At 41.3% G+C, this 122,454-nt stretch overlaps 3 long non-coding RNA genes across 7 annotated transcripts; all 3 read right to left on the bottom strand.

The window, feature by feature from the left end:
• Positions 1-9,558: 9,558 nt before the first annotated feature.
• On the bottom strand, positions 9,559-22,697 carry LOC139828693 (uncharacterized). Of its 3 annotated transcripts, XR_011740606.1 has the most exons (5): positions 22,587-22,697; positions 18,818-18,896; positions 16,354-16,444; positions 13,000-13,218; positions 9,559-9,688 (listed from the first exon to the last, which is right to left on the bottom strand). It is a non-coding gene; the product is annotated as an uncharacterized lncRNA (long non-coding RNA). The 3 variants fall into 3 exon arrangements; XR_011740605.1 differs by lacking the exon at positions 9,559-9,688 and having other exon boundaries at positions 12,964-13,218; XR_011740607.1 differs by lacking the exon at positions 9,559-9,688 and having other exon boundaries at positions 12,964-13,218; positions 18,818-18,893.
• Positions 22,698-26,541: 3,844 nt separating this feature from the next.
• LOC139828692 (uncharacterized) lies at positions 26,542-60,320 on the bottom strand. Of its 3 annotated transcripts, none has more exons than XR_011740603.1 (7): positions 60,164-60,320; positions 46,237-46,312; positions 40,632-40,682; positions 40,309-40,490; positions 39,676-39,799; positions 27,741-27,840; positions 26,542-27,641 (listed from the first exon to the last, which is right to left on the bottom strand). It is a non-coding gene; the product is annotated as an uncharacterized lncRNA (long non-coding RNA). The 3 variants fall into 3 exon arrangements; XR_011740602.1 differs by having other exon boundaries at positions 26,542-27,610; XR_011740604.1 differs by lacking the exon at positions 40,632-40,682 and having other exon boundaries at positions 26,542-27,610.
• Positions 60,321-64,856: 4,536 nt separating this feature from the next.
• Positions 64,857-81,261, bottom strand: LOC139828691 (uncharacterized). Its single transcript, XR_011740601.1, has 4 exons — positions 81,138-81,261; positions 71,533-71,645; positions 68,333-68,442; positions 64,857-65,691 (listed from the first exon to the last, which is right to left on the bottom strand). It is a non-coding gene; the product is annotated as an uncharacterized lncRNA (long non-coding RNA).
• Positions 81,262-122,454: the final 41,193 nt, after the last annotated feature.

Raw genomic sequence — 122,454 nt, 5'->3', positions numbered from 1 at the left:
TTTGCCTCTGAAATACCTACACTGTGTGTCTGTCCTGGGTCTCTGATGCACATCAGGCAAATGCAAAGGCCGTGTCTACTCAGGAGAGGTGGATGCCAGGTATTATGTGCAGTACAAGGCATTGCAAAACTCATCTCAGTTGAATGTTGTCACCTTCCAAAGCGGTCAACCAGTGGTGACACGTGGTCAGTGGATGAAGACAGCGTTTCACAGGGGAAGGCTCTGAGAACCCATTTGGATTGAGGGATCTGAAGGAAAGCTGAGAAGTTTCTTTCAGCCAAGGGTAAGCTTTTGGCCGAGGACAGCATGACAAGAATCTACAGGGGCCCAGGGAATGTTCCTGTGGGGAACCTCCACCTGTGGGGCACCAGGTGGAGGTGCCAGAAGGGGCAATGGTTTGATCCTCTCTACCTTCCAGCAGAGAACTTACTCAAATGGTGGCCGTTAGCTCCTTCAAATGTCACAGGCCAAAGGGTTGTGCTTGGGTAGACAGAGCTTCCCACGAAGCAAGCTCCCAGTCCTGTCTAGTTCCCACCTTTACTCAGGAATTCCCTACAAGAGTGGGGAAACGACTGCCAGGAGGAATGTGTCCTGTCCACATTCCCCCTTTCCACTCCTGCCTGTGTTTTCCCACCAAACATCTTGCATTGACTCACTTACCTTGCCCATCCGATCCAAAAAAAGATGTTTCATTGCCCTGTTGGAAAGGTGTTTTGGCTCCTGGCAACCTCCACCAAGTGCTGGAGCAGGCGGGTGCCCACATGAACACGGTGTGGAGCAGGAGTACCATGTTTGCTGGCTGCAGACCTCACCTGGGCTTGGACACTGGCAGAACCACAGCAGCATGACCAGCGTCTCAGACCGTGTGGGGTGTGCACTGCTGAGCAGGTGAGCAGTTTCTTTGGTAGACACCACTTTCCCATTGTTGCTGTGCAGCCATGTTCCAGACACTTTTGTGTGTTCAGAAGAAGGCTTGAAGCTCCATCAGGGATGGTAAGTGATGTGTTATGTATAGAGACTTTTATGTACAAAGCCCAAAAGAATATGCAAGTGACCTGAAACGTCTGGCACGGGCCAGGTTATGTGGCTGTGTTCTCTTGAAGTCACACTTCGAAGCAGCCTGGGTGTGATGTTCCCTCAGGGCTATGGTAGAGCATTGATAGATAAGCTACTGTGCCCGCAGCTGCTGGGGGTTTGGCTCCTCTCACATTCCCGTCCAGCATCCCACAGTGCTGAGACCGTGAGACAGACAAACCCCACCAACCATGTGACATCTGCAAACACACGCTGACCTTGTTGCTCTGCCCCAATGACAGACAGGACAGCTGTGCTAACACATTGCTCGCTCTGGTGGGCCTTGTCAGTGCATCGTCCTGCAGACACGCATCGCTCAGATGTCCCCTCTGGCTTCCGACTGATCGGAGATCCCGGGATGTAGGTGAGATTTTGGGCTTGGTTTTGCAATACGTCCTCACAGCCTTTCTGGCCTGGAGGTGGGGTGGCTGGTGGTCATAGCAGGCGTTCGCCAGCTGGGGGAGTTCACAGTTCAGAAACCATCACAGCTTAGAAAATAGGAGCTGTTGTAGTTAAATGCCCAGCACCTCCTAAGGCTGGGTGAGATGTATGGCCTCTGTTCCCAGGCTTATTACAGTGCAGCTGAGGATGCCCTGGGACTTATCCCAGTGCACGGCTGCCAGCAGCCTGAGGAGGCCACTGCAAGTCCCCCGGTCCGTGCAGAAAACATGGCAGTGTGTAGCTGCTGCAGTGTAAAGGGGCCAGAGCACTGGCAAAAGGGTACAGAGCTGCAGCTCTCATCCAGCGACAAGAGGTGACAGTCGCTGCTGCAGCTCCCCTTCATGGTAACCCAGCACTGGCATGGGACGATACAGCATGGAACTCGACTGTCCCCATCCCCAGGCTCAGCCAGGAGGATCCAGGCTTTCACAAGTCCCATTTGGACACCTATAGAAAGCCTTCCAAAGCATTTCTTACCCTTCCTTACCCATAGCCAGTAGTGAGGTTTGAGGCCAGTGCTACAAACATCCTTTGGATGCTGCTTCTTGAGTATTTCCATGACGACATTTCAGGAAGAACTGCCGTGTTGGCCTCTCGGGTTGCTAGGGGCTTCTTGCCATTCTCCTCATGGTTTGTCTTGGCTTTGTCAGTCATCTCCCCAGGATGAGCATTTAAAGGCTTGTTGCAAATCATTCATCAGCCTGTGATTCTGTCCAGTCATTTCAAATCTCTTGCCTGTTTCCTGAATTGTTATTGCTTCCTTTGCTTGCACTGATTTTGCCCTTCCTCAGGCCCCCAAAACAGCCCGTGTCTTTCAGCCATAAGCTTGTGCACCAATTGACGAGGTGTGTAGCTCAATCCTGGTACTCACTACGCATGCCTGGTAGAAGTGTGATAGTGTCTTTGTCACTGCAGATGGGCTGCTACCCTGTGCGGTTGACTCCATTTCCAGGCAACTCCTCCAGCCCTTCTTAGACAAGCTCCAGAGGGCTCTGCATTTGACAAGTTCTTATCCTACACAAATGTAATGTGAAAACTAGAGCACAGACAGGAAAACAGAGGGGCCAGCCCAGGTGACCTCCTGGCTGGCTCGGTGCTTCCCATCAGCACAAACACCTCGTGCTGACAGCAGAGACCAAGGGCGCCTGGCACTGCTCTGGTCTCGCTCCAGCTCCTTGGCAGGGCTCTCCACCAATCATGAGTGAAAGCTGTTTGGGTGCCAACAAGATAGAAAAGCCACTTTTCTGTTTTTTTTCTTTACAATATCTCACATTGAAAATACAGCCTGTACAACTGCAGTTGGAGTATGATACCTCTGGCAGCCCCTGGACTGTCCCAGCTCCTCTGCCTTCCTGCTGCGCTTGGCAGATGCTGCCCCAAACCTCTGCTCCAAGGTCAGCTGTGCAGAGATCCTGCTGCCTTAGCATAGAACTACAGAATGGTTTGCATTTTGAACCTTCCCAGCTCCCCAGTGCCACCCCTGCCATGAGCAGGGACATCTTCACCAGCTCAGGTTGCTCAGAGCCCCGTCCAGCCTGGCCTGGGATGTCTCCAGGGATGGTTCATCCACCACCTCTCCGGCCAACCTGGGCCAGGCTCTCACCACCCTCATGGGCAACAATTCCTTCCTCATTCCCAGCCTGAATCTCCCCTTTTTTTAGTTTAAAACAATCACCCCTTGTCCTATCACAACAGGCCCTGGTAAAAAGTCTGTCCCCATCTTTCTTGTCGGCTTCTTTTAATTCCGGAAGGGCCACACTAAGGTCTCCGCGGAGCTTCTCTTCTCCAGCTGAACACCCCAACTCTGTCATCCTGTCCTCCCAGCAGAGCTGTTCCAGCCTCGGATCATTCCTGTGGCTCCTCTGGCCCCTCTCCAGCAGGTCCATGTCTTGCCTCCCGCCTGCCCGGGTCCACGTGCATCAGGGGAAAGCCTGATGTGCCCCATGGGCATATGAAGAGGCCACAGAATGTTCCACATTTACTGCTGTCAAGTTGACTGCGGACATCAAACACCCTAAGGTCTCGCTAGGCTTAATGGGTGCTGTGTTGGGCACTTTTGCAGACATAGGTGAAATAATACTTCTTAATTCATTTTTTTACCAATGTGGTGCTACCTGCAGGAGGGACAATAACTGCACCTTACATTTTACTTTCACAGTGACTGGCAACTGGAGATTCATGAATCTACTGCTCAACATGCAAAGGATGCTGTTGCCAGAGAGGTATTTTCTGTCCATGTGTGCAGAAAGGCTGTTGGCTGCTCCTGGTAAATGATTGCTAACATTTGGGTTTCTACTGTTTCTGTCTTTAAACTGACAAGAATCACTCAAAAACGGACATTTGGCACAGCTTCACGTTTGTCTTGCAGACCCACCGTTCATCTTTCATCTCCGCTCAGGGCAGACTGCACTGCAGAGAGTGTGTTTGTTACTCAAAACAGTGGCACGGTGCCATCCTGCACCGCCGCTCTTTCCATTAACATCTGACATGGATTTGGAGCACCCAACCCGCAGAATTCACAGCATTTGTGTAAACAGTTTTGAAGTTGTTCTCTGTATACGAGAGAAAGCCTGCTTCTCTTCTTCTCTTAAAAGTGTAATAATTATAATTAATTAGATTTCCTTCTGTTTCCAGTCTGCTGGGAAGATGCACTTTGAGGCCCGCTTTTAGGGCACTCTGCTGTCAAACTGTCATACTTCTTTCTCCCAGCTAACTGTATTTACTAAACATTCAGCTCCATGGGGCACTTCTCGGAGAAGACACAAGGAGCCCGAGCTGCCAGCCAGGGCTGGGCTCACTCCTGGCTCCCCCTTCGCACGCTGCAGGTATTCGCAGACTACGAGTCTTCCTCTCACCTTCAACTCCAGCAAATTAATAATTAGCAGTCATCTAAGTGACAAGGAGATGCATCTTGAAAGGCTTCGTGTTTATACTACTCTGTCATTTACTGCTTAAAAAGCTTTTTTCGGCAGCCCAAGGAGAACACGATGCACCCTTTCTTCCGGAGGTCACCAGGGCATCTTTGGCTCAGCTCCTCACCCTGGTCCTGTGCTCGTCACTCGTTTTTCACCATTCCCTGGGACAGACCAGTAGTCACCATGAGCCAGACCCCTACTGTGACCACAGCTCTTCTGCAGACATTGCTTCGAGATCACACAAAACCTGCCGTCACTTCACCAAGACTCTGCACTCGGGCTGCACAGCTCTGCGAGGACCATGCGAGCGTGCAGGGCCCCTTCATGGTGATGGTTCGGTCAGGGAGTTGGAACAAAGTCTGAGTGTTGGCTTCTTTGACATAACAGGAAGACTTATAGCACAAGGCCATTGTGTAGTCCCTCCCACACATCTTCATTCTCGTCCGTTTTGCACTATGGGGAACATCTCCTCACGTTTGTGGTGTGGAACAATTGGCCTTTTCTCAGGAACCTCTTCTTCCAAACAGAACGTGCAGTGCTATGCAGCACGTGAAGGTGGGACACTCCATGCAGGTGAGGTGCACCAGAGCAGGAAACTGTGCAAATAATGCGAGCACGGCTCCTCGCATAGGGTCCAGACTTTGGTGAATGGACAGTAATAATTTAACTGTTTTCCCCTGGAATACCACAGCATTTTTTTAACTAGGTGTGTCAGTGGCCATAATACGCAGGGTAATGTCATCCAGTGACGCATGAGCAGAATGCTGTAGTGGTCCTTAACACAACAGTGAACGAGATGGTATAGGAATGTCCTGGGAGCTATTAGATGTATTAAGTGCCTCTCTCTGTGCACAACCAGGGAGGACTTTCTTCAAGTTGATAAACTCACAGGTATACCATTCAACACATAGTGGCATCACTTTTCTTACTGCACCTCCAGTTTACCAGCCTGAGATCAGTAATGACTTCTCTCTCTCAAGCAAGCTCTATCCTGAGGAATTACAGCTGGATTAAGAGACTGCTGCCTGACAACAACCCGGGGCTAAGAGAATGAGAAAACGCTGGATAGAGCAGCTCTGCTTTGAGACAGTGCCGTAGCCATCAGACGGCTCCAACCAACCTCAGCTTGCAGGGACACCGTCTCTCACCCATCTCCCGGGAGTAACCTTCCTCCATGGTGAGTGCGGGTCCATCCCCTTGGCCAGGATCAGGCTCTGGTGCCCAACTTGGGGCAAGGGGTGGGAGGGTGCTGCTGCCCTGCCTGGCTACCACACCATTCCCAGGCTGGCCAGTGTCTTGCTTGTGGTAGTTCAGAGGAATCACTTCTGCCTGTTTTGCCAGTATTGGCCTTTCTGTCTCCCACTGTCCTGCACAGAGAACCCTAAAGCTGAGGCCTGTGATGAGTGACACAGCTTCATCCTTTAGCTACTTAGGTGGTTAAGATCGTGCTGGTAATGACTGGTCTGATTCTGTTACTGCAGTGCCCGATGTACCAGATCTGTACAGTCCTACACCACTGTCTCATGCAGGTCTTGGCCATGAAGGCTGGATGGCCACCAGCCTGCTTTATCTATCTCCTTGCGCTTGCTGGCAGCAGAAACTCTCCTGCACTGGCCGTTTTTTTCACTTTCTGAGCTGAACTCAGCAGTTCCAGCTGCATAGCCACTTTGTTTTATTGCTGTCATAAAATACATTTGGTGGGTTGGTTTGGAAAACAAACACCTCTGCAAAATATGGAATATCAGATGCACCAGTTCAGAGGAGGTAGAAAGGGAAGAAGGGGTGAATGTTTCCTAGCAGCTTTTATGTATAAATTTATTGGAATAGACCATAAAATAGGACAAAGAACAAGTTATACAATGAAAACGTCCACTCATGCCCTATGGTCTGCATGTCTCTTGCCCAAGGTTAGAGATGGTAACAGCTCCTTTCAACATATTTTCTTAATTCAAGCTCACCAGCCTTGTTACTTTACCTCAAAATGTACAAACCTTTAACTTGTCTCAAGGGATAACTTGAAACTCACTCTGAGAATGAAATATTAATTAGAGTAAGGAATCTGACCCTACGCCAGTCACTGTGTGGCCTGGAGGAAGCCAGAGGAAGCCAGACACGCTCCAGACCCAAAGTGCTCCCTTTGTCTGGGCCTTTTGTTCCCCGCATTCCACCGGTTCTGCCCTGTCACAGCTGATAACAGCTCCCCAGCCCACTGAAAGAAAACTGTCACAGCTAAGTGTACCTTGCCCGCTTACAGAGAATATAAGCTATTAACGAGCTTGTTATCTTGAGCAGGTTTTACACAAATTGTTCCCTGTCCGCCATTTGGCATAAGCAGCGATGACAACCTTTTGACAGATGCTAGTGAGAAGAGAATAAAGATGCTGTGGCCTCAGACCATCTGCAGGGATTAAACCTTCATCACATTCGGTGAGTTTTCTGCTCTTGAGACAAAGGAAACTTTTCTTTTTCTCTAGATACACGCCTCAGTTTCTCCAAGACACTGTTCCATTGCCAGACACTTTCATTGTAGCTTGTCTATCACAGAGCCCTTTGAAAACCACTGTAAATTGACTTTTTGCCCCCTTAACATCCAGACAAATTTAATCCACATTGCTCATTAATGCTTTTCTTAATCTCCTGCTTGATCCAGGGCTGTTTCAGGAAGGTTCTAGTTGCTGCTTAGGCCGCCAGCATCCAGCATTGGCCAAAGCCATCACTAGCCACAAATGTCCAAAGAGAAAGCAACTCTCCTTTGTATGTGTGACCTTCAGAATCACAGCTTTTCACATGCTTCTGACCTATGTGCAATGGGGCAAAAACCCTGTAAATCTCCAAGAATATTCTGGTTACTTTTTTCTGCACAATGTCACAAGTAGGATTTGAAAAACAGAAAGGAACATTGGCTATTAAAAAAACAAAACAAAACAAGACAAAACAAAACTAGAGTTTGTTTGTCCAATGCTTAAAATTGAACAGGAAATTAAATACATCCAGGCAAAGTAATTAATTATGAAATTATTTTCAGTATGTTTTCAGGGTACAGTAGTATATGGAGTCTGTTTATATGATGGTTTATCTTGTGAAAATGACTCAGTCCTCACGTCAGCTCCTTCTCAAAACACGGTGGCTCACTCCCCCCATTGCAGTTGTGTTTCCATTGAGGTCCCAAATAGCCCTGCGTACTTTTGTTCCTTCCAGAGCCCTGCTGAGTATTTTTCAGGTAGGACAACCCATGTGGTTGGCTGGATCCCTACAGATCTCAACTGTTTAGATAGCAAAGCCCCACAGGATCCCATGGGATCCCATGGGACCCCATGTTGCGTGTGCTGTTACCAACCCAGTTTCTGTGCACTTTCCAAGTATACTCCAGTGAGAAAAAGCCATGAAAGTCTTCTCTTGGTGTCACCCAAGCACCCTTCACGTTCTAGAGCTGTCATGTTACAGTGCCCTCCTCTTGATAAAAAATGACCGTTCTCATAGCTCTTTAGATGAAAAGGAAGTTCAATTACTATACCTGTAGACTGTCAGAGCCCCAAACTGACTTTTCATAAGACTTGATATGAACACAAGTGATACAATATGTCTCCTGGAGATGCTGTTGTGGCAAACATGTCTGAGGATTGCTCGTGTGCCCATGGTGATCTGGGCTGCCTGCTCACCAGCTGTCTAAACCATTGAAATGACAGGAGAAGCTCTACTGTCCAAGTCACCCTTCACATTCACTCCCCAATGTACTCTAAAATCTCAGCGTTGTGAACTATTGACACAACATTGCTGAAGATTTCCACCAACCTCTGTGGGTTTTGGGTCAGAGTCATACTTCTGTGTACCTGAAAATACAGCTTGTTCCTCTGAGCATGTTCCTTGCTATGCAGAATATCACGTCACCTATAACAAAAGCAAATGAGCAAGTAAATCAGAAGTCCTCATTATTTTGATGCTCAGAGTTAAAAAGAGCAGATTCTTTAGTTTCTACAGATTTTGCTTTTACCATTAAAAGAAACTCCCTGTTTGTGTAGTGGTGTTGATGCTGTGGTTCTGTACAGCACTCACTGCAAAACCTTCCACTGGTCTCTCAGCAATACATTAAGGAACACCAATAACCAGATGACTGTTGATGAACACCACGGTTACTCTCCTCCATCCCCTCTGCTTTGGCAAGGCTGGATAACCTGTAACTCAAACTAGACAGCAGTACCCTTCCTAGACCATTTCTGACCTCCCTCATCTGTCATTTTTATTCAAAAGCAACACCAATTCAATCATTACCCAACAGGAACCTCATGAAATACTTCCCTGAGTTTTAACAATCTTGGTTTGCTAAATGTGGAGCGGGGGGAGAAATAGATCTGTAGAACTTGGGCAGGAAGTGGTTTTTTAATTCATGCTTACCTTGCACTAGACAAAAAGGCTGGATAACAGCGTGCCTCTTTGTGTGTCTGCACAGGGATATCCTTGGGTTCTGGAAGACTGACTGTGGGTTTCCAGTTGTTTTTGGCAGGGATTTTTGTCCTGGTACGGGCAGAGTGTGACACTGCAACTGCTGCCATCAGGGCCGCTGCTGGAGGTGAACTGCCACCGACATCACAGCTGCCACCAACATCACAGCCACCACCACCATCCCTTTCCTGCAGCTGTACCTCCCCAAAAAGGTACGTACATTGGTTGTACATCTATAGCTTGTGCTCTTTGCAGCAGCATTTTCTGGCAATAGAGGGAAGAAGGAGCAGGGAGGATCATAGAATAGTTTTGGCTGGAAGGGACGTTCAGTGATCATCTAGTCCAACCACCTCTACAATGAGCAGGGACATCTTCCGTGTTCAGTATAACTGCACACCAAGGAGGAAGAAACCCACAGAAGCCATTTCATTGAAGTAATGAGATGGTGGTGGCCTCCACTCTGTTAAGTTGAGGCCGTACTCCTACATCGCCACAAACATCGTGCACCCACGGGCACACAAATGGCCTGGAAACCTCAGGCAATAGAGCCCTTTCGGATAGGTGAGCTGCTCCATGCATACAAGAAGGAGCATGATAAATATTAATACAAGACTAAATGTGCAGGTAAGGACTGAGTAAGGAGCAGAGCTTCAGCCTCAGCCCCAGCACCTCACCCTGTATGATCAGCACGATGCTTCCCAGGAAATTCCCACCCAACCGCCACCTCCATCCACTAGCGTGCTGCAGCCCGGCCCATGCTGTCACCTTCGCTGATGTCCCTGATGTTCCTGCAGTGTGCGATGTCACTGGGAACACCCCTGCAGAGAAAGAGGAGCAAGGTATGTTTGGGATGTTACCAACAGAACCTCTGGTAGCTCATTACTTGTGCACAATTCCATCTGTGTTAAATACTGCCAATACATAAGAACTGTCCCACCACAACCTCACAAACCTCTGAAATGGATATGTCTCGTGGTGTCACCAGGTCACCAAACTGATCCTGAATTTCTTTTCAAAAAAAAATGCTTTATTTGCCGGCAGTGCACTCTATGCTTCATAATACATTGTCCTACATAACCCAATTGCCTCTTAAAACAGAATAACTGAGTTTGAAAGAAAACATGACTTTGAAGATTAAGAGGTGGGATCAGAAGTAAGCCACCTGTCAGACAGGGTAAGAACCCAGTATTTTTTCCTTTGGATTTAAGCAGTCATTTAAAATGTAATAGTTATATGCTTTAGTGTTCTGTATATGGTCTAATTTCAGAGTATTTATACAAAATAAATGAGTGGCTCACATTTAAAGCAGTATTTTCAACTATTATCTTCTTCATTGCGCTAGCCAGTTGTGACAAGGAACCACCAGACTTCATTATAGTTATTTCTGGCCAGCAGCAATTTATTTCTACACAGAAGTCAAGGCAGATTTCTTTCTGAAAACTGTCTCCACCCTGTCCCTAAACGGTCAGCCACTGCCTGGCCAGGCGAGGCACTTCATCTGCACGCGACTGTCCCGGGAAGGCGCATTAATCCTGCTACGTGTGCACAGGATAGATTTGCACAGGCATAAATAAACAGAGCATTCTGTGCCTGCGGTCCTCTAATCTTTCCCTGTTTACACATTGTGCCGGGTGAGATAAGCCTTGGCCCAGATCCCTTTCCCAAGGCAGAGCTTGGCTTAAGCTCCAGATCTGAGCAAGGGGTGCAATAGGAAGCAATGGAGAGAAGTGCCATTGCTGCTGCTGGTTAAAGGTTTGCTATTTCTTAGAGCATTGTTACTGCCAGCATCCCATGAACAAGCAGCTAATTCTGTGTACTGAAGGCAGACTGGCAGGATGCAGTATTTAAGAGGCATTTCTCTTGGAAAAAATGTGCTTAGTTTTCCGATGAGACAAAGAGCTTGTGGCTGATGGACCCGTGTGTGATTTGGCTGCAGTTTTTCTGCACAGCTCCACGGTGGGAGTCCTGAGCTCAGATCTACCTGCAGGTTCACAAGACACATCACACTGATCCTAAATGTTATTTTCCATAATGAGTTGCTAGAATGAGAAATCTAGAATAGTTGAGGAGCTTTTTCCAGAAAGACCTCACTTTGCCTTATAGTCCTTTCCTTCATACATATGAAATATATGTGTGTATTTGTTTATAGGAAAAACAAACTGACCTTGAACATAACAATAGCTAAAAGCTGTACTTTAAATTCTTATTCATTGTTATTGCTATTAAATGGCTGTTATTCATAACACAACCCTACAGTACTTTGGATCTTAATCTCCTTTTGTGGTATAAAATGGTCTAAACAGCTGTTAAATGGAACAAAAGTGCAATCCATCAGTATCAATTTGAATAAACACAAACATCCCATTTCCTTGCAGACAAACATGGCATGGGCTAAGCAGCTTGCTTTGACCATCAGAATTGTAGAATCACAGATGGTCTGGGTTGAAGGGACCTTCCCAGCTCCCCCAGTGCCACCCCTGCCATGAGCAGGGACACCTTCACCAGCTCAGGTTGCTCAGAGCCCCGTCCAGCCTGGCCTGGGATGTCTCCAGGGATGCTTCTGGAGCTCTAACAGCCTGGAAAACTAGGGTATAAACCTGAGCTTGGCATGTGGTGTCCCTGTTTTGGCGAGCTGGGGGGATGTGGAGGGTTAGAGGTTGGGACAGGTGGCTCTGTGATGCTGGGTGCTGCTGGCTGGGCTGTGGGTGCTCCATGGGCTGGGTGATTTCACACACTTCAGTCAGTCCCTTTCCACTCTGCAGCACTGGGTAGTATCTGTCCAGAGGCAAAGGGACATTTCTGAGGACTGCCAGGGAAAGGACCCTTCGAAGTAACAAAAATTAAAAGTGGAAGCTATTGACATGAGATTCCTCTTGAGACCATGCTATCAAATAATTTTTAAGCCACTTTTTCCACCACAGCAGCACTTACCAGCCTGGTCCTGGCAGCTTGGAAATAATGGTGGCTGGAGGAAGATGATGATCAGAAAAGTCTGGTTTTAAAGGAGCAAAAATGCTTTCTCTGATTGAATTTGAAAGTTATAAACTTGAAACTAATCAGAAAAACATTTCTGCCTTTGAGATGCCCAGCTATTTTGAAGACATTCTGTTCATCTCAGGTTCAAAGGAAAGCAAGCGCTCAGCACTCAAATGACCGGTCAGCCTCATCCCAGCATGTCTCCTATATGCTGTACTTCCACACTGAGTGAATGAGAGAGGGTGTAGAGACAGCAAAAAAAAGGAGAATCAAATACACATTTGGTAGCTTATACTGAGCTGGAGACCAAGTCTGCTAACTGAGATCTGCTGTGGAAAAAGGAAAGAGGGAAGGAAAGAAAGGAAAAATAATGGATCTGGAAAAGGAAGTGTCTTCACTCACAGACAACAGCTTCTTCCACCAGCCACCCCGAGCTGCTGCTTTGCCGTCTTCTGCAGATGCTTAGATATGTGTAGATATCACCATCAGGTGCTTCCTCTGGAGCTTGGGGTTGCTAAAGTGGTTCCAGAAACAAGAGCAATCCCTCAATCCCACTCCAAAACTATCCAAGTGACTTGCACTTTGCCACGAGTTTCACATGAGGTAGTAGATGGAATTGTGTCTACTCTTTCTCCTCTGGAAAGTGCACTCCAGGTCTTGTCTTGCTCTGTCAGCTGTGCCTCAGTCAAGTAGGGGTAGAGGTATTAGCATACATTACTTTTGAGGCAGATCACTGTGCCATCCAGGAGAAATCACTTGATACACAGCAAAAGAAATATTATGGTTTTGAGTCTGGGACTACATGGGAGTTCCTCTTTATCTAAACAGCCAGGCCTCTAAATCTTCCCTTGCAAAAGAAAATTATCAACAATGTGACTTTGTTATTAACGAAAAGATTTTAGCATATCGCAAGTGCATGCAGAATGTCTGTGTGCTCTTAGCTGCCGTCAGTCCAGACTCAGACTCATTTGAATGTGATCTGCCATACAAAAGTAATTGGAAAAATATGGCTAAAAATGTGTGTGTACACAGGCACATGAGAAAAGCAGTTTTCATTAAACAGTATTAAACATAGAAACACATGCCAGAAGATTTAAATCACAAAGGTTTCCTCTGATTTATTACAGCCATCACTAGGTATATGGAATGGTACCTTGCTTGGTTTACATGCAGTGCTGATACCTCTAAGCACAGAGGTGGAGTCAGAGAGGTGGGCTGGAAATTTGGAGTCTGACAATTAAGTACTGTGGATCTTCACTGTTCAAGTAGAAGTCAGCGTCAAGTCACTATGAGACACCATCACAAGGGAAAACCATGAGACTTGTAAGAGTGAGACCTCCTCATTTGCTTGAAGCAGCTGTCAGTGCAAGATCTGGTGAAGATATAAACTGATTTGTATCTTCATGGTGAAGACAAAAACTGATTTTGTTTGTAATAAATGTGGACCTACATAGGCAGCTGTTCCCAAACCCAGCTCAGGCATGCACAGCTACAAACCTGGCAATTGACTTAACCCCATGCAAATGATTAAACTGCATCTAATCCTGCCTGTTTGCCCTCAGGGACCCCGTGCTGCCACCGCCAGCCCACGTCCTGGGCTGCTGCAGGGGATGGATACGACAGCAGAGGTGCCACACGCTCCACAGTGCTGCGGATCCTGTTTACAGAATGGGAGAATCAGCCAATCTGCCTGTTTACACACAATGTTCGTTGGCGGGCTGCTGTAATGGAAGTACGAAGATAATGGGTTTAGTTTGTAATGTGTTTAACTTGTTTGTTTTGAGGCTGAATTACCAGACCTTTCTGTCAGGGAAAAAGAGAATTGTTTCTAAGGGGCCTCTGTAACACGAACCCAGAGGCTGGATGTGGCCTTTGGAGATAGCCCGTGAGTAGTCAAGGTTCAAGTGTGATGGAAGAGAATTTGTACTGGCCACCAGAAGAGTGGTTACTATAACAGAGGAAATCTTAATGAAAAGGTATGAATTCCTTACATCACTCATAGACAGCCACATGCTCCCTGTGCTTGGAGTTCCTGGCTGGGGCTGTGCAGAGCAGCTTGAGCTCCAGGGGACAGGGACACAGCCTGGGACAGGGTCAGGGGAAGATGCAGCAGCGCTGTGGAACCCTGTGGCCACAGGAGCTTGTATTTCCCCATGGAAGAAACAGAAAGCCAAGAAACGTGAAAAATTCCTCTGTTTTCCAGCTACCCCTTCCAAAAGGAAACCTTTCATTCTTAGCTGAAAGTTTACAACCTCCTCCTCCTCTCCTCCTCTCCTCTCCTCTCCTCTCCTCTCCTCTCCTCTCCTCTCCTCTCCTCTCCTCTCCTCTCCTCTCCTCTCCTCTCCTCTCCTCTCCTCTCCTCTCCTCTCCTCTCCTCTCCTCTCCTCTCCTCTCCTCTCCTCTCCTCTCCTCTCCTCTCCTCTCCTCTCCTCTCCTCCTCTCCCCTCCCCTCTCCCCTCCCCTCCCCTCCCCTCCCCTCCCCTCCCCTCCCCTCTCCCCTCCCCTCCCCTCCCCTCTCCCCTCCTCTTTCCAGCTCAGGTGAGGGCTGGAGACTCATCTGGTGACAGTCAGCCTGCCCCAGCACTGCACAACACAAGTGCGATGAAATAAAATTGCTTCAAAGCCCCTCAGCCACTTCCGAAGAGGTGTCAAGGATGTGGGATGCAGGGTGTCCCGTGGGACTGTCCCCACATCAGGGAGATGGGCAGGCCAGAGGAACAACTGCAGAAGAGAAGCAGTGGAACATGCAATCTTTGGAGAGGGAACAAGATGCAGTTCATATAGTGGCCCTACAACCGACTATGTTTAGAAACATGAAACCAGCAGACCCAGTAGGTTTTTTTTTTAATTGGGAGTGTAGAGTTTTATTATTTAAAAGGTTTTATAAAGGAGTTTTAAATAGACCATGGAATTGCTATAGCAGGATTTTTTTTTTTCTGTTGGAAAATTACTCAGCCATTTGGTTTCTATTTTTGCAAAAAGCACAAGCTTTTTGAACAATCATTTGATATGCTTGTTGATGCATCACAAAAAGGAGATATGCTTTGAATTCTCCTTAAAAACCCCATGTAAACACAAGGCTTATGTATAATTGCAACAAAATACCATCTCCTTATTGAGTGCTTTCACATGTAATTTCCTCTCCGACTACTGCATGTAAACACACTTATTGTGTTTGGGAAACTCCCAAATCTCAGACATAATCAGGATCAATAGCTCAGCAGATGCAAATTATAGTTTAAAATGTCCATGTTTTGCAATAAGATGCCTAGATGGTAACAGAGGAAGAAATGAAGGGACTTTTTAACACAGAAAGGTGGCTGGGTGGCCCCATTTTCAGCCCCTTGTGTCACAGGTTCAGGCCTCGCACATCAGCAGCATCCTCCATCCCCAGAGAGCGCTGGGGCTGTGGGACAGACAGGGGAGTGTCATCCAGACAGACAAGGGCATTTACCTCTCCATCCCCTAAATTTCTCTTTCTTTCTGTAAATATCTTACACCCACTGGGGTTCTGTTCATTATCCTTACATTTTCAGTGGGCAGCCATAAGGGCTTGGACCTTGGTGGCTGCTGCCACTCCAGGTCTGTGCCGTGCCACATCCTGACCCACTCCCAGCTGCACCAGCATCACCCAGAACCAGCTGGAGGATGGCGCTTTATGTCAGGAATGCCATAAAGAAATAAACAACAGCACCAAGATGTTACACAGGTGAGAAGAAACAGCTGCTACTCTAAATTCAATGTGACAAACAATTGCAAGAAAATTCTTGATTACCACAGAAATAAATGGTTTTCCATCGTGCACTTGGCACGTTTCTGTGCACGTGTTGGATCACTGTGTGCTTCTCCATTGCTTCCCCCCAGAAGGCAGCCAAAATGCTGTATGCATTTTCCTTTCCTTGATCTTCAGTTCTCACAAGGTCTTTTTAGTTTAGCACATAAACCATTAGAACCTTCTTCCCCACAGCTAGAACTTCTGAACAAAGTGTATAAAACATAAATAAAATTAATTTGTAGATAAATAGCCATGAAATTATCTTCAAAAAATCCTGAAGTACTATTTGTACTCCTCAAGCCATTATTGTTACGATTATATGGTTATAACCATCTTTATGCTTACAACCACATTCATGGTTAAAATAGTGAAGATGTCCCTGCTCATGGCAGGGGTGGGCCTGGATGAGATTTCAAGGTCCCTTTCAACCCAAACAAACCATTCTATGATTCTATGATTTCCCAGCACAAATTACCCAGAGCACAGAAAGTCCAACAATATCAGACAACATGGCTTGGTTGAACATCGGTGCATCACAGGTTTACCTGGAAATATCTGACCAAATGCAGAGAGCAGGACAACTGCACACAGCACACACAACAAAACCTCTGCTTTCCCCTGGTTTGCATCTGACATGCAACAAAACACTGGGCAAAAACTGCAGTTGTCCTGACCCTGCTGGTACATGGCTGGGTCAGAGATGCCCAACCTGACAGCGTCACCTGAACTCACCTGTGAAACCTTCAGCAGCTCTTCAGCAAACATCTGGCTGTGGACATCCCATAATCTTCTGACTGCACAGCTCATGCAATCCATGTTGTGCCTAAGGACACAAGGGTGCAGAGGCTGGGGAGGGAGCATAACGCACAAGCATGGGACAGGACATGTATGATGAGATGGTGGTGGCGGCTCAGGTGGACATAAGCACATCGCTCCTGACAGGGACATTCGTGGAATCATAGAATCATTTGGGTTGGAAGAGACCCTCAGGATCATCAAGTCCAATCATAACCTTTCTCTGGCACTAACCCACATCCCTGAGAACCTCATCTCTGTCCAACCCTCCAGGGATGGTGACTCCACCACTGCCCTGGGCAGCCTGTTCCAATGCACCACAGCCCTTTGGGGAAGAAATTGTTCCCCAGATCCAACCTTAACCTCCCTTGGCACAACTTGAGGTCTTTTTCTCTTGTCAGCCCAGCACTCCGCATCACCTTGGCTTCTCCTTTGCTTTTTCACTCTTCCTGCTAAAGCAAGGTTGAGGAAGAATCACGCTTTTCTTTGAGAAGATAAATCACTATTTAGTGGTGAAAGCAGGAGGTGAAACCAAGGATAGTGAACATCTCATACCTGAACATATGTATACACGCACACACACTCTGCATAAACATACACACGCTTTGTGTGTATATATGTACTCATATACATATATAAAAATGTATACATTAGTATATAAATACGTAAATAATATAAAATATATAAACATATACACACATAAAAATGTGAAAGCAGTATTGCGTAAGTAGAGTTCCCATGGACATTCGCTCTGACAGCCTGGGGATATTCATTCCCCCCCCACAATCCTGTTTTCTTTTTCCCCCAAATTTTATTAGAACAATAATATTTTAACAGTTGCAGCTTTAAAAAGCTTGATTATGACCATTCATTTCTCCCAGGCAATTGTATATTTAGCAGAAGGGAAAAATTAAACTTCCCAGGAATAAGGTTATTTAGGGCATAAAATTCAAGGAAATAGGTATTTAGGTCATTGTGGGCATGGTTTTTATTTTCCCTAATTTTCAGATTACTTTCGATTAGGTCTGTTCAGAGTGGAAACTTCTTGATGTGAAATAGATACTATCTAAATCATTAGAGCTCATTCATTGCCATGTGCCACCTTTTAGAGCAATTAAAGCTGACCCTGGGGTTACCTCGCTGAACACACGGCGACCCAGGGCACTTCCTCCCAGCTCCGAACGGGAATGAGCCGCAGCACAAATACAGTCAGGAGGCAGCAGCGCTCCTGGCACAGATAATGCCTTTGTGCAACGGAGCTCAGACTGTGGAGCCCATTGATTCAGAACATTCTCTGTCGGGATCAGTTCTGGTCTGTATTTTTTTGCCCCTGACATCTGGAGTCTGTCCCTTCACCAGCCTCTCAACCCCCTGCTCAAAAAGCAAAAGCGAGGGAGACAGACAGACTCACAGAACAAGCCCCAAAACAACTTTGATAGATTTTTCTTTAAATAACAAAAATGTCTAAATTTTTATGCTTTTTGGACGCTAACATTTTTGTCAATGATTTGCCAGTTGAACTCGAGGCAGTCTCAAAAATACACCCATATCGGGTTCCGCTTTCAAACTTTGGGTAGTTCTTCCCGCAATGTGCAGCACCTGTGTGCCAGATCTGTAGCTCTTTGATCACAATGTATTTACAGGGCAATGAATGCCCCGTGTGCGAGGGACTGATTTCCCTGGAAGTATCAGAGAGGCCAACCTACCCATCGGACTTATTCCGATTTTCAATGCCTTCTTCGTTTGGCAGAACAAGTGTGGAAGCTGCCTCTACTTATATCAAACAGAAAAGGAGATGCTAGTAAACAATTAAGTGGGGTCTTGTTTAGAGAACGAAACTTTTTATATGTTGCCAAGCTATGCTAAACAATAACTGTCAGAATCTGTTAAAAGAGCAGAAAAACAGTATTGCTTGGTACAAAACTAATTTTCTTAACGTTTGTTCACAAACTGCATCACACGTTTGGTCCCGTTTACCTCAGGAACTCTTGACAGCCCCAGCACTGTTCCTTTTAGCTTTCATAATGTGTTAAGTAGGGAAAAAAAGCCATATGGCATTCCTTCAGTTGGCAGGGCAACTCCTCATTAGGCTGCTGACCTGAAATGTAATCTCTACCGTGACCTGTGGAGAAATGCATGGGACCCACCTGCAAAGTAAAAGCCCTTTTTGAGACGTAATTCCAGATTCTTGATCACTGATGTTTAGTATTCACCTTTAGAAGACTTTGTCAACCTACATTTCATTGCTGTGTTGTGCAAAAGTGGGTTGTGATGACTTTACAGATGATCCTTTATTTTTCTTTCTAATTTTTCTATGTGTACGCTATCTGCAAGATGGTGATCTATATAGGATTGGGAAGATTTCTCTTTTCCCCTTAGCCAAGCTTGTGGCCTGACCTACCTGCAATTCGTGTGTTCGTGCCGACTGCCGGTGGCATTTCAGTGTCGCTGGGATGAATCCATGCAGAGCAGAGGAACTGCTGGCAAGAGAAAGATATTTTTCTGTGAAAATAAAGGAATTAGCTTTTTCTTATTAATACTTGACAGTGCGCAAATCATCGCTGTTTTTATCATTCCCTCCCATGCAGAAGCAGAAGTTAAACGTCCTGACGGAACTAAATCCAACCTCATCCTGTTATATGGACATAGTTCAAGGAGACAAGATATGGAAATACTCCCTATTGTACCACTTCTGAATACCTTTACGCCATCGTGTATGTGGGATGTGCAAAGCCACAGCACAGCGTGCAGAAACAAAGTCAGGATTTAATGTTGGGGGCAACAATTTTCCACCCTAGTCTACAACAGTCTAAAACTTAGCGAACAGCCACAGCCATGGCAGATTTCGGGATTCAAACAGAATTTTTCTGTAGGTGTAATTATCAAAAAAGATGGTGATGGAGACTATTTTAAATCCAGCTTTATCTAAAAATTCTATCCAAAGTAACAATCAGCCGAATTAAATTGTTACAAGAAAGGTTGTTCATGCTGATTGTTATCTTCATAATTGCTGATACGTTATAAAAATACTTGTTCAAGAAAATCTTTCAGCTTTAAAAAGCTTGAAGATGGTGTAGAAAAGTCCTCAAACTTCTGAATGCTTACTCACACCTTACTCAAAACTTGGCAATTATACTTCCGTGATAGTTTGATCTGGCTACAATACTTTTCAGCAAAGAGAAGTCAAAATTTGAGAGTTCATGTAGATAGATGAAGTGATAGTTCACTGAAATGCACTCCTAAAAGATGTTTTTCCGTGTATCTTTGACCACTGGTCTTACGGTATCCACAAGGGAAATAACGGTGGTCGTTACAGTATTGTGCCCCAAACAGTCCCTGACCTGTCTGATTAGAGACATTTTGTTTTCTAAACTGAAAAATTAAACATGTTAATGAGCTGTTGAACGCTTTATCACAAATTAGACATGGCGGTAGGTTTTCTTTCCCTGGAATAGGGCATCCATGTGTTCGCCATATATACCCATATAAATAAAGCATGTATTTTTGTAGAGCTGAAGTAGCAGATTTTGCATTAAACATGACTTCATGAACTTCAATTTCTTACAAATAAATATGCATTATGTAATATGATATAAAAATAATCATGCTATTAAGCCTCCTAAATTGCTCTGGCTCCTACCCAGATGCTGTGTGGATCCAGCGACTGGACTGTTGCCTTTTCAAAATCCAGCTCACAATAAAATCATCTGCTTGATCATTTCTCCTGCAGCTTTGATACCCCAACCATTTGGGCTGCTTTGGACAGCAATGTACTTGGTGACAGAGGTCCTGCCACCACATTTATATGATTTTAGAAGTAACTGCCATGGTCTTTGGTCCGCAGGCTTGATGTCTCGCTGAGTTTGTCATGTTTATTTGTGGAATGGGATCAAAGTTACTGACTTGAAGGCTGAATCCACCGCTCAGCCTCCCCAGAAGATGTGTGCACGAGTTGTTTTCCTCCCAGGTTCTGTTCAGGCACGTTCCCTCCATGCTACATCCGTGATGTCTATTTTAAACAAAACTCCCCATTTTTACCTCCCTCCAGCTGGAATGCAGCTCAGCCAGATACCCAGGACTTTGATGATAATTATGCCAGCTGAGATTTTCCGTGCTTGTTTTTCAGCATTACAGGAGCAGACTGTTGCTCCCCAGCACCTAACAAAGCACAACCTGGGGGAAACCAAGTTCCTGTGGTGGCTGAACAGTTTCAGGGTGAAAACTCAGTTCTTTTCAACTTCATGTACAAATACAGAATCAAACCAGCTTCCATTACGTGCCCACAAGTGCAACAACTGAGTTCATGAAAACAGCACTCTGCTCCTCCTCTTGAGAGTTTCTCCATAACTCACCTCACCTATGGAGCAACTCGTTTTCTTTGAAAACCATAATATTACTGTGAAATGAGAATAATGAAACATCACCTGTGCTAGGATATCAGGCTGGGAAAAAGAGACCAGAGATTCACACCACTGTCGTCCTTCACAGACAGCCAGCGTGGCCAGCTCTGCGTGCCAGGCAGTAGAACTGTACAATACATATGAACATGTATTTGCTCAGCTAAAATACTGCAGTTTTACTTGATTAGCTGTTTCTATGTACACAAAACCAAACCAAACCCCATGATGGTCACTTGGTTGAGAAATTGTACTTTCCTTATCAACACAAAATTAATAATTAAAGAAGAAAATATTTAGGAAGCGATAGGCAAGTCTCACCTTCTCGGACCACGAGGCACAGACTAAGCCACAATCAGCAAAGAGCAGCAGAAGGAGCAGATCAGCCGATGCTGCTCCTCCACTTGTGCCCCAGCAGCACCCAGTGCGTTGCTGGGGATGCAGCGCAGTGCATCCTGTGTTCTTGCACAGAGGAGAGCAGAGGGGTTGTTGTTTCTGCTTGATGTCTATTTGCTAGTGAAGGCAGGATAAATGTACTCATAACCTAGTTCCCATTAACTAGATACTTCATCACTAAAATCATCGTCACAATTTTGTAGTGCTGGAAAAACAGCCGAGAGAACAGTTCATTGGTATTTCAGCGGCACTGCTGGGATGACAGCACCTGTGTGTTTGCAGAGGTTTGGAATTATTTTTTTAAGTAAACTACGTTTTATCAGACTACAACTATCCAATCAGTAAGTAGCTCTTCACCATCCAGGAAACAGGAACACTGCATTCATAGGAGAAAACACCCATTAAAGCCAAGCCATTTCTTGCAGAAGTTTAAATATCTCACAAGCAACGCTACCCTGGCTTCTTTTGATCATGTAATTAGGAAAAATAAGGGCTGCAAAGCAAGGGCTGCTTGTGAATGAGTGGGCAGTTGGTGTCAGTAGGAAAGGCAGCATTGTCAGCTCCACTCCAGCCAGCAGCGAGAGCAATTTGCCTGCAAATAATCTGAAAAGAGTTTTCTCAGGTTACAGTAAAGTTAATGGAGCTGGAAATTCCTCCTTTTTTGGATTAGCTCAGCCTTCTTTGTGCAGCATTGGAGGTTGTGGACAAGTGTGAGGAAGGCTTGGATGGTAGCTGGGTGGCGTATGGGGGTCACCAGCAGCTGCAGTGATCCCAGAGCTCCCAGTTACTGTGGGTGCAGAAGCACCAGGCTGCCCTGTACAGTTGCCTTTGTAAACTGAGAGGAAAATTAAAACACTTGTAGGCTGATTCTGACCTAACTGGTTATTTAAGGGTGTGAGGAGCATTGATATAAACAGTAGAATTTCAACAAGATAAGGCAGTACCACTTTGACATCCTTTTGCTGTCAGCTAGAATGTTTCAGAACCTCACAAACACAAAGGAAGCTGTTGAGAGGAGAGATAAATCACATAGAAATGCCAGTAGAAAACATACATTCTAGATTAATTAAAACTATCTGTCGGTCTGAGACAAAGTCCATTGTATGACACAGATCGATCAAAACATCAGAAACTAGCTCAGTTATTCTGCACATCAAGAATCTCTTCCGTAGGTCTCTGATCACAACAGTATGGATTCTACACACAGTTCTTTCAGAAGAGCCTTTCTGCCTCCTCAGATTCAAGAGCTGTTCTTACAGTGTCAAAGTAACTGATTATAAAAAAATATAACGTCATCCATTTAGATGAGAAAGGAATCAAGTAAAAGCTGTGTTTATTGTATCTAAGATTTTATAAGAGAAATTAAACTGGGAGAACCTTGTGTGATGAACAAAGAGTCTTTCCACTTAAAGGCCAGCAGGATTTATTTCCATATGGCCTTTACCACCAGAGGAGGTCTAGCAGGAAAGCCATGAACACCTGCTGGAATCACCTCTACCTGCAGAAGAAACAAACAAAAAAAACAAACATGCACTTTAGTTAAAAAAAATTGAGAAGCTCTTGCACTGCATAGACTTGATCCAAAACCTATTGGAGGCATTGCTACTAGCTCAAGTGGATTTGCGGTCTATCTATACAAAGGACCATGTCTTTTTCTGTTAACCATTAAAGTAGCAGCAGCAGGGTACAGGGGTTTGCTTCAAGACTAATTTTCTTCGAAGCCAAGTGACAATTTGGTGGGAATGAGCCCACAGAGATGGGTGACCCATCTCAGCCTTGATCATCCTCAGACGATGGATGGAAGAAGTTAGCAAGGCCATATCCTCCTTCTCTTATCCATGCCTCCCCCTCTGCCTATTTTTCTTTAAGTGCCATTACCTTACTGAAAAAATACTTACGGTTAATCAGCACTGCTTAATCCTATTCACTTCCATCTGTGCCTCTTTGTAGCCTGACACCTCTCCTGTCCCAAGGCCATGGAAAGCAGAGGGTATTTAGTACTCAGGTTCTGCTGTTGGAAGCCTCTGGGGAACAGCTGTCCCCAGTCATCCTGTCCAAGGCCCTTTCATTCCCAGATTACATCTTGTACCAACAGTTTGTGTGTGGGAAAAATCAAAGATGTCAGGGGCTCCTCCCAGGACGTGCACTTTGCGTAAGGTGCCCAATCACCGGGGCGCGGGTGCTTGACCTTTGCGCTTGCTGAGAATAATGAATTGGGGGCCAGTTTTCAGGGACTCACCATCATCATCCAGTCCCCACGAGAGCTCAGCATTAGGGTAATCACTGACATGCTGAAGCAATGAAAGCAATCTGTTGTTAACTGACTCAACCGGCTTGGCCTGAGCCCCCAGACTTCCTCGTTTGGGCATATTACACAATGGTAATTCTCTCCTTCTTTAAAGGAGAATAAAAAAATCAATAGGGTAAAAAATGCCTCCTCATTGCCTTCCCTCCCTGTCCAGGGGTTCAAGAACGGTTGACAGAAAATCCAAGAATGAAATTTCAGAAACCATAGAGAGTAATGAGAGTTGAACGTCTGAATAAATCCTGATGGACTAGAAAGACTTGATAACAAAATATTTTCTTTAATATTAGTTCTTTGCCCAAGCTCAATGTGATGAATCAATTGAATTACCTGCATTCACTACCCTGGGAAGGGACCTCAGGCTTTAGCTACAGCTTATCAGGGTATATCCACTGTTTTGAAATGGAAAAACACAATTTCTTTGTGGGTGCAACTTTGAACTGTAATTATAGGAGACAATATTCTGTGTTTTGTGTGTCAACCCAGCTATAAAGCAGGCAGGAGAGCCAAAGCCTGCTGCTCTGTTTCAGCCTGTCAGCAGCAGAGTCATCATCCATCTGTCCTGGGCTTGCACCCCAAATTCTGCTCTCTGGTACCCACTTTGTTACCAGTAGCTGCGTATCTGCCAACAATATTATTTTAATTGTCTGTTTAGCATTTAAATTAAGCATTCAGTTGGGCAAGGACCAAACACTGTGGGTTCCTGCACACGGATGTGCTGAGCCTGCTCCAGGCTAATGGCTTCTGGTTATTTTTAGCTTTAAGCATGATCCTTTACACCACAATATTCCCATAAAACCATTACAAAAAAGTGCAGTTTTATGGACATACCAGTAAAGGACAGGACAGCTAAATGCCCAGGTAAGCTCATTGCAGGAGTCCGTGACTAAGGTGGGAGGTCAATCACAGGATCCCAGCCTGGTTGGGTTGCAGGGACCTCTGTAGATCCCCAGTCCAACCCCTGCTCACACAGGGTCACAGAGCAGATCACACAGGTGGGTTCAGGTCGGTCTGAATGTCTCAGAGAAGGAGACTCCACAACCTCCCTGGGCAGCCTGGGCCAGGCTCTGGCAGCTCCCAGGAAAGAAGTTTCTCCTCATGTTCAGATGGAGCCTCCTGTGTTTCAGTCTGTGCCCGTTGCCTCTCGCCCTGGCATTGGGCACCACTGAAAACAGTCTGGTCCACCCTCTTGACACCCATCCTTGAATTATTTATAAGCATTGAGAAGATCCCTCTCAGCTTCTCTCTTCCAGGCTGAACAGCCCCAGTCCTCTCAGTCTTTCCTCGTAAGAAAGATGCTCCAGACCCCTTAGCGTCTTTGTAGTCCTCACTGCTCAGCACCTACGTGGTGCTCATTAGATGCTGCCAGCTTCCCTGGATCACAACAAGTAACAGACACTTAGCTTGAAGGAGGACATGGACAGGCCAAAGACAGGCTGGTTGAGTACCCTGCAGGGAAGCTGGTTGTACCCAAAAGCTGTGACCCCTGTGCCTCGCAGGTCCCTGCTCCCACCACATTGTCTGCGTGGCCCCAGCCCTGCTCTGTGTGTGGATGCAGGCACAGCCTGTCCCTCTGCTCTGGGGTTCATCCCAGCCAAGCTACAACCTCGTCAACACGTGTCTGGCTCACGCAGCACAACCTGCACCCCCGAGCAGGACAGAGGCTTCGGTAACGCAGCAAATCCACAGATGTGGTGAAGAGTTCAGTGCTGACAGCAGGGGAGTATCACATCGAGCTGCTGTTAATGCTTTCCAACACTGTACATCCACCCGCATATCAAATGCTCTCTCTTCACTGCAGAAACACCTTTGCGGAGGTTATCAACGGTATGACTAGATAAGCTTGTCAAACCTGGGTGATATTTTATGAGTAATTTAAGCACTTTCTCAGTTGTTAAACAAAGGTTTCTCTTCCAGCTTGGCCAGGGAAATGCTACCTGGTGCCGATTTTATGAACAGTGTGAGATGACGTTTTGGCTCTTTCTTCTACACTTCAACAGCTTCCTGTTGCTGACTTGTTAGCAGGTATTTTGCAGGATTACATGACCTGATGTTATCGAGCTGTGAGGCAGAGTTGAGTGTGTCTGGACAGATCTGATCGACTGACCCACTGTCGCCTCTTCAGCGCCCAGAGAAATAATCTCCATTTTTCATGCCACATGCCAGGAGATGTTGTAAGGCTTGGATAAATAGATATTTTGACAAGGAAATTTAAGTTTCCCCCCTGTTATTTTGACTAATACTTCTGATGTTTTGTCTATTGTATTGCAGATTGGTTAAAACAGGAGTACAGCTGATACGGCAGTGTGCAAAATGCATAGGCAAAAACATACTGTCCACTTCATTTTTCTATTAGACAACACTCGTGCGTTGAAGCAATCTACTCCAACTTAGTAGAATATTCTCACATTTCAGTGAAAACCCTTAAAAAGTGAAGTTTTAACACCAAATGTGCAAATTCAATCCGCAGCCTTGATGCCGACCCTGCAGTTGTGCCTACTGATCCTCAGCTGGGAGAACCAGCTCAGCCTGGCTGTGTCGTAAACATTTCAGTTAAAGACTATAAAGGTTATTAAAGGGCTGAAGGGCCAGGCCGTATGTATCCCCTTGTTACCAAGGAGAAACATGTTCATGTACTGGGGTGGTCACCCTTCCTGGGGAAGTATTGATCCTGCTTACAGAATCACAGGATGAGGTTGCAGGGCCCTCTGTAGATCCCCAGTGCAACCCCTGCTCACGCAGGGTCACAGAGCAGATCACACAGGTGGGTCCAGGCGGGTTTGAATGTCTCAGAGCAGGAGACTCCACACCTGCTCTGGGCAGCCTGGGCCAGGCTCTGGCACCTCCCAGCAAAGAAGTTTCTCCTCATGTTCAGATGGAGCCTCCTGTGTTTCAGTCTGTGCCTATTGGGCACCACTGAACAGAGTTTGGTCCATCCTCTTGACACCCAGGGACACAAGACCCTGTCTCTATGCCTGACATGGCAGATCCATGTAATATACCTGTAATAATTTTACTTGTCTTAAAGTACCGAGGGCCATTCCAGACCCTTGAGCACCCTCTGACAGAAGCAAATCAAATCCAAGAGTTGCTCACCAAGCATGAGGAGAAACAAAGAACAGAATGGGTTATTGATTTGGAACGGTTACAGGTGTATCCTACATAATTTAACAGATTTCCAGTATTATCTTATCTATGTAATGGCATACGTAACCCCTGGAGAGGTGGCTGAAGCTTCCCAGTAAGCTCTCACCACAGAGACCACGCTGCAGGCCAGAGGTCCACATGATCCCTGATATTTCTGTCCCATTCTGCCCATCCTCCAGACCTTACGGGGTACAAAACACAGAACGTGTTTCTTAAACGACTATCAATCACAATCACAATCATTTCAGTGTTATAGCACCAGTCGGGGCTTTAAAACTAAAACAATCTTGTAATGTGCCTTGAAAAATGAAGACATTCAGGGGACAAAATCTGGGCGCTCTGCAGCTGAGTGGTAAAACCCGCATTGCTGCAGCGGAGGTCGGTTGTCACATCGACTCTTCTGGTCTGGGGCAGAAAGGGACATTATGTGCATGGTACAGGGACCCCCTTTTGGGAGGGAAAGTGCTGGTTTGGAGTCTCAGCCCAGCTCAGCAGCAGTAGTGTAGCTGATATCTCCAGGTATCTCCAGCACAAGTTATGAAGGTTTCAATAATCACTTAGTATTTAGTTATAGTATAATGTCTTATTAAACCTAAATTAAATGCAGATATGAAACATAAATGTGCTACAGCAATTTATGAGGGATCTCAGCAGAGAATAATTTTTTTCAGACACTGCTGTGAAAGTTACAGAATATCAGTTTCCGAAAGAGGATAAAATACTGTGTGTTAGTTGCCAGTTATTAGAGAATGCGTCTCTGGGATTTCCAGGTCTGTAACAAGCAAATGAACAATTTCCATGCCAGTACAGTACCGTGCCACCTGGAATCACCGGGCGCAGATCCCACTTTCTCCATGGGAACCAAGCTCTGGGTGTGCAGAAGTGCTTCACGCATCCCGACGGCCGCAAACGTTAGGGCTGACGATGCTTGTTTGGTCCAATGATGGTGCTGTATTTTAGAGTCAAATTTATTCTGTGGTCTGCACCAAAAATTAACACACAGCTGTTGGGTCCACGTGTGTATTTGCTAAAGGACCATCTCTGCTTCTAGTAATTCTTAAAGTAAATGTAAAGCTTACCTTAATCAGGCACTATGGAAATCTGCTCCTGTGCAGCCAGGGAAAGGAAGGGAGTAAGAAGCAGAGCAAGGAGAGCTGGTGTGGGCACTCTGGGTAGTTTCTAGAGGGAAAAAAAGAGACACTTTACATTGACGACATGCTTTCTGCAGAGCAAATCAGTGCTAGTGACTTCCTATCACTTACAAGACTGACACATCTACGATTTGTTTCCAGTCCTGCACTTGATTAAAGGACACTCCACATCCAGAGCAATGTTGTTAGACAAAATGCCTGTGTTATCAAATAATAAACTGTCACAATATTGGCTCAAGGTTTAGGAATTTTCTAGCATAGGAAGATTAAGACGATTACAGTTCAAATAAGTACCATTTTCAACTAATTGTTTGCAGATATGGTATAGAAGCACTATGGCTTTCTTTGGAAAAGTAGTATGATTTTACTTCACGTATTTCTAGCTGAAATGTAGCTAAAAAATAAATGCTCAGAGCCCAAACTTGCTTGAATCTGTATATTTGCATTCATGTGAAGGGAAGTTGCACAGACAGAGCTGGAGCTGTCCCCGTGTGCTGGTCTCCCCTTTAAAACTGAAATAAAACAGCAGTTACCATATTTGACTCAATCACTTGGACTTAGATTCTATCATGACCACATGGGCAGCCCTTCAGATCCAGTTACAGACAACAGACGAGACATGTGAACAAGTCTTCCCTCTCCCTGCACCATACTCATAAGGATACACTCAATTCACTCTAAAAAACTCCTAGAAGCTCCCAATGCTTTTTCGAACTATCAATATGTGGCCTTTTCTGTAGAGAAATGTCACAAAGACCAACACGTCTCCATCACGTGCTTCCTATTGTTTGTCCACCAGGAGCCACCAGAACCTTTGCACTTCTTATAATACAAAGGAAAATGAATGTCGTGCCTACATCCCACCCGACACTGGCGAGGATTTGGGTTATAAACAGAGTTATTGCTCCTTTCTACCCCAAAAGACACCTGGAGTGCTATTCTCCGATTTGGGCTTGTGGTTGCTGGTGACTTATTCCCACCAGAAGTTGTCCTGCTGATCTCCATGCACAAGCACCATCTCCTCCATGGGCACTCGAGCTGCTCTGCAGCACGACCAACAAAAGGCAGGGACGCAGAAAACTCTTGGTTCTCCATTCCAGCTGAGTCAGAGGCTCAATATGTGACCTTCTGTCACTTGGTCTTCTTACGTCAAAACCAAAACTGAGTTTAAAACTAGAAACACGCTGACAACCAGATGCTCAATCTGAGCCAAACCTTTCTGGGTAAATATATTGCGAAGAGCACAAATCATATCATTTCAAACTTCGGGAAGCTGTATATATTTAAATGTACACAAAATTCTGCTGTTTCTCGACAATAGGTTCATACCCTAGAAGAACAGAAATCCAGCAGACTGAAATTAATAATGCATTAGAACAAACACCAGTGCATTGTTTCCCATTTAAGGAACTGCCTGGATATAAATAAACCCTTACTCATATTCTGTGATTTAAATAACAGAATCCTTCTTACCCAGAGTTAAAATTGCACCTTTTCAGATATATAAGAAATAAAAATTATTTTCAAGAAGAAATCTGGGGAATTAGTCTTAAACTAATTAGTCTTAAACTTAGATGCACCAATGCTTTTGCTGTCAGTGTGCTGAAAGCACCTAAGTGGAATACAACTCAGTTCAAAACTCCTCTGGACATCCCCAAAATTTTAAGAAAAGGTGGAATATGATGGGTGAAATGCAAGCTCAGGTCATTTCTGCTTTTGATGCTCTACATAAAGGTACTTTTTCGTCAAAGTGGCCAAATCACGTATTGCCTAAATGTGCACTAGCATTGCCGCTCACTAAGATTGGTTTTCCTCTTGCAGAATGCAAGAAGCACACGGTGCATGGAAACACTGACACACATTTGCCCAAAACAACAACTTTTAGCTAAAAATCAAACAAGCAGAACAAGGACTGGGGATCATGGACACTCCCTGAAATAATTTCCTTACAGACCCTGTCCGCTGGCACTGCAGCACGGCGCTACGGCAATAGCAAAGACGTTTTCTACTTCACCTCTTGGGCTACTGCGTGTAATGGGAGTAGCTCATGACTATTCCACTTCACCAGACAACAAGCAGCTGAATTATTGCACATTTACCCTTCTCCAACAATAGCTCCAAATAACACCAGAAAGAACCCTGGCAAATGTTTAAAAAATGTCATTTAAAAACTCTGAAATACAAAGGAAGAGTTCAATTTGATAACCAGTCGCACAGCTCCAAAAAAAGAACGTACGGTGCTGTACATTCAAATACAGCAATAAGATCATTTTCTCTATAATTTCACAGTGAAGGAAACTGATTGCAAGGTAGATTACTAGCCACTTTGTTTTTATTTTATTTATTAAATGTATAAGCCCAGATTATTTCACTATAAAATTCACTGCAGCCTACACAGAATTCGGAGTGAAGAAGAAAAAAAACAGATCATGAAGTATTTTCCTTTGCTTATATTATCAGTTTGTGAAAACAACCAACTCACGAGCAGACCATTTTAAACAAACAGAATTTTATTAGTGTGCAGTACAGCAAATTGTGGTTCTTTCTGACATAAATTTGTTACATGTCAAGCACTGATTTCCTTTTTATGTAAATGAAAGCCTATAAACTGATGCAATTACCCTCCACACATACATTAGTTTAAATGCTGGGGTGCTACGAAACTCATTCATCTTTCATACTTTCTGTTAGGCTGCAAGTCAGTTCTGAGGTTTAAATTTTGTTTAAAAGTTCTTGGCTAATTGATCACTTTAGAGATGCTTTAAACACAGGTAAAACACCGACAAAGACTTTCAAAGTAAGCTTTCTTAATGGATGAATTGCAACTATCCATCATTCTGCTCGCTACTTCCCTACCGCCATCCCATTAAACCTAATAAGTTCTATTAAAGCTGTTAACATGTGGCATCTGTTAATGGAAAGTGTAAAATGCACAAGGCATGAGGGGGACCTGAGGGCTCATAGAAGTAAAGTTTGGAACAGAAAGACAAATTCTGCCTGTTGGTGAGGTTAATGTAACACCAGGTCGATGCTTTGGGCCTTTCTTGGAGATGATTCCAATTTAAAGCCTCGCCTGAGTGAAGGTAGCAAGCTGGGTTCACCGCCGCTGTGTTTGGTGTGCATGTTCTATTTCAAATGCTTCAATAGACAAAACATAGAAAAAAATATACACATATATTTGGTTTTGGCTTGAGAAAACAGTGTGACATATGACAAGCCTGGATCTTTGGGAGAGGCTGTGCTCTGCATTACTGAGATTAAGTTTGATCATTGCTGAAGGAACACAGAAATCTCCAAAACCTGGATGGCAAGGGCTGTAATCGTTGCTCTTAATATCTGCTCTTAGCTGATTGCTGACATCTTGAACGCATTGCTCTTTCTCTGAGCTCCTGTCATGTGGGTGCTAGGGCAGATGGAGAGCACGCAGCGGCCGAGCAGGGGACTGGCGGCTTCAAGGACTGGCGCAAAATCAAAAGCTTTGAACCGTTCCTGGTTTGTGAGAGTGCTTTGCTTGTTACTAGGGGGACTATCAGAACGTATTACAATGACCGAAGCCAGCCCATGTAGTAACAGCTGTGAGTGTAATCCAAAAATTAGCTCATTAATTCACAGGAAAGTATTTTCTACTCGTCTTTCGTTACAAAAAATGTGCCTGCTTGTTAGTGAAATCTAGAGCTTTAACTGGAACCTTTAAAACATTAGCAATGCACATGTGCTTTGCTATGCCTTAGTGGGAGATTTATTAAGTTTATTCTCTAATCTCTGTTTACAAGCAGAAATATGACGAACATAAATCATTTGAAATAAGGTTTCAAGCTACAAATCCAGTTTGCTGTTTTCCAACGTCATCATGTTATTTCAAACCTGTAATTAATTCTTTTCTTTGCTGGCCTCTTTGTTTTCAAAAACAATTTCATTCCACTTGAACTTTGTATTTCTGGGAAAAACGTTCAAAGTTGGAAATAACTCGAGATGTTATCTGTTAGTGCTTATTTACCATACACAGCACACTAAACTTGAGCTGAAGCTTAGTAGCCCCAAAGAGATATAAGATGTGAGGGGGCAAAGCCACAAGCTACCAGTAGAAAACTATCACAGTGATCATTAGCGATCATTATTAAGGACAGTCAGGCTACTCTTTGAGTGGTGGCTCTTGTAAAATTCTCATGTATTAAGAAAAGGAAAACAATAATGACACTTCACCAACTCTTGCAGAAAACCTACTCTATTGTTGCTAAAACATATTGTTTCCTATCACAGGACCAAACAGTGCAAGTGAGCAATGACACTGCAAATTAAATGCTTATACAGCAGATGCAGAAGCCCCAATCCAGTGCATAGCAATTACCTTGCAAAACATTAACTAGCGTTTGTGCTATACAATGAATACCTTTCCATAACATGCTAAGTTATATTTTCTTCTTTATAATGAGGAAATTCACAAATAAAATATTAGAGATCCAAACAATAAAGTGGTTTTGCACTTCAAACAGGAAAAAACCAGTCCTGCCTGCCTGGTCTGGCACTGTTCACAATATAATGAAAAAATCATCTTGGCATATCCTTTGTTTTACGGTCCCTTTCTCTTAGGTCTTCTCATCACCATCTTGCACAGTGCAGGAGCCATAATCCCATGTATTAATATTTAAGAATTCTATAAAGTTTGTTCTTTCTTGCCAATTTGCTGCAAAGCTTAAAATACAGCGAGCAAAATTTTACCATCCACTGCTGTTCAACCTCAGATTGTGACCTGTGGTACATCCAGTTTGGTCTCAAGGGCCACCCACGTTAATGTACAGCAAATATCTGTTAGCCACTGGACATGCGGCTGGGAGATACAGCTGCTGCTGCACCCACACATAACCTGGCTCTGGTTCTTCATAGGATCATTTCAGTTGGAAGAGACCCTCAGGATCATCGAGTCCAACCATAACCTAACTCTGGCACAAACCCATGTCCCTAACAACCTCATCTAAACACCTTTTGTACCTCTCCAGCTATGGTGACTCCATCACCGCCCTGATACTTGGATTCCCAGCTGAATCCAGCGGGAAATGTGCTGCTTTGGCAGTACTTGGCCAGTCCTTCCTTGAAGCCAACTTGAAGGAGCTCATTTTGGTCCGCAACTCTAAAATGCCAGTCCTTAAGCCAGCCTCAGCGATCTTTCAGAATGAAAAACCCTTGCTTGTATAATCAGCTTTTAATCGATCAATAAACTGAGGCGCACCAGCCCTCTAGCACAGCTCACTCAGGACCACACACACATTAGGGAGGAGAAAATTTTAATTAACGCTATAGCTCGATGAAAACCCAGATGCCCACGTGCACAGGGCAAAGATGCTGTACACTGTTTCGATGCGTTACAGAAGGGGAACCAGAGTCTGAAAAAAAACTCCAACAAACTGCAAATAACCATCAACTATAAGCTAGGCAATTTTAAAAAATATGTCTTTCTGATCCTATAAGCACAGTATCAGGCTAGAAAACAGGACATGAATCCTCTCCCAGGGTGTGTGCATTTCTTCAGCTCCACATATTCAACTTAATTGGGCCACAACAACACCTCAACAAAATGCACATCTGTGACCCAGCACCCCAGACCAGAGGCCAAAGGTATTTTCTTTGGTTTACATTTTCTTGAGGAACAGCTGGTTGTCTGCCTTGAAGTGGGAAGAGAGAAGCTGGCGCAAAGCACAGGGGCCAGCAGCAGGATCACAGATCCCAGAGCGAGGGCTCCGTATCCCATGGGACAGACGGGTGTGATGGAGAGAAAACTGGAGCACGCGAGACACAACGACACGAACAAATTGCAAAAGAGAAAAGAGATTCATCCAAGAAAGGCCAAGACAGAGAAGTATAGAAATGAGGAAACCTCATTTTCTCCACCAGACCAAGCTGTTACAGATGTTAAACAGAACTGAGGAAAAAAAACAGCTGCCAGGGCATTTCAGTGAGATTTCAGTTCTCATTTCTAACAGGTATTATAAGCTGATGAACAATGAGTTCCCATGAGGGGATAACTGTGACAATTCTCTCACTCCTCTTTTTCTCTACACACGTCATGAGAAGTGCAGGAGAGGTGCAGAAGTGACCGGTCTAACGGGGTTTGGTGCTGCGGTAAAACGTCACCACGCTGCACGGCGGTGCCACCGCCAGCCTGTAATGTCACACACAGGACCAATGGGTATTTTTTACAGCAACCTGCGGAAAAACAACTATTGCAAAGTGCTAAAGCCCAATGGGAACCTGCTCCCACAACAGACCCATGCTAGTGAAACGTGTGCAGCAGCTTGGAAAGGCTTACAAACATTTTGCTCTTCTTGGATGCTCTTAACCCACCTGCCCACCCTCCCTCCTTCTCCCCTCCAAAACAAGCACTTTTCAAAGTACTGCCTTTTGACTTTATTTATACAGAACTCTCACCTTTTACCGCAGTTTGGTGATGAACATGACAGCAGAAGCTCAGTGTGGTTATGCTGGTGGGTCTGCATCAGTGCTGTGTTGAAAAACTGTTAGCAAAAATACTTCGGTTTTGACATTCAAGTGCTTAGGGGAAGAATAAGCACTTTAACACCTCTTCAGAGCTCAGTCCTTTGAGGTGCTGGGCACATTGGCTATGACCCAGGCAAGCACTTTGACACATGCCTACTCAGAGAGTAACCCCGTGCCTACTCAGAGAGTAACCCTGTGCCTTCAAGCCCACGAACACTTACTGCTGGAGCAAGCACTGTTTGGGCACAGGTATGAAATTGGGCCCTGAAACAGAAGCTATTGTCATTAGTGTTAATTAATTACAATTATTGTCATGACGTTATTTTCTTGAACAGCAAAAAAGAAAAAAAGTGCTCTTCACTAAGCGCATTACAGCAGCTCGATCCCTGTCTTTGGAAGAACAGGACTCTACAGAGCTGGTAATCATGATATTAGAGCAATATTAGTTCATTCTGCAGGATGCAGTTTTATCGTTTTAGGATGTTTTGACAGTTTTTAGCTGGAAATATATGTCTTTAAATGTCTGTGTGGGTTTTGAGACCTCTGTTGCCAGCTAAGGATCTGCTGAAACTTGTGCTTTCAGAGGTACCAGCCATCTAAATCGAATCAGGAACAGGACAACAGCAGTTCTTTAGACTATTAACTAAACCGTTATACCTCCAGCCTATGTTGCCCAGATACTAAATCTCTGCTTTGTGCTACAGGGGGGAAAAAAGTTCAACTCTGGCAACGAAAATATAATTCAAAGAATAAATGTAATACAGAAAGCCGACAATATTTACATTTAACAGATTGCACCATTTTGCTTTTCAAAAGCCCGAGTCCAAGGTAATTAAAACTTTGGTGGCCTTTCAGTTTTTAAATTGCAAATAAAGGATAACAAAACCGAGAGAGTGAGGTCTTTCTCCAGCACATGTGGCGTGCGAGGTCCGTGCTGTCAGAGTTTGACAGGTGTGTGCTTGTGCGCGGCTCGGGCTGCCCTCGCGCCGCGGTTCCCGTGAAACCCGAGAGTGTTTGTAAACAGTCTGTACTTTCTCAAAAGTGCCCTAGAGATTTGTTACAGGAAGTCAAATTGCTCAAATCTACCTAATTTGGCACGATACGTTGAAAGCATGCTTGAGTGATCATAATTGCACTGGGACTGACTTCATTTAGCAATCTCGAGGCATACCTTTCCAATAACAACTGCAGGCGATATAAATTCAATCTCTTGTTTGTTTCTGAAAGTGATTAGCCTAAAAAATTTGGAATTTAAACACTCGTAATTGCAAAGTGTTATTTATATTCTATTTTGATTTATTAAATAAAAAAGTCCCTTTTTTTCCCCAGGAATGATTTAAGTAGCTTTGGAAAGCAAAAGGGATAGCAAACAGAACTGAAAGGATAAAGATAATTCTCATTGCTGCTCTGACAAGGGCACTTTTTCCCCTCTGCAAGCTATACTATTTCAATGAGGCCATAAAAGATTCTGATGCTCATTTCAAGTGTGGAGTTTTTGCTGTGGGATACCTGTGGTTCACTAGGATGAAAACAATTTTTCTTCACATCTATGCAGAAATATGTGCAAAGATAAACCAAATGTACTGTGCTGTACAATTAGAAGGATGGAAACGACAGCTAAAGGAGTCCCATCAACATTCTGAGTGTGAGAATCAGTATTATTCAATATGATGAACAAGACTGAAATAAAGATACTTATTTAGTGCATCTATTCATTGTTTTTAAACCTATTCATCTAATATATATTTGCATCCCTTTTAGATTGGCATTCTCAAAAATCTGTTGGGACAAACTCCATGATGGGCAAGAATTCTCCTGAAAGTGAATTCTGGGAAAATATTTGCAGAAAGAAAATACTGAGTTCATAAATATAGGCAAATACTCATGAAGACTTTTCAACAGGATGCTGTCTCAAACAAGAGAAAAAGAAAAGAAAAAAGACGTAACTTGTGTAAAACCCCGAATATCTGATTTCCAATTAACCAAAATACAGTGAACTCTTTATAAAACATGCTCACAAATTAGCAGTGGAAAGAATTTAAGTGGAGATATCAATGTTGTTGAAAAGAGCAATTTCAAAAATTCAGAGAAAAACAGAAAAATCATTAGGAAAAACTGTTTACCGAGAACATCTTGCTTAGTCCTAATCATGAACGGATCCATGTGTAGCTCTTGCTCTAATTAAAAAGAAAAAATGAGAAATGAAGCAAAAAAAGTAAAAATCTCCATAAGGGTTAACACTGTTAAGCTTACACCGTCAGGAAGGACTTCGTTCTTCTCGCAATAAAACCAAAAGCTGAACATGACTCTATTCCACACCAATTATCTTCATATCACAGAATCACACAGAATCCCAGAATGTCAGGGGTTGGAAGGGACCTGGAAAGCTCATCCAGTGCAATCCCCCCGCCGGAGCAGGAACACCCAGATGAGGTTCCACAGGAAGGTGTCCAGGCGGGTTTGAATGTCTGCAGAGAAGGAGACTCCACAACCTCCCTGGGCAGCCTGGGCCAGGCTCTGCCACCCTCACCAGGAACAAGTTTCTTCTCATATTCAAGTGGAACCTCCTGTGTTCCAGTTTGCACCCATTGCCCCTTGTCCTATCACTGGTTATCACTGAGAAGAGCCTGGCTCCATCCTCCTGACACTCACCCTTTCCATACTGATCCCCATGAATGAGGTCACCCCTCAGCCTCCTCTTCTCCAGCTTCAGAGCCCCAGCTCCCTCAGCCTTTCCTTCTTCTTTATATGCATCTTCCTCCCCTGCTCCTAGCCTGAATTGTCATTGAACCTGGCAAATTCTGTGCCTGCAGATGCACTGTGCTCAATGTCAGGAATGTTACATCTTGATCGACAGCACCAATACACTCTTGAAAGCGTGTTCATCCCTCGGATAAGCCAGGACACCAGCAACATCCACCAGCAGAGCCGAGCTTTGTCACCGTTCAGTGACCACTTCCCTGCACCATCGCACCCGCCCGGACCCTTCACGGGATGTCCCCAACATGTGGTTCAGACCTTGCTAGGGCTGAGGATATGGACAGAGAGGCCGTTGTGCACACTGAAACTCAAGCTAAATCTGCCAGGTATTTCCGAATCCCTCCAGGGCCCTGTGTCAGTGCAAGAGGCCTGGGTGGGAAACCCATGTGAAGCACCCGGTGCCAGCAGGTGCATCCAGTGGGGAACAGGTCGCTTCAGGGGTGCTGGAACAGAAAAGGGATTTATCAGACCCATCCAGCTTTACCTAAAGTTTACTTTGTTCTTGAAGTAACAAATTAACCAAATTGTCCCTAAAATTAAGCCAGACCCCAGGGTGAGTCTGGTTTATAAAGGGTCTGTGCACAGTCCGTGTCTAAGTAGGTGGGACCTTCACCAACCTGAGCAAATAATTTAGTGCTATAATTTAACCCATTTCCCCTTCAGCAATACTACTGCTTACCCCAAACATCTCAATTTATTTTTAAACCAAACACATTATTTATTTGATGGGAGGGAAGAGAACAGAAAGAGCGGCACAACCTGAACATTCATCATTGTTGTTTGTGCTCCTTGAAGGACATTGTTGAATTATTGCTATAAACATTCCACATTTGGCTAAATGTTGTTGATATAAACAAGGATTTTTCCTCATTAAGGTAATTTGGTGCAGTCCAAGAAACTGATTTATCAAGAGAATTAATTAAAGGCAGATATGATTTGTGGCTCTTTGTACTTGTAGATGTTTCAGCATAAACATCCCCATTAAAATTAAATTACTGCCAATCTGCTCCTACTAACAACAGTTTTTAAATACACTTCACATATGCAGACACGATGCCCTTATTCAAACTGAGCTGTGCAGCAGAGCGTCCCGGGTTCACATGTCATGGTATGGAGATGGAAGAAGAGTTTTTCAGATGTGTTGTGTGGTATGCGGTATCTTCACACCAAAGGTTTGCTGGTTTGGGACGAGGGCAGGTGAAAATTCCGTTTTGTCCTCCAGTTTTCCCGTGAGATATAGATTTAAGAGGACTGTCTTGGGTTTGGGGAGGATGTGGCTAAGAAATTAAAATCAAAATCTCTCCTTCTCTCGGGTCTGGACTTTATGGACTGTCACAGAAAGAAGACACAGATTAGATGTCAGTCAAACCAACATCCCCTGAGTCAGGCAAGATATGTCTGTAGTACCTTGTTTCTAGGTTCAGTCCTTTTATATATAATATTTCCTAGCCTTTCTCCTCTCAAAAGCCTACAGAAGCAAGAGAAAACAAAAAGACACAGTAGTGGATTATGTCCTGCTAATTCAACTTGGACATTTGCAGCTGAAGTTCCTTCAGGACACACAGGGGTCACCCATGGGTGCAGTTCTTCATTTCCTCTAAGTCAGAGGAACCCTGATACAGCAACACAGACCTGGAGCTGTGGGCCCCTCTGAGGCACCATCAGGACACCTGACAAGAATGGTTCTAGAAACTTATGCTTATGGATCCCATGTTACCCTTCTACAGGTTCCTCAATCTTTCTTTCATATAAACCCCATCAGGTTGCTTCTCCTCCCCCTACCAGTGGCCCTCAGAGCACATCTGCAAAGCAAAACCAAAGCACAGATTTGGCCCAGGATTCCCAGGTCAACTTTATGCCAGTAGCTTTGAATGGTACATGAAACAGGCAGCGGCATCAGTTGTCCCAGTCTACCTGAACACCAGGTCTGTGCCCAGATTAAGACCCTGTTACCATTTATTTTGTTTCCCATGCTTGCTAATGAAAACTAGCAAATAAAAGTGGTGTCCACCCCTGCTATGAATGTAGTGGTATTTGCTCCTTAGTTCTTGAAAGTCAAGGGGTCCTGGACCTTGCTTGGATTTAGGACACGCTGATTTGCACACACTCACATATTGGTTTAAATTCCAGAGTAAAATGATCACGTCATACCAATTTTCTTACCTGCCAGCACTACAGAATATAGTTTGATAAAGAAAGCAAAGACTTCTAACCTTGACAGAGAAAAAAAAGTCAGGCATGAAAAGGAACAGGGTAGAAGAGCAATTGATTCTAGGTCATGGAACTACACCTCGTGTCATAACTAACAGCCTGTCAATGATTACTGTTCAAAACACAGATTAAAATGCTTGAATTTATCTCCAGTCAAAGCAAACAGGCATTTTGTCACTCAGGAGAAGCCACCTTTTTGTTGCCAGTCTTAGTGATCAATCCTGTAAAGATTCTGAACATCTTCAAACCACTGCTGAGTCTGCTAATTACAGTGTTCAGCAACTCACAACCCATGCCCATCACAGAGCAGAGTGCATATTTACAAAGCAGGCCTTTGGGAAGCCTAGATTAGGCTCAGGACAACTTGAAAGGAAAGATAAGAAAGCTTAAGGGACTCTACCTCTCTTGCAGCAGACAATGAATTGGCAGTGGAGGCTCCAGCGCTGGTCAAAGGGAAGGGATAATGTGATGATGAAGTAGGTCTTAAATCATTGTGATGTATTTAATGTCACTCTAAAGAAGATCTAGAGATGTAGAGAGAAAACAAAGTACCAGTCAAAATAATCAGGCGAATTTGGGAATGCAGTTGGTTGGTTGGATACATAGTTTTTTCAGCACGAAACTTTCATAGCTTTTAAAGGGTCTTCTTATGTTGTTCATTTAAGTGACAGAGCTGTTGTTCAGCCAAGTTATTTATCCGATTTCGTGATTTCATCTCTCTCACAGAGGAGTCTCATCAAAAGCATTTTATTTTCCAAAGGCAGAACAGGGTTACACGTTGCTAAACCAGGAAACTACAAACAGCTGTGGGGACTTTGGTGGCCCTGCCAAGGGAAGCAAAGTCCTTCCCTGGTCTCTGTCACAGAACAGAGCTTGACACATGTAGTCCAGCACCAGAATATGATCCACTTACAACAATGACACTGAAGTCAGTATTGTGGTGACACCCAAAGTCCCCAGCTGAGGTATGGTGGGCGTTAAACACAGGAATACTCCATGTGAGTGCTCTGTGGTGTGTGTCTGGGACACTTACGGGATTGAAAGGCAGAAGCTGGATCTCTGAGAGGCAGGAGGAGAGCAGAGATGCTCTTTTAGAATCACCACCGTGGAGTGCAGGACCAAGAGGATCATCTGGGATGCTGCAGGGAAGCAAACCAGTCCCACGCCAGAGCTGAATGCAGTCTCCAGAGCCCCTTTTTTCGCCAGTCTCCATCTCTAATCATTGAAGTAAAGGCAATGAAGAGAATACATAGCGCTCTTCTATTTGAGGTTTCAATTTCACATCTTCTGACATAAATCAGAGAGATACAAGACTCAGGGGAGCACAGGGGAAGAAAAACTCCTTTTAGCATATACCTTTTCAGGAGTGAGTACTCTGCAGGATATACACACACAGCTGAGGTATCACTGTGTAGAAAAAAAAAATATAACATTTCACTTGGAACTCATTAAGTAGGAATTCATTATTTTTTTTGCCTTCGTGCAAATATTTATTTCAGGGAAGGATGCCTGAGTATACACAATTTGGGAGGGGAGAGGAAGAATGAAGGGTTTATCTCCTAGAACTTGAGAAGATACAGAAGTCATGTTGTTCCTATACTTCTCATAATGGTTGGCCGTCAACAGCTGCATTAAGTGGGCTGCACCCATTTCGAGGATGGAAGCTGTCATCAAAATGAATTAGAGGCATATTTGGCCATAGCTGGATTTTATATTCTGCTGGCAATTCACTGTCTGTCTGGCACGCTAATGAAAAGTAGGCTGGGAGAAGAGGGCACTAGTGCGTAACAACACAAAGTATGTAGATTGTTTTTCCTCTTCATAAGGGAATACTGAGAGTTTTTACAGTCATTTATGAGACTTTTTTTTTTTTGGTATATAACCCACTACTGGAGACCAGTTGTCATCCTAATTCTTAACCAAAGATTATTTGGAAAGCACAATTAATACTTATGAGATAACACCACATCTGCAAAGCTAGATAATTAACAAGCAATAAACAATGTACTTGTGACTGCAAACACACGTGTCTCCACTTTAAACTTCACTTAAAAACAGTCACAGATCCTAATTTGCCTAAACACCAATACATGGCCATAATAAAGTACAAATATGAACAGACATGATTCTTCTCACAACACTTCTGGAGAAAGGAAAAAAATGAATCAGATGTCGGTCTACACCACACCTCTCCAATACCAAAGCTGTCTTTGCTGTGAATGGTCTACAGGACAGCCTGAAGAAATACGCAAATCCCACAGTTTATTGGTGAAACACTGTCAAGGGACCTTCTCCAGCACTCACAAGCACAAGAAATCCTTGCTGCTCTTCCCAAGGCCACCAGAAGGGAGATGTGTAACACTGACCGCACACAGGGAACAGCAAAGAAGGGGATGGGTTATCTGGGTCCAGGTGTCCTTCCCTTCTCCCTCCACTATTACACCTTATATTGCCATCTGCTACCTGTCTCCTATGATGGACTGAATCCAAGGAAACTGTACAAAAAATCTGCTTATTTACTAGGAAATTCTCTGTTGTCATGTGCTGGCTTGAGTCTGGCTTCTAGATGCCCAAGTACACAGAAAGATCACATGAAAAGTGCCTACTTACAAGAAATAAGTGTATATTTTAAAGTTATTTTTAAAGCTTAAAAAATGACTGTTTTAAAATGCAGAAGAGAAAAAGGTGGTTTATACACGAGGGTATTTATTTTCTGCAGGTATAGCCAGTTTTCTGGGGTAAAGAAACAGTAGCGCATAGATACCTCACCAGCAAGAAACAGGGATGGAGGGTAGGAGGGGGAAGTGCCTATTAGATTAGTATGTATCTTTGTTCATTTTGACCCCGAAATGCTGAGCCTCACTGACTATATCAGTGTAAAACGTCACAGCACCCAGAACTGGCAAAGGGCTGCTTGTGTGCTGTCTGCAGGCTCAGGGGACGAGTATTCACCTTCACAGCTCAGTGACAATTTGGTGTAGCACTATGATCCCACAAGGGCAGTACATTTCCTTCCTCCAAAGGTGCAAAGCCGTTCATCGTTTTCATAAGAGTACAAAACACCCATGTATTTTCTTAATCCAACAAGCTGTCTGTTGAAAATGCAAATTCCCTGTATAGAAAGCTGGACAGCTCAATCATTCTGATTTCCTCTTCAGAGTTTGAAGACAAAGCTGTAACAAGGCTTGAGTAGATGAATCTCATATGCTGTCACAAAAATAAGCGAACACTGCCCTTCTAATTTTTCTTACTAAATTGGTCCATCTCTTAACGCAGTTCAGTTGTTCAGTAAATCATGGCTGAGCTCACCGACACCACTGCATGGAAACGATACCCAAGAGGACAGGATTTTTCTCTCTTAGTCTCAGTCCTACAGCCCTTGGCCATCTGTTACCCCTAAGTCTGTGTGCATGACACAGTGACCAGAGCTCAGTGCTCTACCAGTGCCACCTCATCCTTCACAGCGCCCAGGACAGTTCTGCAGTACAATGTGGGTGCTGTGGAGTGGTGCAGTAAAAATGCTGAAGCACTGCACCAGTGTTTTGCAGCCTTCAGACCTGTCCGCAGCTCCTGAACGTGGCTGCATCAATGAAATTCATTTCACACTCTGGCTTGCAAAGTGAATCACAGAATGCAACCTATTAGACTTTACAAGTTGCCCTGATCTAGAAAAACAACATGATGTGCAAAAACAATAATTCAACAGAAGTCTAAGGAAATCGATAAATGTAACTATTATGTTAATCAGTCCAGCATACAATCAATAACTGGCTACACACACAAGGCTGTAAAACTTCCGCACCTCTGGGCTCCTTCCATGCAATTCATCCATACTTCAGAAACAAGAACTCTTAAGAGATGAGGTGGATAATTCAAAGCAATTCAGTAAATCACAAAATCATCCTAAATTTGTCTGCTTGCATTTGTGAATCACCACCCCTCACTCCCCTTCCTTCTAAATTAGCCCCATCAATTAACCCTACATGAAACAAGTCATTTCACCTTTGAGTCTCTTGATCCAGCAGTAAAAACCTTTTTCATCATTTGTATTTGATCTCAATCAGCCCAACTGCAAATTTGAGCATAAGCTACACTACTTAGACTTGGAGCAATTTTTCCCAAATCCAAGAGTCAGCAGAGAGCAAAGGGAGGTGTTGGGTTTGCAGGTCACCTCTCAATGCAGATGAGTTTATTGAAATCCCAATGAAAAGCTACTGTTGTGCAGCAGGCGATTTTCAAGTGTTAATAAAGCAGCTGGTTTTGCCAAGCAACACCCCAGCTCCCAAGATCATAATAAATACTTGAGCATCCTGCCAAATTTCAGCGTAAACAATAAAGCGTTTTCTGTTATCAGAGCATGAAAAACACCCTTGACTAGTATAACTCACCCCCTAACTTTAACTCAAGGCACCCCCCAAAATCATTATCCCCTGGAAGCCCGGGCTCATTTAAGCAGGCAGCAGCCCAGCCTGGCTGGGGGAAGCCTGAGGCCTGACATTAATAAGGTGCTCTATGCCTGAAAGACCATAAAGGGAAAAACTTAACTAGGTGTTATAACAAGGGGATATGAAGTGGCACAAAGTGTGTAAATGTCACGAGCTCGCTGCGAAACCTCTGTGTTAAAAGTCTTCCTCATCTTAGCTCCTCTGGGTAAAATAGTTTCCTTCTGCTGCTGCTCCTTTTAAATATTTTGATAATGAGAGTGAAAATGATATTTTCAGTGGCGGGTATGCTGGTAGGTTTGTAGGAATGGCAGCACAGATTGCAGCACTGAGGAGGAAAACTGAGTACATCGCATGATAACCAAAAGCAAACATGTATTGCTATTAAAAGCTGTTTACAGAGTGCCACAAGTGTTTCAGATACAACATAAACCCTGTTTCCTACCAGCAGCATTTACAGCCTCATGTTTAGGCTTGTTCTTAACTTTATGCACTTGGTAAACCCGTGGGACTATTCCCACAGATTAATGCCTGTAGAGCTGGGGGGCTGTGAGCCCAATCCAGCGAGCCTTGGACCCATCGCCTAAATGGAGCTAATTGCTGTACTAAACACTGCGTTAGGCAGGTACCAACGGAGAAAGCTCTGCAATGGAGATGTATGAGATTATATTAGATCACATTTCTGGAAAGAAAAGGTGAAAAGTAAAGGGAAGTTGTGGGTTTTGGTTTGTTTTTTGTTGTTGTTGTTTCGTTGGTGGTGATTGGTTGTTTACTTGAGGTAACATGTTGGAAAGAGAATTTTGTTGCAGAGATAATGTGTTGAAGATTGAAGATGATGTGATAAGATTGTAGGCATGTCCCTATGATGTTTTATAGCAATTCTTAGGATCTGCTTCAGTTCCTAATGCCTGGTACAACCAGAAATGGCACTTTAAAATTACCAGGAGACCTCCCAGCCTGTTCCTCCTCATCCTGCACTGCTGCAAGGACAAGTCCCACAGAGCAGAGGCCCCTGCCCGGGTGCAGCCATCTCACCTGCGCCTCAGTCCTGTGCCAGCTGCCTCCGAATAGCTCTGTATTTTGCGCCCAGCCTTATCTCCGCTGCAGACAGCAGTATGAATGGCTTCACGTCATGTTTTCTTGTTAATGAGAAGAGCGCTGAAGTGCTGTGCCGAGCACCTTCCCCCAGCCCTGACACTGTCATTGCTGCCTGTGATGAATTAGGGCAGTGCTTGAACCTAAAGACCAGCAAATTAACAGTTAATTAGGAGTTGATAAATAGCAGAGTCACACAGACCCTCTGATTTAGCTTGTTTTCAGCTGCTGCCCTTCTCCCATATCTTGAAACAGCAAGTGTTTATGTGCTTGTAACAAGTGCCTGAGTGGGCCGCCATGTCTGGGCTTTGTCAGGGGCCTGGATGGCTGTCCCGCTACCCCCTCCTGCTCCCGCTCACTTACACGGCTCTACTTGACACAGCAACTTTATCAGTATTTATCCTTGTGATAAAGAGATGTGACAGTGCTTTCAGGGAGAAATTAAACTCTGTGGTGGTGGGGAGGGAGGGGAACATGTAGCATGAGCTCAGTTCTGGTCTTGGAGTTTCCTCTCACTGGGACTGATATCTCATCTGACCACATCAGACAAACTCATGGCTCTGAAGAAGGGTATTTTACAAAGTTAAGGGGACTGCAATTTATACCTCCCCTACCCAAGGACAGTTATCCCAAACTCACTGCAAGAACAACTCCATTTTGGTGGGAGCAGCTTTACTCCATCTACCTTTAATGACATCCCTGTACACTTCACCTGGAGCCCGACAGCCACTTTTATGTCTTGACAGTGCTGATGGATGCAAGGAACCAGAGAAGGTTAACAGTAAAATAAAATTAAAGGATAAAATAGTTATATTCGGTTAAACCTGCACAGGACTGGAGATGTTGGACATTCGCAGGACCACCTTAGGCCCATTAAATCCATTAACAGTGGCTATGTGAATGGTTTAGGTGTATCATAGAATCATAAAATAATTTTGGTTGGAAAAGACCTTTAAGATCATCAAGTCCAGCTCTTAACTCAGCACTGTCAAGTCCACTTCTAAACCATGTCTCTAAGAGCTTCATCTATATGTCTTTTAAACCCCTCCAGGCTGGTGATTCCACCACTGCCCTGGGCAGCCTGTTTAGTTTTTTTTTTCCTTATGAACAGGAAGCTGAAATGTATATATCCATATCTGAGAGAAATAAACAACATTGCCTAGATTCAGCTGAAAACATTATGTATGTCCTTCAAAAAACGTCCACCCTGTTGAAGGCAGCGCTGCTTACATTTCTAACTCCATAACATCACAAGGAAGGAGCAATGACAAGTACGCCTGGGGGAAAGAGGTGCCTCAAGATGGAACGAAAGTGGAGTCTAAATTGGCAGGGGCTAATGAGAATAAGCCACTCATCCTTAAAAGGCTCTGCTCCAGCCAAGTGAATACACTTCACCTCCCATTTTTTGATCCATTTTTACTTACCTGGTGGTTTTCTGTCTCTGCAGGGTATGGGGCCTTCAGCAATTTACGTAGGCTGCATGGCGTGTTCCAGGAATTACTGGATGTGACAAAAACAGAGAAGAATAGACCCAACACATTGCTTTTAATTTGAAGGGGCTGTATATTCATGAAGCAGGATCTAAAAGAACCCCCGTTAATAAATACATGAATCAACAAAATCCCTTAAGTGCCTTAAAGGTGATTAAACATCCACTCAGATTAAATTAAGTTCACTGTAGCTTTTACACATTTATTTAAGTGACTTGACTAGGTTTGTTTTCCCTTGGAAAAAAGAAACTGTGTCACATTCCTATAAGAACATTGCTTCTCTCAATAAAGGCACATTCAATCAAATCCAGAAACCAACATTTAAATAACATTATAGCTGGGCTTATACCAACAAGCAGAAAAGGCTGCAGTGAGGGACCGATACCACCTTCCTCCCTGGTCCTATTTCATAAAAAGAAGGGCACTACTGTTAAACAGAAACACTTCACCAGTTTTACTTTGGAGTTTCTGTGGCTTTGCATTGCTAACACTTGGCTCTGAGCACCACGTAATTGTTTATTGTATTAGACTTCCATGTTTGGAGATGTTAAACAAGATGGAAGCTGATTTTATAAGTTATTAAACAGTTATCAGTCTCTGAGGTAAACGATCATGTGCAAATATCAATATTCATCCTAATTAATGGGCCAGTGGTAAATGGAGTATTTGTTATTCCATTAACGTCCATCCTCACTCACTGGCAATGTGACAGAGGAACTGGGTCACTTCAAATTAAAACCTTTCTAGTGATAGGTTTCATTTACCATCAGTGCTCAGAAATGTAACAATTAAGGACCTGAAATAAAATCCAGGCTACTGAAGGAGTCAGTAGGAAATCCTTCTGTAGATGGCAAATGGACTTTGAACCAGGCCGTTTAAGAACTTTTCAAGGAATTCTCAGGGTTTTGTCTTGTTCCCGTTCAGTAGTATCCTGTAATGCCTTTCCCCAGCTTTTCTTGTTCTCCATAGAACATATTAGTAAATCGTTCTTCATTTTTCCAAATAAGAAATTGAGTTCCTAGTATCAACCACTAGAAAAAAAAAGAGTTCAATCTGTCTGTATGTAACTATTTTGTCCTATTTCTGTACCCTTGAGTGCACACATAGCTTTAAGCAACAGTTTTAAACACGTATTTATGTGTCCTCAAGATTCCATGCCACTTCTTTTGACTTCTCTCTGGGATTTTGCTCAAATTAGATGCCTTCAAGAGGATGCCATCGTTCAAGTTTTGAGCTGACAGTAGTAAACTTAATCTACAGTTATCTTATTAATTGTGTATTCTCAGAGGATTAACATCATTCTGCAGCACAGACCCTAAGTGTGTGGGGGAACAAATGGTGGTTATATTTAACCATGTAATTTGGACTCCCTGTTTAAGTAAAGGAAACAATAATGGTGGCCTTAATTGCAGAAATTACCAGTTACTTTGTGTTTGACATGTGCTTAATGACTGGGCGGATGGAAACACTAAACCTAATGCCACTTGGCAGACAATTGGAATTGATAATGACCTCTATAAAAGCCATTGATGGTAATCTGTTATGAACAGATTTGGCTAATTCCAAGCAGAAGTGGTGTATTACTTAGCTTTAGGACACAGCCTCCATCAGATAGACAGTAATGGGGAGTACTCACATATCATTTGAAACAGAAACACAGATCCTGAAAGGAAAACCATGAAGTATTAAGAGCCAATGTTGTTTCCATCAGCCTTTTTTTTTTTTTTTTTTTTAATAGAGGGTGCTTCCTTTTAAGTAATAACCCACTGAATATTATTATCTGCTTTATATTGTTGCCTTATATTATCATATATTACGTATTCATGTAGTACTTGTGCTACCTACTCCCCAGTAACACTCTTCCCAAAGTTGTGAGAAAGTATGCTGATGTGCTGCTTTATATAAAAACTGGATCTCTCCCCTCCAGCAGGAAAGAACTCACAATAAAGCCAAGTTCTTATGTTTGGTGAAGCTGCCTTTAGTGCAAGAAATGCCTTAGAAGGGATTATTGTAAGACTGATACCAAACAGATTAGTGTCAGTGGAGGTACCGGGTGAATTCTCTTATGCGAAGGCATGCAATAGAGCTTGCCCAAGACTATCTTGTTTCTTTGATTTCTGTCTCCCCAACGGCTTGGCCAGTATTTTTCTCTTTTACGCTTAAAAATTATCACAGCAGATACTTTGTTGTAACCTAAACAAAACCATAGCAGAATGTGATGTTTTTTGAGGAAATACGTAATCACTGGTATCACCTTTCCTCATCTGTTCTGTAAAAGAGCTTCTATTTTCCTGGGCAAAGCAGCCTACTCAGTACTTCAACAGGTTCCAGCTTTACCTTGGGATTAGTTAAATTCTCCTCCTATGTGAAATAAGGAAACCAGAGGTGGAAAGCCATTCTAATGCTTATGCATGGGTGTCTACCCAGATTAACCAGGTCAGGACCAACAAACTCACTGAATGGCATTGCTGTCCTTACACAAAGAGTATGTAAGAAATGTCTTGGAAGTTTGTGGTTGGTATAGAAAATAAAACACTTGTCTTTGAAGGGCGACAGGATCATTAATGTGAAAAAACAATTTCCAACCGTTCTGCTAAATACTAACTACTGACAAATATCATACTGTTTTGTGCTGAAATTCTGAGCACCTCTATAAACTCAGACATGTATTTAGATACACAGGTGATGTACCAAACCTAAAATGCAAAAAAATCCTTCACATTTCTTACACCTTCATCCTCCACCTGAAGAAATATTTTGATAGACAGCTCTGGGGTTTGTTCCAGCTTTGCTTCTTTGTAATTTTGTCACTGGAGGCAAAAAAAGATTTTGAGATTTCATGCAAAAGACTGGTCTTGACCCTAGGCCTTTGCAACACAACAATACCCAGAACTTGCGCTCATTCATTGGCAATTTCAGCTATTTCAGAAAGCACAGAAACCACCTGTTGGCGAGGCAGCTAAGCTGATACTGCTGTAAAATTTCCATGAACAGCTAAATGACTTAGGCGATTTTGGAGTCTAGTCCAGGAAACGTAGGTAGACAAGTCACAGGACCAACTTCTCATGCTCTATTTGCAGTATCTACAAGACATTAACCTGGTAAGTGAAGAAAACCATATGATAAACCCAAAATAGTTTTTATGTCACATTAGAAAGTTGAGGTAGCGCTTTGATGTAAAGTGAAGTGGATTCAGACATCCACCGGGATCTAACTACCTTACGTAAAAGCCACTTAAAGCTTGCATAAGCCTTTAACAGCTTCTGTGCAGCCAACGGGATTCAAACAGCACACAGCAACAGATGATGTACTGTAAATGTGTAGAGGGGGCTTTCATGAAATAAATGTTAGCCAAACGCTCATGTTACTGCAGAGAACCATATCCTGCCTTACATCTTATTTCAGTGTTCTCCTTTCTGTAGAACAGTCATATTCGGGTGTTACTCATTGGTTTGAATAAGCACAGATCAGGATTAGCGGATCCAGACCAAGCAACAAAGAGTGTCATAGGAGAAAAAAAAAAAAAAAAACCACATTTGGTGATAAAGCAAAACTATGAGCAGCCACATATATACATAACTAATTATCTCTCAGGACTTTGCCCTGATGTGCAAGTGCGACGTACTGAAATCCTGCTCTTGTGTCCCAGCTGCGTGCTGGAAAGAGCACGGCACAAGGTTCTCCTGGAGTCACTTTCTAAAAGTTGGACCTTTATCTCAACAGGTAAGACAGTGCAAGGCTGATCTCAAGAGCTATTGAAGTCAATGAGACAACGAAAAGCACACCTGGAGGCACACACACACAGGCAGCTGTGACTAACTCGAGGTACTGAGGTGGAAAAATGTTTCACTGGATATTTTCTTCCAGGCCAGAGATGGGAGGACTGTGAGCTTCAACATGCTGAACAACAAGGGCCAGAACAAAAGTGAGATTATACTACAAAGCAGGACTCCAGATAGGAGCCTTGCTTGTGACACCCACGTGGGGATACGTAAGGGATGAAAGAACAAATCACTTTTTTAAGTAATACCAGATTTCATTCAGGAAGACCACATCACCAAAATGCTTTCTATTAAATACACTGCTGGAGCCAAGGCTGGAAAGGACAAGCAGAAAATGCACTGAGCAGAAGAAAATTAATATATACTTGCTTGATTTTCTTTATTGTTCTTGTGACTTGCTACAAATCTTTTGGCCAATTTTTCTGCATTGCTGTAGCTTTAGAAATAAAAAGGTTGATTAATAAGAAAGATTCAGAGTCATATTTCTGTCTAGTCCAATATATGTCACCAGATACAACTATCTTTCCCTAACACACAGGGAAAAATGTAAGTTAAAAGAGTGACCAGAAGGGGGCCAAAGGAAAATACAAGTTTTCAGTGACAAACTTAGCATGGAGATGAATTGTGGAATATAATTATAAATATGAAATAAATAAAAATATAGATGGTCTAATACAATTAAATAAAACCAAATTTCTTCTGTCTCAGATGGTATTTTTTTCTTGTGTAACAGATGCAAACCAACATCTCTTCTGGATAAGCAATGATGTTTTTGTGACCAACCCAAGAGCATGTCTCACTCGTTGGAAATGCACTAAACTACAATCAAAGATGTTGCTGGCAAGACCTGTAACTAAATATTTAACATATATTTTAAAATATTATTTTAGGTTTTGGTGATTTGCTGTGTTCTATATTGACAGGCTGTAATCAAACTCGGTTGTATCCCCCCCCTTATCTTTTTTTCTTGCAAACTGCTTGAAAGCTTTACTTTTCTCATTTGAGAACCAAGGTTTGCCAAGCATAGTCCTACATATGTTCCAAAGCAGTAAGTCCCCTCTGCACAGAAGCCCACCTGCTTGTCCTCAGAAGAAGTGATGCTCAGAGCCCTTTCGAGGCACTCCTGGACCACCAATAAGACTGGGAAGATCCACCAGTTTCCTCGCAGCCTCTGGCCAGCTCGAGGCAGCTCTGCCATCCCCTGGCGCGGCAGCTGGTCCCGCCTGGCAGCACAATGGTCCATGAGGTTGGAGCTCAACAGGGACTTACCTGCCATCACCAGCTACATCCTGCAGCAGCAATTCTACAGCAAAGAATTTCTTAGGGTTATACCTCAGCAAGATCAGCTCTGTAAAAGAGCTCAACCTTAGGATGGTTTTGGCTTTCAGACACTACTCTGTTTCCCTGAAAATAAGACAGGGTCTTATACTAATTTTTGATCCAAAACTTACTACTTTTTCACAGTTATAGTTGCCTGGACACTATTTAAATTGACTTTATGAACGGTAACTAGGGCTTGTTTTTTGGACTAGGGCTTATATTTTGAGCATCCTCAAAAATCCTGAAAAATCACGCTACGGCGTATTTTTGGGGTAGGTCTTATTTTCAGGGAAGCAGGGTAGCTAATCCCTCTTTGCGGATGCACAGTCATGTTAAGATGAGCAACCCTCCTCTGTTCCAACGCCCACTAAAACATATTAGGTTAAACCAGCTTCATTCTGCTTTAGAGTGAAAGGTCATTTATCGTGTGGCCACAGCAGAAAGGAAATAGCTACAGAGAGTGGGTTCTTCAGCTGCCTCTCAACTCTACACTTGTGTTTGTGAGATAAAGAACATCACCAGAAAGTCAGCACTTAACACAAGCTTATTTACTTCACACCAGAATGGCTTAAGCCTAAATGAAGTGTCACTGCCCATAGCAGGAGGTTGGACTAGATGATCTCTAACATCCCATCCAACCCAAACTGTTGTGTGATTCTGTGTGGAGAAGCAGCCAAAGACATGTGGCAACTGCTGCATGGAGAGTCCCATGCCCTGAAAGCCCGCATGTCACAGTCTGGACACCTTCCCAGTGACATACTGTGTCCACGGGTGATGCTCCCTGACCTCCTGGTCCAACCAGTAAGATGTGATGTGCAGATAAATAACAAGATGGACTAGTAGGCCTGACAGTAAACTTCAGGCTGGGGCCTAAATAGAGATGCAAATTCATCTAGGAAGAATTTCACTAACAAATATGCTTCAAGTGTAACTACATACGAGGTTTTTATTGATGCTTTTAAGAACGAGCACTGCTTTATAAACACATTTCTGACTGTGCTGTAAGTGAGATGTGCTGAGTGGAAGTTTGCTGTAAAGTAAAAGGAGTTGAGAATTCGTTGTGAAACGCAGCAGAGATTCCCCCGCCTTATTCCAGGCAGGAGCCAAAGTCGAGTCTTTGCCTAAGCCACAGGCAGTGAGATCCATTGGCAGGAGCAGCCAGCAAGTGTGCTGGAACCCGGCCGGTGACACTGCAGCCTCATTGAGCGGGGCACTGGATAAATACACAAGCAAATTCCTTGTTTCCCTTCAAAGCACCCAATTCTAAATAATCTACCAAGAAAAAAAAGTCTAAAAAGTAAGCCAGCAGCGATAGATATTATCTGCAGATACCATCAGGAAATTCAATGCAGCCCAGCTCTAGCTTTGATCTTACCAACTTTGAGGAACTTCAATATTTTTCCACATACACTACTTCATTAAAAAAAAAAAAAAACCAAACCCTAAAAGACTGAAAAAAAAAATCCAAACCTAAAAACCCCCAAAGCCTCTAGCTTTTATAATATGTGGATTTGTCACCAAATTGGTGCCCTAAACTGGAGCTAACATTTCATCAAACTTCAGGATAAAATACTTCACTGTATAATGCTGAGGTTATGTATGAAGCAATATCCTACGTCATGGGTATTGTTGTTTAGACAACACACTAAATGTAATCAAATAACTAAACCCTTCAAAGAAGAGTTGTCAGAAAGATATCTGGACCTTCTCAATACACTCAATTTTCTCTCATTAGAAGACAAATTACAGAATAGCATTGGCCAACAGTATAAAAGCCACACACTCCCAATTGACTCTGAAGATTTACAATGTCACCAGTTACTTAATCTCAACACCAGTGCTTCAAATGCATGAGTAAAATCCTAAAATAAGGAAATAAAACATTTTTGATGGGATTATTTTCCTTGCTTTCTGATTTATGATCCATAGGACTTAGGATATTTAGGCAAACTTGCATGCGTTGGGCCTAGAGATTGTTTTGAAGTAAGAGATGATTCACAGGATTGTTTGCCTGCGGAGCCTGGGTCATTGGGCAAAAGTGAAATATTAGGAGAACCATCATAAATTAAAAGCATTAAGCATGCTGTCACTCTAGATATCAGGGCAAGAGTTTGTTTTATTCCTCCACACGAGATTCAAGGCTAAACATTATTATATGTCAGAGATTCTCTGGCCAGAACTACAGGACCATGAACGGAACCACGAACCTGATACTGAAAAATGCACCAGGTTTGGATGGTAACTGCCCATTTCGCAGCTGCAAGCTGATTGCAAGGCTGAGATAAAATTAAAATGGCCAGCATCAGTATCAAAGGCTCAGAGACATCCTGCACTGTGATAACTTTAAAATACCTCCCTTTGACCAAACATCCAGAACTGTGCAACTTTAACGTATATATATACAATAAATTAAAACAAAACCAAACATGCATATCCTCAAGAACATTATCCTTGAAAACAGCCCAGGAAAATGCTGGTGTGAGATGAGAGCATTAAAAAACCCACATGGATTACATTCTTCACCTTTTTATTATACACAAAATTCTAGTATCTATAATGTTTTAAAGTACTTATATACACTATGGTCTAATATGATTTATTTGGTTATTGCAATAACATTTTAGTGCCATTTTATCTGAGAGTTCATGGAATGTTTTAAAATCCAAGCCTAATGGAAGCCAATCAATCACCACATTTTCAAAGAACAAATTATTTAAGTTTTTGTACTACGCGGAGCTAATCACTGCACAGAGTTATCCTATTGTTTTGACTGATGTCATTCATTTTTCTTTAGGCTGACCTGATTGATAGTCTAAGTGCTGAAGTTAACCAGACAAATGGATCTCTACTTCTGGGGTATTTCCAGTCCAGCTGCCTTTTTAGCACTAAAGACTTCATACGCCTGATAGCAACATGCAGCTGCTCCTGCTCATACAATTGAAATTAAAGTCTGGAACTCAAAGTGACAGCCTACACTTTTTCCTCTTACATTAAGGATTTTGTCTATGATGCCTCCAAGCAATCACCAGTTACAAATGAGTGGTATTAAATCCACGTCTATATTTGAGTATGTGGTGGCCTGGTTTCCAAGTTCCCACTTTCACATCTTCAAACACTTATTAATAGCATTGCTGAGACACCCAAGTATTATTGCGCCCATTTCTTCCCCTCCTCTGTGAACTGGAGCCCAATGCTGTGTCATATTAAGGCTGTTGCTTTTGATAAGCAGCGAAGTCTTCTATGTGCCAAAAACTAGCCAGGCTTCATCAGGGGAGCTGACTAACTGAAATCTGTGGGATGATGACTTGATTAAGACAAGCAAAATTTGGCTTATCGCATGCAAAACCTTCGGTAATAAGAATGCAACCTTCCCCTCAGTCTGGGAAATCTAACACAAGCCAGTTCCAGCCCAAAGTACTGACCAGATTCTTTTGCTTTAATGTATTACATTACTGCTTTACTGGCTGACATGTACTATAAAAAGTTTTAGGACAAGTTTGCATGAGGAATTAAAGGAAAAGCTTGCATATCCATGATTTTTCATTTATGCAGTCACTGGACCAAATATATCCCTGGTTCCACATTCAAAGCCGCGAAAGCACAGATATTTCTGGCCTTCATGCTATGACAGAAAACATAAGTAAGTTATACAAGTTTTGATTGTTTAATTTAAATTCACGTTTTGAAGTTTCTCCCAGCATTTACTGCAAAGAGAATATCAGCATTGTTCTTTTTTCTTGTTGCTCATGGGAGCAGTTTTCAGACTCTGGAAAGACACAAGACAATTTGCCTTTTTTTTTACATGCACTTTCACACTGCAAGCATGGGCTGCACAGAACTGCACTGTGGATGAAACAACTGGGATGGAAATAGGAGAGCAGTTTAGTACCTAACAAAATGCCAAGATCTCTTTATGAGGCTGCATTTTTACATGAACATGTGAACCTCCAGAAATATTACTGTTGGATGCAGCCTGATTCTTTGAGCAAGTATGCAAGAACATATATACATGTGTATGTACATATAGGATAATAAATAAAACAATAAATAGCATTTTTCATATCTCATGGAATCATTTCCACCCACTCCTCAGCAGCAGGGAAGGAACAGACTTCGGCAGAGCATTTTTTAAATAAAAAAAGCATATTCTACGGTTTACACGTAATGAAATAGCCAAACTGTGTTTAGCAGGACTCTGCCTCACGCCTGTGGAGCTCTTCTCATGCTGTGCTTCTAAAGGCTGGATTTTACTTCCACAGAATCCCAGAATGTCAGGGACTGGAAGGGACCTGGAAAGCTCATCCAGTGCAATCCCCCCGCCGGAGCAGGAACACCCAGATGAGGTTCCACAGGAAGGTGTCCAGGCGGGTTTGAATGTCTGCAGAGAAGGAGACTCCACAACCTCCCTGGGCAGCCTGGGCCAGGCTCTGCCACTCTCACCATGAAGAAGTTTCTTCTCAAATTTAAGTGGAACCTCCTGTGTTCCAATTTGAACCCATTGCCCCTTGTCCTATCATTGGTTGTCACTGAGAAGAGCCTGGCTCCATCCTCCTGACACTCCCCCTTTCCATATTGATCCCCATGAATGAGTCACCCCTCAGTTTCCTCTTCTCCAAGCTCCAGAGCCCCAGCTCCCTCAGCCTTTCCTCACACGGGAGATGCTCCACTCCCTTCAGCATCTTTGTTGCCCTGTTCAGAGTGCACTTCTTTGCCATACAACCGGGAAGCTGGAAACTCAAATGTCCTCTTTATATTTTCTTTGCCAACATCTCTTTCTAAGCATTGCTGGCAAAGCTACTGCTCCGAGATCTGAAGCTCACGATTACTTCGAGCAGGCAACACATTCAATCTACTGTTGCCTGAACGTGTTTACAGTATAGGAATGACCAATACTACATAATACGGCTTTTGTAAATGGAATTCTAACTGTGTGCCACCTGACAGAAGTACTTATATATGGTTGGAACACAGATTATGTTATTCTTGTTTTCAAGACTTGGAAACAGCTCTGAGGGTGGGGAAAAAAGACAACCTCTCAATAAATGAATTACTGTAAACCTTTAACCCTCTAATTCTTAAATTCAGACATACACTTTGTCTCCTTCAGTTCCTCTCAGAGAGGTTCACATGACCTGCTTGCTTAGTTTGGTTTGTTCCTCAGTTTTCAACTCTGTAAAACATACAACAATCGGCAATTTACACTGGGACTTCTGTAGACATATATTACTATATAACTAAGTCTCACTTTTTGGAATCTATATAGTAATAAAAAATGCTTATTTTAGTACCCCTGAAGCAAATTACAAGAAGAAAATTAAGCTTTAACAGAGCCACAGACACTGGAACAAGAAAGGATCATTACAATGACCTATTTTGATTTCCTTCTTTATCCTTATATAGAACTTCAACTAACACTTTCATAGCCTGAACACCATTTTTATTCATCTATAACAAATCTTTCAGAAAAACACGCAGTCTTCACACAGTGATTTCAAATGAAGAGTTCTCTCTATATATATCTATCCAGGCAATGGTTATTTCCGGTAGTCACTTTGGAGAATATCCCATCTTTGACAAAGGAAAAAAATCGAACTCCTTACTAAACAAGATCCGCAATTCTCCGTTCCTTAGGACAACTCCCTGAGCAGCTTTTTCTCAGCCTGCTCTGTTTTCTCCTTCCTAATTCTCTCTTATTTTTCATAATGTCTAGGTTAATCTGGTTCCTGTTACAACTTCTCTGAATAAAAATACATTATGTCATGGTTTATAAATAGTTGTGGCAAAAGGGAAAGCTTTCCTGGGGAGTATGGAATACACAATGATGGTAACTTTATGTTAACAGTAACTTTTTTTGTCTTTTAGTTGCTGTATTTTTCTTTTAGTTCCTTTATTTTTTTCTTAACCTACAAAACTAACAAAAAAATGTCTCACGCACTAAAAATTGTGATCTTATCTAACATCACTAGAAATCCCCAACAATATGCGTTCAGCTAGGCAATGTGGATTTATTTTATTGGAAAAAGAGGTGTTAAGTTTAATGTCACATGGATCTAAAGCTGTGTCACGTGTAAAGCAGAGCATTCCTGCAAAGATCATCCCTGTTCCCATGCGGATGAAGTCGCGGTTGCTCATGCCAGGGTCACCGTTACATCCCGGAGCTGCGACACGATTCTCACCAACACACGCAGCAGGGGAATCGCTGCTGAATTCCGCCCTTCGAAGAATCAATTATCCAAAATGTCGCTTATCAGTAAACCTATCAGCTGAATTATTGCTCAGATTAGCTCAGGATCACGTATCTCAGGGACAGACGAAGCAGGTCGATGTTATCGGCCGTGCTAAGTGCTGTTTACACCATAGCGCTGACGGAAAAGCTCGTGGTGTTTGGTGCCGTTTCGCACAACCAAGGGCATCAACGCCCGGATCTCAGCACGTCAAGGTTTCCCCTGCATCGTTCAGAAGATATTTATTAAATATATGCACCCAGATCCTCCTTTTATAGAATCTGTACTTTAAACTTGGGTCAGGGCAACAGAAAACGGGGAGCTCGTCCCCGTGATGCGTCAGAAAGGCAGCGCTGTAATTGATACGCTGTCTAGTAGAGAACTAATGTAAATCTTTCAGCAAAGGGGAAATATGCTTTGAATGTCTACTGTGAGTGATAAGGCATCCTGATACATTTTGAACCTGCTCGGCTGTGTGACGAGCTCTGCCAGGAAAGCCTGCGAGCATTAGCGTCATGAGTGGTCAGAAAAATCTGGGCTGCCATTCCTACTTGCAAATATAAAAAGCACAGTCGAGCAATGTGCTAAATGGAGACTTTAACTTTGAGACTAATAGTTCCTAATGTTTATTTTAGAGCCCACAGTGATGGGAATTGCTGAGTATAGGTATCGTGTCATTCCTATTGATGGGAATGAAGAATAACACAAAAGAAGTTAAGCAATTGTTGAGTTTACTCCAACAGAATCTAATCCAATTTCCATTTTAGCAAGAAGAAATTGAGTTTTGGAATACTCAAGCAGATATATTGCTTTTTTAAGTAGTAAACGCAGGTTTCTTTATATTTTGAATTGCATCAAAAATATAAAATGGAAAGATTCAATTTTCAGTATTTTTCCTTAAAACAGCATATCAAGTATTACTGTTTGAAATACATAAATATATATATATTTTTTTTTTTTTTAATGAAAAGTACATAACTTTACACAGTTATGGTTGAGAGGAGTATTGTTTAAGTAAAATTCCTGAAACAAAATCTCTTGAGTCAATGGAAAGACTCGCACTGGCTCCCTGGGCATTTGATCAAACTTTCATTCAGAAAACATCCTTATGCTGTTAAAATTAAAATGCAATTTAAGCAATTACATAAATAAGAGTGACAAATGTTTCTTTTCCTAAGTGCAAGCAGGTGTAGAGAACAATCAAATTTATTCTCCAAGAGCCGCGATCTTTACATACGTGAGCAGTGCTGAACAAGTCCAGGACAAAAGCAACAAAACATTATGAACCTTAAACAAGATTAGCCCAGTTTACGTCCTGCTGTGCAAACAGATCTACAACATCGTCTATTTGAACTACACCAACTGTTACCACAAGCCACTGTTAACACAAATAGGCACGTTACTTCATGAGTACAACACCCAGAAATATGTAACATATATACATTGAAATGATAAAGTTGTGGTGGTTTAGTTTGCCTGACTGATCAGTTAAGCAAGTAATTATATTTCAAAGAAATCAGAGCTCATCTACCAACTGGTTTACCTTAAAGTAGGAAGTTTACTACATACTACTGTTATAAAGTAGTAACGTCAGTGATACTTTCTACAAAATCTGATTGAAACGTATAAGGACAAAAGCGCCTTTTAAATTACAGATGTTTGATCAGCTTTCTGCTCTCACATATCCAAAACATAGCTCAGCCCCTAGTTACTCAGATTTCTGCCTCTGCTGATAACACAATGTCTAACTTTAGATGAGCAGAAAATTATCTCAATCCTTTAAAACACCTCCGAAAAGAAAAATTTTAAATATTAAACTCTCTAGTTACAGTATTTCAACAGCTAATGTAAAATACCTATTTAAAACATATAGAAGCCAGAGAATCCATTACTCGATAATGACAAACTCTCCAAGACTGATTTCCAGCTGTTGGAGTTTTCTTCTATTAGTCTCAAATCCTCAATACTTACTCAATCAATACAAAAATTGCAGAACATTGATTATAAATATTTTCTTTGGTTAACCAGAAAGTAAAACCTTCAGTTAGTACAAATACACGTTGATCTACAGCTAAGAATCAGATCACAGAACTTTGTTTTGTTGGCAATAAAGTATTTTTTTTGTTTCTAATGGTTTCTGTTTGAAACAACAACTGTGTTTTCACTGCCAATGTGTGATTCTGTATGGACAGGTATAGTTTATTACTGAATTCTTCAAATCTCTTTTTGTATTTATTTTTTTCTTTTGAATTCTCCTGCTAGTGATGAAATAAAGCTGGATATAAACCAAAAAGCCACTTAAAATTAGTATTAACGTAGTCAAAAATGAGATTTGGGGTTGCCTGTTATAAATTTACCTCCCATTAATGTTTTTCCTACTTTCTTATATATTCTTTTTAAAAAAAAATTTACAATGCTCTTCCTTGAGATTCCTCTGTATATACACACCTTACTATAAGAACTCACTATACTGTGGAGCTCTAAAATTACCCGAGTTTTGCTACTTTATACTGGTAAGGCCGCATTTTCTCCTACCTTCACATTGATAACCTGCACCGAAATCCTGCTGAGGACATGTAAAACACTATCGAGAGGAACAGCATCACTGCTTCTTTCTCATGAGGCATTCGGCAAGCTGTGGAGCACATGATAGAATGACAGAAGGACACAGCACAAAGAGGATTTCAGCACTGTTATTTCAGGATAAGAAAATAACAAACATTTAAACATCTGCTTCTTTTTTTACAACAGGCTTGTTAACAGTAGAAAGGTAAGACAAGCAAATGCCGCCCATTTTTTTAAGAAAAACTGTTTCAGAAATATTTCTGAACAATGTCGCAATTATTTTTGCTGAGCTTAAGAAAAACTGCACTTTGCTGCAATTCACTCAATGCGCTTCAGTGGCTTTTTCTTTCCCACAGATATGTGTGTAAAAATTAAATATGTCCATTAGCCCAAATGAATCTTTGTGGGAAATAATTTGGGAAAATGACTTTATAAATGACTGAAGGGTTTCATTACCGACATGAAGTGAAGTAAATGGTGGAAAGTATTGAAAAAATCTTTCCGGATTCCCATGTAATTGGCAGACCATACTCCAGTTGCCTAATCTCTGATGAATGGACACCCCCCTGGAGCACAACTATAGCTGCTGCTAATTCAACTTCACTTTATTGCAAGGTATGAAAATTTGGGTGGAAGATATGGTGGAAGTCAAACAAATGGCTGGTTCTTGGTGATATCAATAAAAATGCAGGGGAGTTTCCTGGAGGTTGGTGTGGTTGCTTTGTGTTTCTATCAGTGCAAGGAAGCCCTTTTTGGCCCATGTTAATAGAAAGAATCACTCCAGGTACAAACCAGCTGTCGCTGCCCCATGGCTCACAGGGATCATTCAACCAGCACTAATGCTGACCAAGTCACAGAATCACAGAATCATTTGGATTGGAAGAGACCCTCAGGATCATCAAGTCCAGCCATAACCTAAGTCTGGCACTAGCCCATGTCCCTGAGAACCTCACCTCCGTTTGTTCAACCCTTCAGGGATGGTGACTCCACTCCACTGCCCTGGGCAGCCTGTTCCAACGCCTGACAGCCCTTTGGGGAAGAAATTGTTCCCCAGGTCCAACCTCAACCTCCCCTGGTGCAACTGGAGGCCATTTTCTGTGGTCCTGGCGCTTGTTCCTGGGCAGCAGAGCCTGACCCCCGTGGCTCCAAGCTCCTTTCAAGCAGTTGAGTCATGGTGTCACCTCACCTTCCTGGAGAAAGAATTCTGGCCAAGAATTATGATCCAATTCTTGACCATCTTCTACTGTTCTTGGAAGGAAATCAAGCCAACCTGCAAACCTGGCACAAATTAATTCTCACAGGGTTGTGGAGTCTCCTACTCTCGAGACTTTCAAAACCCTCCTGGACACCTTCCTGTGTAACCTCAGCTGGGTGTTCCTGCTCCGGCGGGGGGATTGCACTGGATGAGCTTTCCAGGTCTCTTCCAATCCCTGACATTCTGGGATTCTGTGATTTTCACTGATTGAGCTGAGCGTGCAACCAAGTGAAAGTGAAAGGCCATCCCTCACCCCCGCCTCTTCCCTTTTTCCCCTGTGATTCTTTATTCAAAATAAAGTGAAAGGAAATGTTAGAGCATACAGACATGATAGCCAATGCAGTCAGCAGATCCTTGCAGCAGGGCCTCCATTCTCTGTAAAGATAATCATCAGTAAAAACACGATGAACAAACGACCGGCGTGAGTTACCTGGTTCCATGGTGAGACACGCGGGGGCCGCACGCCACTAGATGGCAATGCATAATGAAAAAGAAATAAATTTGAATTTGCACACCCTGTGTTGATGAAGCGTTCTTTGTAACAGCACCGAGAGTATTCCTTCTGCCGCGCTCCATGCATTTCTTAGACAAGGACTTACAAATACCGTTTCATGCTACGGTAAGGATTTATTGTAATTTGGGAACTATATAAATTACTGAAGTGCAAGTATCCAGGGAGAAGGAGCAGTAAAATGCTCACAGCAGAACCTGCTAGCTATTTGGTAGATTTTGTCTTCATGAAACAGTTTAAAACAGATCATTCTGTGATTTCTGTGCAGTTCTGTTATTATTATTAGCAGCCCTGGTATCATCTGCAGACCACAAGAACAGGTTTTAAGTAGCGGAGCATATGTTTCACATTTATCAGAATTCCAAATTTTGTTATTTTTTTTTTAATCAGTGCAGTCTACGTTATGAACAACCAATTAATTTACATCCAAAGGTTTGCAACAAGTGATATAAAGGAAATACTAATAAAATGTTTACACTGTTAAACAACTAATCTTTAGATGCTTTCTGTTTTATAGTTAGTATTAGTACTCAGATTGTTTCTATTTTCGTTTTTACTACTGCTGAAAATGTCCTTGGGATTACAGCTACACGTGCAAACACGCCAAAATAACATATTTTAAACTAACCCCACATTTCTAAAGCCATTCAGGAGAATAAAGAAGCATGTCAAATTCACTAACGTTTCCCTAAAGGGGATTTTTTTAGAATAATTTCTATATGAAATATGTTATATTATAATTTTTTCCAGATAGTGCCAGGAATCTCTGCCCGAGGGAGTTCTTTAGCAGTGTAAAACACCGCTTCAGGGCATGTATCTTCAGTCTTCTGAACAGCCTTGAAGCAACAGCATAAATAACAGCATTTTAAAGTCTTTTTAAATACCACTTTGGAACTGGAGCAGCACTTCATTATGGAGAGATTAAGACCTGGATCTAAAGCACAGCAAGCTCAACACAAAGACTCACCAATTTCAATAACCTTTGAGTTGTTACCAAGTGCACATACCCAGAAACCATAACCAGCTACTCCGCTTACCTAATTAGCTCTTGTTTTCAGCCATCTGAAATGAAAGACAAGCTTGATACGTTATTAATATGTAGACTAGTTTTCTACAGAAGATTGCAAAATGAAGGCCTCAAGTGGAAGATTTTGAGAGTATTTGGGCCTAAATAATGCAACTATAACTAAAGTTGTAGGCTGAGGTAAATCAGGATTTTCCGGGAATGCCTAAATATTTTCGTCGCTTAACTGAATTTATCGAAATTTGGTCAAACGCAGCCATTGCCTAGGACACTTAGTTCGGATTTATCCTCTCACACATCAAAAAATGGGACTTCCTGATCTTTTCAAGCTGCACCAGCATCTTCATTTTAACGGCATCTTCACAGTCAGAAAATCTGGCTGCCAGCATTAGCTTGCTAAAGACAACAGTTCCCATTCAAAGCATTTAATGATCTGTAGAATATTTGCCTCCAAAGAATATCAACAATAAGAATATATAACCTTCAGCTATTGAGACTTCAAAGATGCACTTCCCATATGTATATTGCTTTACAGTAGAACCTGTTCCTGTGGAATTTGGACAAATCTGTGTATTTTTATAAAGAACAAATGACCATGAGTAGACCGCAGTGAGTGGAGTAGTATAGACCTCTGAGGACTTTAAATATAGTGCATTTTTTTTAGGAAAAGGTATTTCCAGAGCTAGATGCCCACCTCACCCATATTCTTTCAAAAGAGGTGGGAATGTGTGTACATATTTTTTTATTTATTTATTTATTTTTTCCCTGATACGTAAGTGGTGGGGCGAAGGATTGGTTAACGGTGATAAAATACTACTTTTTATAAATATTTTGGGATTTGTTTTCTGACGACCAATATTTATCCCAGTTGTGAAGAAAAGTAAGTGATTTTGTACCAGGTAGTACAGCTCTGGTTACCAAGTATTCTGTGCTTTTAAAAAATAATTGGTAGATATTCCAAGTGCTGACTAGAGATTTGCACAGGACTAATCCCAAGACTAATGGAAAGCATATTGTGAAAACTCCACAAATCACCTGGAAAGTGTTTCCTCAGAAGCAAATAGATACCTGCTAAGGGGCAGACTCTCCTCACTTTTACGTAGGAAAATCCATTGGTATTAAGGGCACTGTTAATCTTGAGGAAGGACAATAAAATCTACTTCGTCTTCCCTCAAATGTGAGAACTTAGCGAACTTTCAAAGCAATTTTTCATTCTCAGAATTTGTTCCCAACATATTATTAGAAGTCTGCAGAAACATTCAGCGCTGGGTAAGTCTTCCCAGTGTATTTAAAGCAATACTGGATGCAATATAAGAAGCGGTTTGGCCTTTTAAGAAAACCATCAGTTCAAAGTATTTTCAGCATAATCCAGGACACTAAATCACTAGTTAAATAGAAACATTTACTGACAGCTTCAGTACAAATGTTTTATTGTGAAGAGCAATGCATATAATGACCATAGCTGTAGCCTCTTGGTCTGGCTAAACAAGGTGGTGGCGTTGGTGGGTAGATGTGATTAAAATGTCATTGCTAGGATGAAGCTGGCAGCTAAAAAGAAAACAGGAAGAGTCCCCACCAGGGATATTAAAGTTTTAGAAGGGCTTTAATAACTTCTGTGGGTATAGGTCTAACCCAGATAGCCCTATTTACTCTGAAGAGGGTAAAAAGATCCATCAAAGTCAATAAAGCCTTTCTGAAGTTTAATAAAATGGAAGACTATCACAAGCTGCTCCCATGTTGATAAGTCATCTCAGAGCTGGCTGAACCAACCAGCCTGAAAAGTAAAGTTTTCCATGTCCACGCTGAAATAAATTAAGCAACTGCAACAGCTCCAAGCTTGCTTTGAGCAAGTCCAAGCCAGCTTTCGTTTTCCTAATTCTACTGTCCATAGCAGTGTCAGTGCAGCCATACACACAAGTTAGTCACCCAGGGACCCACTGGTGTTTGTGCACTCACAGCAAACCCTGAGCTTCCACAGCAACGCTGCCCTGGGGACACAAGTACCCAGGCTGGGACAGACGAGCTACAATGAGCTACACACTCTACAGTGGATCCAAGGCTGTGTTACTATCCTAGCAACTAAATTGGAAATATTTTCATTAGTGTTTTAGTCTAACAAAAAAGAAAAACAATTCTGGGTTCAGTACTTCTATTTCTCCTTTGCTTTTCATGCAGCTTCTGTTTCTCATCACTACTCTTCTATAATAATCGTCTAGTTAATGTTGGGTCTTATTTCAATATTTATTACTAAATATCAAAGTTGACCAGGCAGAAAAACCCCCAAACAACCAAACCTCTACCACTTCCCAGACTTTGCAGAATTGGTTCACTACTAGTTACGTGCAATGTTAACACCTACCCTCACTTACTGAATACTTGAAGACCTTTGTAACTCAGTGTCATGGGCAACAGGCTTCAGAAGTATGATGACATCTACCATATTCGGCCAAAATTCTGGAGATTACTGCTCATGAAATGGTAGTTCAGTGATTTTGACAGCTAGTCTCCATCCCTCAGTACTTAAAGAAAAATAATTGTGCCATACTACCTTGGTATCTCCAGGGGAAGAAAAAATCTGTTTATATGTTCAGAGACTGGGTTTCCAGACTGGTGAGAATTGTTTTAGAAATTCTGCGGTCTTCTGAAGAAACAGATGTGTGCCTCCTGGTACCCTGATGCTCTGTATCTGATGCCGGCAGGTTCTTTCCCTGCAAAAAATGCCCAGAACAGCCTCATAGTATCTTGCTCATTCATCATTAGGCAGAAAAGAGATCAATAAATATGATAATGTTATAATTACAGTCAAAGTTGCATGCCAGAAAAAAGGTACTCTTCTGGCTCAGCTGAATTACACAATATTGCATTACAAATTCAATAATGTAAAATGTAAAGTGCATGGGTTTTATTTGCTAACATCCTACTTTTATTATTTCAGCTATTTATTTTTTCTTTAACTTTTGAAATGATCAGAGTAATACTCTCTACATAGTTATGTAGAATAAATGCCTACCAATCCAAATGAAACCCCACCGGTGTTCTCTTTCTTTCACCGACTTTTGATATTATTTGGACTAGAACAGAATACTGGATGCTGGTAGCTGTACTATCAGAGAAGAATGACAGTGACAGAGTTTGCAGAGAGGAAAGTAAACTAACTGAAATGGAAAAAATGGTAAATTTTGTATGCACAGACCCTTTTGTAATTATTTATAGGTATTTAGAGCTGTTATTATCACATCTGTAGTATAGTGTGTCCTTATATACAACACCCATCACCACAGGATATTTGCACTGCCTTTTCAATGTTGCTAAACTAGATTTCATTTTACTGCCATGAACTGACAATGAGGAGACATGCACCCCTATAAAATATTTCATTACTCATTTCTTCAAGGACCAGAGTTGAGAAAAAGTGCAGGAGGGCAACGCATATTTTATTTTATTCACAAAATTATCCATGTGTGCTGTGTGATGAGGGAGTTGCCATGAACAGTTCACCTTTTTGTTGAAGAAAGTAAGTTAGTAAGCAAGAAAGTATGCATAGACTTGTCAGCTTTTACATTAAGGTTGCCTCAGGGTAGCCTTCACTTGTGTGCTTTCCTCTATTTCTTTTTAATCCACATAGTTTGAGCACTGAAGCATAACCCATTTCTTCCTTAATTGATTCTAAGGTTAGAAGTAGATTGTTAAAAACCCCCTATAACAGTCCTTTAAATCTAGGGTTAAAGTATATTTGAGTAAATGCAATGTAGGCAAATATGTTAAGCTAGGTACGTGTTCTCAGGCTTTACTGGATGAGAGACTGAAATCCAAGTTCCTCCCAGTGAGAATGGGCAAAGCTGTGAAGAAATCAGGAAAACCCATCACAAATGGTGTTTTCTCTCCCAGATGAAGATCTGCTTTCTTATTTTTTATCAGCTACAAAAGTGTGACAAGATACTAATTTCTTTGCCTGAGTAAAAGAGCATTAGTAGTTAAACAGGAAATGTACTGCAGTATGAAATCTTCCAGATTTTCCAATATACTTTAAAAATTATATAAAGAGTACAAAAGAACAATGTCTCGATTTCCATATGGCATGATGGCAAACATCTCTGCTTAATGCAAGATATATCCAACTTTTAACTAAGAATTAAAGTTCAGAGACATCTCTTAAGGATGCTGTTGAAGCATGCACCAGCATTTTATGCTAGATTATTTCCATCGATAGGGTGTATTTAGACTTTTGACTCAGTTTGGGTAGGACTGGTATCTCCATATTCCCCAAGAGATATGGAAAACCACCTAGCAAATGCTGGAAGTATTTCAGTCAGATCCATTAACAAGAAGATCCACTCCGAACCACAAGTGTGCTTGTACTTTGGTTTGCAAGGAGACATCTACAAGCACTGATAAGGCAAGTTTCGGTTCTGCAGGTTGAACTGAAAGATAAAGCCTTACTTGGGCTTCTTATGTAGGAAACCAAAATGTGGAAGAAACCCAAACTGAGTGTAAAGGACTTTTTTCCACAATTATTTGATTGCAAAGATGTGTGCCTGATACAAGATTCACTCGCGAAGCCAAAAGCTGGTCAAGTAACAGCCAAGGTATCTCTACTAACTCAACATTACAACCCCATTTATTACGTAAAATTATTTGCTCTAAGAAAAACAGATATGATCATTCCACAGAAACACAAACGCCCCCAGCAATCACAGCTGGATCGCAGTTCTTGTCTGTGGTGACTGCCTTCACTTCCTATTCTTCTACGTGCCCACCATGGACTTCTTCCCACCTCCCCCTGCTCCAGCTACATCATCCACATTCTCAATCAGCTACAGGTGACAAGGGCAACTTGTACTTCAGCTTCTTTCAGCACTTCTCTTTGGACCATTTTTCCAACCTGGAAACTTGTACATGCTTTAGTCTAGACATGAATGCGCTGTCTGTTTTTGCTCCTCAGACAGCATCTTTTCACAGTAACTTCACACATTCTAGCTGAAAGTGGAACCTTGATATTTACCATTGGGGGAATGGAGGAAAACACACCATCGCTTTGGCAGCCCCAATCACTGCGTCCCTGGGCATCCTTTAACCAAAATTCTGGTGGCAAACAGGGGCCACTGACAGCAGTGGTCATGACTGAAGGATACCACAGCAGGGAAGAAGGTATCTTATTGCTGTAGAAGGGAGAAATTTCCTCAGCAGTCCCTCACAAGAGCAGAAATGAAGGAGGCCAGAATGTTCTCCCTGCGTGACAGCCGTGTCCTGCCGGGAGCTGCACCAGCACAGTGAAAATCAGGAGTCTGAGGAGAACCTGGAGGTGGAAGGTGCCTTGGTACCACCTTTGCACCCTCCCCACGCACCCACCTTGGTTCTGAGGCTGCTGAAAGACAAGGTCAGCTTCTTCCCACCCTTCTCCTTTGGGTCCTCTGCTTCCCACTGCAGCAGAGCAGCTGGCAACCAAGGTCTCAGTATACCTGAAATTAAAAAGAATTACCAAAGATGCTCAATATTTTTCGCCAGGCTGGTTTCTAGGATTGCAGGGTAAGTCCATTCCATCCCAAACGTACTGTCTCTGCAGGGCTGCAGAATTCCTCCTTCAAGCCTCGCTCTGTTCATCGCTCAGTACCCAACTTGTGCCTCAAGCCCAGGCCACATTACTGCTCACGCTTCATGAGCGCTAATACAGATTTTGTTTGAAAAGCCACACGTTAGCAAACCACAGTTATTTGCAAGCCTGGCCCAGGGCTAGTGTCAGACATCAACACATAAGCAGCACAGATATTTTATTTAATTAAGTCATGCCATCTGGGCCAACAATGAAGGCACTCATATGCTTTGCCTTTGCTTTCAGACTGCGTAGTGCTCTGTTCCCCCCAAAACTGTCCTAAAAGCCAAATCTCCATGGAGTTTAAAGAACACTTTCAGCTGTTACTTGCATTAAGCTGAATTTCTGCTGCAACATACTCAGGATTTTTCCTATCCTAATAAAGCGAGTGACCAGAGGCAGATTTATATGCCTTAGTTGTGTCCGAATGCTGCATCCACCATGCAGGAAATTACTAATGAGCAACTAAAAGAACCGTGCTATATATAGTATGTGTGTATACTACCACGTAGCCACCAACTTCTTCTGCCAAAGGTTATTTGCTACAAAAAACAAAGGTAGCACCAAGCATGCAGGCATTAGACAAGGAGACCTGCTACTCATATTCTGTGGGTTTTCCAGCCCCGCACTATTACTATTCCTGTCTACAGACCCTCCCAACAAAGATGATCCTTTCTACCAAAATCAGAGGTTTTCTAGCACACCCACAATGAACAGGAACCAAACCAAAATATTTTGCTCAGGTCTTCAGAAATATAAGCTTATGTTCAAAATATAAGCTCGGGTCTTCAGAAATAAGAAAAGCTTAAATGCTTTAAGTTTCCTGACTTACTCTGGGGGCTCAAAGAAATATAGGAAAAAAAATACCCTATGTAACTCAGTGCCAACTTCGTGCCATGGTCCCTAACCCCATCCCCAAACTCAGTGTCTAGTCATGCATTTCTCACATATGTTCAACAGCTCTAGAGCAGACTGAGCAGTTTAACTCTAAAAGCTATAGATACCTACAAGGTTTGAGAACACTCATAACTCCAAACGGGATTAAGAAACAAAACCCACAAAGAAAAGGTGCACAGACAGGAACGGATCACTCACGGCCTGTTCCGAGTTATTCTCAATTGTCCTTTACCCAGTGGCATGACATTGCAATTACAGTGTGACTCGCAAATGTTCAAAATTAATTAAATTATTTCAATAACTTTACTGAAATAGTTTAGTAAAGTTTAATAACTTCAGCTGAAATGGAGAGTTGAGCCAGACATGCAATGAAGTCACCGTCCATTCCCTCAAACTTACTCTTCATTCGATAGAGAGAGGATTTTATCATGCAAGTCAAATTTAAATAGGAACTGAAGGGTTTTGCCAAACTGAGGCCTAAGACCACGGAAATGCAATTTTTGTCTATTGTATTAAACAGCATAAGGTATTACTGAGGATATCTATAATATTCAGCTTTTAAAAGTTCTGAAACGGCATGTTCACCAAATTTTTGTGAGGTAAAAAATTTGGGAACACAAGCTAATATAAAAGCACCTCTGTATCACTCTCTAATCGCTGGATCTCTGTGATGTTACCCAAGTCTTTGCACTTCCTAGTTACAATTTACATCCTAATAAATTAAACAATTAATTCTAACACTTAGGTATTTTAGCACCAAAAAAAATTCTTTTAAAAAATTAAAAAATCCCCTCTCCATGTTATTAAAAGCAAAAATCAATTCATGTATCCTGGGAAACAGCATCACAGAGCATTTTCAAGGGAAAGGTTATTTTTACATTCCTATTTTCCAAGTTTCTGTATTTAGCAATGCTGGGCAGAAAGTCAAGCATTTCCTTTTTACTGCAGCAGATGCGAACTGCTGAAACTTCTCACGCTCTTGCTACCATCTTGCATTAAGAGAGCAGGAGTAAGTACTAAGCACTGCTAAAACATCTACGTTATAGACGGGAACAGCAGATGGATACTTCAGTCAAGGACTTCTCAGAACCATCAGCAATGAGCAATCAAGGTTCAAGGGTACCTGCAAATTAATTTCTTTAGCATCAAGTGTATTCTGGGCTACCACAGGGTGCCTGTTATTCTATGATTACGGCACTTATGTGCACAAACAGTTTTAATGGATCCGAAAGAAGTGTAACAGAGGTCATTACAAAGTATTTCACTAATGTACTTACGCTCATTTTCTTTGCTTCCAAAAATACAACCACAGTGTTTTAACATAGCTGGTTTATGTAGTAATGAACTTAGGAATATCAAACAGTAATGAAGATACTGTACAGAACAGCAAAACATTCTGGGGAAATTAAAGTATTGGAATGTGTTTTAGCGTGTCAGTTGATAAATCAACCAGAAAGGCTGGCATTGTCATTAGTAATTGTTTGGGAAAAAAAGGAATAGAATCACTTAATGAAAAGCATTCAGAAAGTGTTCAAAATAAGGCATTTAAAGAACTGCTAATACTGTTCTAAATATTTCAGAAAATATTTAAGAGGAGATGAATATGCTCACAAAGTGTAACATTCGTTTAGGTTTCCCAAGGACTGAAAAATCAACTTCCAACTTATTTATCCAAATGCAACCTAAAATTACTAAAAAAAAAAAAAGAAAAAAGAAAATGTACACTGCTAAATAAGCACAGACTTGAGGAAAAATGAAGTTGGGAGTATTAGGAAATAGCATATTCGGTAAATAGGAACTCTCCATATTTACACATGGCATGACTAGGAATGCAACCAAAGCAGTCCTTCTCTTGCATATGTCACAAAGAACTCATATATATTATATATAAAGCCAGCATTGCAAAAGGCATTTATTCGAATTGCAAGGCAATTCACACTTCTAGCTCCCAACAAAGAGAAAATCTTAAAAGGCTGAATACAAAGAACAAGTCTCATGACAGTGAGACAAGAGGATTTCAATTTTCACAATTCAAAAGGGATTTTGAAGACCTTAAATGTACCTCGAAGGTGCTGACCGTCCGTCTTTGCCTTTCCCAAACAGCTTCCTGACGCAGGAAGTCCTTGTTTTTGCTCTGATGTCATGGGCTCAGAAGCTGGTCAGCTGGAAGATTGTCTGTTATAGACACAGAAGATAAAGCAGACAAAGAGCAATGGCCAGAAACCAGAAGGAAATTTTCAGCAACAATGTAGGAAAACATTTTGAGAAAGGACAACTGGATCATGAACGGACGGACAGGGAAAGGATTATTACACTAGCAACATGTGAGTAGGGCACTGATGTGTCCTTAATGACACTGAAAGACGATAGTTTGAGAAAAATCCTTATAAGATATAAGACTGAATACTGCAGCATTGTACATCTTTTGTAGAGCTTATACAATCACGCTTCAGAACGCACAACTACATTACGAGGTATGTAGGCCAGAAGATCACCAGAATTTTGTTCAGTTTGTAAAGAATTTGAAAAGTAGGAGTTATGGACATCAGAATGGCAATTTCTTCAAAGCATCCAAATTCAGAGGAGTTACATCAGCCATCCAAAAAAAAGAGCATGCATAAGTACATAGAAACTGAAGACAAAGATAAGAGGAGAAAGTGAAAGCACACTGAGCTGAAAACCAGACTGGACATAGGCAGAAAGATGAAGTCACCTCACAAGAATATCATAATCCCTCCTTTGTCTTAGTGCAGCAAGAGGACATAACAGTCTGAAGTCCACCCAATTTGGATTAAGCATGTTCTTAAAATCAACAGGATTTTAAAATGTGCTTTAGGTGCTTTGTTGATCAGGATTAATATGTTGTACAGTGTAAAAGCAATAGCTTCACAATGACAAGGTTCAATATTTCTGTCTGCCTTAGAATTTTTTGGCACCTGTGGCTGCTTCGTTTGGACCACGTCATGAGACTTACGTACTTGTTGAGCTTTCCCTCCTTAGGTTTTATCTATTTCAGCAGAAGGACATATATAGGGTAAAACTTCACATGTGAGCTTGGAGCATTAAATCCAGTCCACAATAAACAAGATTTCAAACAAACATGAACAAGAATAATTTTCTCGCTGCTTAAATGATCTTGGTAAAAATGCCTCAATGCTATGGCCCTCATCGAAAAAGATCGGGCCAAAATGTGTAGTTCCTACATTTACCACTCTAAGGACAATTTCTGGACTTTATCTTTCTAAAACAGATACACAATGAAAAGGAAAGCAACTCTATAACAGTTACTGCAATTCCTCATCTTAATGCAAAAAAACATGCACAGAAATTTGTAGATGCAAGTCAAGCTGAAAGCTCAACACCAAGTCTTCATCCTCTAGCTCCAATATTAAAACATGTCACTTCCTAAAATTTCAAGACTGTGACAATTTACTCGTAGTAATTGAAAATCAAAAGATTTCTTTTTGGCCTATACATTCTCTAGTACTTAACTTTTGTTATGGTGAGGAGTATCTCTCTTACGTAAGCTTCTACTAAGAAAATAAAATGTCCCTGTTGTAAATCTAAATTTTGGTTTGATATTTTTGTGGATTGTGAAGTGGTATCAGCTGTTGGTTGAATTTGTAATCTAATTGCTCTTAAATTTCAGAAAGTTATTTAAAGTCACTGAGCACATGCTCCTGTATTTGCTCACACGCATGCTACATAGACAGACGTGTATTTATACATCATATGCAAACTATCTAAGTATCTATGTGTGCATGGGCATAGATACTTTCGATACCTATAAACACTGTGCCTCCTCACTCCTTCGAAAGGGTGACGAAATTCCTATTGACATGAACTGATCAAGATTTCAGTCCGACTTCTAAGCTGGGGCTTCCAAGCAGGTGTCAGGATTGTAGAAAGGCCCTGTACTATTATATAGTCCAAAACCAGAATACAGGGTCAAAACATGCCACAGGTTAAGAATCACTGCTTAATGCTATTTAATTCCAGCAAAATTATGTCAGCCTGCCTTTAACATAGGTTTTTCCTAAATTTTCCTCCTGCTGTTTCACCTGACTGGATTAATCTGTTTTCCACTCAATGGTATGAAATAGTTGTGTGACAAAGTGCAATAGAAATCCCAAACAAAATATAAAATTAAATATAAATTATTTGAAAGTATGTTACAGCAAAGGATAAAAACGCATAATTTTATCAACGAAAAGAAATGACTGTCAAAAATTCAACACATAAAGTACATACAAAATATACAATCTGGTTTTTTTCATGTTTGAAAAATTACATTAATCCTTTTAGTGAATTTTTTTAACGTGTGGAGTACATTAGTCTGGATTAACGGATGGTGTTTATCATACTTTGTATTGTGGTTTCAGGAAATAGTCTGGCAATGCTAGGTTTCTACAAATGGATTTAAAATTAATCAACATCTATTTATGAGAAAGTTTAAACCATTATTAATACACTGTAAATACAGATCTCCTTAGAGCTGACCCCAAGTGTCTACCATCTGCTCAACTGTTGTAATCACATTTTTAAAGAGCATGGTCATACATAATGATTCTTCTCAGGAAAGAGCATCCTTAAGTACATCAGCATCATTTTAAATTCCACTTGTGTAATGCAATAATTTCCTACTGCCCTGTGCTAAGGAAAAAAGCATATGGTGGTGACTAAAAGCCAATCAAGCAATCCTCAATTTCTTTTCTGTGTTGCATGGGTGATGAAGGACTTTTTATTTATATTTAGAAAAAGCTACCAAAAACCTATAACTCTCATAACTTTTTTTTTTTTTTTTAATTAAACGTAAGTATTCTCACTGGCTTAACTAAAGTAGTCCTGATGTTCATATAGGCATAGATTGTATTAACTCCAAATATAAAAGTTGTAGTAAATTCACAGAATCCCAGAATGTCAGGGATGAGAAGGGACCTGGAAAGCTCATCCAGTGCAATCCCCCCGCCGGAGCAGGAACACCCAGCTGAGGTTCCACAGGAAGGTGTCCAGGCGGGTTGGAATGTCTGCAGAGAAGGAGACTCCACAACCTCCCTGGGCAGCCTGGGCCGGTGTTCTGTTACCCTCACTGAGAAGAAGTTCCTTCTCAAACGTAAGTGGAACCTTTTGTGTTCCAGTTTGAACCCATTACCCCTTGTCCTATCACTGGTTGTCACCGAGAAGAGCCTGGCTCCATCCTCCTAACACTCACCCTTTATGTATCTGTAAACATTAATGAGGTCACCCTTCAGTCTCCTCTTCTCCAAGCTCCAGAGCCCAGTTCCCTCAGCCTTTCCTCACACAGGAGATGCTCCACTCCTTTCAGCATCTTGGTGGCTGCGCTGGACTCTCTCCAGCAGTTCCCTGTCCTTCTGGAACTGAGGGGCCACAACTGGACACAATATTCCAGGTGTGGTCTCCCCAGGGCAGAGTAGAGGGGCAGGAGAACCTCTCTGACCTACTGACCACCCCCCTTCTAATCCACCCCAGGTACCATTGGCCCTCCTGGCCACAAGGGCCCAGTGCTGGCTCATGGTCATCCTGCTGTCCCCAGGACCCCCAGGTCCCTTTCCCCTATGTTGCTCTCTAATAGGTCATTCCCCAGCTTATTCTGAAACCTGGGGTTGTCATTTGCTGCAGTTTGCTGCAAATGTGAACTTTATTGGCTAAATAGTATTTCAATTATTTAACCCAGATGAAATCTTGTTTTTTTGAGAGAACTGAACTGCATCTTTGGGGGAGACTGTTATTTGTAGCACTGAAGTATCATTTTGGAAGTATGCTAAAAAAAAAAAAAAAAAGCAACACACAAAGAGAGGGACAATTTTTCTCTCCCATCTCTGTCTCAAAAACCTTCTCTATTTAGACATCTGGTCTTTACCCTCTGCGTGTGGAAATGATGTTTCATATTTTAGACCTGGAATTAGGTCCCAGAATATAACACACAATCATGGGAGCTCTTTCTGGGTTCCAGGTAAGATTTTTGGGTTGCTTGCGGCCACCACAGGCTGTTGGGCTCCATGGGGCTTGGCTGCAATTCATTGTTTGTGCTTGATTATGAAAACCAAGAATGAAACCATTTCACCCCACTGGTTATAGAACATATTTTCAGCAGTAATCAGCTCTCCCTTGGAGATTACTGGAGCGTTTTGGTGTTGTTGAGTTTTCAAGCCAAGGATTTACCATTCCAGCTAAAGTTTGTAACTTCAAAAAATAATTTCATCTTTGTATGTTATTTTTGAAATATTTTCATTGGAAGTAAATTATGCATGAGGTTTACTCAATACTGTGACACACATATAGTAGTCATATTTTCTATGGTATTTCCATTGGTATTCAACAGTCTTATAGATAGATGGAATGACTACCTCTAAATCAATTGAGAAATTATTCCTGATTTAATATGTTTAACGTTCTTCAAACGCTACTAGAACAAACCACTCCTATAATTCTCCCAGTTAAAACAAGCAAATAAACACCAAGGTTTCCAACGACTGAAACAATTCATAGTAAAATGCAGAGTTTTTCAGCTTTAAGTCACAATGTCAAACCTACCAGCAGCTGGTAGATCCAGAAAATAGTTCTCATGGGATGATTTTGTAAGAGTCCAACATTAAATCATTTTCTCGTCACTGCAGCTCTGCAGAGTTTGCTGAGCTTCCTTCAGATCCACAACTACCTGAAAGGAGCTTGGAGCATGGAGGGGCTTGGTCTCTTCTCCCAAGCAGCAAGTGATAGGACAAGAGGAAATGGCCTCAAGTTGCACCAGGTGACATTTAGATTGGGATATTAGGAAAAAATTCTTCACTGAAAGGTCTGTCAGGCATTGGAACAGGCTGCCCAGGGCAGTGGTGGAGTCACCATCCCTGGAGGGATTTAAAAGGCATTTAGATGAGGTTCTCAGGGCAATGGTTTAGTGCCAGAGTGAGGTTATGGTTGGACTCAGTGATCCTGAGAGTCTCTTCCAACTGAAATGATTCTATGATCGGCTCACCAGACCATGTTGGTGGATACGGCAGGTGATTTCCCATGTCCAAATGGATCCGTCTCTTCCACCAAAACAGTCCACGATTTCTCAGGGAACACAGAGAAGAAATTTTACAGACTATGAAACCACTTGGTGAGTCTGTCACTGCATGGAAAACTGACTTCAGTAAGGACACCAGTGACTGTGCAAGTCACTGATGAAACCTAAAACTCCTTGCTTTGAAATTAAGTGGATATCCTGAATGCACAGGATGACACTGAACAATGCACATTCACTCCAGGCACTTGGGTCTACTATTATTATATCTTGTGAAGAAATTGTTAGACATACAAAATCAATTCTACCTGCAATGGCAAGTCTTATATTTCTGTTTTGTAGCTTAGTGATGTTCACAGGAATTCAACAGATGGGGATGGACAGGACTTGAGCGAAGTCCCTGAAATGCTCTCAGCGGCCACGATTGTGCTGTTCCCATGGCTGGTGACTCCAGGAACGGCTGGAGCAGCCCCCACTTCCCAGGTTACTTCCAGAACAGGAATCAAGGGCTCAATTTCAGCCATGAAGGAAATCCAAATGATTTACTCTTTAACAACGGGCACAAATTTATGTCTGTGGAATCTGATGAATTTCCAAGTCAGGGAATTATTACTTACAGACATCCTCCCGTCTGTTAGCGTCAAGCCAACGAATGAAGAAAATGTTTGAGTAAGACTTTGAAAGCTCCTTTGCAAGTTGTTGTTCTACAAAGAAAGTCATTGGCAGTAAATTGCTTAGCTGTTCTTGGCAAAGTTAACAGAAACTTGCCCAGCAGTCAAAACCAAAGTTTTGGTCACCTAGAAAAAATTTCCTTCAATGGACACATTCAATTAAAAAGCGTGGCTACTGGAATAATTACTATTTATTTGTTAATATTTAGTATTTCTTATTTTCAAATGGGACTAATTACATTAATTTATTAGTAATTATTGCAATGCATTCATATATTCATCATTGATTTAACTATATTAAATGCACAATGCCAATTAGTATTAAATAAATGGACTACAAACATGTTTTTACAGACATACTTGTGCCCCATGCTCACCTTGCAGGATCTTTTCTTTCTTATATACAGGTACACAGGTACCCTCAATTTAGTGCAGGTTATAAATTACTTCAAACTGTTCAGTATCTTTTCATACACCTAGGATAAACACAGTACAATGCTTATTTGTAGTAACACTTAAAAGAAATGTAGGGCCATTATTAAAGGATTAAAATTTAAATCTATTGAAATCTGCAAAGACACCTGCTCTCCTGAACTGTTCTAGGAGGAGGTCACCAGGCCTTACCTCAAACTATATATAATGTGTTTTGGAACAGCCAAATAACTCTTTATTAGCAGATAATGCCGAAGGAATGTCCGTAATTTGGCTTTTATAGGAATAATGACCATTATGAAAGAAATAAGCCAAAGAAATGTGTTTGTGATTTCCACCTGTGTTTGCTCATGGATTCCCACCTGTCAGCAGAGCTGTGACAGATGCTCCAGCCTGTGACGGGTGTCACCGACTGCCCAAAGCCCATTAACAGAACCTCTGTAAGGCCAACAAAGCAAACCAAAGCGCAGCTGCTTTGGCCGCATTGTCTCTGCCAAAGTCACCCTGCGAGCAAGACGCGGAATTTCCAGCTGTCTTTCAACGCAGCGTCGGCTTTTCCCCCCCTGCACTGACACCATCACGTGCTCCAACCTTCACCAGGAACCTCCTCAGAAGCTTTTCCTTTAGATTTATGGGTTAGCAAGCAGAATACAACAGAACACAGGGGGAAACAACCCAAAGAAAATCTTGGGTATGAGCTGAAGTGTCTAATTTCTTCAATTGGTTTTATTAGATTAGTTGCTAAACCTTAAGTTTCCCATGTACAAGAGTAAAACATGCTGTTCACACTTTCAGATTCCCTTGTTTGATTAGTTTTAACTCTCATAACTAAATATATTGAAGATCTCTCTACATAATAAAGAATTTCTTATTATTTCTTATTATGTTTACATACCTTGAATATAATTTGTTTTATTATTTATATTACCTATTATAATATTTATTATAATATTGTATTCCAAAATTTGTAAGTATCTGACAACATCTAATTATCTGACACATGGGAAATATTTAGCTAAGTTTGTTACATTTGCCAAAAACTGAACACTACAAAAATAACTATTTAAGAGTTGTTTCATTTGGGACCAATTTACAGACGTGAAAGCATAGTGTCCTTGTATAACTCACAAGTGATATGATATATGGTAAAGCAGCATAAACAAACAACAGCCACAAATAAGTAATTTTGCTTTGGAGTCTCCTTGTGTGTTTTAATTATTCTGCTTATTACCATTCAATAAATGTGCTACATACACAAACCTGTTTGGCATTGACTAGCTGCAAACCAACCTGATTGGCAATCACTTTATGTGTGTGATTAATTAGCAATGTGAAACATGATCTACCTTGACTTGAGCAAGTCGTTTGACACAGTCTCCCACAGCATCCTTACAGCTAAACTGAGGGAGTGTGGTCTGGATGATTGGGTAGTGAGGTGGACTGTGTGTCAATGGTCAAATGCCACAGTAATCATAGAATCGTTTTGGTTGGAAGAGACCCTCAAGATAGTCGAGTCCAACCATGACCTAACTTGGGCACTGCCCCATGTCCTGAGAACTTCATCTCCGCGTCTGTTCAACCCCTCCAGGGATGGTGACTCCACCACTGCCCTGGGCAGCCTGTTCCAATGCACCACAGCCCTTTGGGGAAGAAATTGTTCCCCAGATCCAACCTCAACCTCCCCTGGTGCAACTTGAGGCCATTTCCTCTGCTCCTGGTGCTTGTTCCTGGGGAGCAGAGCCCAAACCCCCCTGGCTCCAAGCTCTTTCAGGCAGTTCAGAGATCAGAAGGTCTCCCCTCAGCTCCTGTTCTCCAGCTGAACCCCCCAGGTCCCTCAGCCGCTCCCATCACACTTGTGCTCCAGCCCCTCACCAGCTCCGTTCCCTTCTCTCAACTTGCTCCAGCACCTCAAGGCCTTTCTTGGTGTGAGGGGCCCAAAACTGTCCCCAGGATTCGAGATGCAGCCTCGCCAGTGCCCAGCACAGGGACGGTCACATCTGAAGTGTCCACCAGGCTGAAGGGTTAATGGCGAGGACAGAGAGCAACCATGAGTTGGGCTAATGGGTGAAAGAACTTGAGAGCATAAGTGATGAGGGTTAAAGAGACACGTGAATCTCTTGCGTTATTTCTGTTCTTTTCAGCTAGATTTGCTTTTATAGCGAAGGAGGGCTCATCACTCCCACTAGCAGACATCCACCACCTTTACTTGTGTGCTTAATCCCAGCTCAGCATGAGATCAGGGCACAGAACAACCAGCACTGGTATCAGATGCACAGTTATGTAGCTATAACCTAAAACTAACAAACAAAAAACAACACTGTCAAAACAACACTGTCAAATTGCAAGCACTGAACAAGAACTTCTGCCAGGACAATTTTCTTTTCTTGTGACATCAAGGAAGATGTAGATCTCATTAAGCTTAGAGCTGTTAAGCTCCCCATGTAAAGACAGCAGTAATTACTTCCTCCCACACTGTTCCTAGTGGATAAAAAGGTAATTCCTGTGTGCAATAAATACTGAGTCACATAAACTCTGTGTTAAACACAAATTCTTGCAATGGAAAGCATTTCAGAAATGCAGCTCTAGAACACTGCTATGGTTACGTTATCTCAGGCAGCAGAGCCACCTGGTAACAGCTGCTGAGATAACATCATATGAACAAAGTAACTGAAATTAAAATGCAGGTGCCAACTTTTCAGTCCTGATCCACAGATAAACTTATAGAATCATGAGCATGAAAGTGTAAAATTAGGTCCTTAGGAAACATCCCCTTTATTCAACTTTATTTACCCAGGACTGCATTTAACAGCCATGGAAGACTGAAAATCAATGATGCAGAAAGGACTTGGTAATTTATTTTGTAAAAATTTTCTTAACATTTTTTTGGAACCCATAGCTGGATATCTATAAGAAATTAAATGGAATTATGACATGACTGTGAAAAGGTAGGAAGGACTGAGTTTTACCTTTCAAAATTTCTCTAACCACCACGCGCTGATTCAAATTTATTTTTCTGAAATGGTTTTAAGTGTAAAATTCAATATTTCACTATGAAATACACTGTTTATTTCTTAAAATAAGTCACTATTTATCTATGATTTCTGCTTTTCTATGCATGATTTATCATGCACTGCGCAAAATAAAGAATTCCACACTCCTTTCCTGTACCAGATATACTTGGTTCCAATAATTACTATTTCAGGTTAGTTACTTCTTTATGTTCATTTTGCTGTAGGATAAAGGAAAGCACTTTGCAGTGGAAAAGAGATTTTGGCCTGCTGAATCAAGTACTTAATTACCAAATACACCGCAGAAGGTGTTAACACGTAAGAAGCAGTTTGTTAAGTGCATATCAGTAGCAAGAACTTAACATTTCAATGTGCAATTATTTCTCGAAGTATTTCTTGAAAATAAAATGCACCTACCCACAGGTTTAAAATGAGAAATGAAACCATTTGAGAAGAAAAAAAAAGTTAAAGTGACATTTCATTACTTTAGGATTTACTACAATTTTTCACGTTAAAGTATTGTCCGGAGTACCTTATTGTTTGTGGCAGACGTACGATATCTGTACGTTTGTGGTTGACGTGACGCAGAGCAGGGGCTGAGGGGGTTAATTTTCTCCTTTCCTTCGGGAGGCCTGGGTTGAAATGCAGTTCAAGTCACAAGTGAAAATGAGTTTGGTGGTCTTGAAGCAAAACACATTTGTCCGTACGCTACAAAACCACCGCGTCATTTGGCACACGCCTGCTCCGCTGAGCGTTCCTGCTCCGGAGAGAGGAGCTGGGAGGCGGCAGCTGATCCATCGCACCGCCAATCTGCCCCGCTAATTAGCAAGAAAAGAAATCAGCCTTTTATAGAAAGACAGGAGAGGTTTTGGTTATTTGTAAGATTGTGCTTGCTTTCAGAATATTTTAGCAATATTTTGGCAGCTGAAATGCTCTGGTTTTTTAGTATAGCTTTGAAAAGGAATCTTTACAATGTAAAAGATTAAAAGGTGAAGCTCTCACTGCAGTGCTTCCACTTGGAGCTTTTTCATTTATTTCAAGGAGCTCAGGATTTCATTGGAGTAATTTTGTTTTGCCGGATTTTCAGCACAGAGTCTTTATTACTCCAAATTGATACAAGATATAACGAGGAAATAAGAAACCGGTCTTTTTTCATTTAAAAAGGGTTTCAAGAAACAGTCAGAGTATGTATTAAAAATAGCAAATACTGTAAAGACGTGAAGTTAAATACCTATTAAAAATACATTTCTTTAAAAATCCTAGTACCTAACTTATATACTGGACAAGATTAAAGATGTTTTTCTTCCTTGTGACACACTAGTTACATCTGAAATATCAGGTGGTACCGGGTGAAATTACCTGAAAGTAATTCCTTCTCCTGGAATTCAGGAATTTATTGAAATTATTAAAAGAAATCACATAAAAGTTAAACAAAATGACAGCACTGAATTCTTCTGAAATATTTCATTTTTGAAAATTCTGCCCTCCGACACGGAACGTGGAGGGACCAGGGGCATTTGTCTTCCCTGGAGAACAAATACACTTAAATCCTCCTGCAGGCTCCATGGTACATTTACAAAATAATCTGCGAGTGACCCAAACGATAAAATTCCTAAGGCTTTCTCCACACTTCACCATTCTTGGTTCTTTCTCCCCAATATCAGAGTGGTTCAAAACTGGAATAATAAGCCAAGCACTGAAAGGTGATTTTTTTTCAGCGACTGACAGCAGGACATGAGGAATGTCCATCGAGGAGAGAGGTGGCTGCTCTCACCTGCCTTCTCCCCTCCTCAATATTTGTTGCTGCAAATATTTGTTCATTTGAATTTATAATAATAAATTAAAATGTATAATCATTTATAATCCATAAGAACCATGTTATAAATTCAAATTTCTAATGACTGCCCTCAAACTTGCAAGAAAGCAAAGCTGGAATGCATTTCAACAGCGGCTTCAGAAACTGCTGGTGTATTTATAGCGAGGGCAACGTGGTGCATATTTGACTGGTCTAAAATCAACTCTTCCCTTGTCTAGACCACAGAGATGCCAAGTGGGTTTTGCTGGTTTTATCACCAAACAAAACTGCCCCTACCCGAGTTCAGGTCCTGGGCAGTGGCTTTAGGGGAAGGTGAATGAGCAGGATCTTATAGCTTGTGCTTTAAACCCAAATATAAGCAAAGGAAAACAAGAAAGCTTTTGGTATCTTTCCTTATCCCAAAGACAGTTATGGGTTTTTTTTTTATGGTGCTTAAGGTTGCATCTTGGTGGTTGTGAGCATTTAGCGTAGAAGCTTATATTTAAATACAGTAAAGTGCACAAATAATGAGTTTCTTGTAAACAATGTAAAGAAAATACAGGAATCTGAAAAACGGCATTGAGTAAAGAAGTAAAATACTATCTTTTAGTCCAATTCCAATATTTACATTAGCTATTTTGACTCTATCTGAAGGTACGTTTTAGGTGAGGAAGATGTGAAGAAAAGAGATAAAAATATGAAACAGTTGCCACTGGCTTCAATTTTTAGGACTTTTGGCAAACAAGTTTATCTCAGTTATTAACTGAAGAGCACGAGGGGCTGTCTGCAAAATCTAATGAGGCTTAAAAGTAATCTGGAGTGTCTAAAGCAATAAGAAAATCTCTGTCATTTCCCAGTGAGAGACTTGAATGCTGCCTAGTTCTACATGCTATAATTTTGGGGAAAATATTTTCTTGCAAATGATGGGAAGTCAACAGTTACAGTTACTGCTGCCTGTTGACATTAGGTGACTGTTCGTATGCCCAGAATACCACCTACCTCAGCTAAATGGTATCTTTATGAAATTAACAGAATGCGGTTACAACATGGCTATAAGAAAAAATATTAATGTCAAATTTTGGATTATAATTGGAAAACTGACCTTTGGAAAATATGTTACCACTGCAGTCCTGTACTGTACTGTAAAATGACAACTTTAAGATCTAGAAGAATGACTGTATTATGCAGTTTAGAAAACGCAGCAAAATAAAAATAATTATACTCTTTATGCTTCGCTAGAAACCTAAATTTAAAAAACCTTGAGGCTTTCTATGGCCTTCTTCCTGTGAAGTAATTCACATCATTTTCTGTCTTCCAACAACTTGGAAGTGTCTATCAAACACTTTAAAATACTTCCAGTAAACCAGATTTTTCATCATTCTGCAGGCAATCTTCATAGGAAATTGTGACAGGTATTGTAAACAAAGCTTTTTCTAGTAACATCTCACAGCGATATTATTTAACAACATATACGTGACTTTGGAATTGTTGTTAAACAGCTATATACAGTTGAGAACCCTGAAATCCAAATATCCCAAAATGCGTCACAACAGAACATTTTGAGACGCTTCTGCAAGAACCACTTGGATATTTTAGTTTCTCTTAAGACTTCTGCCTCTCCTTTAAATTTTCAGCAGTGCTACATACATTTTTAGTTGCTTTTTTTTTACCCATTACTTTCATCCCCAGGTCAGTATTCAGTAATGTATGTATTACTGTATACATATATAGCTTTATTAGCATTTATTAATGATAAGCTTAATCTTCTATCATTAAGTTTCATGTCCTTTTTCCAATAAAGATTCAAAGATGCATAGACCAATCACAAATATTCAGTACCTGAGGTTTTTTTTGGAAATGTCAATAATCAATTATAGAATTGTGTCTCACTGGATACATAAAAATCCCACTTCCCCACAAACCTTTTGATCCATAGATTAATAAATAGACTTCTACGTAGATAAGTACAACTATGTGCCATCTGTATTTAATGTAGCTGAGCTGAATTACCATCTAATGAAGAATGTAAAACTCAAAGGACTTAGCCTAATATTTATTTCTAAGACATTTGGTTCATTCACAGTACAGAAAAAAAACCCAGAGAATTAGAAATATTACATCTGCCCCAGTTTGTCAGTGACTGATGACTGGAAAGTGAATCCCAGAGGACTGAATCACATGAAACAATAGCACTGGTAAAATATAATTAAAAAAATACCAGCATCAATACGGAATACTTTAGTGGGGGAATATCCTCCTGGTTTTGATGGAGCTCGCAAAACCCTTTCAAACCTTTAGTGGAATGGAAGGATAACCAAACTCAAGCAAGACTTCGTGCCAAAAATAAAATTAAAAGCCTCCAGAATTCTATCCTTTCAGAAAACAACAACAGCAGCCATCCAACACAGAATCCCAGAATGTCAGGGATGGGAAGGGACCTGGAAAGCTCATCCAGTGCAATCCCCCCGCCGGAGCAGGAACACCCAGCTGAGGTTCCACAGGAAGGTGTCCAGGCGGGTTTGAATGTCTGCAGAGAAGGAGACTCCACAACCTCCCTGGGCAGCCTGGGCCAGGCTCTGGCACCCTCACCAGGAAGAAGTTTCTTCTCAAATTTAAGTGGAATCTTTTGTGTTCCAGTTTGCACCCATTGCCCCTTGTCCTATCACTGGTTGTCACCAAGAAGAGCCTGGCTCCATCCTCCTGACACTCCCCCTCTCCATATTGATCCCCATGAATGAGTCACCCCTCAGTCTCCTCCAAACTCCAGAGCCCCAGCTCCCTCAGCCTTTCCTCACATGGGAGATGCTCCACTCCCTTCAGCATCTTGGTGGCTGCGCTGGACTGTCTCCAGCAGTTCCCTGTCCTTCTGGAACTGAGGGGCCACAACTGGACACAATATTCCAGGTGTGGTCTCCCCAGGGCAGAGTAGAGGGCCAGGAGAACCTCTCTGACCTACTGACCACCCCCTTCTAATCCACCCCAGGTACCATTGGCCTTCCTGGCCACAAGGGCCCAGTGCTGGCTCATGCTCATCCTGCTGTCCCCAGGACCCCCAGGTCCCTCTCCCCCACACTGCTCTCTAATAGGTCGTTCCCCAACTTATACTGGAACCTGGGGTTCAAGACTCTACACTTGCCCTTGTTATATTCCATTAAATTTTTCCCTGCCCAACTCTCCAGCCTGTCCAGGTCTCTGGATGGCAGCACAGCTGCCAGTGTCAGTCACTCCTCCCAGTTTGGTGTCACCAGCACACTTGCTGACAGTCACTCTATCCCCTCATCCAAATCACTGATGAATATATTGAATAATACTGGCCCCAGTACTGACCCCTGAGGCACTGCACTGGATCCAGGCCTCCAACTGGACTCTGCCCCATTGACCACCACTCTCTGGCTTCTTCCCTTCAACCAGTTCACAGTCCACCTCACTACCCGATCATCCAGACCGCACTCCCTCAGTTTAGCTGTGAGGATGCTGTGGGAGACTGTGTCAAATGCCTTAACCAACACATTCTTATTCAGATACTATTTTTTGTTTCAATATAACATCTTAATATTAAGCTTATTTAAATTTAAATTTAAAAATCAAACTTGCAAAATAATCTCACTGTGTTATTTTCGGAGCTAAGCATTCTGGATTGGTTTGTTTCAGGGGTTTGTTTTGTTTTGTTTTTCACTTTGCTGAGAAAACAAAACGGATTTCCTTTCATAGTGTCTCAGAATGATCCAACCCAGCCCAGAGTTTTTGGGCTTGGCCAGAGAAATTATAAGAATGAGGTATTCACACATCTGTATTTTAGATACAGCTGTGTAGGCTAAAAGGTCTGAGTTAAGGCTCACTTGCAGAACAATGAGTGAGAATTTTCTGGACAATCCTACAGCATTTTTTCACCTTCTCCTTTTGACAAGTACCTAATAAAGCACAGAAATTAGTGCTTCTTGATGTATGGCCACCATTCATGGCCAAAACCTCCAGGGTTCGCTATATATAATCAAGGTAATCCACTGAAAAAAAACATTTGTGGTGTCCTAGGAGGCAACAATACAATGACAAAACAGGTTATTTTTCAAGATTGGATATTAATCGTTACTGTTCAATTCGGAATACATCCATGCTCTGCCATCCAGTCTGTCCCCTCGGGTGTTTTTTTTTGCATTTTGCTACAAAATAACCACCATTTTGGTCACCTGCAGAACAATTTCTTTTCACTTCCAATCTTAGCAGAGCAGTTATTTTTCTCTCTTTCTTTTAATTAAAATCTTCATGTCAGTAGCATGTATTAAATCATGTTCCATTACAAGCCCACCTTTCAGAAGTGCATTTTTTTTTAAGCACTTCATATTTTGCCAGGTCTAATTGCTTTAGTTCTGGGCACTATTATTTGCAGAACAGGCAGTAATAACCTTTAGTCCTGGCAAATTTTCTCTCTACAAGAACTCAATCACATAACATAAACAGCTATAAAAGGGAGCTTTTTAAAGCTTTATTCGTAATGTGTAGCACATGCATGTGGCGATGTATATCAGATCACAACACTGAATGAAATACGAGATTTATCCATGATGTAAGTTATGCCAACATACAGTAAGTTGAAAGCATTAATTTGAATTTAGTTATATTAGAAAGGCGAGGGGAAAAAAACTTCATGCTGCTTTATTAGTGCAGGCTTTCTCAATTTAATATTAAAAATTGTGTCTTAATTCCTGAATGTCCTTGCTAGTGGCATGGTGCTTGGTGATGCAACTCAGAGGAGAAACAACACCAAGCTGTTGGCAGCAGAGAATCAAGGTGGGCCAGGTGAAGAAATAGATGCTCAGAATCCACAGTAAGGAAGAAAGATTTTACCTTTGCTGTGGTACGGTGTTAAAAAAGAAAGTTACACAAACTGAAAAGGCAAAAGAAGGAGGATTTTGGATGGTGTCCAGGTCTCTACAGGCTCACAGAATGACAGAGCCCCGGCCTCAGACACGTACCTGAGAGCGCTCCCGGGATCCGCGGGCGATAGAAAAGCCACACGTTGGCCATCACCAACTGGCTCTGCATCCCACAGGCCGGTCTGGATCATCCTCAAAAACCCCTGAGTAGTTTATGGGGTGTATTTACAAAATACCTTTAGCTTAAGCCATGGAATTTGTTAATCCCCAGAGATGAGGATACAGCCTTCAATATGGCAAATATACTGCAAGGATTTAATACCAACTTCTTTAACACTTAATCTAGTATATTTTAAGCCAATCTATTAGGGGAATATGCTTCGCAAACAGTTTTCATCCTCACCAGTGGTAAGAAAGACAGTCTTCTCAAACCCTTCACTACCACACCAGCCTCTCCTAAAAGACAGCACAGTAACAGCGGGTATATTTATTCCATTCTGTTGTTTCACTGCTTTTAGTTTTATTCACATAATGAGTTACAAAAAGCAGAGAACTGGAGCAAAATAATCTGACACATCAAAGTACACAAATATATTATTTTGAGAGCAGTAAGGTAAATATGAAACAAGTCATCCAGTCTTAGAAAAAGGGCTGATAATGAGTTATTTTTTGTAGTACCACGTAGTACAACTCAACTAAAAGCAGTATTTAATAAAGAATCTGAAAGGTGGGGATAGAACTTTCTTTGTGATTTATAAGCTTCTCTAAATCAAGAAGATGCCATTAATTTCACAAAGATTAGCTGCAGAGAAGTGCCAAAAGTGAAAACCTGCATCACAAGATCAAATAGGAAAAGGCTGAGATCCTTGAAAAACAAAATCTTCTGTAGGACCATCACTTATTTCGCCAATAATTTTGCGTAGTTCAAGCCAAGTTTTTCTAACAGGTAATATAATCCCTTTTCAAAGGATCCATTGCCAAGTGCAATTATTTGTGAGTATTTGAGAGGTTCATAGAAACATTACAAATACAGATTCAATTTGAGGAGTTTCAGGAAGTCCAAATTCATTAGGGAAGACTGATCACAGATGAAAAGCAATTTCTGACTATATCCAGCCTGTTCATGTTTGCTTTGCAATCCTTGAAATGAACTGTTTTCCTTAGTGGTTACAAAAACTGATCAGTACCTGATATCTTGTTTGTTCTATAAACACTGTAGAATTATTTACATATAAGAAAAATAGTGTTACATATTTAAAAAGTTAAATATCTAGATTATTTTCAAAATTAGATGCAAGTTTGCCCTTATTCTCAGTGCACAACTTTTCTACTTGAAAAAATGCATAGCACCTAATTTTGTTTCTGTCTGACAAAGTTTTGGAAATTGGATGTATGAAGAAAGGATTTATTAAAAGAAAAAATAACTTTCAGAATCTATAGGAATCTGTATAAATCTTTGCTGGATAATGGAATTAATTTTATTTTAAAATGGATAACATCAATATGTTTGGTGAAAACATCTTTTTCTTCTAAGCTGGATCAAACCCGCAAAGCCTTCCAAACCAACCTCGAGATGCTTCCATTGATTTTCTGCTCAGGGTCTGAACCTGAAACCAAAACCAGGCAGGCACAAGTGTCACCTGCTTGTAGGAGAGCCATGTGCCATTTGATAATTTTGTAATTTTTGGCACGTTTGATTATAAAAGTCCACAACTACCAGGGATGACCACTAATACAAAACAACTGTTAGACAAGTCCAAACCCTGTTTTCTGAAGCACAAGTTAAATAAACCTTGCCAAAGAGCATGACAGGTTTAATGAACTTGACATATCACCAAAAAATAAGTATTTTTTGACTAATTTTTTACCAAATCATGGCTACATAGACAGTGTAGAGCCTTGCTGCTGTCCCAGTTCATCCCTGCTGCGACACGGTGTATTGCATAGTTATTTGGGTCCTCCTTCTTGCCCATTTTGAAGACTGGAGTGACATTTGCTTTCCTCCAGTCCTCAGGCACCTCTCCCGTTTCCCAAGACTTGGCAAAGAGGATAGAGAGTGGTCCAGCAATGACCTCAGCCAGCTCCCTCAGCATCTGCAGGTGCATCCCATCCGGACCCATGGATTTATGGATGTCCAGATTGCCTAACTGCTCCCTAACCCAGTCCTTGTCAACTGAGGCAAACTCCTCCATTGCCCTGCCTTCCTCTGGGGCCTCAGCAGTAGGTGGGCCTTGCACCACATCCTCACCTACCTCCTCTTCAAGATCCAGGGCCTCAAACCTATTATGGAGGGGCACCTGGGGAAGCAAAGCAGGTAGGGAGGGGGATTGCCCACGGCCCCAAACTGGAACCTGCTTCCAACCCTCATCATCTGTTCTGTCCCCTACTTCTGCCTGACAGCGACAGGGCAGGGGCTGTCTCAGGTCTTCTCCCTCTGCTCAACAGGGCAAGGGGTCCATCACCTTTTGGGGGGTATCCCCCTGGAGCTTCTCTGAGTGGCACGCCAGGGAGTTACTCCACCAGTCGATTTCCTTTTCACACACATACAAAGGGAAGACCTCACAAACAAACAAAAAACAAAACCAACAAGAAGAAAAGCCAACCTTCTGAACTGGATGTTAAAAATGGGACTAGATCAGCGAACAAAACCCAGGCACACAAACATTTTCATAACAACCTGAACTGGTCTGGTCCCTCAGAGCTGTTACAGACTGAGAATTCAACTGGACCAAGCGCTTCACTACTAAATCCAACATCAACATCAAAGGCTGCATCAGACGTATCATATTTATGTTCATTATCCATATGTAGCATTTTCACTATATTGTAATATAATAAAGGATCTAAAATGTCACAATATGCACTTACGAAGCCACCAAATTAATTCTTCTGCTTTTCTCCTCACTACAGGCTTCACTGCTTAGATTTTACAGGTTTTCTCACCTTTTTTTACTCGATACCTTCTTTACTGCACTACTGAATCTGAAAATCAGAAATGTATTTTTTTACCTTGTCATGTGGTTAGAATTTTAAAATCTCTGCAAGGAAGGGATCGGATTTTGAGTGCCTCCTTTCCGATTTTCACAATGGGGAGTTTGTTGCTGTTAAAAGTTCTGGTTATTAGGAGGAACACCAAAGACGTCGCATTTCGATGTATTACTCAAAATCTTATATCGTGTATCATCATGTACCACTAATTCAAAAAACAATTGTCATTACTTCTGTAGTAATGAATACAAAGACAAAATGTTTAAGCTGAATTATTTTAAAACCTGTCTTACACTAGAAGACACAAAGCACAATTTCACCATCTCCTGTATCTGCCACTGTAGTCCCCTTGACCTTGACTCTCACCTACTAATAAGCCTCATACAGACCAGCTCCTCTGCTTGGTAAAAGGATGAAAATGACTAAGCCACTCCTATCAAGTAAAAAAAAAAAAAAAAAAAAAAGAATAAAAAGGTTTTTACTAAATACTAGATATTATTAAATATCTACAAATATTCTGTTCTATCTTATTAGTCTTCATGACTGCAGCTCTAACACAACAAATTATCACCGTGCATTCCATGTATAGTTCTCAAATTCCCTTCAAGAGGCGAGCAAAAGTTTTTGTCTCCAATTTTTCATGCAGTTTTTCTTGAAAGAAAAACGGTACAGGCTGTCTCTAAGCATTCACCAAACCTACAACAAAGCAGAATAAAGCAAACTAAAGAGCTATGTGTTAGTGTTGCCCAAAAACCTTCACTTTCAGACTAGGAGGGTCTGAATTAATTGAAGAATTCACTAGGCCTCACTCAGCTCACGAAGTGTCTTTGTTGGTTTTGCTATTAAAAAATTTTGCACACTTAGAATTTCTAGAATGAGTAGACACTATCGCTCTATCAGTAGATCATGAGTAATGCCGGGAGCTCCTGATCTCACAAAGCTTCTTGGATTTTTGTTTGCTCTCATCACTGGGCTTTCTCTTAAACCAGTTATTCTGGCCTGGCTCACCAGGTAAAGCCTGGCCCAGCATTACAAGGGACCAGGTCCTCGAATGTAAATTCCATTATTTTCACATATAAAATCTGCTCCAAGTTTTTCAGGTAGAGCTCCTCAATGAAGTTGATGTTTATCCCTTTGGAAAACGTTTATGAATGCAGCTAGGTGTGCCTATAAATTCAGGGCCCTGCTGCCCAGTTTTCAAAGCTGTATGTGCTCTGCACTTTCAGTATTTGGTTACTCAATAAATGGCCAGATGCCTCATGTGGACCCTGTCGTTGAAAATACCTTCTGCAAGAAGCCAGAATAGCCAAGAACAATGGGGCTGAACTGATGCTTGAATGACTTTTCTAGGAACTGAAGCTCTGCTAACAAAGCAGCATACTAAAGAAAAAAAGTGAAGTTCAGAGCAAAAAGAAGCACAAAACAAGAGACTGAAGAAGCTGCAAATAACTAGACAAAGACCCAGAAAGCAAGAAAAATGTATTAGCAGATACCAAAGAGGTTCTAATAGTGCAAAACTGGAATTCAGATCCAGGTTTGAATGATAAAAATGTTTCAGAATACAGAAGTGCTTTGATCTGGACACAAATTGTAATTCTATTTTCTAATTTTCCTTTTTATAATGTATCAGAAGAGAGTCAGATATTTTTTACAACCACATAAAACACTATGGGTACAGTACAACAAAGTGTGTAAGTGCGTAAGTGCATGTTTAAATCCTACTAACTGCATAGAGAATTTACAATAATATTAAAATCCTTTGTTGCATTATGGATGAGATTAGACATGATTACTACAACCAAATCCTATATTATTCAGTTTCTAAAACTGACATCTAATTTTGATTTAGTTTTCTAAAATCAATAAACTATTCATACAGACTCACGCACCAGCCAACTTGCAAGTTCCAAATCTCAACCTGTAAACTCCTGCGGGCACATGAACCAGACTTTAAATGCACCTGGACATTACTGTGGAAATACTGAAATAAATAGCAGAAGCAGTGGGAAAACCTATCCTGATGGAAGAAAAATCTTACATCCAGAAGGGAATGCAGCTAGCAGATACAATTGCAATAACTACAAGCGAAATGGTTCTCTAAGTAGGTATCACATGGAAAACAAATTACCAGAACTTGAAAACATCTGGAATAGATATCAACAGAAAGCTCAACAATGCATTTGAAAAGCAAACAAGATCCCAGAAGAAATATCACAGAAATAAGACTGGCAGAAATACTTAAGTACTGAGGCCTCAATGCAGTTTATAAAAAGGATTTGTTATTTTTATTTCATTGTCATTATCAGTTTGTTGTATATATTTTGTCTAATAAAGTGATACACGAAAGCAGTTGACACATTGGTACTGAAACATGAAAGACTAAGAAAAAAAAGATCTTGATTAAACTAGTTTACTTTTACTATGTTTTGTCAGTATTTACCCACTAAGTCTCCACATGTAATTTTAGCAATATTATAAGTAGGGGAAAAAAACCCAAACAACCCCTTTCCAGAATGAACTGTGCTTACTGGAAAGATATTCAGTCGAAACGTGAAAAACAGTCCACATTTCAAGATACACAAAATGCAGAATATGGCATTGTTCTATACCAGATGTTTTAAATATATAAGAAAATAGCCAGTTTGGGGTTAATTCAAATGTCTTTTTACATTGATTCATATTTTTCATAATGCATAATATAACATATTTTCTTAGTATATAAACATCCGCATATTGATGCAGTTGGAGCATGAGGATTTTAGTACCAATTGCATTACCAGGGCACTGGTTTGAATCTATTAACCATTTTGAAAAGCCAGAAAATCCCCTTGCACCACTGCCGCTTCCCAGGCACATTTCTCAGTGACTTCTTTACCTTTTCCTCCTGCGATTGTCCCGGTTGCTGGAAGGTCTGTCCCTTGTCTGGTTCCCCACCTCATGGGACGGACTCTTTCCTTCTGGGAGTCCTAAGGACGTTACCTGGTCCTTTCTCATTCAGGATCCAACAAAGCCAGTCGTATAAATACAGACAGACCTTCATCTTCATCTTCCTCTCTCTGTACTAGCCCTTGTTCTGAAAGCAGTATTTATTTCATAGGCATATTTAAAACCACAGAGAAGTTGCCTGCACCATTCCACTATTTGAAATTATGCTGCTTTTCTCTTATTTGAAAGTAACTTTATATAGTTATAAGGAACATGCTGATCTCGAGCAAGCCAGTAATCCCACTGACCTCAAAGAACACAATGCTGGGCACCAACTGTGAGTTTTGCAGAATTGGGACCTTATAATAATGCCATAAAGACATAGAGACCGCAAAACCAGGACTGCCACCGCAGTCACGTCCTCTTCTCCATGTGGATTTTCTACCCATACAAGTGTTCCAGCAATGCTCCCTATCCTGTTATCTCAGTGATTCTGAGCTTTACTGAAACCAACTTTACAATGAAATAAAGCGGGTTCTATCTTACTTATTACAAAGAATAGTAATAGCTATTTTCATTTGAGAAACCAAACAAGTCAAATGTATTTTCATTTAGACTGCACAACTATCTTTTCTTTCCATTTTAATTATTGTGTATTACATGCAGTCAAAGGAGCCATTTCTTCCATAATCACTCTTCTTTCAAGACTGTCCAAATCTAAAGTACAGTTCTATACTGGACAATGCTAATACAGAAGAGGTGCCTCCTCATTAAACAGTATACCACCATTTAAAAACCCTAATCAGTATTACTAATGAGTCATTAGTATCAGTATTACTACTAGTATCAATATTACTAGTGAGTAATGCAGCAACTGGCACACTCAGAACATCCAATTTCAACCAACACAGATATTAACGAAACCTGGAGCTAAAAGATTAATTATCAGTGAGGTAAAAGATTTCAGACTGACCGTAATTTCGGCTGAGTTTGTAGACATGGCAATAAGAAGTAAAATAATCAAAATAATACTGTAGGTGGTTTAACTAACAGTTTAAAATAATTAATAAACAATAATTCACAGTTATGCTTAGATGTTTCTAGCATGCTGTAAAGCTATGAAGAACTTTATGGATTGTATTATATAAAGTTAACAAGTATTATTATTATTACCCTGTTGTACTCTATAAAGACTGATTTGTAGCTGTCTTATTAAAAGAACAACCATTAACTTTTATAAATAAGTAATAAACATTAACTTACAATAAAGGTTGACTTTAAAAAAAAAAAAACAAAAACAAAAACAAAAACAAAAAAAAAAAAAAAAAAAAAAGATTTTTAGCTAGAAATAAATAGCAATAAACATAGCTTTCCATATCGGTATTTTTATAGGAAAACTCAATTCGAACTATAAGGCAGCTAGTAGTCGTGAAACACAACGAAATAGTGAGAAGAACTACGGAAGAGCAAAACATAAAGACCCCAAACCAACTGTAAATCTTTTACTTTGTTGCTTTTTCAAATACCTAGGATGTCTTTTGAGGTTTTTTGGTAATTTCTCCTCTGCTGCTGCTTGTGCTACTCAAAGTGACTTTCTGTCCTGCAGCACTGAAGCTGCAGTGTTGAAGCTGCACAACAGCGGTTTGGATCTAAACCCCCAAATTTTCCCAGCAATTTGGCTCTGCCTCAGAGCTTTTCCAGTGTTTCACCTAACGTAGCTTGGCATTTCCGTCAATTGTTTCCTTCACCACTGCTGAACTGGCCCCACAATTTGAAATTAATTACTTGCTCTTTGGAGTATGCAGGGAAACTCTTCCAGGTGACACGGATCTCTAGTCACTCGCTATCTCCCTAGATTTTCCTGAGACCAAATTAAGCTCATAAAACAAAGATTATGGCATCATGCTTGGCATGAAGAGATTTTTCAGTAGTTCCAAGCTAACGCCTTTTTTAGCAATTTACGTTAAAATCTTGGCTCCAAATCGTCATCGTTCTTTGTTTAAGCTGTTGTTTACTCACCAGATTTTTTCTGCAGGTACAATTGCATCTGGCATAAAAAGCATCCAGCTAATGTTCTTCAGTTTGGAAAAGCACATGCACTATGGTCTGCTCTAACCACAAGAGGCTTAGTTTTCATTTAAGTTGTGTTTACTTTAACTGAGTAACTTTTGTGGAGTGCAAAGATGCAAAACAGAGGACATACTAGACAAGGAGATCATGGAAACAATGGCTGTCTGTAATCTTTGAATTGTTCATTGCTAAAAATATCAGTGTGTCACATCTCTGGGCATCATATTCTTTACCAAGAAACAGATATTTGAGAGAAAAGAATTATGGCTGAATTAGGATCAGTAAAAAATCAGCCCACTAATTGCACTTGGCCTCCCTGAGACGTAGGTGCAAGAGAACAGAGTCCAATTTCTCAACAGAAAATCTTTTACTTCTGTTCCTGCTTTATTTTGGTTTCATATGACAGACACCACTAATTCAGTGAAGGAGTGACCCCCAGACCCTGTTTCTTCTCCCCAGGGGAGCTCCAATCAGTCAGATTTTTCTCTGCCTTCCTTGCTACCAATGTATTTCAACTGGTGTCTCTAATTTTTTTTCTGCTAATTCTCATTTCCTTTATAATCACAGGCTTTTATGTGACTTGCTGGCCAAGCGATTTTCAGGGGAGCTATAATTGCCACAGGTCTTAAACATTAACCCTGCCAGGTGTCAGTGCTGGGACTGCTTGTGCATTTGATTAATGATACCAGAGCAAAAAAATTGTTTTTTAATTGACTGCCGTGTTTTTCTTCTTGTTCAAATGCCCCTGAAATAGTCAGATGATCTGGAACAAAGGTTTCTTGGGAAAAAACACCTGAGATGGCATGCTGAAATACAAGAAATACAAGACGACTCAATGAAAAGTGGAAGGTCTCAGCAGCCCGAGATGTATTGACTATTTTACACGTGCAGAAATCTCAGCAAGCCTGAAGCGTTTCCAGCTTTGTCACTTTGGATGGATGTTACACCACAGGGAGTGGAGACAAAACCAACAACTTTGAATATTACCTCTCTCTCTCTCATAAATAAACACACACAAAAAACCCAAAGGTAACCTTGATATTATTCATTCAGAAGAATGATGTGCGAGGTTTTTTTATGGGGAAAGCCACGCAACAAGGCTCATCGTCACAGAAAGATGAGGAACTCTTATTTCCCAGTTTGGGGTCAGTTTACATACTGGGAGTTCAGCACCCACACATCTCCCAAGTCACAGACATTTTTTTGGAGCCAATAGACAGCAGGATCCACATACCTGTTTTTCTTTTTAGCACTTATAGGATTAGAAAATTCAGTGTTTTGGTGAGCTGTTCAAGATGAGGTTTTTCCATCCTTGGAAAGCAGAAGCAGCTGAGGATCCATCAGTTATGAAAAAAATATTTTTTAGAACTCACCCAAAGCCATCAGTTGTTAAGAAAATACAAGGCTTAAACACACACATCTCCACATGACCTAGTAGAAGTTGTTAGAGTTGGGTGTAAGTGAAGACAATCTTCAGGCAAACCCAGAGAAAGTAATCACTGGAAAGAGAGCATTGTTTTAAAACCTATTAATGGTTAGAATTCTGTTAAAATGTGTTCTCAGCTGCTTTTTCTTTGTCAGTTAAATACGTGGGATATTTTCATTAAATTTCACAGTGGAGAAAAACAAGCTCAGGTAACAGCCCCACAGCCTTGGAGCACACTCTTGTGGGTGTCCCACCTCCGGGAAGTCAGCTGAAGCCTGTCCCAATCTGGGCTGCTTTTGTTAGACACAGCACATCCAAGTCAACAAAAGTAGGCTCAAGTTAGCATGACGGTTTAACAGTATAAGCTGATTTTAATCGGCTGAGGCAACGGTCTCTTGAAGTCGTATTTTAAGTGCTTTCATGACACCTTGCAAGCCCAGTGACTCCAAGAAGTGCTGGTCCAGCCCCTGCTCGTGCCTTATCTTCAGTGCTGAAAATGCACTTTTTCTCACAGACTGTTACTGGTGCATACATTGAGCTCCGTTTTGCTACCAGGCTATAAACACCCGGGATAATTCTATAGCATATTTAAGATTCTCATGTAGTTGCACTCACACACATTTAATCCATTGTTGACCTCTAGTTTTTCAAGAAGCAATTTCTTCAAAATCTCTCTTATTGCAAAATCACCCTCCAGGTGATAGAAATTATGCTGTGTGTGTGGAAAACAACAACAACAAAAACAAAAAGGAAAGAAAAACAAAAACAAGCAAAACAAAACAAAAATCCCCACAAAAACACAGAGGGGCTAGAATGGAAGCTGGAACTCCATTTCTTAACAATAGCAAACACTGCAAGTGATCATTATAATAAGTGTTTGTTTGAGATATAGTTATTATATATTTCCTAAATATTTAAGTTAGCCAAACCTCTAATCAACTGAAACAAAACCTACACAGGCCAAGGAGCTGGAGCTAAATGGTTGGGGGGAATGTGACGTTGGCATTAGCGCTGAAGCGGGACCAGAGGTGGTGTGAGGCACACAAAACCACAAGAAGTGATCTCATGTCTTTAAACTGTCCAAAGAATCATAATAATAAAGTTCTAGATGAGTGTTGAGGGGACACATGCCATTTCAATGAAAAAAGTAATAATCTTAAGTGACATTTTGAAACATTCCATGGAAATGTATTTGAAATGTAATATGGGGACTCCAATAAAGAATATGCTTTTAATACATTACAGACTATATGTGATCATCAGTTTAAGACTTCCCCTCAACAAGCAAGATAATTCAAGCAGACATCTAGTCTGTCTATACAGTTTGTATTGCCATCCTTTCAAATGCAAACTCTGATGTTTCTTCATGGCTGGAGAAATACAGGGAAGGTATGGTTTTAATTTTTCAAACTCCTTTGCAAATAAGCTTAAACATTTTACAGTTAAAAGGACAGAATTTACATTTGCTGTGTCTGGTCAGTTTTAAAATGGTATCTGTTATGAATCATGTTCACTTTTAAAGTTCATTTAACTTGGCTTATGGTTTACTTTTAAAAAAATGTTATGCATCATTTGGAGCTGCACTCCTCGCCACTATTAGTAATAATAAAGGCGTGCAGGTTCCATCTGATGGCCCTTGTATAAACTTAGATTTCCATAGGAAAAAACAAACAGGATCCACACAGGCAGTAATAAATCCCACAGGCTTGTGCCATTACCAATGCCAGGAATTTTAATCAAGGTACAGCCACTACAGGTCTTTCTTCTGCCTTAATGGCATGTCCGTGTGGATGGTATGAGGGACCAAAAAAATATATCCCATTAACCAGAAATGCAATGGGATTTTTTTCTTTTAATCCTAATGAGCAAATGCGCTTTTATGGTGACATGAAGTCACAGAGTAACTGTAGTGGGACTTAAGGACCCTCAGCATCTTCTGGTACTGAGCTCTTTTAGGCTCGTCTCAATTTTGCAGCTCCGGTGTTATTTACTGGGGTTATCTAAAATGGTTGGCCAAGAGAATCGCATCCATAAAGAGAAGAAATATAATATTCTAAGATAATTCGCTTTCAAGGTGGATTAAGCTACTTCAATTAAGAAAGACGGCTTCACATGGTAGTGTCACCTCACCACAGCCCTTTCTCTTTCTCTGAAGGTTATCCCAAATCCCAGTGCTTCCCATCAGGCTGAGTCACCTATTTATTTTTGAGGCCTCTACACTACTCTGCTCAGACCATGCCAACCGCTGGCCTGCAAATATCTTCCCTCACGTTTTTTTGGGGTTTTTTTAAATGAACAATAAAACAATAGCCAGTGGACTTGCTGACCATGCCAAAGGAGCCAAGGAAACCACGACATTAGCACCTCCAGTGCTCTGATACACACACCCCTTCACCTGACAACTCCAATTAACGTCTTTCTTCACTCACTGTTACGTATTTCAAAGGAAAAAAAACCCCACATATGCTTGCCCACAAACCCTGGTAATGATGCAAGCACTTGCCTTCCATTCAGTAATTTTCACTGACATTTTTGACACAAGAAAACCAGTTTTCTTATAATTACATGTGCTTCATAAATACAATAAAATATCCTTTCAAAAAGCCACCACATGAAATCTAAACATGGATGTAATGAATAACAAAAATCACTTTTGAAGACTGCAGCTTATAATCTCAAAGAACAAGTTGTATTTTCCTGATGCCCAATTTGACATGGTCTACAAAGTGAGGTTTTTTGGCTACTATTATGCTCTTAGCCTCTGTTCTCCTATCTCCTGTCCATCACTGATGAATAAAGAGACCTTTCCCTCACAGGAAGATATTAAATTAAGATTGCCCTGCACTCCCCAGACCCTTCATGGGAATTTTTTCTACTCTTTAGTGCTCTTAATGTGCACATTTATCTGTTACTGAGCAGCTGTAAATAAGCTAATCCTCCAACTTGAAAGTCCTGTAAAGAGTTCATTTAGGCAGAAAAGCAAATTGTAAAAAAAGATCAGCTAAGAACATCAGTAGAGGTCACATCACTGCCACAGTGAGGAGCCATGAAAGCCCATGGGCTGCTTCCCGAAACAGGTGGACTATGAAGGCTCTTAAGACATCATGCCCCTCCAAGCCAACATGACTGAACCTACAATGTTCAACCAGGTCTTGGAGCATGATGAAAAGACACATCTCTATGGACCCATGAATAGCATTGGTACAGTTCAAGAATCACAAAAAAAGTATCTTAAGGTTTGTGACCTACCTGTGGAATCATACAGAATCACAGATGGTTGGGGCTGGAAGGGAGCTCTGGAGATCATCCAGTCCAACCTACCTGCTAAAGCAGGGTCACCACTGAACAGCTCTGTGACATAACCATGAATATTAACCTGTCAGTACCAGCCTGCTGAGCTTCTGGTAGTTGCTGAGAACCAACACAACCACTTGCTGAAGAGCTGTTCTTTGTGTTACAAGCTGAGCTGCCTGCACTAGATAGCTCTCAAGCCAAAACCAGACATAATGAAGCTGCTACAAGATAAGTGCCTCCACAGGTATGGACCTGATTTTATCTTCTCCCCCTGCATTTAGTCACAGTATCTCAGCTGCATGGCAGTGGCTGCAACTGTTGGATAATGGTGCTGGCTTCTCTGAACCATCCTCAGTTGAGTCCAACCCCACCTCTGTGATTCCCCATCCCCAAATCCTCTGCCTTCTAGAAGTTGCACTAGGAAAAAGCTCAGGGAACAGAGAGCCCAGCACCACTATGGGTATCTGCCCAGATGCTGAGCAGTTATTTGGACCAAAAAAAAGAAAACCGAAACCCCACCAGGGTTGTGTGCGTGGAGGAGAGCAGGTTCAATCCAACCATGATGCAGATGTACTTATTTCAAGAGTTGTCGCTCAGCAAGTCTATGCACTACAATATAATCTATCAAGAAAAAATAAAAAAAAACCCTCAAGTCCACAGACGGACGGTGCTAAAGTGTGAAGTATTTCTCTGGTGCCACAATGGTATTTAACAGGAGCACAAATGTTTACCTCAATATTGCCTTTAAAACCAAAGGCATTTATGCTCTCTGGAAAACAAACCAGGGACCAGGCAATGCAATTAGCTTCATTTACTACGCACGGCAAGGAAGCTTGCCAGGCCTGCCAGAGAAATCCAGAGCTTTAACGGGAATGGCCAGCAGTCACCTAATAGGAGTAGGTGAGTAATGGCTAATGAATAATCTATTCCATGCATTTAGGACTTCTTTCCATTTCAAAACTGTCTATGAACACATTACATACTGTCAAATAACTTCTAGGGCAGTTTCTTGAAAGCTTTCACATTCAAAATACATTAGTCAGATGTGCATAACCCTTGGAATTATTTCTTGGATCACGCTAAAAACAATAGGCTCAAAATTTTCACAGAAACAAAAAGCTGAATTATTTTATTGAAGTTTCCTATTTTGTTGAATTTTCACACCTCACTGGCTGGAATATTCTCAGAAAGGAAACAGTAGGCAAGGGGTTCCCTTAAGAAAAATCCACTGAGTAAATGTTATTTACACATTTCCCTCTGTCATTCTGGAGACAACTGCAGTTCACTGTTTGCCCCATCTATAATATGACGAACATGCTGAGTGAAGCCGTTTCATCTCTCTTTCTAGGACTGGTACTGGAGGAACCCTGGGGACAGCAGAACAACCAGCCAGTGCTGCATCTGCACCAGCCATCGAGTCGGTGCTGAAGGATGTGCCTTGGGGGAGCCAAAGGGAACGCCACCCTGAGGAGCCCCATCTCTTCAGCAAGGAACAGTGTTTACCTTGGAGCAAAGGAGGTTGAGCTCACCCAGAACCACAGCGATGCTGTCAGCAGTTGTGACTGCACTCCGGTTCCTTATTCAGGAGGAGAAGGTCGGTGAGACAAGTCCTGGCTCTGACACACAGAAAGCAAGTTGGTCCTGACCAAGTCTAACCAAGGCCTGCTAGCAGCTCACTGCAAGTAGCACCTTGGAGGAACAGAGGACAATAGTCAGATAAGGATCTTCTTGATATTGGTGCTCCAAGTGTTGTTCTAACTGGACAAGTATAACCCAAATATATTTGTAGGGTCTGCTGCATGCTTAAAGTATAGCCAAGTTGAAATGTATGGCATAATAAATACTCACAGCAAAGATGCAAATGTTCCTCACTTGCATTTGACATACCATATAGAAAATGGAGATTCAATACTCCTTATGTATTTTAAACACACATACTCTAAACTGCAGCTCTTAGTATTTCCAGTTCCCTGTTTATGTCACTATATAAGCAGAACTAAAAGTAAGATTATAATAAAACCAAAATAAATATTATAAACTTGAGAGATCAGAGATGTACGCACATAGACAGACTATTGAAATGCAGAGCATATTAGAGATGGGTCCCTGGGCTTTTGCACCCCGTTGTTGGAAGGGGGATCAAATGCAGCACAATCCCAGCTGCCAGTACCTGTGTCCTGTGAAGATTTGACAGGCTTTTCCCACACACTTCAGCATCAATCCACTTCACAGAGAGGATAACTCAGGCCACGAGATAGCAAGCAGGTGCTCTCATGACAAAGTGCTTCATCTGATCTGTGTTCTTTGTTGTCAACACAAGAGCTGCCAGTGGTGTCCAAAATGCCTTCGGGAATTCACCGAACACCCGCAATGTTGGATATGCAAGATGCTCCTGCCCTCTAAATGCCAGGCAGTGCCAGTAGAAGGTCCTTTCGGTTAAAAAGCAGATTTGGGTTCCTGACTCTGTAGCTCTTGGCAGGTCGTTTAGCCCACTTGGCCTCAGCGTTAATGTTTCCGTATTACTCATGTTTGTTGGGGCCTCCGCAACTTGCTGTGATGGACATCAGGGAATGCCTGTAATCGCAAACATCTTACACAGTTGACTGCCTTGCTGCAAACACAGATTAGATGTTTAACACTGTCTGAGGTGCCTTCACCTCACTGAACTGGAATCTGAGTAAGTGAAAACTTTCCCATGTCAGTTTAAATCGCCTCATTACCCACACGTACATTAAGTAACAATGATGTTAAATTCCTAACAAGTTGTTACTGGAGCATTCAAGAAACAGTAAGAGCGAATGGCTGAAGAGGAAGATTTTAGTTATCTGATAGCCTGTTTTCCAAAATAAAGGTTAAAAAGACCAAGCACACTTAATGGATTTTTACAAATTTTCAATTCTCTAAAAGCTTTCAGGATTGACTTTCTTGAGAACTGTGTTTGTATCTGTACAGAAGATTAAACTTATTACTATTGAGATTAAAATATTGAATAAATTCATTAGTAATGCTCATGTTTTTCTGTAATAAAGAACTCCCATCCACATTAAACATTTCTAAAGAAAACATGTGGTTGTTTCACGAACACTGGAGGTAATGTCTGCAGACAAGTTCTTTCCTGTCTGGGTTCCCTGGTGCTAACCAGGCAGCACGTTCATATTCACATTATAGCATTTATTTTAGTTGAGGTGCTTAATATGATTCTTCTCATCTATTCTAACACTTGCTGAAGGGGAAAAGAATACATGCATATAAAGACCGAAGTTTTGCTTCGTGTGAAACCAAGTAAATACATCAACACTGTGCTGTGTGCACTGTAGACATGATGTCTACTGCATTATACTGTTCAGTGATATTTTTTTCGTAATGAATTATAGCAAATGCAACCCTGACCAAGATGAAGTTACATGACTGTAAGTATTAGCTTAGCATTAAAAGATCTCCAGTTATGATACTGGTTTTAAAATCCCAGAATCATGACAAGAGATATCTGGGCATATCTATTGTCAGTCTTAATAGGATCAGCTCTCCTGCATCACTCCTGAGTGGTGCATGTCTAACTCCCTGTAAAACTCCTCTAATAGCAGAGATTCCCAGTCCATCCAAACAATCTTTATGATTTCAACCACCACACTATTTAGGGAGCATGAACCTTCTTTTCCCCAGCAACACAAGACCACTATAGCACGTCATATCTGTTACAGATGTGGAAGAATGTCATTTTCTCCTTCCTTGCAGCAGCTACCTAGATGTTTCATGTTAGCATTTTCCCTCAAGTAACCTGTGCTCTCTCCTTTAACTTCAAATTTGCAATCACTTCCACTTATGCCCTTTGGACTCGATACTTGTATTGAGGCTTGGTATTCAAAACTGGTTGATATTCCCATTAAAGTCTTTGCAAACAATCAGGTAGAGAGAAAAGGTGGTATCACACATCTCACTGGCTGCAATTCTGCTGATACATTTTGTCATGTTTGTATTTTCACAACAATGAGACATTGCTAATTCACATTTGCAGACCATAGTTCAGCCCATGGATTGCCACGAGGCGTTCAACAACTTTTTCTCTATTCAGTTGAGACAAAATAAGTAACCAAACCCCATCTCCTATTTACCAAGATAATTTCAAATTCTGAGCTTGTCCTTCAACATACTTGCAGATCTCTTTTTTTTTTTTTCCCAAATCCCTTTTGTTTCCAACAATATTGTGAAGAATAAATGAATTTCACGCAGCCCACTCAGTACACTCTCCCACTCTGGTAGGGAATTACTCATAGCTACTCTCTGAAACTGGGTTTCCAAAAAGTTTGCACCCCTGCTAGAAAATTTTCTAGCTACTGTCATTTAATGGCTTGTGAAGACAGCATGTGAAATTATCTCCATGGCCATACTGAAGTCAAGACAGATGACATCATCTCTAGGTTCAAAACCAGTTTGTTAAAATGTCCTTCTCTGCAATAAATACATGATGTAGGCAAGAACTGAAAACTACTAAACAGAGTTGGATGTGGAGCTGAACTCAGAAACTGCACGAGGCTTGGGGTTTACTTCATCCAACTCCGGCATGAAGAGAAGTTTGAGTTCCCGAAAGCTAGTCTATTCTTTTCCCAAAAAATATATAATTTAATTTGTTAAAAGACACCATTACAGCTCCTCTCCATTTGGCACTGTCCTAAGCTCCAGTACAAGATTCGGGGTGGTTGACTCATTCCCACTTTACTTGGTTTGCATTGTCCCTTCTGATCAAGACAGACTGTGGGACTTCCATGACTCTGCAACCTATTCCCAGGATCCCACACTGAAGTATAACAGCATTACTACATTCCAAGCCCTATTAAATCTAACTCACACCACTGAGATCACGTTAGTGCATTATGTTGCCTTCTCAGGTCCCAAAGACGCAAAAATACTCATTCCACTGTCCATTTTCATGCAAAACATGCCTCTTGTAAGAAACCAACACCACTTTACACCTTTCCAAACTGTTTACGGAACTTGCTAATCATCAAACTGTTGCATAAAACAGAGACAGAGATTAATTTGGCAGTGCTCTGAATAACACTTCAGCTGAAGTGTGCTCAAGGTAGCGTACGTCAGTATTGCAAGGAGGAGAGAATTCTTCAAGGAAATCCAAGAGAGGAAAGTTCCATTTTCTTAAAAGGAAGCAGTTATAAAACAGGATTATGAGCAATCCAAAGATGAGCCAAAAAAGAACACCCCTAGCAATCAAATAGGAAACAGAAAAACATACTTTTCAGGTTTTCCTTTTCACGCATGGATGAAAAACTTTTTATTTGAGGTTTATTTACTTTTCTGCTTGACATTCTAGAGAGGATTTAAGCAGTCTAGTAAAAACTTCCACTAGAGGACATTAAAAATTGAAGTCTGGAGATAGGATTCTCATCTTGCCAAAGCTGGTTAGTGAAGATTTTGTGTGTGTACACATAGGTAAAAAATTACAATGTTTTCCTTAAAGTTTCCTTTGTGGTGCTGAGCTGCCAGCTGGGTTAACCACAACAATGGTAGACAACTACTACAGTGTGAATACAAATACTGTATTAGCTTGACAATATAGTAGAATCAACCTGCTGTAGCACGTGGGTAAAAAGGAAAGATCTCAGGAATACTGTCAGAAAACTGATTAGCTTTTCACTCCCAACTGCTTTATATCAGGGCATCTTCAAAGTCTCCAATAAATTTACTTCGATATTAAAAGGTACATAATTATTTTCAATAATATTTTATTAGAAATTTTATCCAATAAAATAAAAACCCAAGTATTTGTTCCTTTTATAGTCCTGCATGGTATATGGTTGAATCATAGTGAAATACAAATGCCCAAAACGCTGAATTACTTGTGTGCTTTGTATATGACAGAAAACAAGACACAATAAAAGTTCTGCATTTATTCAAAGCCTCAGCAAAGGATCACACAGAAAAGAAATGTAACCCCTGTCCTTGCAGTTATCCACGGGACAAGGTGCTACAAGCATCGGAAAAACACTGAGTGAAAAAGCAGAGATATCCTGACATGGAAAAGAGATGAGGACAGGACTTGCTGTTCTGCTAGATCCCAAGAGCAGATAAGGCTTCAGAGACTTGGCCTTGTTCGTTAGGCTTTAGAATAAAGATTTGGGAACAAAATAATCTAAGAGAGTCTAGGAAAGGGTAGTGCGAATAAGCAGGAAGGCCTTTAGGGTGGTAGTGGTTAAGACTGGGCCCAGAAGTACTGCTGGAGGGCTTCTGAGCAACGGCCAAGGCTTTCTTACCATGAAAGAAAAGAACTCAAGAGGCAGGTAGCACACAATGAGGTCCGAGCATGCAGGACGGCCTCTGTGGTTTGCAACACTGCTCTTACATCTCCAGCGTTCGGTTTGGGAAGCAGTGGGGTGGACTGAATCCCACAAGAGAGGAATCACGATGAAGGCTGGGGACAGTGTGGGCACCTCATCATGCCGGAAGACTGTGACCACTAGTCTTGAAAACGGAGAATTTCTATTATTCTTAGGATGTCCCTATGCTTTAGTCACCCTTTTCTGTATCAGGCCTAATAGTCCACCATTAGTCCCATTTAAATAAATACCCAGCTAGCAAAATAAGGTGAAACCCTAACACTGGCCAACATCTAAGAGGTTTCTCCTGTGTTGGTACCTCTCCCCACAGGAGCTGGCAAGCTACCTTCAGGTTCTATGGAATTTCTCTAACAGGTTCAGTTAATCCAGTTTACAAAATAAAACCAGCATTTCAACATGAGGAAGGTTTGTTACTTAGTCTGGTCATCAAAATTAATGAAACTATCCAAGATTTGAACAGTTCCACAGTTCCAAATTTCACAAACGCAGCAGCTCAAAGGAATGAAATTCCCCGAGCTTCAACCACAGTTAAGACACGGTAAAAAGACATAATTAGGCAGACGGGCCCTGAAGAACTTTCCATGACCTCCACTACAGCTTTTTCCTTTCCCGCCTTTTTTTGTGTTACAAACTATTGGAAACCACAGTGAACTGCAGAATTCATTTTTGTTAGTCAGTCTGTCTACCTGTAACACCGAACCATTGGGCTCCTGCTCACAGAATGTTGTGACAATGGAAAGGAGGATCCTGACTCTCCTTTACCCCCTCCCAAACACTCTGCTACGTCAGACCCATTGAAATCTGAGAGTATTGTAGCTGCATCACTTCGGTATCTCTCAAAAAGTCTGTGATCTCATGCCTGGGTGCACTAAGGATTGACTGTACTACTGACCAAAACTTATTTCCACCCATATTTCCACATTATTTTTTCTTTTTCTTTAATCATTAAGGTCTTCCCTAAGTAGGCATTCTAAGTTCCAGGCAAAGAAGAGCTATTTATTTTTTATTAGTTTTCATTTCATAGTAGAGCTATTATGTAAAATGTGAATTCCTAAAACAGCTACCAAATGTAAAAGAATTCCTTGGTTTTGTTGTCACTGCAATCTACTGCTAAAAAGATATAGTGTTATACATAAAATCTGTGGAAATACAAAAGAATCAAATGGCTTACCCATAATGGAATTTTGAAACTTGTGGCATTAAATCTGAATGAAGTAGCTTATCTCAAAACAAAGAAAAACCCTTAGAATAAGATTTGAGTAAATATTCATCTTGGGCTACACAGGGATAAAAAAACCTGAGATTTTGCAATTTGTGATGCAAAAAAAATCACAAAATGCAAACCCCCAAAATATTCATCCACTCCATTGTCATATGGGCAAATGAGTTTCTATTTATTTTAAATTTGTGGTTATTTTAAAATAGTGTTGTTCCATCTTGACTTGAGAATTCGACATTTTGCTAACACAACTTTCCGTAACACTCTGAAAATACAAACTCAGTGTGGAACACCTGCCAACATCACGGATGATCAAAGCCACTGGATGTTATATCAATGCACAAATATTTCATTATAGAGAAGTCACTATAGTTTGATCCAAACCCACTGAACTCAAATGAAGCTTTTTATTAATGACGGTGGTTCCTTTTATTAAAACGGAGGTTTTGGACAAGATTTCAAATAAAACACATTTACCACGCTGCTGTGTTCAGGTCAGGAATCATCTATACACTCAACGCAGTGTGGCCCCATAGCCCATTTTTGCATAAACCAAAAGGGAATTCATCAAGACCCACACATTTTGAAGTTTTAATGCTATGGGCCAAAATATTTTCATAATACACCCAAGACATACTATTCCTTTTAATTGAGTTCCAGGAGGAAAACTTGACTCCATTAGCTCACACAGACACATATGAAAAATATATGCTTCTCCAGCATTAGCATAAAAATAGTAATAAGCAAAATTAAACAATCTACAATCATTAGCCTGTACTAGGACAATTTACTCACAGTTTGGCAGAGCCTCCCATCATGCAAAAAGCTACATTTTAGCAGTCTCTACAAATTACTGTCATGTGCTTCTATTCTATAGCTTTTCCTGTCTGTTGGCTCCACCTCAGAATGAACCTGCTGCTTCTGTTTAATGTAATGTATGTCAGTTTTTCGCTGACTTCAACAGAAAATCTATTGTCCAGAGCTGAAGATGCTGTTACAAGATGTAGTAAAATGAATAATCGGAGCAGACCAATGAGGAAGCTCTAGTTCAGGCACAAAAATCTGGATAATCAGTAATGATAGGAAGTAAATTCAGAAATATGAACATGGCAGTTAAATTGAGTTTACTAAAATACAATGTTTTTTACAATTTCTTGAATATGGCAGGACCTTTTCTAAATTTTCAGAAGTGTCACAGTTAATTTGCTTGCAGAATTCAGATGTTTTTAGTCAGTCTTTGGTAGAAGCTAACTAGTTTTAGTCCACTCTGCATCTCATATTTTTTTAAGGACACTTTTTTTTTTGCATTTGCAAGTAAAATCTAAATAGTTACCAAAAAAACCCCAAAAAAAACCAAAAATAAGAGCTGTGAGGGAAATAAGCTGTGGATCATCAGTGTTGTTTAGTCACCATTCCCCTCTACCTGTGCACCTCATGCACCAGTACAGCTGAAGGGTTGACCTGCCAAAAAGTGGCATTGCAGCTGGGAGTTCTGGTTGACAAGAGGTTGACCATGAGCCAGTGATGTGCCCTGTGGCCAAGAAGGCCAATGGTACCTGGGGCACATTAGGAAAAGTGTGACCAGCAGGTCAAGGGAGGTGAATCCTCCCCCTTCCTCTGCCCTGGTGAGGCCACATCTGGAGTTCTGGGACCAGTTCTGGGCTCTCCAGTTCAAGAAGGACAAGGAATTACTGGAGACAGTCCAGCAGAGACCTACAAAGATTCTGAGGGGTCTGAAGCATCTTTCTGATGAGGAGAGACTGAGAGAGCTGGGGCTGTTCAGCTGGAGAAGAGAAGCTGAGAGGGATCTGATCAATGGGATCAATATCTCATTGTCAAGAGGATGGATGAGACTCTGTTCAGTGGTGCCCAATGCCAGGGTGAGGGGCAACAGGCACAGATTGAAACACAGGAGTTTCCATCTGAACATGAGAAGAAACTTCTGTGCTAGGAGGTGCCAGAGCCTGGCCCAGGCTGCCCAGAGCGCGTGTGGAGTCTCCTTCTCTGAGACATTCAAACCCGCCTGGACCAGCCTGTGTGATCTGCTCTGTGACCCTGCGTGAGCAGGGGTTGGACTGGATGATCTCCAGAAGTCCCTGCAACCCCAGCCATCCTGTGATTCTGTGATTCTGACACACAGTCAAAGGCTCTCCATCCTTTGTCCACAGTGTGGGACAAGCAGACGTGCTTGAGGAGACACTTTGACCCCTCTGACTATGTGGACATCCTGCTCAGCCGTTCCTGGTCACATGCAGAATGATATTTCACATGAAGCCAGCACACAGGTTGCACTCTTCCTGAGAAGACAGCTTGCTCAGACTGCTAAGGATCAGTCAATAAAGACTGCAGCTGATAACCCTGGAGGAACACTGAAGAAAGGCTGCAAAAGCACATGCAGCTGTGGAAGTGTTCCGAACTGAATGTCTGCGTGTTTATGTCCATACACAGACCTGTCCTATTTCCTTGCCCTCTCAGCAACTCTTGTCCCCATCAAAGTCCAGACAGGCACAGCCTGGGACCATTTATTTTCACATTTAGTAAGTAAGGAACCAAACCTGAAAGCCTAGTTCAAATCTAATATATTGAAAATCAGTTTGTTCTAACATACTTTCAGCAGCTTTGTTTATAAATTAAGGGCATCTGTGGCCAGATTGTCATCTGATACCAAACCAGCAGAGTTCAGTTGGCCTTCTGAAGCCTTCCATGATTTGGACATGCAAAGCAGAGGCTGATTTCTCACAATGTCCATAATTCATTGTCAGCTCGTTCTTGCAGAGACTTTGGAAAGAGATCTGTTTTAATGATTCTTTTTTATTTAAAAAATGGCAAAACAAAACAAAACAGACCAAATCCAAGCTGTCCTGCTTCTGCAAACCTTGAAGTCCAATACTATCCAAAGTCTTGTTGATTGGAATTGGATTTTAATTCAATATTTTCAAAGAAGAAAGACACTACATCTTGGAGACAACTTAAAAATATTTTCCAGTCTTTTGCTGGCTTTATTCAACTTCAAGTCAATGTTAATTGCCGCTGCTCAGCATTTTCTTAAGATATTTTCTCTGCATCAGGGCTTTTTGGTTTGGGTTTTGGGTTTTTTTCCGTATTCCTTACTTCCCCTTTCGATCTGACAAATCTACATTTTTTATTTCTTTATAAATGGAAATTTGGGGTTAAGAACACAAACTGAAGTCCTACTCTAAAGACAAAGAGCTTAGATCAAATATAATAACTATTTAGAGTACCAGATTGCCAAATACTACAAAAACAGGACCTCAAAGGCCAAAACAAGCACATGTATATAGATGGAGAGATTAGATGGAGAGAGCAAAACAAAAATATCCAAAAATATTCCTGCCCAGTGGTCACCCTGTTCCAAAAAGTCATGCTTGTTCTACACAGAATTATGTTTAAGGTAAATGATCTGATCAGAGATTTCATTAGGAATGTTTTAAATGGGAATTCAACCCACTGGATACTACTGCAACCTGAGTCTCTTTTTCCCTTGGAAAAGTTAATGTGTATGACTTGTACTTATAGTTTACACAGAAGACAAGTGTTCAGACTTACAAATCAGTGAAACAACTAAAACCAGCAAGGTAATGTCAGACCAAAACAACAACAACACCTACAAGAAAGCAGATTGCAGTAACATTACAACAAGCAAATGCTTGTGATGAAAGGATAAAATACGGTAATAATTCCTCTGTTTCTGGAAAAAAAGAAGAGACATCCTGCTTGACTCAGAAAACTAAGTATAATACAAAAAAGCAATCACAGACATGCTCTTTGGATATCTGACAGTGTCACTCTTCCACTTCATTCTGTGCTTACAAACATCAGCAAGAAACAGAGAACATAAATATGTCTTTTCTGTAAAGCTGGATTCTCTTCACTAATGGGTATTGCACCATTTTAGAAAGAAAGGCATTTTATGTCTGTTCAAAATAAATATCCAATAGTTTTCACTAATGTTATCAAAGGCTCATCCCCAAGTTAAAAAAAATCAGAAGCAAAAGCATCACAGACCAAAGCAAGCACAGGTGTATAGATGGAGAGACCAAACCCAAAATCTGAATTTCTTAATTTCATAACAACACAGGCAACTGAGATTATATTTTTCTTGAAATCTTTCTTATGTTTTCTTTAAAGTAACACCCTGTTTGTTAACAAGATAAAGCATTTTTCTACCATTCTTTCCTGACTAATACTTCCATCCTGGTCTTGCCTCATTCAGCATAATGCAATTTGTGTACCATTGCCTTTCCCTCTCAAAAACAACTGAAAAATTACATGCTTACCGATTACTTATTTTACAAACTTTTTGACCTAATTTCACCTCCAGTTTCATTTGTTTGCTATGAAATTAGTCAGAAACAATTTTTCTAAGTCTTTAATTCAGCTAACGATGGAAAAACATTGTCTTAACGTATCTTGACTGCAGCAAAAAACAGAAGAAAATACATTTATTAATCGAGACCTTCAACAACCATCCCCTTGACCCACCTCTCAGTCTCTGGGTATGGATTTATTATTTCCTGAACAGCACAGCCATCAGGATGCAAATGTCAGGCCCTGCCACAACTACCTTCTCCTCAACTCTGATGAGCTAAAAAGAAACGACAGAACAAAAATAGCCTGATCTTTGTTCAAAGAAGACAGATACAGAAGACATTCAAGCTCTTAGCTCAGCTGTTAGTTCGCCGATGTTAGTAACATAGCACAAGGACCCGTGATTAAGAATAAAAGGGCAGACAGAAAGTAAGTTCATTGACAAGTTTCAAATAGCGGGATATTGTTATGGTGTCACCACTTCTCCACTTCAAAAACTTGAGGGTTTTTTTGTTAATCAAAATATTAGGAAGCGTAATCAAATGCTGTTGAGCAGCCATCAAAATTACATGAAAGTGGGTACTATTCCACCTGCCATGCAAAATCAACCAAACCAACATGGAATTCAAGTCCTTCAACCTTTATCTCATGCAGTACTACCTGTAGGTTTCACTTCTCATCGGGATGGAAAAAATACTAGAAAACAGGGAAATACCAAAGTGTTAAGCAAGTCTTATTTTTGCATTAAAACAACATCAGATTCCCCTTCTCTGCCTTGCCTTTAGTGTTTGTCTTATTTCAAAAGCTTTGCTCAATAATCTCGTGTTGATAGATGACATCTACTGTAGTTTTGCTCAAAACCATGAACCAGACTTTTTTGTAAGTCATCAATTTACGACTGACTTTAGGGAAGACAGGTGAATTTGGCATCAAGGAAAAGTAAGAGTTCCTGTGGGCATTGTCACTTCGGTGAGAGCAGATGTGAGCACAGGGGCACACAGCGACTGTCAAAACAATCATTATTTAATGACAGGCTCCTAACATAACATTTAGGCAGCTAATTAAGACTCCTTGTTTACAAAAGCACTCAGCAGCCAGCAGTCCCTGAATCGTCTGAAGTTCAACTTTACGCTCCTATTTTTAATAATTCAGTCACACACAATCTGATCGCACCAATAGGGCCAATAATTTTGTTTAACGAGGGGTTGGAAGGATACTGTAATTAATCACAAGCCCTGTGCAAGAGATAAGGCATTACTACAAAATCCCTGGAGCTGCCAGGAGGCAGAATGTTGACCAGGGAACTGCTGAGCTCCAGCCTGCCTTACCTGAATCACAGAACCCCAGAATGTCAGGGGTTGGAAGGGACCTGGAAAGCTCATCCAGTGCAATCCCCCTGCCGGAGCAGGAACACCCAGATGAGGTTCCACAGGAAGGTGTCCAGGCGGGTTTGAATGTCTGCAGAGAAGGAGACTCCACAACCTCCCTGGGCAGCCTGGGCCAGGCTCTGGCACCCTCACTGGGAAGAAGTTTCTTCTCATCTTTAAGTGGAACCTCCTGTGTTTCAGTTCGTAGCCATTGCCCCTTGTCCTATCACTGGTTGTCACTGAGAAAACAACCCAAGAAATCATGTATCTGAAAGTCAACTCAAAACTGTTCAACTGACTTCACAACTCCTTCACAACCAGAATGTGAACCCATTTACTGTTTAAAAATTCCTCCCCTGACAGCATATAATTTTTCCCTTAAAAGATACAAATCAATCCCCACAACATACTACTTAACATCATGTGACATGAAGAGCCTGAAGACCACAGGACCTATTTCCTCTCTGTCAGGAATTTGTGGGCACTGTCTGTCCTGCTCAATTTTACTGAGCATTACACAACCCAAATGCTGTTTTTTTGGATCACTTAATGGATTAACATCCATCAGCCTTTAGCAAAAAAAAAAAAAAAAGAGGGGGAAAGGAAAGAAAAATAAAAGAAAAAAGCACCAAGTAGTGACACATTAGAAGTACTATATTGTTGCTGAGTACTTACAGCAGGTTCACCTTGATGGCCTGTCACAACACAATGGGATGTTCTGTCACAGATGAATCACCTAACACCCTTCTTACAAATGAAAAGCACTGAATTGGATGTAACATGACAAGTCATGATCTGCCTCAATCCTCCGAAACATGCTAAGGTGGAATGCAGAAGAGAAAGCCAAGGAGGAAGAGATGAAAGTTTAAGGCAACAACACAGCATTTCAAGACAACACGTGTTTTTCCCCACTATGTTTGATGGACATGGCATGACTAAATGGCTTAATATGAGGTTAATTAAAAACAAACAGTTCATTTTTAAAAGGTGTATTATTGACCAAAAATATTATTTTCTCAGGAGCTTGTTACACGAGCATTATTGACTTGATTGAGCATTATTAGCATGTCAATCACTTCCAGGCTATTTTTATAACCTTGTGCATGTTGTTTTATTTCAACATATACAGATAGAAAAGTAGATAAACACAGTAAAGAGCACTGGAATTCATAATCCCTACGAACAATATCTGTTTTGTAGTGTCTGAGGCCATAAGGAGGCTGTAGGAGAGTCTTTTACACTGGAGTAAACATGGGAATCAGATAATCACCTCTTTTAGCATTGTTGGTTTGCTCCTGCGACTTTCTATAGCCTGGGCTGTCCAGTCCCCAGGACCAAAGATGGTGTCTCAAGACATGGTCATTGCCATAGCTGGATGGTCCAATATTAAATTTGGACAGAGGATAAAAATGATTGTCTGTCATGCAGAAGCATATAGAGAGAGTCAAAGGGTTTGCTAAGCCAACTCCATAAGTATGCAAGAATTGGTGCGTAGGCTCGATACAGGAGAAATAATTATGTCTAAAAGTTCATAATTCAATTTACCCTTTTGAAAAGAGACACTTCCTGATGCTTCTCTATCCTCAGAGCTACGAGAAAAACTCCAGCAGTTACAAAGCAATTTTCTTCATTTAATTGCCACAGAGGTATCACACTGAAGAATGTGGTATAAAGGAACTTGATTAGGGAACACAGCCACTCCCCTTATCTACCTAGGTCAAAACCAATGAGTATACATACTCCAAAATAGCATGTTTTTGGTGTTCAGTACAAATTAATGCCAATAAAGGAGACACTGTAGAAAATATCTATTTTAATTATTTGTTGTCTGGAAGACAAGAAGGTAGCAAATGCCAGCATCATAAGACAAACTCTGGATCACTCGCCAGGACCACCTGAACCTATTTCCCATGCAAGAGTTGTTCCATTTTTGTGGGACAGTCAGAAAATCACTTCAGACTCAAAGTCCCATGGAAAGCTAAAACATTTAAAATCATAAGCCAACCAAGGACTTCTTTGTAGAGCAACACGCATACATTATAATACCCGTTAGGCATTCGCTGGCTATAGCAAGAAAACAGAGATGCGAACAACATGACTGTTTTCAGTTTCAATGTCTCTTTTTCTTTTGTCCACCATGAAAAGGAATGAACCACAGCAAGTCCATTAAAACAGTATCACGTGGGTCAGTAAATAAAGAAAAAAGATTGTTTCCTTTCCTGAAAGCCTCTGATCAGGAGGGCCTGGAGCGTTCATTGAGTTGTTGTGGCCCGTGGACCTGACACTTGCTCTTGTTGACCCTCAGACAACTGGCCTCAGCCCATCGATCCAGCCGGTCCAGATCCCTCTGTATAGCCTTCCCACCCTCCAGCAGATCAACACTCACACCCAAGCTGGTGTCATTTGCAAACTCCTGTATTAACTTTTAGGAGAGGGATCCTGAGGGAACTTCTAGTCCTTCTCACTCTGTCATTACTAGAAATAAAGCACACCTTCATCAGATTAGGAAGAGTTCTCTATTGTTTCATTACAAAGTGGAGCAAGCTTGGATCCCCAAGACTCCTAGGCCAACGCTCTACACGAAAGCTCCAGGATGGTGCTTGCACAGGACAGTTGCAAAGGTTGCTCACAGCAACCCAATTTTGCATGAGACTGCATTAAGCTTTTTGCACGAGTCTTGTTCTATCTTGACTACTGCTATCATACACAATCTTGTTATATTTTATTTGCACACACAGGCATGTCCCATAAGAGTAGATGGCTTTCCAATGAAATGACGGACATCTTACTCAGCACAAGAACAAGCAAATTTAGAAAAGTCAGAAGATCTATTTTCAGAAAGCAGAAGCAAACTAAGTACAGGGTAGCAGCCTTGAACCACAACTTGAAATCCAAAACCACAGATGCTACTCCTTGGAGTCTGTAAAATCCAGTGTACCGTTGTTCTGAAAAATATTGCACAGTTACTTGTCTGCTGGTGTATTTGGAGGCTCTAGAATGGATGAGATTAAACTCTGACTGGGAGAAAAAAAATGATGATTTTTGATTATATAGTCTATACATCTTCAATATGAAAGAAACCATTGACAAATTACTAGGATAACCTGAAGCAAGACAAAGCACTGGACAGTCATGTTTAAGGACAAGCCAAGGGAAATACTGAGAAAAAAAAAGAAACAAAACAACAACTCTCATGACTTTCCACTCAAAACGAAGTATACCGGTGATTTTGTATGAGAAGGATATATTTCCAGCTTTATTTTTTGCAGCTGTGCCTCTGTATCTAACCTAAGATCATAAAATATTGTACATTGATAAAAACTGTCCTGTCACCACAAGCATTTGCTGCTTATGGAGGCTGCAAAGGCCACAACCCACTGCAGCTCAAGATTTTTCTCTGTCACCAGCATCCCTATAAAGTTTGACCCCCTCCCCAGTTAAGCCCTAGTACCAGTTTTCTCTGCTTGTCTCCCCAGCCGCAAGTTTCTTGTGGGAAGTGTTGCTCACAGGGCTGTGCTGGGACCCCAACCAGAGCTCCTGTACAAGGGGAAACGCGGGAACCTCTTATCCTGAAGGAATGAAAGAACAGGAGAAACTCTGTCACTTATTTCAGACTGCAATTCCACAATTATTTCCTATGAAGAAACCACAGAGCGGAGGCAGGCCACATTTGGGGAAGAGGAGTCACAGGAATCCCTCTCAGAAACAGCAAAAACTTTTGTGCAAGAAAGAATTTACTTCTTACAAGACCATAGAGAGGTCAGGAAAGCCTTGACAAGCTTTTCCCAGTATTTTTAAAGAACAGAACTGACTTCATACGCACATGATGGATTTTACAAAATTACATATGTGATCACTTTTTTCCCCTCTATCGAAGCCTTTTTTTTGTTGTTTTCAGACAGCTAGTTTAGGTCCTGTAGAGTTCTTGAAAACATGTCCATCTTACTACTGGACACAAAGTTAATCATGTGCTTTCAGAGAGCTGGATGGTTCAGCATTGAAACACAAGAGAAGAATCCACTTCCCAGCGGGCAGTTTCTCACAGATGTAGGCATGAGAAAACTCCCCACACCATTTCTTTGCTTAAATTTCCGATCCAGAAAAAGGAATGAGAATAGTAACACTTTTATACTTCCCCAGATTGATGCGAAGATAAACACATCAAACAACGTGAAGTATATGCATGTTAGATAAATGAGGGTCGCAGAAATGTCAGTGATAGGTGGGTACAAAGGCATGAAACAGGAAAGGAAATCCAGGGCATATTTTGACTGACAGACAGACATCAACATTTAAACAGTTTCTAGAACACAAGGATCTCCCGTTACTCTTCAGGAGAAAATCCTTAGACCTCAACAATTCCGTATTTCTTTACATCACTGATGGTATGGGGTCGGTGGCTGACACCACATCACGGAGCATCACCTCTGTCCTCCTCCCACAGAGAGCCACCCAAATCCAAAGCAGTGCCGGCAATATTGACTTCCATCGCTCAGATGAAAGTCTTTTAGCTATATGATTAAATTTGAACTGGTTTTACTGATTCTTACTGAAGGTTTTGCAAACACACAGAATTAGGGTGTTCTTAATGTAATGAAGCGTTACTGAAAGGCGAAGCAGAGAGCTTCTAACAAATGTGAAGAGCTTACTTCAAACAAGCAAACAACAGAACATTGGCAAATCTTCAGAGTCTGTGAGATTGATATTAAAACTGGATTTCTGCATTGAAGAGCAAATACAGGAAGGTGAATAAAATCTCACTCCATGTAAGATAAAATGCCTTTGGAATAGCATTTGTAATGCACATCAGTGTAAGCACATATGTAAAAAGGACAGAAATATTAATCAGAGCAAACATATACCTATGCATGAGTTAATGCAATTGCTGTAACTGGGGGAATGAAATTAATTTGAGGATCAAAACTCCGTTGTATTCGAAAAATAAATAATAACAAACCGAAGCTCATACTTCTGCAGCCATTTCTAAGGTATCTTTTTTTCATCATAAGCTTTTCAACAGCTCTGACTCACAAACCATAAACACTTAGTACCAAGAAGCTGTAGATGATGTGTGATTTACAATGTGTTTGTATCTCTCTATATAAAATGTTCTTTCTTTACATCTAGGTTCAATGTTTTGATCACAGCAAACACGATTCTTATACAAAAGGAAATCAGTGATGAAACCAAGACACCTGGCCAGAAACTTCAACTGACACTGGCAGGTTCTCTTTAGCGTGCTAATTAATTTTTACAATACTGAATTTGAATGATACTGAACTGCCCATATTGTCTCAAGGACAAAGGTTTTGATTTAAACTGTATACATTTCCTTTTCTCTTATAATGAGCCACAACATTCCAAGTTGATGGTGTCTGATCACATTACATTACAGAACTGTTTTCTTATTGGATATTCTCTGCCGACAGTATTCTACATTTCCCCAAAAGCCAAAACCAGAGCAAACTGGTTTTAACAGCTTACTTCAAACTTCTTGGGTAGCTTCAGGTTATCGTTTCCTGTCACAACTGCGTGATAGGAGTAAATCTGTAGTATTTTACAGACTAGACTGTGATTTCCTGGGTGGGGAGGGAAGGCAAAAAGAAAAAGTGCTTAAGCACACTTCACATGGAAGGTGTGGAAGCATCTTTGTATGCAATGCACATCATCCTGCAGACATATCTCAAAAGTATGAAAAACACCCTCTCCAAAAGCATAAAATCTGCATGACCTGACAACCAAAATGACGACGACGTAATAGATCAGACACAAATAGTCCCATTCATCACATCTAGAAGACTGAATACCATTTAGGTTCTGTTTGGCTTCATCCCTCATTGATTTTTCTTCATTATTGTTATTGTGTTTTCTCTTCTCCCATTAGCAACAAGTTCCCCTCCACCATTTACAGCTTGTGAAGCAGTTAAATATTTCTTTATTCTTTTCCCAAGTATTATGAGGCTGTTAGTTGGGGCCATCTACAGGGGTCACTTCACTGTAATATAAACAAGCACTAAACCTAATGTGTATTTCACAGGCAAGTGACCATGTGGGAGTAAATTTTCTTTTGTTAAAAGAAAGGCTCTTATGTATTTAATAATTTGCTGCAGTTGAAGCATGCACAAAGAAACGATGCATCACATAACGTTATATGGTATTTAAAATCGGATTCTTTTGGGTACTTAGAATCCGGCCTAAGACACCTGCAATACAAGTGCTTTTGAAAGTTCCCAAATTCCAACAGGGAATTTTCTATTTTCAATTTTTCTGAAATTTATTTTAAATATAAACCAAAAAGAATCTGCTCCTGACATGTCTTGTTTTCTGAGTTAAAATAAGACAGCCTTTTTTCCCATTTCAAGGGTAAATCCAGCCAAAAAGAAGGGGGAAATTACTATGTTCACAACATGAAGGCTTGGCCATCTATTCAACATTCAAGTGCACATTCAGATAAACTGAAACTTCCACTCCATCTCTAGGTCTTGTTTAGTAGAAGAACTTTCATTTATAGTGTCCCACGGAACAAGTTAAGACAGATTCATGTTTTTTATGTTGCTCTCTAGTAGTTGTTCTAACAGTGTGTCACCAACACTAACTAATTGTGAGAATAAAGCCTGAAGGAGCAAATCCTTGACTTCAGCCTTCTGACTTACAAGCCAGAAAGCCAGATAATTTTCTTTTTTTTTTTTTTTTAATTTTTTTTTTTTAAAGGAAAAGCATTACTAGATTACAGAACAACATTTTAAACAAGCATGAAAATCCCCACATTGAATCAGGGGGAAAAAGGTCATTTAGAATACTGAAAAACATTATGCCTTTGTTATTCTGACTGGCTTTTCAATTTCCAAAACCATACTGGAAACCATTGATAGTTTTGGTTTGTGACAGAGAGTCCAGTTAATGAATTGGCGTAACACAAAATCCTGGTGAATGTAATGGAGGTAAACAATATATGGACAACGTAAAACAGCTGTAGATGTGTCCTGGATGCAGAGAAAGCTTGGAACTTCTTACTGCTCAGATGTGCTTAGCTTGCACAACATGGATAAACAAAACCTTACAGAGAAGATTTCTACTTTAGGGAGACAAAGTCTCACTGCAAAAGGCTGTTGCAAGTAAGGAAAGAAAATAAATGTAAGAGTTGAATGACCAAAGAGTGAAGATACCCAGAAGCGTAGGAAGGCAATGAGACTTGCAAACAAGGAGCATCAGCTTGCAGATGATAGTGAGACAAAGGGCTGCAATTTCTATCGTAAGTGCAAGACCCATTACAAGATAAAACAAAGCCACTTTAGAACAGACAGAAAGCAAGTACTGCAGGCAATCCAGGGAAAACACAGTGAGAGAAGAACGTATATCTACGCTGTCAATCAGGATAATGATACTGAACACGAAGCAGGATGCTTACTCAAAATCAGGCTATGGGAAAGAGAACTCCACCAAATGGGGGATAAGCCCTATAAACCTGAAAAAAATTCAGGCTGAGGGGAAACAAACTGTTTCAAATCAAGCCTCAAGGAACACCAGCTAACAGTAGTGTTTTTAAGTTGTTCAGTGTTTTTCTTGCACTAGAAGTGATATCAGCTATTCAGTGGACAACAACGTGTTACTGGCTGTGATAGCATTCTTGATTCCAGAACAAGTTATGAAAGTGGATGGAAACAGAACAAAATGCGACATAAACAAAAGCTGATCATGATAAAGACTGAAGACAGAAGAATATAGCAGAGCTTCATGTTTTATAGTAACAGCAAGAAAACTGCAAAAGACAACTGAAGGGGAGGAAACTTAGCAAATTGTGGCAGAGAGTAGTAAACCACTGTTCTCTGTCTCCCACAATAGGAAAAAATACAATGCATCATATGAAATTAATAAGAAGCAGGTTCAAAACAAACAGAAGGCAGCAGGTCTTCATGCATTAAGCTGCAGAAGAGCTGACCCTGTGATGCTGACTGCCAAAAGCTTGCCTGGATTCAAAAGTGACTTTTCAAATTCATGGAGCAAATAATCATCAAGGGCTATTATGCAACAAGAAACCACCTCTGACTCAGAAAGTCCCTGGGCTGCAGACTGCTGCCGTTTAGGAATATAATTTCATGCCTGACAGGTTCCTGTGCCTAACTTAAAATCTGCTATTGACCACTTAAAAAACAGAATGCAAGGTTGAATGTACCATCCCAGAAGCGATGGCCTGTTGTACCTGCACTCCAGAACTTCCCATGTAGCTGGTCAGGGTGGAGACTGGAGGACTCAGGAATCTCTCCCGGTTCCTTTGCCCAGCTAAATTACTAGCTCTAGTCCTTCCAATTCACTTCCAGAGCATTTACATCCAAAGTAAATGCCGAAGAAGAAAAGCACAATCTATGGTATAATGACACAGAAAAACACATGGATAAAAAATTATTAAAATAATTTTAGTTTAAAATTCAGACAAACATTTCCAAAACCCTTGAGCAACGACTGGAATAAGCTTTCAGTAAAAAGAGGGGAACAAACTATCTTTAAGATTGAGGTTGATCGTAAAAGAGATCACGTATCACAGTTTCCTGTAGAAACAGAGGATTGGGCACAACAAGGTAGAAGATCCTTTCAAGAGTTACACTGCTAATCTGGCTTATTTGTCCAGACCTATTTGATTTAGAGGGAGCACAGACATTACCTTGTGCTCCACAGTGGTGCACAGACCAAGGGCCAAGGAGAAATAATTGCTATGGCACAAAAATTAAAGCAAGGACACTGTGGGTTTTGTGACACTTGTCATTGGAAAGTGCTTAGAAAAGGACAAACCATTACACTTGTTTTCTGTATTTTTGTATCCCTCTTGCATTTTGAATGTATATACAACTGTAAAAGTGTTATTCTAGTTTACAAAAAAAACAAATCGTACAGATCAGAGCATTAGCTATAAATAGGAATATCTTTCTTTGGTCTTAAAACCTGAATTCTTTCCAGGGAAAGACTGTAATTAGCATGACATGGGGGCTTTTAGCAGATGTGAAACCGGATAGATTGAGCTCTCATCTGAATAGCCTGAAACGAGGTCTGCCTTGCATGGTTTGTAGTAATGGAGAGGAAATTGAGCATTAAATACAAATCAACAATCATTCATTTCACTGCAGCGGTGGAGCAGCAGAGCTAGTGAAGTCACTCTTTTCAGCACCTTGCATCCTGCTGGATTTTATTTACAGCACCGGAGCTCCCATCTTTGGAAA

The sequence above is a fragment of the Patagioenas fasciata genome, chromosome 10, assembly GCF_037038585.1.
Source record: "Patagioenas fasciata isolate bPatFas1 chromosome 10, bPatFas1.hap1, whole genome shotgun sequence".
NCBI lineage: Eukaryota > Metazoa > Chordata > Aves > Columbiformes > Columbidae > Patagioenas > Patagioenas fasciata.
The sequence above is the reverse complement of the archived record's forward strand: the minus strand, read 5'-3'. Positions and strand labels throughout refer to the sequence as shown.